The sequence below is a fragment of the Parus major genome, chromosome 2, assembly GCF_001522545.3.
Source record: "Parus major isolate Abel chromosome 2, Parus_major1.1, whole genome shotgun sequence".
In the NCBI taxonomy this organism is placed as follows: Eukaryota; Metazoa; Chordata; class Aves; order Passeriformes; family Paridae; genus Parus; species Parus major.
In genome coordinates, this window is record NC_031769.1 from 58496048 (window position 1) to 58640226 (window position 144179).

At 38.4% G+C, this 144179-nt stretch overlaps 1 long non-coding RNA gene across 3 annotated transcripts; it reads left to right on the forward strand.

Annotated features, from left to right (window-relative positions):
- Nucleotides 1-49512: 49512 nt before the first annotated feature.
- On the forward strand, nucleotides 49513-95587 carry LOC107199962. Of its 3 annotated transcripts, none has more exons than XR_001519401.2 (5): nucleotides 49513-49757; nucleotides 67179-71329; nucleotides 71558-71769; nucleotides 72409-72831; nucleotides 87341-95587. It is a non-coding gene; the product is annotated as an uncharacterized LOC107199962 (long non-coding RNA). The 3 variants fall into 3 exon arrangements; XR_004495896.1 differs by lacking the exon at nucleotides 87341-95587 and having other exon boundaries at nucleotides 67179-69669; nucleotides 71193-71329; nucleotides 72409-77482; XR_004495895.1 differs by lacking the exon at nucleotides 87341-95587 and having other exon boundaries at nucleotides 72409-77482.
- The last annotated feature ends 48592 nt before the right edge of the window (nucleotides 95588-144179 follow it).

Consider the following 144179-nt stretch of genomic DNA (forward strand, 5'->3'; position numbering starts at 1 on the left):
GAACTAGAAAGATGATAGCAAAAAAAAAATTTGGGTAAGATCTTGGGCATAGTGAGTTGTCTTTCTCTTGGGCTTCTTTGTTTTGGTGATTTTCTTTGGTTGATTTGGTTTAGGTTGGTTTTTATTTTTACCCCCATGCTAAAGATTTGTGTTTGGAAATTTAGTCTTAAAACTATATAAATGACATTTTATTTTTGTTTAAATAGTCTCAAATAGTTTCTTCAGAGTTTATATATCTCTGAACAATAATATAATATAGAATTAATCTATTTTATACAATTCTAGTGTACGTTTTTCTGCAACTCTTGTCTTATGAGTCTGCAATGACGACTCTTCATGGTATTCTTCATTTAACCCTTCCTTCACTTTTTCCTTAGAGCTCAATGCATTTTCCAGTCATAAGAGTTACTTAGGTAGACAACAACGTATTTGGGAAAGGGCATTTTCATGTCAAGATTGTCAAATGCATTCTTTATGCCAACATAAGATGTTTCTGTGCAGTAATTTGGATGGGCAACATAATAATTTAAATTTTTTTAATAATGTCTCATCACAGAAAATACCCAGTAATACAAAGTCAGAGACAGTGGTACAAGTGAAATGGGAAAGAGGTCTTGGTTGTCTCTTGGAATCTTTTTTCAACTTTCTGGACAATAGTATTTGGACTTTATGGCTCTTTTAAAAAAAAATTCATTAGGGAATTTAGAACCAGATGCAGTTACACAGGCCCAGCAATTATCTGGTCTTACGTTAATTCACTACCAGTGGGAGGAGAGGAGCTGGTAGCTTCCATACTCTTTAAATATCAGACTTACTCAAGAAAGTGGAATTCTGACTGTGACAACTGAGTCAGAAGAGGAACAGCTCCTCTGGGTTTGAAGGGAGCCAAATCCACAGATGTTACCAGTCAACATGTACCAAGCACAGCTGCAAGGGTGGCAGCCAGGTTTTTATGTCCCTTTCCCTGGCCAGGGAAAGATGAGAGGAGCTTGTACTGAAGCCAGAGGAGAGGGAGGGTTGGTGAGTGACATGTGAACTTGTATTACTACAGGTATGGAGACACTGTATGTATTATCACTCTGTAGAGCTGGCTTAAATAAACAGGATTTATTTTCTGGAGGGGAAAGGGGAGAATGTTTTCAGAAAGTGATTTCCTATCTGGGAAGGTGAATGTGTGAGAAGCATGTCTAGGTATGTTCAAGGCCATACCTGGAGAAGTGAGAGAGATGCTTAGTGACGGGACAGCCTAGCAAAACATCTTTTCTGCTTGAGGAGAGAAAGAAGGGGATCAGCTTCTCCTAGCAGATGGCAAGCTTGAGATCTTGAAAAATGATGGGGAGTCTGGTAAAGACACAGGTTCTGCTAAAATTTGAGGAAACAGTTTGCATATTGATGCCCCTCACAACTCTATCCCAATTCACTGCAGATGGTTCTGATTTGAAACTATGTTTTATGCTTTCCTTCTTCTCTGTCATTTAACAGATACTCAGGATGAACTTGTAGGATAGTTACTTTAAGCAGAACTGTTCCTTCCCTGTTTTCAGCTCAGAGTGGGAGATCTGCCAGTCTGTTGTATGAATGCAACAGCAGCCTCTAAAGAGTGTTTGTCATGCTGTATGAAACCTGTACCAGAACAACCTTGGTACCACCAAGCTTCTCTGGGCAACTCTGCTCTGTGCCACACTTGTCACTCTACTCCATTTGGTACTCTGCTCCATAGTGGCAGGTTGGCTTTGTCTCCCTGCATTTTTCCTGCCTTTCAATTCTCACTGTACCTGCTTGAGCTACAGACTGCAGACAGAGCAATGCTGCAGGCTACTTAATCCTTCCTGTTGCCTGAAGCACCAGAATTTTCCCTCACAGCTTTAAAAAATCATATCTGTGTGTGTACAACCTAGACAAGTAATGTCTAGTGCTGGCAGAAGCTTGACCCCCCTGTCAGGACATGTGTGCACACAATCTCTGGGTCAATTGTAAGCCTCTCCTGGAGACATCCTTCTATGAGGACTTCATTATATTTAATGCAACTTTTTCCAGCACTACAGAGTATTTTCCCCTATTCATTAATTAAATACTTGCTGCCATCTGCCTTTCATCACCGGATTTCTTAATTTCCTAGTATTTGATTATATAAGTCAATCTGTGTTCTGTTCTGTTGTGTGAATTATCTTCAAATTATTGTAAAGCCTTTCCCATGTCTATGTTTTTTTCTGCTTTCTCAGAAGGTTATTCTGTTTATAGGCTGAGTTCTTAGAAGTTGCTAATGCTCAGCTGACCTGAGCTTTCAGTATTTTGATTCTTAATAGACTACACTAAATGTCTAGCTACCTTGTCCAGTGATTCATTATGGTTTCCATCTTATAATGTAATCCAGAAGCCTTTAATCTATTTAGCTATCTGTACTGATAGCCAGTAAAAGATATCCCTGGTTTGCCTTTTTCTCAATCTTTGCCTCTCTACATGGTCTCATTATGCTCACTGAATTGCAGTGCCAAGACTGTGAATGCTTTTGATCCTTGCATCCTCTTATTTTGTGCTTGGGTGAAGCCATTTATGTATAATATAGAAGCATCTATTATGGATAAGTGGAAAAACAAATCTTGGACTTCTTGTAAATTTTTTATATAAATGAAGTAATTTAGAAGTTGTTTCCCATGTCATCTAGGGAAGGATTTTTTCTCTAGATCAGTATCACATTTGTCCAAATCATGCCTGATGCTTCTGCCCATGTAGGGTGGGGGAGCCTCACTGGCACAGTGACACAAGTCTTTGGCAGGTGGCTCTGACAGGGTTTCTTGGTGTGCTTGGTGTTTGCTCCCCAGTCCAAATCAGGATGGGGGCAAGGCAGCCCAGCTCAGGGTGAGCTCTCCAAGACTGTAACCACCTCTTTGCAGTGAGACCATGAGAATTTTTTCTTCTTTCCATGCACTCCTGACCCTTTCAGTTTTACAGTGTTCCCTGCTCTAAAATGAAAGACTCTTTTGAGTTTCCTTTTTCTTCCCATCATCAACCAAAAAAAAAAAGAAATAATCACAAGAAGGTAAAATAGTGTTAGGTAATGTGCTTGTCTAGTGGACTAAACTTCATAAATAGTTAAGGGTGGCATTGTATTTTATTTAATTTCTACATCCAGTCTCATATGTATATCATCTAACTGATGGACAAAAATAGCTTTACTAAATTCTCCATGATGTTCTGTCTTTGATAAGTGTGGGAGTTTTTAATGAGGGTGAGTTCTCTTGTGAAGATATTTTTCTGTGGGTGATTAAGATATAATATTAGGCTAGAAAAAAATGGGATAATTGTTAATATTAGCAATGAAAAATCAGTTTTTAAACAGCTTTAGAATACCTAGTGAGCTTGACTGCAGGGAAGCTGGTGATCTTATTGGCTAAAACTTGGAAACTTCAAGTGCCTTACCTGTGGTCTGCACATCTAGTACTAGCCTGAAATTCCTGAGTACCTGATAGGACATAAGAGGTTGAATCTACTATAGTCCCTTTTCAACAGCACTGTACTCTAAGTGTTGGAATAAAATTGAAGATTAATCTAGAAAGCAATAGTATTCTGCATGATATTAGCTAGTTATTGTTGTTATCAGATCTTTCTGTATCTGTTCTTTTGGCATTGTTTTCTGTCTGGAAGCTCTTTTAACTTCTCCCAACTCAAAATGTTCTGTGAAGGGCAAAAGCTTTCATAACCTGGGCTCAACACTCCCCTCAGCAATGATTCACTGAGTAACTCTTGTGATGGGGCTTGGGGTTAAAAAAGCACTTAAACATTATTCATATGCTTGAATACTTTCCAAAACAAAAATGCTCATCATGAGCATCTGAACTGAGAAGATAATCTTTGGTTTGCTGTCGAGCTGTCAGCACTTCATCAGCTCCCGGGGTGTGAGGGGTGTAGCTGGATGCAGGGGGTACGTGCTGCTGGCTGGGGAAGGTGCAGCCTGGCAGCTGCCTCGTTTCACTCACTAGGCTCACAAATATTCTCTGGTGTTAACTTGAATGACGGCAGACATGGCAGACATAGCAGAGAGCTTGGCCTTCTGCTTGCTTGCTGCTGGGAATTCACCGAGACAAAACTGAATTCAGTGGTGACTGATTTGCCCAACTGATGCTGCTGATCAGGGGAGAGGTGGAGGTGTTATCTCCATGCTGACAACACTGAAGCAAGAACCAAGTGTGTATAACTGGTTATTGGATTCGTATGGGTGCTGAATACAGTGCCTGACAAGATTAAAGTGCTCTGTTCCTGGAAGGCAGCTGCTCTTAGTGCAGATGTCAGAAAGCAGCCAATTTAACCTTTTCTTAGGGAGTGAGACCTGCAAACGTGGACAAAAGTCAACTTGCAATGCACCTCACAGGCATTTACATATTTGTCATTGTGAATCATTGGTATTTGTGGCTTCCTGAAATGATAGAGGATTACTGGAGTCACTGTATCATTGCCAGCCATTTTTAGGAATTCTACTGTAGACATACATATATTCGAATTCAATGTGCATATTATCTTCATCTGGTTCTGTTACTTTTTTCCTTCCTTTTTCCTTTTATTTTCTTCTTTAGGAAGAAATATGAAGTTCCCAGAAAAGTAGAATGAGATCTGGGCTATGGCAAATCAACTTCAGTCTTTTAATCAGTGGATGTCAGTCACTTCTGTATAATGTTCTCTGTTTTTAAAGCTCAGGTTATTAAGTGCTAAAGTCTTCTTGACTGTCCTAACCTTACTTGGTGCATACTCTTCCTAGATTTCAAATAAATAACAGGCAAAGAACACAGTCTACACACACATAATTAACCTCTGTCTGGTGTTAATTAAAACTGGTGACTGAGCTATTGAAATACTATAGCTTATAGAATTCACATTAATCTGTTTACACTAATAGCTTTGACTTCTATACTCAAAAGAGGGCAGAAGCAATTAAACCTTTGCATAAATAGCAACAATTTCTATGTGAGTACATTAAACAATAATGTAAAATAAAATATAACATTTATATACAAATTGTATAATAGACATTGTGTTAATTCTGTGTGCCTTAACCTCAAATTCTCAACCTTAGAAACTTTGGACAACGTGACTTGTGACTGAATGGGTTTCACCTTTTCTGTGGCATCCACAGATACCTATTCCTCATAATAATAGTGTCTCTTGCACAATATTCCTGATATATATTCAAAAGTACTAAAGGAAAAATGATTGATTTTAACCATGTCAACACTAAGTCATTATTAAAAGTTGAAAAAAAAGAGGAGGGAGAGAAAAAACTATCCTATAGTGACATGTCTGGTTAAAGGTAGATGGAAACATGATCTGCTTTCAGAATAAAAATTAGAGAGCTCATAACCTTTCCAAATGAAATTACATTCCTTGTTCTGGTATATTGCTCCCATCTTGACTCACAAATGAATTTGAAGAAAGTCTTCTGCCTGGCAAACATTTTTAAGATGGCTGGAGAGGCATGATAGAAAATGGTGACTGCTGTTGCTACTTTGTCAGTAGGAGCTTAATATTAACCAAAATCCATGGCAGCTCTAGGCTGGGAATGGCTTAGTGGCAGTACAAGTAGTTTTGCTGAAGGTCTCTTTGTTATTGACATGTATGCACATACTGAAAAAATAGTCAGAATTCAATTTCAAGGGAGCTTTTAGCTCTGACTTGGCAGTTCTTTTTCATTACTAAATGCACAGAGGAGGAGAGGTGGAAAGAAGGCTCCAGGCATTTGCGAAAAGTATCCTTTGGCTCATCCTCCTGTAGAGGATATCAGTGTTCAGAAGTATTGCCATCTATAACTTTCATTGAGTTGTCCTTGAGCAATACAAATGCAGCTTTCTGTTATTTGAAGTACTGCATAAAAGTGTTTAAAGTATACTTTTAGACCCAAAAAATGTTATTCTACCAGGGCATATAGTCTTTTATTTGGTCTCTGTTTGTAAGTCACTTAAGGCATTAGTTTTTACTGGTGGCATCCAGAACATGCATCTACTCCTGTAACAGTAACTCCCCTGTGTGCAGTATAGTTCTTTTATTTAGGAGATGGAAAGAATGTAAGGGCATTACCATGGCAGAGAAAGCCCAGCCTTTCCTTTGATCATACAGGATGTGTTCATTCATCACGTGCTGCTGCTTGGGATAGATCTTGCTGGATCTTCATAGCATGTTTGTGGCTGCCTCCCACATCTTTGTCCCCAAAAGGCTGCTTCCTTTGCATGGTGAGGGGGGAACTAAAGTTTAATAACTTCTGTTTCCCAGATTTTGAAAACTGTGTGTTATTGCTCCAGGGAGTGAGCTTCTCCAGAGGGTAAGCCTGAAGAAACAGCAACTTGAATTGCAGCATAAATTGGAGAGAACTAGTTTTGTTCTCATGCCTCAGTGTACTTGTTGTACTTTTTTTTTAATTTCACTTTTCCTCATATTGTACATCTTCTACTCTGCAATTCTCTGTTCTGTTCTTTCATATGGCCTCATGCCTCCTTCTTACACAAACCATTTATCTTGCCCTTTAACATTAGAAAGAGGCTGCATATTGTTTGGGTATATTTGAGCATGTATGAAAATGATAGATGTCTGCAGAGACAGACTCTGTCATATGGGATAACTTCTTATCAGAGCATCACATTCACACCCCAGCTTTTCTTGCCCACCCTTGTCTTCCCTTTCAGTGTCAATGCTACTCCTGGTGGTACTTGTCCACACATTTGTGATTAACAAAAACCTTTTGTTCTACTTTAAGGTTTTACCACAAGCCACTTCCACTGTAGTGGTGTAAAGTTTCTTTAATCTGGCATATTCTCTGAGCACACCATGTATGCTGAGGGAGCTAGTGGAATAACTCAGGCTTTATTATTTTTCTTTCTTGTATCAGATATGATGTAAGCTTGTCTGACTTGCTTTGTCATGCCCAGGTCTAATTCAATGCCACTTTGAAGTCCTCCAGCTTCAGTACAGACTGTGGCTTCTATTATTCAAATTCAAGTTGTGTGGTCATGTGTTAAAGTAGGAGCTTGGGAGTGATCTGCCTGCCAGGTCTGCCGTGATGGGGTTTCCCCTGAGCATGCTCATCCCTTTTTTTCACTTCCTTTTGCATTTTTGAGATAGGCTCCTAAGCTCTACAACACTTTGTCCCTGTTTTGTTATCTGCTTTGTGTCTCCTCCAAAATGATTTGTTTTCCGGTAGCATGTAGTACTCCTCAAATTCCTGTAATTCTGATGCATTGTTTTACCACTTGCCTGACTTGAAAAGCTATTAAGATAAACAAGACAGAGCAAGCTTTATGCACCAGCTAGTATCAGAAATTAATTTATCTTTGTTTTGTTTTTCTTTTTTTCTTCCTGCTTAAGGACACAGCACTGCTCTGAATCTGTTTCTGTCGTCCTGCATGCTTTCAGAGACCTCTGACTCCCATGAAGCATTTTACTGCTCAATTACTCTAATCAAGCTGTTTCCCTGGCTATGTCTAGACTCTGAGGCAGGAATATGCCTCAGAGTCTGCCTCTCAGAGTGAGACTGGTGACATGGCATGCAGCATGTCTCTTGCTTGGCATAGGAACAGGAGCTTTCCCCATCTTCAAAAATAAAGGAGCGGGGGGAGGAAGATACCACCCATTCTTGAAGGTGAGGGTAACTGAGGTTGTTGTTAATAGATCCCTTGAGGGGCAGATTGGAATGAACTGACACTGAATGACCAGTGTTTGTATGTATATATATGTATATGTGTATACATATATGTATATATATATATGTGTGTGTGTGTGTGTGTGTACATATATGTGTATATATATATATATATATATATATATATAATATATATATACAGAAAGAAGGAAAAGAATAGATAGCAGAGAGGAAAGATATCACCAAGTGGATCAAGTGATGAGACGATGGTTGGGATTTTGATGGCTGTTGGTTGAAATGATGCTTGCAGTCTCGATCCGTCTCAGGTGAGGGAGGCCCATGAAACACAGAATTCGATAGGTTAATAGAGATTCAGGTTCAGGTGGGCATGCCCAGGTACCTCCCCTGGGAGGGGCGTGCGTGTTTAACAGTGTTGCAATTGTGGCTCATGCACAGTTCTCTGGCGGAAGGCCCCAGAAATGAGTCTGGGTGCACTTTGGAGGTTTTTGATGATTTATGAAAACTTCTAAGTTGTCTACCTTCTAGGATGTGCAATGTACCCCCATCCTTCCTGCAACGCCCCTGTGCTCCTTGGATCCTTTGCTGACCTAATTTGACTCACTGAAAGGGTAGAAAAATACCTCTATTTCCTTTTCCTCCCAGCTCAGTTGTAATTAAACCAATTACTTTATGGGAAGAGAGGAGAGGATGAGTAATGCCCTACCACCATATCTCACATCCTCTGCAAAGGATTTAATTTCCAAAGAAGTGAAGAACAGTGAGAAAGCATATGCATATAATGCATATAGCAAAGGAAAATTTTTTAGATTAAGAGACCAGTTTTCCAGGACTTACGGTATTGAAAGTAGTTTAGCCTAAATTTCAAAGCCTTTCTTACTTGTGTGTTTGAAGTAATAAAATTTTGTGGTCATGTACCTTGTATTCTGAGGTCTCATTCAGTGCATGGAACAGGCTGGGTGAAAAAGAACCATGGTATTGCTGAACTACTCTTCCTACTGTAGCAGCTGTATCCTGACAGGAAAAATGTCACTTAAAACACATGCTGTCCCTCCCAAATCTGAGTTTGTTTGTGCCTGAGTTTGCAGGAAAATTTGGCTAACCTTTATCACGTTGTTTACCAGCTAAAAGTGGGTAAAGGCCTTATTTTACTGGCTGCTCATCGTGTTATTTTATATCTTTAATGGAAGAGATCTGCTGCTTAAATGTAACAATTAATTTTATTCCAATGGATCACAAAAAGCACTTTTGGGGAAATCTCAACTATAAGCCAAGTTTATAATTCCCTGCAAGAGATGCAGGTTATATTTTTTCAGACAAATGTAGATTCAGTGCAGTGTGCACACACAGAAAATATTACCAATTTTTCTTACTTGCATATAATTTGCTAATGTATAATTGTGTTAATAAATTAATCGTGTGTTAGAAATGATCAAAAGCAAACTTGACATTTGAATGATAAAGGCCTTTTACAGATGTTTTGTATTTCTTATTTTTCATAAGATTATTTTCATATGAAAGTGGTATGTGTAAGTATTTCAAAATTCTTGAGTAAGGTTCATTGAGTATCTCTGCTGTTTTTAATTTTTATGCAGTTTTTCAAAAGCAATGAACATTTGGTGTTGTGTTTGGTGAATTTGATGTTGTGTTGTATTCAGGCTTGATTCTTCTGCTGTTCTCTTATATTCATGGTTTGGCTTTTAGGTGTCCGCCTCCAGGAACCATGGCACAATGCCATATGTTTGTTTTTGTTGCTTCCCCACTGCTCCTGTGGACTCTTTTGCTGGCAGTGACAGAATCAGGCAGAGAGGTTGCATCACATCTGCCCTGTGTGTCTGGTCATTTCCATTGTCTGTGAATGCTTACTGCATGGGATCTGCTCTGAGCCATGTGTTATGTTGATGTTTAGAGTGACTCTACCAGAGCACACCTTTACAATTTAGGCGTAAAAGTTGCCTGAATTGAGACGATGGGAAAGAGACAAGTTCTCTCTCTCTCTTCCTAACTCTCTGACTTGCTGCTCTTTCTTATTCTTTACTCACCAAAAAATTCTGGCCCTGTTCTTCCTATATCCAAAGCAACAGGAGGAGGAACAAGTCAGGCCTTGATCTCCCATGATCACCTCTTTGCTTTTCCCTCCCCAGCCTCCCAACAAGGTGCTGTTGCTGTGCCTGGATCACCAGCAAAGTCACAATCTGATGTTTTAATTGAGTCAGGGATGGTGTGTAGATGATTGTCACTGTCTGCTTCCAAACCATGGGGGATCGCTGGGGAGTTTATTACTTCTTTTTGTTAAGCAGAAGCTCCTGGTGCCAGAGACTCCATCGTTTCCTCACTGAGCTCCTGCAATGCATCCATGGATGTTGCATACTTCTGTTTGAATGGGGCAGCAGGTGGTGAATTAAAGGATTCAGCTGCCAAGAAGAAAATGAATGTTTGAGGTTTTTTTTTTTTTTCTTTTCCCTATTGCTTTGTGTTTGGTGAGGAGAGAAGATGCAGCAGGTGCTGAAACCACTACTGCTGCCTTGGGGCTCTTGTCCTGCTTCTGTTACTGCCTCTCTGCTGTTGCCTTGTTCCTGCTGCTAATACAGAAGGGTCTTGTGCTTTGCTAGGAAACAGTCTAACACATTTTTGGGGGTGGAGAGCTGACAGTATTTTGGAGCTGACTAAAAGGCAAGAAGGGTAGTAGCCTTCTCTTGTTTCTGTTTGGTTTTTTTTGGTTTTTTTGTCTTTCTTTTCACCCATATGTTTCCTCTTTTTGTTTTTGTTGTCACTAGACTGTCTCACGCTGTCCCTAGCCAAATTCATGTTAAGATTTATCCATAGTAATGCTACTGAGAAAGCATTCTTTATAGTTCCTCTTTCCCTCTGAATTAAAGTCCAAATGCCAATATCAATGGTGATGCTAGATTAAAAAATTAAATTCTATTCTCACTTCCTCTTCAATGCATGTTCCTGCAATGTTCCCCAATATTTTAAGCAAACACTGTCTCTCTTTTCCTTTCTCCTCTCTGATTAAGCTAATGGTTAAATTTCTGAATTCCTTCCTATCCAAGCATCCCCAGTCAGGTAAGAAGACTTTTTTCCTTAAGAACAGCTGTCCAATTATTTTGGCTGGTGATAGCTATAATTATATTCTGTGATCACAGTGACAAGTAAGTGTAATTAGGTTTCCATTTTCATGGTATAAGTTCATCACCACAGAAATCAGGGAAGACTTCCTATGTGTAAGATGCTATGACATTGATTAGTGTAGTATTTTATTAAATATTTAAATGTGGCAATTCCTGTCCTGTTGTTATAGCTGGTGCACACATTTATTTTGCATCATCAGATGTTATACATGTTTGTGTATATTCTCCTGCACCCTTCTGGAACCCTTTTATATGCTACCGATCATTTTGGAATGGGATTTTAGGCTTTGCATTAATTGATGTTTTTCTAACATCGTCTTTCACAGGAAATGATGTCTGATTAGTAGCTGGTTTAAGCCCATAGAGAAAAAAGAAATTATATGCATGGGTCTGGAGCAGAGAGATGGAAAATGATAGGAACTTACATATCCTTTGTACTGTACAAGCATAACTCTTCCCTTGTGCAAAGACAGTCTGGACTTGACACAGCCCTGTAGGCTTCAAGAATATAATGCAGAATTTAGTCAAACCTTCAAATAACTCAGTAGTTCTGGGATTGTTCTAGATTTGCATTTCAAAATCCCCGTGAAAAGCAGATGATGGATTCAGTCTTTTGTGTCTATGGACAGCGCTCAAAAGCACTTGGTCAAGTTATTTTTGAAATTGAAAAGTAATAGCACTATTTTTTTTTCACTATCTGTTCTAAGCACACCATTGCACAACATAGCCTTTGCTTTACTTCCAATAGTCCACTAATTTGAGACTAGAATATCCCTTGAAACATCAGGGGAACTTTTCTAGTCTTCATCCATTGAAAAGAGAGAGGAAGGATTTCTGAGCCCTCTGTTTTAAATGCAAGGCAGTATAGAAAGAGGCAATATATACAAAATATTTAGTTTATTTTAGATTTGTTCATGTTTAGTGATTTAAGTTTTCAGTCTTTTAATATAGTGTAAAATTAGCCCTGAGAAAAAGAAGAACTCTGTTTTTCAGGTGGGTTGAAATGTCATGGTTTTTTTTGGCATTGGTTTTACCAAGGTAATAGTTCTCTGTGTAGCTGAATTTGCCATTTGTGACAGCAAAATGGGGAACCTGAAGCCCTGCCTCCAGAGCTGCTCCAAGCTGGTGAGTCTGGGGATTTCCTCCTGCTGCAGTGATACTGTTTCTTATCTATTCCTGGTATAATTCTTCAGAGCTTTAGCATGCTGGTGGTAGTGAAATTAATGGTTAATGACATATTGTATGCATGAAGGATTTGTAAAGCCCTAGAGCATGATTAGACAGATTGTTAATTCTAAGAATACAAAGTGATCTCTTGATATAAACTTACCTTCCACTGAGAGTATCAGTGAAAGTAAAATGCCTTTTGGCTTAATTGTAACCTGTTATACCCAGAGGAAATTAAACTTTAAAAAAAAAAAAAAAAGAAAAAGAAAAGACATGATGAGAGTCCCTGTGGATTGTACCTGAATACTGAGGTCTGCTTCAGCATTGCTCTTTGCTTTGAGAAAGTGATAGATGCCAAGACGTGGGGACAATGGCAAGAACTGGTCCTCCTTCCCTTGCTCTGAGCTACCTTGACCAGCTTTGCTTTAGTGAACTGCAGGGACCTGTGAATGAAAGTTGGTATCTGGTTAGTGAGGATTCAGGGAAAGGGCTCCTAAGCTTGGCTTAGCAGGTCTGCTCTTCAACCATGTGCACTTGTAGACTCTAGTGGAGAAAGGGAATCATTGATCCTCATCTTCCCTCCTGATGCTTGCATTTGTGCAAGTTTTGGGGTGCTGCTGGTGCCTGGAGACCTGTTTCTGTGGGCACTGGCTGTGGTGAAGGTCACCTTGAGGGAACTCCTCCTGCATGCAGAGAGAGCACAGAGCAAAACAGTGCTAAAGGCAGCCACAAAGAAATCACTTCATTGGAAAAGGACATTTTGATTGAAGAGTTTTCAATGGTCTGCAAAACCCTCCAACAATACTGAGCTCATCCACACTTGCTGAGGATGGCATTTATCCTCAAGGATCAAAAGTTTTCATAAAACCTAAAATGTATGTGAGCCATGTCAGTCCAAGGAACAGGGATCTATGATAAGTTCATGGAAAAAATGTCTTTTATTGTAGGCTTAATATTTTTAAATAGTTTCTAGGGAGATTTTTTAATTTTATATTTTTATTGAGAGTGGAAAGAGAAAGGTCTTTCAGGCTACTCAGCTGCAGACCTGTGACTAAGAGACATCAATAAAAGCTAATTCATTCAAACATGGTGGTGATGTGGGATGAATAAACAAAAGAATCATCCCACTACAGGAAGACTCATTTGGTTTTGTAGTAAACATTCCGTGTTTTGTCCTGATTAAATCAGTTATTCTTCCTGATGTCATATTATGTAAACACAATAAGCTGGAGTTAGCCCTATGTTAAATAAACTAAACTACAGAGTCAAAGTGAAACAAATCAAATATAAAAGATCTAAAAAGGACTTTAGCCACTTCTCACTAGCGGTAAGCTTTTCCTCAAGGAATAAAACTCCTTCAGAAATCACTTTTGATTGATTAAGACACAATTTAATGTGCTACTGTAGCAACATATAAGAGCACAATAGATTGTAAGGAACAGATTGTTGTTCAGCTTGTTGGCAGTTCTGAAAAAGAGAAAAAAACATTTCAGAAATGAACATTTCAAGTTCATTGCAATTTTTTTCAGGTCCATCACCACTTTTTTTGATCTGACATGAATTTTTTGATTCTGATTTTTCTCTTGAGTACTTTTAAAAACAAAAACTGAGGTGCCTGATGTGAAGAAACTTATTTTTGACTGCTTTTCTTTTTTTATATGGATGATTCAACAGAATGCTTGAACTGTTTAGCTTTCTCTATTCAGTTGTATACATGTATTCTCTGCTCATGTGCTTCTGTGAAAGAAAAAGGTGAAGTCAAAGTGAAGGTGATATACTGGTGCTTCATAGCAAGTGTTCATAGAGGATAATTTATTCTGTGCTGGCTGTGTGAAAAAAAAAGAAAGATATCAAACAAAGAAGTAAAAAGTATTCTTGTTAGATTTTTTTCACTTGTATGAAGACTGTTAAACAATGTCACATTAAAATACATTGAAAGGATCAAAGTGAGGAAGATAAAAAAAGATGACTACTGAAAGGACTCAAAGGTTTTAAGGCCAGAGGGAAATCCCCTCCCTAGGACAGTGGTCACTAGTGTTAGGTTTGCAGGTCCACTCAAACTCAGGGAGTTTGGGGTTTGCTCCTGAAATGATTTGGGACAGCAGTCTTTTACCCATGAATGGAATGGCAGTGATCATATTTGTGTATATGTAACAAATCAGCTTATTTATACTGCTTTGGTTTTACTTCTGCTTAAGAGCACCCCAAACAAACCATTAATTTTCTTGGCTTAAACCCCCTTTACTTGCAGATGTTCTGATTCCCAGCTAGACTGGTTTGACTGTTCCTGAGCTGCGAGTGCTATGTATGTACTTGTAACAAATAGACTTCAGAGCTAGAAGGGTACACAAAATAATGTCAGTAATATTCACCAAAGTATCTGTAACCTTTTGGAAAGAAAATTGTCTATAGTTTGTAAGATACAAAGTGCATTCCTACAGGGGGTTGTGAGAAGGACATGTTGATAACCACTTCATGTGATTTTCCTGTTTTGCTCATGCCTGTAGCACTTGTGACTTATTAAGAGATGGTGAGTCATCTTTTTCCACATGGCCATTAATTACAACTTTGGATTGCTGTGCTCTGTTACAAGAGCCAGCTTAAATATGAACAGCTGTATGACTCTTTCACAGAACCTACCTTAGAAGCAAAAATTGTCAGATTTAAGCACAGATTAGCATAAGTTATGTAAAAAGAAAAAAAAAAAAAAAAGTGGAATTTGGTGAAAACTTTGGTGAGGCTAAGTGGTCTTAATATTGCTTGACACATCCATTTGGATAAACTGAAATCTCAGTGAAATATCTGCCCAGGTTGCTCTGGGTATTCAAGACAGAGGAGGAGGAGAAAGTCAACTTCCAGAATGTCTGGGCTCAATAAAGAAGGAGGGGGAGGATTTGGTGGGTTTGCAATGGTCCTATCCCAAAATGGTGCTCATATGCTCATATTGGATGAGTAAGCCTGCATATGCACACTTAAACATATATACACACAGTCACACTTTATATATATATATATATATTTAAAAATGTACTTCAATTTGTTCCATTAAAAAAAAAACAATTTTTATAACATAATTTCAAACAGGTGAATTATATTTCACTGTATTTAGAGTGTCAAGTGAAAAATTATGAAAGTATTCTGATATGTCAAGGTTACCAGTAGTGGATAATTTATTCAAAGGATTTGTGATTTCAGATGCTGAGGTTGGGAAGAGGAGGATCTTTTACTGGGATTCTAGGGACAATCTTGCACATCACTTTTAGAAAAGGAGTAAAAAAGATCATCCCACTGGGTTTCCTCCACTATTCTTTCTTTAAATGTACCTGCAGATAGTTAATCATTGTTACATATTGTTTTAAAACAATATGTAATTCATGTACTGAAGGCTGGTTTTTTCAACTATATTCTGTGACATTTAATTTAAAAACAATTTCAGTATAATTATTACAGATGTTTAAAGTATATCCCTTGCAAAATTGAGAACAGATACAAGAAAATGAAGTTAAGTGCTGCTATTGCATTTTCCATTTGGTTGAAACTTAGCTGTGTGCATTACTCCCATGGGAGCACAGTAAATGGAGTGGAATTTTCATTTCATTTGTTATGAAAGACAGTCAGTTCCTCAAATACTTCTCAGTCTACAATGTCTTTTGTTTTACCAGTTGGAGCTACTTCATTGCTAGAAATAGTGTATTTCTTTAGTACTCTGCAATGCAAAAATCATACTTGAGGTCAAACACACTACTGCTGAAATTATTTTTCTCTTAAAATCCATTGTCATAATGAATCCTCTTTCTCCCACAGGGTTATAAACAAAAGCTTGAAAACATTTGTGCCCTCAAGGTTGAGGAATTTCTTTACTTGGCTTTTGCCCTGACAGCCTCAATTCCAAAGACAACTTCTGTATTAGCAGGATGAGTATTTGTCCTCTTTGGTCAGGTTTTAAGTTGAAATTGTGAAGTTAAATTAGTGTCTTGGTCCATTGGGAAGAAATGCTGGCAGTTACAGAATTTATTACCTTCATTCTTCTAAGTGGTATGTAGCCTCTATAAGATGGATTCACACTCCAACTACCTTTGTGTGCTCTAATCGCTCAGATGAAGAGGCATTGTGTAGATGCTGTACCATTGCAAGAACAAAGCACTTGCCAGCAACAATATTATTCTGTACTAAAGAAAAAGTTCTCAAAATTCAATGGGAAACCTGTATGAAAGGTTATTTTGTAACCACTCTTTTAACTGAGCAGAGGGTTTTATCTCTTCCATGGAAGGGCTCCAAAGATTTTTTAAAACTAATGAATTCTGCATAAAATTCTTAACCCTTGGTTAATGCTTTTATCCCAATGGAACTTCATTGTCTTCAGTGGATTAATTTGTATTTATGTTATGATAGGGATAACTTCCTCATAAACCTTTCATTTCTGTGCAAGGTGATTAGTTACCTCCTTGTTAAATCTGCAGGGCTTTTCCCTAAGGTGTGGAGAAAAGGAGGAGAGGACATTAGTAACTCTATTTCACACTTCCAGTATTAAGATATGATGCTCTGGAGAATATAAAAGAAACACGTTCTGCATGTCTTCTCTGCCTCAGAAAGGAATAACTTCTGCCTGGCTGACTGACCTGTCAGGTACCTGCCTGGATCAACAACAAGAAGAAAGGACTGATGGGCCTGGATAGATAGACAGACAGACTGCAGTGATGTAATTTGAATGCCTTGAAATATAGACATTTTATTTCCATTTTGTGTAGAGATTTTCTGGATGCAAATTGAAAATTATTTGGCTGATGCCTCTTTGTGTTCTGGTATGTCAGTGGTCTTAGTTTTTAATGTGAGAATGAAAAAGATTGTGACCAGAGGAAGTGGATGCAGCTTGATAGAGTCTCACACTGTCCATCTGACAGACAGTGCAGGAGAGTTTTCTGTCTTGCAATGTGCTTCTTTGGCTCAGGTTTATTTCTGATCAGTCACTGACCTCTCACATCATTTTTCTTGTGAAGAATAATTTAACGAGCTGAAATCAGTGGGAGCAAAGGGAGGAAATGGGCTGGAAGGTTGGTTGCATCCCAGTGGCTCCTGTGTAGGATTCCTGAATAAAAAATTTGCAAACTGCGTGCTTTTAAACTCTCCCTTTCTGCATTTGCTCTCTTTCCTATGCCTTAACCTCACTGGTGCCACCACAAGCCGGGCAAAGTAACAAATCTTACTAGCATGGAGTGGTGTAGTTCTGGGTTGTGACAAAGAGAAGATGATGATGATGTGCACTCTCTTTGTGTCCTGGAAGCTACCTGCTGTCTCCTTTTCCTCACAGCTTTCGTGCTATTCTTACATATGAGAAAGGATCCTTCATGCGCATTGCAATGTGTTCTGCTGACCATTATCAGCTAAGGTAAGCTATGAGGAGGGGAGGGAAGGCGATGAAAAGCTTAAAAGGACATTTTTTTCTGAGACAGTTGCATTCACAAGTGAAGAAGATAAAGGGAGAACAAATGGCAGAACTTTTGTGGCCCAGGTGTGACAGTTATTGTTGAGGATGGGAAATATGCTTCTATTGGGAATCCATAAATTAACATGCTTCTCACTGAGAAACAGCACTCATGATGGAGGCAATTGAGTCAGGAAACAACACTTAATATAGATGCCTTGAGCAAGGTGCCCTTTAAAAGAGGAACTTCTGAAGCCTGAGCCCAGGCTCCTGTTACTGTAAACATCTTCCAGTGCTTTATTGCAAGGACTAATGACAGCATGATAACATGACGCAAATACAAATCTTTGTGAAATAATTTAAAAATGTTTTGTTCTAATGTGGGAACTAGCAAAAATAGTAAGGTGTTAAGAAACTGTGGCCTCATAGGAAAGATGAAGAGAATGGGGTATGTTACCTAATAGCTCCTCAGCTTTTTCTAGCTATTTATTTAGACTATATAACAAGATGCAATGCTCAGTCTTTCTTGATGCTTATGAGAGGGATAAATTAACTTATGTTTATACAATGGAAACTCATAAACTTCTATTTAGTTCTGATATTAGGAAAGAAGACTTTTTGTTAGCCTGATGAAACACTTGGGCTACATGGGAAGTGTTTGGTGGATGCCAAAAAAAATTAAGGATCAGGTCAGACAAATATTTTCTGTGTGTTGGATGCTCCCTCAGAGCAGGTGGTGGCTTGGGTCATGCTTGAAAGCTTTTCCATTTCACTGAGTCTTTCTTTGCCATCTTCTTTGCTAGCTTGAAGTGGTTAAATCATACTTACTTGACAGCTGTGGCTTTTACCTCCCATAACAATTTGGCTGAAGGCAGAAAGGGCTGTGTAGAAAGTTTTATAGACAAGACATGAAATGAATTCAAACCACAAAACCTGAATAATCCAGCAGCATCTCAAGATCAAACTTCTCCATCTGAACTGCTGTTTTGTTTGGGATACACTACTGCCAGATAAAACATAATTAGTGACATTTTCCTCACAAAGTTAAGTAAAAAACCAGGGTCTGTGTAACATTTTTTTTTTCCTTTCCAACAAAATTTAGATGAAATTTGGATTAGTCTTCATTTCTAGTCTTTCTCTGTATCCAGCTAATTGGGCTATCTGACTTGTTTGCCAGATGGTGAAAAAGAGGCAGATTGTGTGCTTAAACTCATCTATTAAAAAAAACCAAACCCGTAGAAAGAGAAAGAACATTATCTGGTCACTCAAGAAGACAAAGTAATATAAAAAAATGCCACTTGCCTATTAGTTTTGAAAGGTAAGTGCCTCACAGCTTCCTGGCAGACAATGTTTGATAATGAGTTGTATCTAAGGTAATCTTGGAAAGATTATCCCCATGTATCAGATAGTCTGCACATTCAGTATTGTGCAGATCCCTGGGGCACGGAGTCCGACACCTGGAAACGCAGTGTGTGCATTGCCCACGCTGGCAGAAGGGGTGGGAGAGGGGTTACAGGCAGGAATGGTGCAAAAAAGAACATAATAATAAATCTGTGCAGAAGCTTCAGGTAACTCAGTGGAGTTTAGATAAAAACTGAAGGAGGAAAATTGCCACTTCTCTGGAAGCAAAACAACATTTTGAAGAGGCTGCTGGGATATGGTCTGACATGAGTAAATTGCAAGCTGAGATAAATATGCCTGGAACTATCAAAAAAGAGTGCTGTACTACATGCAGAAGGTATGATTAGCCATCCATTACAATTCATGACAGTCCTGCTGGTGTAAGTACTGGAGCAGCAAGAAGGGCATGCTGCTTTTGCAGTCAGTCTTGTTATGGGGAACAAAATGAAAGCAAATGCTTAGTTAGTAATTTTAGCCTCTGTCCATGTTAAAAAATACAAGGGTTTCCTACAGTGTTGGCAATAAGGCAATACTTATTCAGGAAAACACAAGTGACTTTTGTCCACAATGTTGAAAACAGCAAGAGAATATAGTTCACACCTTGATTCAAAATGCCTGTGCCCTGACAGGGCCAGATTAAACAGATGCACTTTTAGAGCAGCACATAAAGCTTGTACTGTTTACATAAAATATGGCAATTTATTATAGAGAGCATCATTTAGGCATAAGTATCTGGAAAATGATTTGGATTAAAGCGATGACTTCCACAGCTTTGTAATCAAAAGCAAATGGACTCACAAAAACAAACTGCAGAAAAGTCTTTTACTGTTTCATTATATGCCCAAAAGATCATGGCCCACTCTTCACCATAGTGTGGGTTACGGTGGAAGGAAAATCTTGGAAAATGTTGCTGCAAAAGTGAGTGGTGGAAAAAAAAATTAATGGAGTAGAAAAAGCATCAACTGTCATCTTAAGGGAAACTGAACCTTTTTTCAGCCTGAAATACATTTCTGCCCAGACATGATGCCAACTAGACTGAGTGAATCATGGCCAATCGTAGTGTTTTAAACGATCAGTCCCTGAGATTCATGTCAGTACAAAAAGACCCAAATTCCACAGCACAGCAATGCTGGGAGCAGGTACAAGCCTCTGGCAGGGGACCCAGAAGATAATTTAATTCCATTGCTCTACAAAGGCTCTCTTGTTTACTACCTCTTTTAAGTACCCAAATCTGTGTTTCAAGCAGGAACTTCAGTTGCTATGCACAGTCAGATTAAATAAATTTCTTTGCTGGGAGTACCAGCAGTTCAGCTAAATGGACAGCAGGACAAATCCAAGGTGAGGATCAAAGATGGCAGACTAGGAATCATATGACTTCAGGAAAATGGAGCTGGGTTAATGGTGGGCCACAGATTGACGAGTTGTTACTGAAAGCATTAAAGTTTAAATGTTTGGCAAATAAATCACTGTCAGGAAAATCCTCTTGTTGTGTATTATTGTTTGTAGAGAATGAAAGGAATCTGAAATAATCTAGACCCAGTGCCTTTCTTAGGTTATAAATCTGCTGCTGCCAGACAAGGTTTGTCAGGTTCCCTCTGGTACAGTAACCAGATGCTTCAGTCTCTAGACAGGACAACTCAATTTTTATGTTAACAGCATGGGGATATTTATTTTTCTATTTCATGCAGTAGTTAAATCTGAAGAAAAATGAAGATTATAATTTGTGTGGTAAATATAGTAAATATTTTTTCTCTTAATTTATGGAAAACCAGATTAATTTTTTTCCAATCTGATGCCTACAAATCTCAGGCTACGTATTGCTTTTGGTCCAGTCTCTTATCTTTTGCTTGACCCTTTGTGGTTGGAAAGTATTGTTTGGAAGAAACTTTAAGAACTTAAACTTCTTTTGCACTAGAAGAATGGTATCTTTGCAGCAGTGGGTAAAAAAACCAATTTCCAAAGGCTTAAGGGATTCTGAGGGTTTTGGGATCACTCCAGAATTTGTACAGTTAACCATCAGTGAAGTAGCAATCACTTCATTTTATGCAGGTGCAGATGAGATGCATGTCCTTTCCTCTCAGGAGCTGATATAGGGAGCTATCGACTCTGGCAGAAATACTTTTACATCATCCAAGTGGCTGAACGCCTTATCATGTTTATCCCATGTTTTAAATGTCTAATGTTTCACAAGTCTTCTTCACTCTAGTTCATGGAGCTGAAACTGGAATAGCAGGATAAGTGAAATCCAAATATAGTCTCTTTTTGACCTTTCCAGTACATTTATATGAAGTACTAGAAAAGCAATGAGGACTGACACAGTTCTCTTGCTTTGTCATATGGCTGTCCTTAGTCATGTTAGCAGTCAGGCACTGTAGGTGCTACTGTAACCTGTTTTAACACTCTAATCCTGAAATAAGAGTTGCCATATGTTGCCTTTCCTTTAAATAGAAACCATTCATAAATGTAAGGCATATTTTTCTCAGCTCACAAAATCCAGTGCTGGCTGATACTCATATCTATGGCCTTTCTGAGAAGTGTTGTCTTTATTTTCAGCAAAATTTTGCAACATTGCCGTTTACTTCCTAGGGCAGGACTTTTTTCTTCGGTGTCCTGTGCTCTGTTTAGTACAACTTTATATTTAGGAGAGTTGAGCTCTAAGGAACCTCATGTGGTAATTTCACCATCAAGCTGTGAGATCAAATTTTTCTATTTTGCAAGACAGGGTCCTGCTTCCTCCTCTGTAATGGTGTTGCAAATGAGTTGCTGACTTTGTGGGCAATCCCCATGGTGGTCTCTAGTAGAGAGGATGAATTCTCTGGTAAGCACAGATTTCTCAGGGTGTCTATGCAATGGTTTTAACTGTAGCTGTCTGGTTTAATTGCAAATGCTACAGGATTCAAGTTATAAATAAAAAAAAATCAGGTTTCTTCTGTTATAATTGTAGCCATGTAACAGGTGCATGCCATGTGCCATGCAACCAGTGTGCATGCCTTCACTTCAGTCTTTTAAAAGCCTGGGGGGTCCTGGAACTCCTTAGTTAGTCACCTGTGCAGATGAGGTAATGGACAAGTCTGGGACACTGAAATGGTTTAAGACACTAAAATGAAACTTAGTCATTGACTGAACTACTAGATGTCTTTACAGCTAAGTACTTGACTTATATATTTGACCAATATTTGGGACTTTCCAAGTGGACATTTCAGACTTCCCTGAAGATTTGCCCTAGGTAGCTATTCCTGTGTTTTCACCAGTTTCTTTGTTGAAATACAGTAATTAATATGCTGAGTGAAGAATCTAAGTGTCCCAGTGACACCAGGTGGTTCCTGATGCAAAACAGATCAAACTGTGTATTTACAAGATGCTTGTGAATCAGTTGAAGCTGTTTCCACAGATGCAGAACTGGTCATTTTTAGGTAGGTAAGATGTGTAGGGGGTGTTTTCAATGAAATTTGAGAAAATAGCAGTTGATCATTCATGTACTCGAGGGGTTATCTAGGCCATGAAGCAGCTGGCTAGAAGGAATCTGTGGACCACAGTCTGGGGAGTCTCACCTTGCGCAGGTGGAGGTGTCACTTGCAACAGACTCCAATCACTGGGACTCCCATCACCGTCCAAAGCAACTGACCAGCAGCTTTGATAAATTCAAATCCCCAGGTGTGGGCTGCCCTATGCCGCTAGTAAACTACTTTTTTCACTTAATGAAACAGGCTATGGGAATATGAGTAATAGTTTATTTTTTTCAGTGTCCTTAAATTTCTGAAATTTGGATCAAATCCACAGTTGACAAATTTGGGATTATTTTTTCATCCTCTGTTCTTAAAGAAAATTTTAACCTGTTTTTCATCAGCTTCAAAGTAGCACTGAATTGTTTTAAGCTTCAGATGGTGAGTAATGTAAGAAGCAACATTGTAGAAATATCTCAGAGAAGAGAAGCTATAATAAGAAGATATAATAGTCACTGTTTGTTTATAGAAGTGCTTGTTTAAGTATTCAAATATATGGGTGGCTTCATAAAAGGCATGAAGAATATAAATCCAATTCATAAGCATGATTATTGTGCTCACTGTTGCAGAGATAGACATGACTGCCTAGAGATAAAAGAAGAATTTTCATATGTACAATGACTTTTGTATCTAGACTCTAAGGTATATGTTTCACAGTTTTTGTGAAGGGACTTTCTTTTTTAATTTATTGCAATATTGCTAAATGCATCTCTGTCCACTTTTAAGATCTACATCTTCCTTATATTCTCAGGGTTTACAAAGCTCTGCATTGTTTTAACTAAAGCCCTCCCATTCAAGCCAATTTAGGGGATGTTCTTATTTTGATTTAAACATTGTTTCCATTTGTCCTATTTTAAAATTATAGATATTAAACATTAATTATTTCTAATGACTCTAAACATGACAGAATTAGTCATTACAGTGGAGCTTGGCAAAGTTTTTGGAAGCAGCAATGTGGAAAGTTAGCCACCTGGATTTTAGATGGAGAAATCCTGGAGAATGTGCAATCACGTGTTGCTACTCTTCTCATGTGATTTGCTATTCTTGCAGCAAAAAAAAGAGACCTTTACGTTTTTGGCTTTTGCTAACCTTAGGTGAATTCACAAGGACAGGCAGAGAGACTCAGAAAAGGCTTTTGTTCTCATTTTCAGAGCTATAAACTCCTCAGTGTCTTCAGCTAGAGTAGTCAAGGACTTTATGTAGGGGTAGGAGGTAAGGTCAGGACTGGGCTGGAAACTGTAAATCCTGTTTCTGTATATTTTCTTATTGTTCTTATAGTCAGTTGTTGAGACACTTTCAGTAATGCTCTGATAATAATACTTGTCTCCAGATTGTACACTTATCCTATTATGTTAAGCAAAGTCCTTATAGCAAAGGCATTTGAAATAAATTGAAAAGAGATTAAGGTATTTTTAGAATGTTTTCCTATGTGAATTGTTTGTAGACAGACTCCCAGCAATCCTGCACAGCAATCATAAAGAAGAGGTGAACTAGAATTGATAGGTGTAGATCATATTTTTTTAATATTTTTTAGTATTTTTAACCATATCAAATGTCTGCTTATGATTAAAAACTAATCCCTATTTGCAAAATTTTATAAGATGTTTTTTCTCCATAATGTGAATATCTAACTTTTGAAAGAGTACAAATTGATAATCTAATCCAAAACATCTCCACAGTGGTTTAAATCTGAGAAATGGACATGTTTCATTCTTGAATTTGTTGGGTAGGCATGTAGGACATGCAGTTTTTGACCAGATCACTTTTTTTATGGGAAAATATTCATATTAATAAAATATTTTTACAAGTGGTATGGCTGCTTCAGTGTTGGTTGCTACCCAACCCAATAAGTCTTTCCTTATCTGGTAAAGATGGCATCTTAGCAAAGAATCCAAAAGCAAATCAATGTCTTTTTGTGGAATTCTTTTATCATGAGGCTGGGATCAAAAACCTACTTCAAGTGCTACCTTTGTCATTGGAATAGGTTGCCTTCCTCTGGCCAGTCCTGCTGAACAATTTATTGGTAGTGTAAGCTGCATCATTTAATGTTCAGACTAGTCAGGAATTCACTCAGGGTGAGCCAAAAATGATCAGATCTGTGGAGCTGATGTCTCACATCGGATCTATTAGTTGCAACTTTTCAAATACAGGAATTTTTTAAGTGCTATCACTTTTTAGTAATTCCTTAGGGATTTTCATTGTGTAGAATAACCTTATCAACATGCAGTGAAATTGCCTAACTGTATAAAACACAAGGACAAGGAAAAGAAATATCATTGTTCCTACATGTAGTTTTGCCTCTTCTAAAATATTTTTATTCCGATAGTGTGGAATCTCAAATCTCTTTTTTTTTAGTAATCTGCAAAGAGCTTATAAATATGAGGTAAAAGGAATTCAGAATAAGAAAATAGTATTGCTCAGACCAAATGATCTGTTTTATATAGAAATTAATGCTGGATGTTTTGGAAAGAGTCTATAAACTGGACCAGTATATGATAATGACTCATTCATTGGTGTAGTCTACCAGTCTCACTTAAGCTCCAGTTCCAGATTTATTTCTATTTGTTATATGTTTTACTATATCTGCTCTGATATCTGATAATCTTGAGAAGGAATACATCCCCAACCCAATAATACTGCTTGCAATAGTCCATTAGGATTCAGGTTCAAGATTTTTTAATCTTTTCCATCCAGTTGAAGTGGATTTTTTTTTTTGTTTGGTTATTAATGAATATTTTAAAATAAGAGTCTAAGATGGAAGCATTCTTAAACATAAGGGCATCTCTTGGTGGATTCACTGTTTCCTCTGTGGTACTGTCATAGATCTGAGGTGTTTTTTGAGTCTTCAGTTTGACTATATGATTATCTTGCAGTGCATTGATTTATTGCTTACAGCCCTGGGCAAAACATTCCCCTAGATTTGGTCTTCATTCTATTATGCCAGCTCTATTTACTTATTTATTTTAAAATCATTAGTGTTTGCAAAGTGCTTGAAAGGATGAAGTGCTATGAACTGAAAGTGAGAGGCAAGCAAGGGCACTGTTGGTGGTGTGCAGATGCTCTGCTACACGTGACAGAAGTGCTTATGTGTGTGGTTTGATTTAGTGGTGTCAGAATTGCTCTGAGTCTCATGCTGATTTGCCTTTGCATGTTTCTGCGTAGCTCAGCAAAAGCATCCTGGGAAGGGGGGAGTCCATACCTTTATTACTCCATCAGTTAGAAAGACTAACTTTCTAAAATGCTGCTTCTGCTAGCTATGTCTATGTCCAAAATGTGAGGTTTCCACTGCTGGCAGTGCAATTCCCACAGAAAGGCTATCCCATGTGAGTGTCGTTTTCTAGTTACTTGATGTGACAGTTGCATTTCCTTCATTATTCTTATAAAGGATTTTGGTAAATAACAATTATAAACTCATTAGTCTCATTATTCTAAATGGAGCAGATAAGTGCATATTTCTTCTGACAAGGATGCATGCAGTAAATGACTGATAGATGGAGTTTAGGAGAGGTTTTGCTTGAGATATTTCATAGTAATTAGTCTACTCAAGGAAATAATTTACTCAGTCGTATTGACGGGAAATTGGAAGCTTCCATTCTATTAATCTATTATGTAATACACTTAGACATGTTGATTGTGATATTTTGCTTCAAGTGTTTTCTCTAAGCATCTATGATTAAATTGTGCAGTAATGAGCTTAATGACAGCCATTGAAAGAGATGACCTTTTGCAGGCCAGTAAACAGAATGTTTTAACAATCTGGGTCTCTCAACTCTTGCAAAATTAGCAGAAACTGGCTCATGCAACCCGCCCGAGTAAAGGGATGTGTAAAAAACAGGGGGCAAACAGTCTCTTGTGAAATATTAATCTCTCTTTTCTTGAACTGTGATGGATTTTAATGGCTTTGGGTAGGCCTGAAGGACAGTCTTCTCATATTTTGATAATTCTTCATCCTTTTGAAACATACCACAGCATCACCTCTGGGAAGTGTAAAGTCATGTCTAATCAAAGAATAGACACACACAGTAAACAGGAGTGATAAAGGATTTTGCAAATATCTAGTCAGTGGGGAGCCAGTTGTTGACAAGGATGGAAAATATTTTTTGAAGGGAAAATAGTAGAGAAACTATTTGAACAAAAAGGCATAGGGAGTGGTCAGCAGTAGATTTAACCCCATTTCCTTCCATTATATGTCATGTATGGAATACACATTCCTTTACCACATATTGTGAGCATGTCCCTGAAGGTCCAGTATGTAGATATATTGACCTTGCTTTTAAGGCCAAGCCTTTTGATTGATGTAAAATGGAAGTATTTATATAGGCTCTGCATGAATGCAAAATTTAGGCTTCAGTAATAAAAATTTATTGAATTTACATGCAGGCCTGCCATTTAATTTAATGGGATTATTGAAAATGGTTTGTACTGGGAATGAAGTACATGAAGCAGAAATCAAGATGTGTATTTACACCGAGGCAAGTAGTTTATCTTAGCTTTATTCATGGGTACAAGTGGAGGTAAATGTCTTTTCTATGGTTCAGTGAAACATTTGGACTTCAGGATGGTATGAAAGGTGGAATCTGGATATGGCCTTGTCTTGGGTTTCAATGCAAAGATGTAACCAAAAGTATGTATTCTATTATCAGCTGTTAAAACCAGGTGTGGCAGTGTTCTTTATCTCTTCCATGACCCATCCTCCCTCCAGGGGGATATCTCCTGTTAATGGGCCATTGAGTCTCACTGCAGGACTGATAAAATTACATCATCCCATTGGGAGATGCTCCACCCAGGGGGAGGAGCCAAGCATTCCTACCTGGATATAATTTGAGACTTGGAACACCACAGTCAGCCTTCCTCCACTGGATTCCCAGAGGAAGACTGGACCCATCTACACCACCACTGGACCTTCAGAGGAAAACTACACCCTTCTACAGGATCACTGCTTCAACAGAACCACATCTGTCACTGCAGGAGGACTGCAGCCACCATTTAATCTGACTGCTACCAACACTGTGACTAACAGGGTGTCAGGTTGTATTCTGACTCTCAGTGGCTTTTTGTTCTACTGCATTTTTATTTTAATCTCCCTAGTAAAGAACTGTTATTCCTATTCCCATGTCTTTGCCTGAAAAGGCCTTGATTTTCAGATTATAATAATTTGGAGGAGGGAGGGGTTGTTTACTTTTTTTTTTTCTATTTCAAAGGGGGTTTCTGCCTTTCTTAGCAGACACCTGTCTTTTCAAACCAAGACAGACCTGGAAATCTAGACTTGGTGCTTTACCCCATAGCTGACAGTCTAACAGAAACCCAGCCAGCCACCCAGTCTGACTCCATGCACTCATACTGGAGAACTGTGTGAATGATCCAGTCAGACTTTTGCTTCCTTTGGTGAGGCTGTTCATTAGTGTAGGTCTGGGGCTGCAGTGGGCAATTATGCACTCAGTCTGCAAAGTGACTGAAAAGCTGAACATGTGAGAAGACTTTGCAAAATGGGGAAAAGAATATAAATAATTGAATGTAACCAAAATAAACCCCCCCTGGTTTTATTCCTGATAGATTGCTGTGTCCCAAATGAGAGAGAAAAGGGAGGGTCACTTGTTCCATGGGAAGTAGCCCAAGGGCAGGATATTGGGTGCTGGACATTGGGGAGCACTAGCCCCTGGGAGTGCCATGGGAAGTGTTCCAAATTCACTCTTTGGGGGCAGCGGGCAGGGAGAGAGAGCTGTGCCTACCTCTGGAAGTAGTGTTTAAGTTTACAGCCCTGTCCTGAATGACAGAGGGAAGTTCATGCCAAGCTTGGAATTTCTGGTGGAGGAGATTCCTGGAACAAGAAGGCAACGAAAGCTCAAGCTGCAGACAGAACCTGGGTGTGCTGTATGAGCACGAGCTGCTAAAGGCATGGCCGAAACACAGGCCCACAAACATGATAATTTTTATAAACAACTTGGTGCATTTGTCTTGCAGGCATGTGTTTTTGAGTGGCAGTATTATGCAAAATCACTTTACCCTAAGATAAATAAACAACCAACTTTTTTTTCTAAAATTTTAATATTGTTGACCTCTGCAAGTATATGTGTTTTTTAAAAGGATTAGTTTTGCTCTTCCCATTCCAGGGACAGCAACATTGGCTATGTAACTACATGTTTATACACATAGTTCCTTGATATGGAACAGATATTTTCAAGCTTTTAACAAACTGATGGAATGGTCTCCAAAGCCTTAATGGATTGTGAAAACCTAGATAACTCAAACTATAATTCATAGACTATGGACATTTGTCCTCAAGTAAGTTATTGAATAATGTTAAATATTCCTAGGGAAAAAAAAATCAGCCTTTTATAACATGTGAGCAGACTGCATATCCTTTGGTCTGAGAAACTTTTAAATTTTGTGTGCTGGGAAAATAATTCTAAATGAAAGAAAAAGAAGTATTTTTCATTAAAAATTTGAGATTTTTTTGCCTTTTGAATTACATTTATAAAATTAGCTATTTGAATTTTTAGTCAATTTTTTATACAGTTCTGTCTAGATCATTCTAGGAAACTAAAATCAGGGTTTTCAAAGGGCATCAGCTACAGAAAGTCTGCTTGCCTGTAAGCAAACTGGATTCAGTAATGAATAATCAATGTGCTTTGCAGGATCCTTAGAGTCATCATATCTTTGATTTGAGATAATCACGTCTGGCAGTGAAAGTCAGAATGCCAAAAAGGATTAAAACTGAACCCCCTTTCCTGCTCCTCTGCTCTGGGAAGATAAAGTGGGGAGGTCTTGCTCTCCGGACCCTGACAATTCCCAGTCTCTGGAATTCTTTCTGGGAATGCCGCTGGATGGCAGCATTTTTCCGTGCAACTCTGCAGAGAGGCAGGAGGGGAGAGGATCATTAAAGGGAAAAAGCGATTAAAGGGAAAAAAAAAATAAAGTGAGCCGGGAAGGAAGAAGAAGCCACGTTGAAGGTTGCTACTTTGAAGACCAGCATGCATCTCTGCTTCAGTGTAACTTATGCAAATCTCCAGTATTTGCCTCTCTTATTTTAATTCCCTGGCAGATAGGATACATAAATTGAAATGAGGAATTCAAAGGAAGGATCTCACTTTTTTTTTTTTTTTTTCCCCTCCTTTGGTACTTTTCTACTGACAGGGATCTATTCTAAAGTGTGCAGCTGGTTCCTGTCTCTGAGAAGATGAGCAGTGTTTGTGAGTTTTCTCCATTCTCTTTATTAACTATTGGAGCCAATACTTTTTTTTTCTCTATTTAGGCTTGTGCAGAGGTACCTATATGCACAACCTCCAAACAGGCAACTGAGTTAATTTCCATTAGCTCTTGGGCTTATCTTGACAATGGTGCTATACCTTCTCTCCTACTCTTGGCACATATGGAAGGCATGATGGTCCTCTTCTTTCCTTCTCTGTGCTTTGGTAACAAATACCTTCACTATGTCCTGCTTTCAGCATCCCCTTGAATATATTGCTAGCTGTTACCAAAGATGACCCAAACCCCTGACTTTGGGTCCATGGCAACAGTTCCTTTATGGCTGATTCCTGGTTTAGCTTCCAAAGCTGACCCAGCTTCTGCCCATCTGTGTTTAGCTTTTCTGTAAGCTCCCCATCAGGTTATGAGTTGGAAGGCAGCATACAAACTAGGACAGGGCTCAAGCTAGTAAGCTTAGCAACGGATCAGGGAAATAGCTTGTCATAAACTCTGTAGCATTATACTCCACTGAAGATTTATGGAAAGAGATACATCTAACCTACTGTTGTGTATGTTATATATATACATATAAATGCACACATCTATCTATCTGTCTAATCTATCTATCTATCTATCTATCTATCTATCTATCTATCTATCTAACTCAAAAAAAATGGATCATACATGCTGACCCAGGCAATGGGAAAATAAGTAGCCTCATGAGGAGTTAGCAAAGTTTCATGCCTTTGAGGTTTTATATATGTATGCATATATATGTATTTGATTTTTTTCTCTGTATCTTTTCGGAATTAGGAAGATGACATTTGTATTAGTCCAGAGGAGGAAAAAGGCAACAGTCAGATCAGTTCTACTGGCCATGACATGAAATGGAAATGTCTGTGCCTAATTATGGGTAAATATTTCAGTATATATGATTTTCTCTAGCTTAAACCCGAGCTAACTTGCTCACACGTGCTTGAACAGAATTCACTTGTTTCTCTTTGGAGAGCTAGAGCTCATGGTCAGTATTACAGAAAAAGCTCTTACACTGTTTTAAGGCTTGATATTTTTCTTTTGCCATAGCTCCCCCCATTCCTCACCATGGCCTATGCTTGAAAAAAATTTGATACTAGATAATATGGTTTCATTTGGGAAAGGTTAGTGGTTTAGAGAGATACCACTGTTCACTTCTTCAAGGGGTACTGGAAGGTCAGAGAGGGGAAATAAATTGTCCTTCCATGCAAAGATTTTAATTTGATTTTTATTAATTTTACTGTGTTCCTGTAAGTTAGCTTTACATAGCCAGTCGCTGATACCGCACACTACTGACTGGTGTCTGCCAAATGCTCACTCCTTTGCCGTCTCAGAAAGGCTCTGTTTCTTCGTCATGGATACCTACCCTAATTTTAAACAAAGTTCTGCACATTTTACTGGTTTTCAGTTTATGCTACTTTATCTCTTGTAGGGAGATCACTGTTAGCATTATTGCTAGCATTTAAGACTGTCAGCTTGAGCTCCTTTTGTTTTCTCCTTCTCATCCTCTGGCATTTGATCTCATTTCTTTTCTGCTCTCCTTGACCTTCCCTCCAAAGATATTCATGTTGAGCTGGCCAGATGTTATTCTGCTCTGACCTTATCTGTGCAGCTCTAGAATCACAAACAGCAGAGAAAGATTGTGCTGCAAATACCCTCCACGGAATATCAAGCCTTTTACTTGAACCTTAGCATGAGAGAAGGATGGGTAACATAAGAGTATGGGTACCAGCTCTAAAAGGAAGAAAACTGCAATGCATTTCAGGTCTTTTGATAGTAAAGAACAACCTGGAGATTTATTTTTTTTTAATTTTTAATAGAAATGTCCCTTGAGAATAGGACAACCTTTGAATGATGTGTCTGCTGTGCTATCTAACAATAATACTGAGAGCTAGATGACACTGTTGGTGGCCCTCAGCTCCTAAAGCACTGCTAGCCATACAAATATCATGTGCAAGGCTGTTCCTGTGCCACAATTGCACCAACTGTTGCATGGCTTGACTTGCTTTCTGAGATACCAGCCAGCCAATTTCTGAGGGAAGCAAAGAGAAGGTAACAAATCTGGGGCATTAAGACAGCTTAATAGGTCATTGGCTGTTGCACCCTTAGAGCAGGGTGGGCTGCTGGAGGCAAAATTAATGATATTTTGGCTGGGCCATTTATAGAAGTGTGGTTTGTGGTGAAAATAAAACACCAAATTAGTAATAAAAGTAAAAATGTAGAGTTAAAAACCTCTGCTTGTCTGTGAAAAGGTGGTCTGTGAGGTGAAAATAAAAAGTACCGATACATCCTTGTTGCTGTTAAGGTTGCTGTTGATGTTGAAGGATCAGAATTACAAACCAGTATACTGGACGTTTTAAGAGAAAAAGAAATTACGTTCTGTGCATTATTTCTGTCAGCCATGATGCCTTATAAAATAGGTAAATTTGCTCACAGTTGTTTAAAAATGGCTCCCCCTCTCCTCATCTTCCACCTGTTATTAGCCTCGCTTGCAAGGCTGCTGAGGAGAACTCCAAGTGTAAAAGCAAGTGACTTCTACAAGACTGTAGATTTTAATTATAGCAGCACAGTTTCAGGTCTCAGAGAGCTGTCCCTGGGAGGATGGTCTGTACACGCAGTCAATACTGTCTAGACACTGTACATTAAGTACAAGTGTGGTATGGGTAATATTTTTGAAGCAGACTCTGCTGTTAGTGATCTGCTTTCCACACCATGATTAAGACAGGGTTAGTGGCACGTATTTAATTCACCTGAGTGCTCCTTGCTGGACTGGATTGTAATTGTCCAGCATGGTGTCACATTCATAGCCTGATGGTGTGCAACACTTTGGAGCAGGGCAAAACTCTGTCTGTGCCCCCTGTGAGCGGGAGGCACTGAGCAATGTCAGAGCCGAGCAGTGTAATGCCTTGGCAATTTTGGGTCTATGGCACTGGATACTGTGTAATCTAGACCCTGGTTTGTCAGCCAGGAAATCATGCATGGGATAATGTCCTCTGTTATGAGGCAGTATGGGGTAGTTCCCTTCTTTTTCCAGATTAATTATCAAGGTTAAGCTGTGTGTGTGTGCTGGCATTTGGGCAGAAACTGGTAAAGCACTTGTATTTGCTTTATTTTTTGGTTTTTTTGTGTTTTGTTTTTCTCAGTTTTTTGCAAGATAGAAGCAGAAGAGACAAATATTCTTAAATGGTAGAAAAATGTAAACAGGAAAGAAATCCAATATAACCATAAATATACTTCCTATTTGTCTGGTTTATGCATATATTTGTCTGGTTTATATTTGTCTACATCTAAGCATATACACCTTCTAAAGGTTTTCTGGGATAGAAATCGTATTTACTGATCTTTAACATATCTCCACTTCTGTTTTAATTAGACAGGTATGCTAGCAAGCATCCTAACATGCAAACATTTCAACTAGGAGTCACAAAGGCATTAGCAGAGTAGAGATGAGAAATCTGAGCAGGAAGGCAGTGTCACAGAATTTACAGCTTTCTTCCCCTCATCCTTACTGCTTTATTTTAAATTAAAAACAAAACAAAAATCCAAAGCACAACAAAATAAATAATAAAAAAACCCACCCAAACAAACAAAAATCCTGATAATTCTGATGAGGCTTGACTCATGACTTTGACTAAGCAAACTACATGGAGCAAGAAGGAGCTTTTTTCATAGCATCCTGGAGTTTCATGTTCCTGGAGCCCAGGTATCCTTGTCTGCCAAGGACACTGCTCTCCCCTTGCAGCCACCTTGAGCCCAGTGGCTCCCAGTACCCTTCACAGTGTGCAGCAGAGGTGATGTTACAAAAACAATGACTTGTGTCCCTGCTCTTAGTGCTAGATGGTGCTCTGTGCATCTAACACATTTTTCTAGCCTTTTTGAAAGCATAAACTCAGTCAAAAAAGTACTGAATTGACAGCTGACCTCTGTGGTTTTATGCATAGGCAGAGGTGTCTTGTGTAACCCCTTTACAGTCCAGCTGTAGTCTGTGCTGGAGAGTAAATCAATACATGCACAGATGTAGTAGCAGAGCAGACACAAATTCTGACACTTATTTTCAATTTCTGTTTGCAGAAAATTCCAGAAATGATCAATTTTCCCAGCCCTACTGGCCTCCCTCCTTCACTCCCTTTCTGAAAAACTGAAGAAAGGGGTTTGGACCTTGCTGAGAAAGATTTGTTAGAAGAGAACACGTCTGTGGCCAGAAGCAGGTACAAGTGGGGGCTGCCCCTTGTACTGCTCTCCATGCAGAGATGCAGCAGGCAGCCACCGTGCAGCTCTTCAGAAGCTGTCCTGGAGGTAACACTATAAGATGAAATATCTTTCAGCCTCACTTGGTCTCCTAAGCCTGAAATAGCTGTCTGCAACTAGTGAGAGACAAATTACATGTTTTTCCAGTGCTGTCCTTTATAACAATTATGCCTCAACAGTGGGAGGAAAGGGGATAGTTGGAAGTAGGTTTAATCCCAAAGGGATGGTTCATTTCCTCTAACTACCACACTTGCCAGTAGCTCTGTTCTCCTTCCCCTGGCCTCCCTCTCTCCTCCTCCCTCTTTCCCCTCACCCCATTCCCTGGCAAAGTTACCTTTGCAGTCATGGCCTGCTCATGGCAAGGATTAATGGTTTATTGGAATTTGCACGCCTTACAGTAGTGGGGCACATATTCCTATGAATTTTATTGCAATGCACCACAGTATATAATTTCATTAAGCTGCACATGTCATGGTTATTTGCCATTATTCCCAAGACCTTTATGTGCAGTTTTATCAGCCTCAAATGGCAACAAAATAAAAAACGAAATAAAATAGAATAATGCCTAAATACATGCAGAGAGGTCAAGGGACCCTCTATGCTGACTACAACAACAAATTTATCATCTCATTTATGTGTGGGCAGGGGAAGGGAGCAATTTCTTCACTGTATTTTAATTAACTGTGTTTCACTGCGCGGTAGTAAAGATAATAACCATAACATTAGTGCAACTACTACACTATCAAATGCTTGTCACAGCCTAATATTCTCCAACAATATAGCTTCACAATGGAAACATGCACAACAAAAGAGCAGCTTGTTTTGTTAATTTACTGGGGCTCTGTGTTTTTGGAAGGCCTGTATATATTTCTGCGAGACTGATTAAAATAAAAAGAAGTGTACATAGTGGAGAATAATATTTTTACTGGTGTGGGATTCATTTAACAAAAGTGTTCCTTCAGGAAAACAGAACCAAGATGCTAATGTTATACCTCATTTATTGCCAGCATATTCAGTGACATTTCATAATGTACATCTGTCAGCCAGAGATATAAATGAATGAGGTGAACCATGCAATTTACCCTCAGGAAGTTCCATTAGAGCCCCCAAAGTATAATATTTATGAGGTCAGAATCAATTAATCAGATAGCTGTATTTGCTTTTCAGCTCAGCATGCTCTTCTGCACCAAGCTGTTGCATTGAGAAAGTCTTTCCTATTTGATAAGAGGAGTCAGTTTGTATGTGCTGCATGTAGTCTGTTTTGCAAATCAATTGCTTTCCTCACACAGCTTATACTCCATACAAATACAAACTGTAAATTAAGAGAATGAAAAGCAAGTCTCTCTCAAAATACATACCAGAATAGAAGTCTTGTGTTTCCTACTCCTTGCTGTAGCCTCTTTCAGATATGTTGAAAATGAGGAAAAAACTGGGAGTAGATGGTGTGCTTTAACCAAACAGGATTCAAGTAAACAAAGTCTTGTGGCTTAAGTAAAAAATAATTAATTTTTAAAACTCTAAATCTGCTGATTTGATCAAAGGAACTCACTCAACTTCATGAGGAAAACTCAGAATATTTTGAGATGCATTATCAAAATGGTTTTCCTTTTCAGCCGTGTTCTGAATGCTCATTTCTTTAATTTCCACTTCTTGGTTTGATTGACCATTGGTTTGTCCCTGTGAGAATGTGTGTCCTATCATTTTTGTTATAAACTGCAGTCATTCCCTGGGCTATTTTCAGATGTGCTGGGAACTTTTCCTGGAACTCTGACACCTGTGGAAGAGCAGGCTCATGGCTGCCTGAGCTCCTGGGAGGTGCAGGCTGGTCACCACCCCAGGTGTAGACTCATGCTTCCTAAATGCAGCCTTTCTTGTAAAGAGATTTTTAAAAACTTAAGTGTAGTTTTGATCATATTGTGACTTTCTTTTCTTCCCCCTTGCCCCCCCCCCCCCCCCCCCCCCCCCCCCCCCCCCCCCCCCCCCCCCCCCCCCCCCCCGGCTTCTGCCGCTGGCCCCGCTCACTCCCCCCCTCTTTATTTTTTGTAGACAACATATGCAAAATATAAATTTTGGTAGTAAAATCTGTGTCGATATCTGTCATAAATGATGCCAAGATGTGATCCAGCATTTATTTGTTTCTTTGAAAATAAGTTTATTTAAGATGGTTCAAAAATTGCCTGTTGTCTAATAGAATTACTTTTCCCTTAGAACATTCCTCAAGGATGAAAGTGAAAGGAGGAAGGGCACATCTGAAACACTTGTAGAATTATTATGAGGAAAGACTTAACTGGGAAAAAGTCCTAGAATAGTGCTTTGTGTTCACAGTTTATGATTAATATCCATAAAAACTAACATTTTGTATTTAAAGTTTCTCATTTTGTTGAGGTTGAATCATTTGTTGGGGGGTCGAATATCTCATACTTAAGAGTTGGTCTTTTGTTCTTGAAGAATGTGGATGGTAAGACAAAATGGTTTTTTTTTCCATCCAAAACTACTCAGAAAGTGCTGATACATCAAAACCAATACCTCCCAGAGTGGGAGATCAGAGCAACAGAGGAAGGAGAGATGAGGTCCCTGTGTACCACATAACCCTGTGTTTGTAAGTACTCCAGAAATAAAGAGCAGTGCTCAACACCCATCACAAAGCCAAGAGACCAGTATGGAAGAGGAGCTCGATCCCAAACATTGTGGATCTAAGGTAAGCACACTCAATTCAATTCTGGCCAAAGGGAGAATAGGAGGGAAGAAGTTTAACACTTTCAGTAGCTGAATGTGATGGAGAACTATCAGCCATAGAAGAGATCAGTGAGCTTAACTTATCAGGAGCATAGAAAAAACAAGTTTGAATATTTGTTTTATAGACATTGGTCCCAGTGATTTAAATGTTGCTGCTTCCATTCCCAAGTGAGCCTCCCAGCTATCCCTTAGGAAGTTTGTTTCTGGGCTCTTGGGCATTGGAATGAAACAAATGACAACACCCTGAAACCAAAATATGCCTGCCTGTGTGGCAGCAGAAAGCAGAGCTAGGTGTTCAGGCATTCTCCACTGTGGAAGACGTGACTGTCTTTATGAAACAGCTAGCTTCTCAGGAAATGCAGTATTTTTAAAAGCATGGTGTGTGCAGAGTCCGATTTGTGTATATTTATTCTCACTACCTAGTTGTATCAAGGCACTGTGAACATCATTGTGTTTTTGTTTGCTTGTTTTTATTGTCTCTGGGCTAGTGAGCATTATTGGTGGGATATCACTGACCAGCTGGAATTCATGATATTTTTCTGCTGTGTGATTTTGATACTGAAGCCTTGTAAACAGAGGGCAAACACTTCTGGAACAAGAGTGAATACCCTTGTTTGCATATGAATGAGTATTTGTATGGACCCTTATTCTCAGCATTTATGCAAATGCAAACTCATACATGTGGAGGGGTGTGGAAAAGGGAACAAAAAGCCAGAATCAAAATGAGAGGCTGGATTCATGGAAATGCTTGTTTTCCATTATTTGTCCTGTTCCCTTCATCTTTTCTATTGCACAGGGTTTCAAAAATGGCTCACACCATATGCAAGAGTGTTTTTGGTATAAGGCTTTCTGATTTAACCAGATAGCAGAAGGAAAGAATAGCTCATCTGAATGGAGGAAATGTCAAGCAGTTGTTTCTAGTCAATACTCCTAGTTTTCCTAATCTGCTGACGTTGTAGGGTAACTAGGGGGACCAAAATCAGTGATAATTTTAGAAAAAGATGAGGAGGTAATAGCTTCTTTGTCATGGCAGGTTATTGCAGGCTACTCTATGTTAATAGATAAGGTAGTTTAGATTTTGCCCTCATTTCCTGAAAGTGGCATAGTAAATATTTTTTTATCTGTGCTGGGGAACTCTTCTGCAACCAGCCAGGGCTATCTCATCTTGCTGCCCATTACAACAGTCTCTGTTGTCCCTACACCATCCTGCTGGGAGCTGCCTGGGATACTGCAGGCTGGCTAAGGTCCAGGCTGCATGATAGTACCAGGGGGAAATGTGCTTGATAAACAGCTTTTTTGCAATAACTGTTCTCCCAAAGTAGAGCATGAGTAACAAAATTATCAATTAGCAGAGGAATAAGAGAAGCTACATCTGATTATATCTGGTATTTACACAGTGATTTGTGGCAAGACCTGAAGTGAGGTAAGGTGCTGCCTCTTAATTTAGTAGAGTTCATTCATCTCCCACAGGACCACATCTTGGAGACCCCTTTTAGGCTAGTTTATATGTGCCCTCCTTGGGTTTATGGACATTTATTACAGAAACATGTAATTTTTCTAATCCAGGCCTTCCTTTTAGAGTTCTGTTTTTAAAATTTTATCTGGTTTAAGTTTTCATGTTAACATGTGTTGCAATTATTTACTGAGATACTGTGGGATTCCATCCAGTAAATGAAGTTATGCTTCCTCTGTTTAGATTTATTCCCCTTCACCATGTCAAAATCCCCTGTTAATATCCTGTGACTAGGGATCAGATGTCCATTACTCATGTGTGCCATGACCCCTTTTAACACTTAGAATTGCTGGTTAGAATTGCTGCCTGCGTTACAGCAAAAGCTATGACACAGTCACCTACCCAAATGTCCTCCAGAATCCCTCTTGCATACTGTGGGCAGCTCCTGGTGTCTCCTGCACATCCACTCAAGCTGTATCTTAAACTAATATTTGACTTATGAATGACAAAGAGGAGAGGCAAAAATGAAACCTCTGTAGAGGGGGTAGAAGAAAAGAATCTGAAGGAAAAAAATGGGAAAATCTGATCATGACACAGTCTTTAGACAAAACCTCAGAAAAGTTAAATGATTGTATTTTGGTTGACTAAGAGGATTTATGATCTTTGTGTAGAGGGAAATCTGAAGAAGACCTTGGAAGTTAGGTAAGAATAGCATTTCTGGTCATGTTTCACCTGGAAAAAAGGAGACTGGTGCTGGAAAGTTTGTGGAGGTAAGAAAAATAAAACAACAGTTACTGCAAATGAACATATTTTTTGACCATCTGGGATGGGAATGGTATCACAGAAAAGGAGTACCTGAAGATTGAAAATCAAATAGTGTATGACAGCAAGCCGAAAAGAGGAGTCAGGGAATTGTAAAGAACAATGAAGCAAAAGCAGGAAATCTAGTTACTACATGCAGAGAAGTAGACTGAACAAACCAACAAAAGAGATACTGCTCAATGGTTCTTTTAAATGAGGGTTTCAAAAAACCTCCTTGCTACATCTAAGGCAGTGTACAGTGAACACTAGAGAGATGAACTTCAATGAATAGATAAACTAGATAAACTCTAAAACAGAAAGGTCTGCCAACACTATGTGGGGAAGATAATTCATCTGACTATTCAAAAATCAAACATAATTATATTTTAAGGGAGTATATCACCTCTTAATGTTACTGAGGACGGTCTGGGGGTTCTAAAAAAACAAAAATGTGGAAAAGAACACATGGTCTGTCCAAATTGATGAAGATGAGAGAAGGTGCCCATAGCTTTATTGTTCTCCATGTACTTTGGTAGAGAAGTCAAAAGGCAGAAGAATGCCTTTCCATTTCAATGACCCTGGGAAAGGCACATGAAACTGCAGAGTGGAAATGAAAGAATTAATGAAAGAAAGCACACCCAAATGTTGTTAGCACTGTGCTAAGAACTTGAGGGACATAGCTGGAGAACAATGCTGCAATAACATAGATGTGGGGCTTCTGTACTGCAGGCAATATGTACCTGGCACAGAGTGTACTTAGTCTGCATGTACAATCTGCAGAAGACCATATGGATAAATGTACCTCTATTTATCTAAGATAATTCTGAGAGAAAATTACAAGGTAAGGTCTATGGAAGTTTGTGCAGGAAGTTTGTGTCTCTTTTAAGTTAAACTTATTGAAAACTGTCAAAAATCTGCTGAAATAAGATTAGTATATTATATCGTGAAACTGAAGTACATTTCTCCCTTATAATGATTTATTTGAATTGGGATGTAAACAGAGTGATGTGTTTCCTGTACAGGGAGGTGAGTTTAGATTGGCCTGTACTTTGAATTTATTCCATGTTCTCTACTAATTTGCTAAAATAATGGCCTTATTCCAAACCAGCTTAATTCTGAGGAAATTCCACAGATGAAAAAGCTTATATTTGATTCAGTAGTTTTTGGTTTTTTTTAATAATTAAATATATGTGAGAATTTCAGTTGTCAGGGATCAGAGCAAGATCATGAACAATGAGCTGATTTATTGCTTCAACTGCTCTTCCAATTTAAGATAATGTGAAAGGATCTTAGTAGCCTAATGAAGTTTTTTATAAAGACGCAGTTTAAAGCCCATCAAAAAGAGCCATTATGTGATAGCTGGTTGAATGCATTTAGTGTCCTGTAAATATAATTGTTTGTTGAGCAATCAGCTGGATTTTCTGAGTGCTATCACCAACCACTTTTCCTTGAAATTGTGTTTAATTGGTTTAATACATATTCTTATTCCAGACTATCTCTCTTCTAGTTTTTTTAATGTTTACAGCAGCAGAAACTCCACTGAAATCTAAAATGTCTCTGTATTTAATCTGATGCAACTAGCAGAATAGAACTGGGCTTAATATTGTGATATGTGCATCATCCAAGTTCTATACAACTTGCACCATGGTGTAATACATCAAAATTTGTCAGAATATTGGTACTCTCCCCTCTCACACAGTATTTTAAAATAGAAGTTGATACCTGAGCAATGATACCTTAATTAAAAGGACAGTTAATTATTCATGACAAGGACAGGGGAATGGGGAAGCTTCACTGCAAATGTTTTTTTGCATGTTTGGGTTCTCCTGAAATCGTAAGCTCTCTGTCTGTATAACACTCCTGACTGAATAATGCAGCTGATTAGTATCAACTCTTATTGGCCACTGAAACTTTTTTTAAAATGTAAACTGCTTAGGAAATTTTGCAGAATTAAGATATTTTGAGAGTTATTGTGTACTATTCATTAACTGGTTTGGATTTGATTTCTGGGTTCTTTACTTCTTATCATATTTTAAACCATTTCTTAAATAAACAGATCATTTCCTGTACCAGAAACTTCTCCTTTAGCTTGACTTGTAATATATATTTCTATATGCTATTATATGTATCTATTTCTTTCACAAACAGAAACAAATCCTTTGGCTTTCTGATACAAGTGGAGGTTTTAAGTAGATGAAGTTTAGACACTTGAAATCACTAGGACTCTAGGTGTGGATTCTGCCAAGCTGAATCTTCAAATGTTAATTTAAACAGATTGTGGCTTTACCTTGAAGCTGAGGTGCAGAGTTTGTAGTCCCTGTCTCCAGTTCATGAATGGAGCCTGTTTCTCTCTCCTTTTTTATAATGAGGTGTGTGCCTTACCTAGGGAGACAACTCCCTGATTTCTAAAGTAACTGCATGAAGAACAAAGCAGATTTTTTCTTTCTGCAGTCCAGTGGGATGAGACTGTTGGTGATTTGCTTTTTGTGCAGCCTCCAAGAGCACCACCCACCTCCCTCAGGCCCTAGAGCCCAGGATGCCACAGCACAACACAGTTAAACTGAAATGGGACAGACAGCACTGTGTGTGCTGCAGTGATACCAGTAACTGTGGGACATTCTTGCTCTCTGTACCTTGAGAAAGCAACATGTTGCCCTATGTTTTTGAGGAGGAGAGGCACACCTCACAGAAACTGGGAGGTAATGGGTGTAGGAGGGATTTCCTGCAAGCTTTTAAATCTGGGCTGTGTGCTGAAGCCTGGGAAGAAAAGTAAATTGCCAGATGCTACACTTGCCACCATCTTGTCCTTCTTACCTTCTGACAGGAAGTCTTTGCTTCCTTGATGACATGCTCCTTTGATTTGATCCAGCCTGTTTTAAGGGAGTAGGATATCTGGGAGGTGAGGTGTGCACACCTGTGAGCTGGGTTTTAGAGAACCACACACAGCATTATAGGAATACCTGTGTGCAGTGCCTTTGCCCCTTGAACAGCAGCTTTGACACAGGGGGTGGGTCATGCATTGGTTTTATCATCTAGATAGGATCACTTGCAAATATCAGTGTTGCTGTATTTATTCAGTGTAGTTTCTGAACCTTGCTTTCTGGAAATATCCTTTTACCCTCTTGAGCTCTGTAGTGATTTAGATTTGCCAATTTGAGTTTCCTGGCCAATGCACCAAATGTGGAGGGTTTAGTGCTGGCTAAAATTACCAGTGCACTTACTCATTTCTTGCTGTGAGATATGGATTAGGAGAAGGGCAAAAAAGGCTCAAAACTTAAAAAGTATAAAGAAAACCTTATTAACGGGACTAAAAGAATAAGAAGTATCAGAATAAAACCTTCAGAACCCTTTTACTCCTCCTGCCTGACTTCTTTTCTTTCCCAACTGACAACGTAGAGACAGAACCTGGGATTTTGAATCGGTTACCAGCTCTGCAATAGTCTTTTATCAGTTCTTGTAGGGAGAGGAACTTTTCTCTTGCCATGCCATGGAGACTTCTCCACAAGAAACAGTTCTCTTGTGGCTTTTCCTTTCCATGAATAGCAGCTGCCCGAGAAAAGTTCTGCCATCGTGAAATCCCTCCCATTTTCACAGCCCTCCTACAGCTGCACTTATGGACCATGTCAAATTATTGGGCATTATTTTAAGGATGAGCTGTTCAAAAACAAAGGTTCTCTTCATCTATCTCTGCGATCCTCTTTATCTCTGGGAACTTCTTCTTCTCTCCCTGGGGGAAAAGGGTCTTCATCACTCTCTCTCTGTTCAAGCTTCTCATGGGATCACAGTCTCTTCAGAATCCATCTTGCTTCATCATGGATGCCTCTGCTCAAATCTAGTTTGAATACACCATCCCCCAATACTTTCTCATGAATTAAAATGGATATTTTAGTGTATCATAGTCTATCTCCATGCCCTACCAAAAGAACTCTCAGCCTCAATACTAGGCATCTGATTTAGAAGGAGACCCAGTGTACATGTTTTTTACAGTGCACTTTAGTGGTTGAGATCATAGAGCTCTTTTGTAAGCAGAGAGGAAAAAAGAAAGAAACAAAATAACCTCACAATTCTTTTTTACTTCCTTGAAACGTGCCCTTAAAAGGATAATAATGCTCTTAATGCATATAGCTACCTTAAAAAAAAAAAAAAAAGTAAAAAGAAAACACATTCTTTTTAATCCCTGCTTTATCCTTGGAGTTGGATGATGAGTATTTCAAAGTGTGCTCTGTCAAAGCATTTCTGACAAGCAGTGATATTTGCTGTGAATCTTAAACTTCAAAAGATAGGAGTATTTAGTAAATTAATTAATTTCAAAGGATTAGACTTTCACTGCAGATGTTTTTGTCTGCCTTATTTCCCTTGAATCTTATAATTGCATCTCTCTCCTGTACCTGCAACACATTAATAATCTTCCTTTGCTTTCATCACACTCCAGTAGCTTTGGTTTGTTTTTATCAGCTGCTTCTAATAGTTTTGATTTTCTTTACTTAAATCTGAAATGGAAGCATCAGTGGCAAAGTAATATAGTAAGTGATAATAACATTCAATGATGCCTTCAATCTCCTTTTTTCTCACCCCCCCCCCCCCCCCCACTCTAATGACATTCACTCAGTGATAGCAAAAGTAAACAAAGAGCACATGTATACAAAAAAAAGGAGAAACTTCTTTATATTTTGCTGTGCTTTTGTATTTCTGAAATGGTAAATGCTAAATTGATGCTGGTCTCTCTGTACAGGCCCATGGCATGATATGGAAGAGTCTGTGGATCAAGGGCTGCAATATCATGCTTGCAGGCTGTAGTCTAACTGCCCATATAGCTGAGACTATATTGACATTCTTGCACCAGCCTGGAGAAGGTGGTAACTGGGAGCATGGTGTTGGAGTCTGGGATACAAAGTATGTGCCCTTGTTTCTGATACTTAATTTTAAGATCCAAAAAACCACTGAATTTCATATAACATGAAATTCATGAGCATGTTTTCATGGTGTTACATGAGAACAAATGTTAAAGTTAGATAGAAAAAACTGAAAATGTGTGTAGATTAGAAAATTTTCTTAAATCACTTGGTGAAAAAGTTAGTTTAGAGAACAGGAGACAAGATGGAGGATTTAGGGTGTTGTCTTTTGTCCCTTCTTTCTTCTTCATGTTCTCCTAGAGGTTATTGGGTGATAGTGAGTGATTGGACATAAAATGCCGCAGTGTAGCACACAGGTGAAGGGTCATTGGGTCATTAAGAAAAATAATATGCGTGTCTATTGTTAATTGGGTAAAAATAGGTATGAAGATAAAAGAACTGTGTGTTTTGGGGCCATTTTGTGCATCAGACACGAAGTGAGCCACAAGGCCTTGTTTGTACCATCAGAAGAAAGGAATGTACCAGATTGCAAAGAATTAACCTTGTGCAGCCAGCAGACCTGTCAAGTTTTGTGATGACCTTTTAATAAACATGAGAAACAAGATTCTAATGAGCTCAGGAGTTTTTTTCAAATCATAAGAACTGAGATAAACAGGGCTCCCCACAAGGGAGGATCCCAAAAGAATTCAGTCCAAAGGAGGCTGAGAAATCCAGGAAGGGAAAGAAAAATTAAGAAGAAATGCAGCAGAATCAGAGAAACAGAAAAAAAGGATTTTTTAGAGAAAAGTTACGCATGGGTCACATATTTCAGAGGTTTTTTCCTAGGTTCTCGTTCTGGAGAGGCCAGATGTACTCACCATCAGGCCACTTGCAGTGCCTCTCATGAACAAACATGCTGCAGCAAGAGAGTGAAACCCCAGTGAAGGTCGGCTGTGTTTGTGCCAGAGTAGCTGGCACATCTGTGTCACAGAAAGAGCAGCAGCTCCCTTTGCCAAAAAGCACCTCAGATGGTCCACAGGGCCTGATATGGCCCCAGGACTCCAGGCCACTCCTGGGACCCAGATGGGTCCTTGATTTCTCCTTTGGTTTTGCTGTCATTGCCTTCAGTTTAGTTTCTTCTTTCTGTTCAGCTTTTGTGAGTTCTCTGGTGATTTCAGTGAGTGGGTGTCACTGTTGAACACGATGTAGAAGTGTGGATTCATTCACAGCACACACCAGCACGAGTTGCTAAGAAAAGGGGCCTTTATTCTCTGAGCTTTTCAGCTTTTATAGAGTCATACGCTACAGAGTTAACATGATTGGTCAAAGGAACACCACCTCTTGTCCCATTGGTGGGACAAGAGAAAAACACACTATCTACAGTTATGAAGCACTGTTTTGAGAAAGCAAGATGATTTACAAATCTTGTCCTTGAGTGCGAGATCTCCCAAGAAACTTTCCTTTAGGAACAGATCAGCCACTGACAGGCTGTAATCATGTCCACAAGTGGGTTTCTTTTCCTTGAGAAAAGAGAACCTGCCTCCCATTTTCCAGCCATTGGGAAATAGAAGAGTCATTTGATTGGAACGCTGAATAAAGTGTACTATCACAAAAACCTGGGACTGTGCTAGTTATAAGCAAGGATGTTACAACCCTTGATCTTATTAGTGGGTATGTGTTATGGTTTAGGAAAGGTGTTCCCATATTTAGTATTCCCATTAAAAAATCTACCCCTCTGCTGCTGGATGTTCTATGAAGCTTTGCTTTGGCAAGTGCTATTACCTGTCTCAGGAATGACAGAATAAAGGCAGACTTCTTTCTACAGACAATTCCAACACTCTTATTTATAAATGGTCCCATTATTTATTCCTGCCATTTTTATTGCTGCAGTTCCTAGAAGCCTGGGTCATTCAAAAGAAATTTAAATTTAAAGAGAAGTATTTTTACATCTAATCCAAACCCACTGAAATCAATGTCAAAACTGCTAATGATTTGGATGGGACTTTTATATCTTAAATCCACACTGAATCCAAGCTGAGAGTGGACATGATTTATGTATCCAGGCAGTGCCTTTATCAGCTACCTAAAATTATGGAGAAGTGGAACATTTTCAGTTTGTGGGCTTCAGAAGAGAATGGAGTTAAATTGTAAGTAGCAAATATTATAATCAACTTAACAATGCTCTGACAATGTTTCATTAAAAAAATAAAATATGGCCAACACAGAATTTACTTTTTTCTATAGTTTTGTGATGGACTGAAATATTCTGCCTCTGAATGGATTGTTCTCTTTTGTTTGGCTGGGTATTTGTTTTTAAAACAATACACAGTTTCAGTTCGTTTTACAAGGACAGTGTGTTGGATGGTTAAAGTCAGTGTTAGTATAAACTATTTACAATATATCTGAATGGGTTTTAACACTGTTTAATTAAGGGAGAGATTAGTTATCTAAGATACAGGGTGTGCATTGTTCCTATTGCATTGTCAAAGAGTGGATTGAAAGTTTTTATGTGACATCTCAGATAATTTTTTGGTTTTCTCTGGAAAGTGGCCACTCCTCCTCAGAGAGAATAAAGACAAAAATATATCCCTAAATATTTAACTTGAGGAGAGAGAAAGAGAAACAAAGGTCATTGGTCTTTGAAGACATGTGGAATAAAAAAGGCATGTCTCCTGTATTGCTGTACAGACAATTTAATCGTGTGGATTTTTCAGTGTTAAATAATGGATGTTACAGTCTGGCGTGGCAGTTTTTATAAGGTTTTTGTGTTACTCAGTGGATTGACTTACACCAATTTTTAGATAATAAGTGGACAGAGAGGACTCATGGGAATATCAGTTTTCCTCTTTTTAGTACGCAGCAGGAGGTCTGAAGCGGAGCAGGAAGTGGAATGTTATTTTTATTATGATGCTGTTCTCTCAAATATATCGCAACATCAACCACCACAAAATTAAGAAAACACATTATGGACATTGATTTTTCTCCATGTTGCCTCTGACTAGGCTCAAAGACTTTATCTTTCAAGACCATGTACAGGAATCTTTCAGAAACACTAGACTAATTTAAAATTCAAACGAGTTTCAAAAGAAGAATAAACACATTTGATTGGATAATCCTGTGCTTCTGAGAGTTCTGTTTTTCTCCCTCAGAACACTGTAGTCATCCAGTCAGAGGGACAGTCCATACACACCATTAAATGCAGGGAGCTGGGCTGCCTCTGGGGTATTTCTAAGTCCCACCCATGCATCAGTGTGATGGATCTCCTTGGGCACTGTGTACAGGCAGAGGTCTGCAGTGCTCTAGCACTGTGCTTTGAAAGTCTGGTGCTGTATTGTTTGTAAATGAAGCCTTTTGTTCCATGAGATTTACAGACATGTTTGGGCAAATAAAACATCTAATTTGAGTGATCTAATTGCTGACTCTAAAATGCTGTTTGCACATTACACTGTTTAATTACTTCAGTCTAGTAGTTGTCTAGCAATGTCTCAATCTGTTATATCTGCCAGAATTAAAGGGGGGAAGAAGGAATTTATTTGGGTGTCATTCACTGTGCAACAATTGTACAAAGCCTTAAATGGAGAAGCAGTGTTTGTCCATTATAATACTTTTTGTTACAGTGCCACAGTATCATTAAATAATGGGGAAAAAAAAAAAAATCCGTGCAGCTTCTCTCCAAGGTTTTGTGGTTCTTGACAGCAGTAAAATGTAGTCTGAGAATGCAGTTCATTAAATAAATGCCAACAAAATACAAACTATCATAGTCGCTACATTTTTCCAACACAGCTCTTAAGATGAAATGAAATTGTATGTGAGTATAAAGGGAAGAATAAATGCAATTAGCCACATTGTGTACTCTACTTAATTCAAATTGTGAGAGCACAACTTGTATTAGCTTTATATATAGCCCTATATAACTCACAATTCTTGGCAATCTGTGAGTTATGTACATTCATTACAAGGAATGAAAATGTAACAAGGCTGGCTGTCTTGTCAGGACATCACACTGCCTTCTAAATATGTGTAATCTGTTGTCCTCTTGCTAAAACTTGTCTAAGAAAAGTGCTGGACTGGGAATGGAGTCTCTATATAAAGCTGCACATCACATTATTTTTAAATCAAGGACTACCTTGCCTTGTGGGAAAAAGTACAGATCATTACTGCAGTATTTTCACTTTTCTATCCTCTTGGTTATGAGCATTGGATGTTCATTTATTAATTAGATTATTTTTAATTGTTCACACTTGTGGGAACCTGTATCTTCTGGAAAGGTTTCAGGAGGCATTGTACAGTGCCTCCAAGTACTGGGTTTAGTTAGGAGGGGAAGCACTGATTCTTTAAAGAATGCTTTCTTGGGGAGCAGTAGCTCACACAGGCCATGAAGCTATGAAACAATATTTGCCTGGAGTGCCCTTTTGCTGTCTTCTGCCATTTAATGTGATCACCACTGCGATAAGCACAAAGAGAGCTAAAGAGAAGTAGTTCTTTTTATAACTCTGAGTTGGGCCTTGGTGTCACACCCTTCTCCATACATCTGACGTCTGCTACGCCTTGGGAACTTTGGATATGTGGCTATAAATGCTGAGGGAACGCTGCTATTTATATATTTAAGAGTGCCATGTGGCATCGGTTTGTTTTGGAAGAACTTCATGTATAAGGTAAGCATCTGACTGACCTTTCTGTCATTTCTCAAACCTTGACTTTCCTCCCCTCCTTCCCAAACCTCATCTGTTCACAGCTGAAATCCTAGTCTTTGCTACAAGTCGCAGTCTGTGTTTGTTTCTGAGGGATCTTTCCTGTGTTGCAAGATGAGAACTAGCAGAATTGTAAGCACTGTGATATATTCCCTGAAGCTTCTCTAAAATGTTTATGCCAGTGGCAAAGATCCTGTTTGACATTTCAGCACAATAAGCCTGAATGCAAGAGCTTCAGGCGACTGCTGTGCACTCTGCTGACATTCACTTGCCTGCAGTGGTTGGAGGAAAAGTCCCACTGTGCTTGGTTTCTGCTCCTAACTTGCCAGACACTAGTCTCTTGTCTTTGTTAGGCTCTGCTCTTAAACTGAAGCTACTTCCTCATATCACTTAGGCTGCACCTCAGGTAGCAGACATATAGGCACATCTGAGTCAATGACCTGACTGCTGCTGGCCCTTTCTGCATAAATATAATTCCCTTCTAACTCTCCCCTTCATGAATCATCTCTTAACCTGTGTTTGGGGGTATTTTGAGTTTGAGTTGGCTGGTCAGCCCATGGGAACGAACTAATGTTTGAGTTGGCACTGTTAGCAGCTACTGGTGTGACCACTCCATTCCATATATTATCCATGTTCGTTTCCTTCTAAGATGTTTTTGACAGCTGTGGATGGCCTTGGAGCTAAAAGTAAAATATATGCTGGTCATGTTGCCTCTTCACTTCACCTCTAAATAATTTTTGAAAGCTATAGAAGTTTTTAATTGGCAGTGAAGCTGAAGAAATTAAAATCCCAAATCAGACCAAAATTTTCAGATGTGGAAATACTGATGTCTTGATTCTTATTCTATTAAAGACTCTGCAATATTAATTCTGATAAAGATGTAAATTCTGGTATTGATTTTGGACTTTGTTATTTTTTGTGTGCTTACATATTAGTAGGAATCTGTTTTCACACTCATAGACTCGGTGTTGCAAGGAATTATGGTCAACTGTATTTTTATTGCAGCATTAGGAATATTGGTTGGCTAAATGTACTAAAAAAATCCCCTATTGTACTTGAAATGAAAATTAGTTTTGAAGTTTCCTGTTGTTTATGATATACTTTTGCTTTTCTATTGAGCATAATTTTAGTAAATCTTCTCTTTGTCACTTGAGATTTTAAGAAGAACTAAGATATTTTCCAGTCTGACTAGGTTAATTTTGAGGTCTCATATTAATTATTAGCAGTTTTGCTATAACTCTGGTGCTGCACAAAGAAAGCAGATATCAGAAACTCTTTATTTAAGTATTTTTAAGGGGGTACCAGTAATTATGAGTAGAACAGTCTGGACAAAATATGAACTGCTTTTTCTTTATGTCTTACTGCCTTTTACCTTCCTCCCAACTATTTTTGAAACTTTAAAACTTGTTAGTCTTTTGATTTTATTCTTTGCTTCTTCTATTCTTTTAGGCCCAAAGAGTCCAAGTTGTCCTCAGCAACTACTTTCACAAGCTGAGGATTTGGAGATTTGAGGTAGGTTTTGAAATTGCTTAGATATTTAGTCACACCCATCAAGACAATGAAAGTAACACTAGTAGGAGTGATAGTATTAATGATTTGTCATTCCATGTCGTAGATGAATCAAGTGTGAAAGTGTTTACAATGGATTTATGAAAAAGAAATACTGAGCAAAAAAAACCATTGCATTGCAAATGTTCCAAAAAATTTCCAAAAAATTTAGTGTTTAGTTTTATTTTATTAGACCCTGTGGAAACACATATCTCTTATATTTCCTATAAGTAGGTTGTCTTCCTGATTAAATTATTAGTATTGAGCAAACATAAGAGAGAAAGGGGAACAAGCAGTGACTGATGAGAGACAGTTCACAGATGTTTATTTAGCTACTTCATGAGGCAGTTTTAGTCTTCTGATATATTCTTTGAAAGTTTTGATTGGGTTTGTGGGATTATGTGATAAAAAAGACAAAATTCAATAAGCACATTAAAAATAGAGAAGGTTTGATTTGATTTCCTTATTAGCTGTTCTGGTTGGGGGTTTTTTGTTGTTGTTTGGGTTTATGATATATGGAATGATGGTGTCTTAGGAATGTTAGATCATTCAATTTTATAGATTTGATAGAATTTTCTATGAATTTAGTTAAACTACCATTACCTGCTGCTTAACATAAAGGTGGCAAAATATACGTAGGCTGGGATAAATAAAATAAGTGTTCAAGTCTTGATTCTGAAGTTGTGTGACGAATATATTCAGCTGCATAACTACCATTAAAATAACTACTGTGTTTCATAAGTGTTTTATTACATGGATAAGGCAAATAATCCACAAGAACTCTCACTCACAAGAACTCAGGGCAGAGGTTACATTTATATCAGGGTTATATGATTTAGGGGTTTGGGGATTGAATCTTGTACTATTGAAATCCAGTGTCTTTCTCAGTTTCCTTGAAAGCAGGTCCCAGTTGAACTTATTAAATACTGATACTAGTCATGCACAATGTAGGTTTTTCTGTGGAAAGACAAACCTGGTACTAATAATTGGGCATTTTATATGAAATTATAAATAAATGTGTCCAAGACTGAAATGTCTTGAAAAGGTCTTGCTTTTGACAGCTTGAAATATAATTTCCGTATGCATTTTAAAGTCAGGGAGCAAAAAAGATAGCAACTCTCACCTCTCAGAGCTTGCCTGTGCTGCTCTCTAATCTGTCAGGGGTGTGGTGGTATGAAAATTTACTGTGAGCTGAGGAAATATGTAGGGTCATTAGTCCTCAGTCAACAGTTGTGCTGTTTGCATATTCCTATTGTCCATCTTGAAGATTCATAAAGATAGGCTGGTATTTAAATTAGAGTGACCTAAAAAGAGGTGAAGGAATGAAAAAGAGAGCCATCTAGTTTAGATTTTGAAATTAATACCAAAAAAGAGTTAAAATTTAGTGCTTAAAAACATACACAGCTATTGAATTCCTGTATTGAATCGTAGTTGATATTTAGAATGGAAAGAATAATTTGGGGTTTCAAGAGTGAATCAGACTCTGTAAAAGATAATTTTGGGGAAAGAAATTATAATATTCAATTAGGAGAGATTTTTTTTTTTTTTTTCCCACTGATGAAATAGTGAATTCTGCAGTTTTCAATCCGATAACAGAGAAAATTAAAAGCAATTAAAAATTGGAAAATTTGGTGAATGACAGGAGGCTAAAATGCCTTGTGGACAGGACAGAAAAGGTTAATCTAAGTAATACTCTAATGTTTTTCCATTCTAGTGTATCCAACCACTTTTTTATTTATAAAAAAATAAATTTATAAATAAATTTATAAATAAAAAGTATTACTGTTAAAGCATAATTCTCTTTTACAGAAAAAATGTGAGGTGGACCATAGAGGTACACAGCTCCTGCAAACACCTATAGAGTGTGTCTGGAAATAGCTGTCCAAAAACTAACCAACCAACTGACCATTTGTTCATTGTGATATTTGTTCTTCTCAAATGAAGAGGGAAATGATTTTTAGAATAATGTTTAAGCTATTGATGTTTGTTAAACTCTTTTTAGAATTACTCTATGTTTTAAAATCCTTTCAGAAGGGATAAGCACTCATAGTTTCCATATACTATGGTCAAATTCACCATCCCTTTTGATTTTGTGCATTATAATGAGTACATTGTACAAATGAAGCCAGAATCTATTTTCCCAGACTCTGAGTCTTGAACTAAAAGTTTCCTCTATACCAGGATCAGCATTTGGATCCTGTTTAAGTGATATTGTCTGATTCTGTGTAAGTCTTCCTTTTAGCTGATAAATTAACAATATAGCCATTTTCAATGTTTTAGGTTTTTTGTGCTTATTTTAGAGATATATCTTGAGGAAAATCCCATACTTAGGCCTTTTATGTACAGCACTACTGCAATTTCTTTCTTATTTCTCAGAGTTAAAAAAAATACAACAGGATGAGCATTCTAAACTTACCTATAGTGTACACTGCATGCTATAGGAACTGTGTTTATTTTTTTCTTTTATGGACTCATTTTATTAAATAACTATTATTACCTGCTTTTTATCCAGATTTTTCTTTATTTTAGGAAGAAAAACTCAACAGAAATTTTTTTTTTTTTCATTACTTCTATCACTGGGAGGGTTTCTCCCTTAAGAGTGTGAGGCAATCATTTTAAAGATTGCTTGAAGTTTCAAGGAAATTTTGCCAAGTAGGGTCTGATGCCTTGCAACATGACCTAATTCTAATTATTTTTCTGCATTTGGGACGCAGCCTTGGAGGGTGGAGTTAAATCCTGCAGTCATGGGTGTGAGGCATCCATCAACTCTGCAACACAGGTGCAGGAGAGAGGAGTGTTTGCCATGCAGGTTGCTCTGGTGTTGGTTTGCAAACCATTCAGCTTCTAAAGGTCCTGCTCCAGGTTGTCTGTGTGCTTTCTCTTGTAGCTGCTCATGTCTGGGCTGCTGTGCTCATGCTCCTGCCAGGTACTGATGCTCCTTTAATTGTCCTTACTTACACTTAGTAAAGTGGATGAGTGAAATGGTTCTGGCTGTGAGAGCCAAGGTCTCACAAATTTCCTGGCCAGCAACACTGTTTTTTACACAGCTGGTTTGTATCCTCAGCTGGTCTGAGCTGCAGAGCTGAGGGAAGGGCTCAGCTTTGCTATCTTTAACCATTCACAAGTTTGCTGACCCAAATACTTCTATATTAAGCATGGAGAGAGGCACTTCTAGCGCCATGTTAAGAGGAATGATTCACCTTTCAACATACCAGCCTGGTGCTTGATGCACAATCAGCACTGATGTTTAGCTGCTGAATGAATGAAGTTTTGTAGGAGGACTCTTGTAAAGAAGGCTGTGTCTGCAGAAGTACACAGCAAAGTCAGCATGCAGGTGAGCTCTGGTTTTCTTTTATTCTCCATGTAACTGTGTTCGAGTGGAATAACAACACCAAGAAGTGCAAGTATATCTTGGCATACTGTGATTTAAATGTCCCCCCCCTCCATCTTTCATACTTTGGTACATAAACAGAAAGAGCAGAGTAATAGGTTAACTATTAGCCAAGTTTCAAATCTTGCTGATGAGTGATGGTTGGTATTTCACTGGCCTGGCAGCCTGGCAGCTCTCTTGTGGTGCTGGTGAGGCAGGTGTTTTAAGCCAGTCATCAGTATCAGATACAGCTTTTAAATAAACTCATCTATCATGAGCATTTGTGTTTGGGCAGCAGTTGCCCAGCTGTGCTTAGACTGTGGCACTGAGCATGTCAAGTGTCACCTTGCTCAGACAAGCCCAGGAAAAAAGCTTCCCCAGGGTTGTTAATATCCTCGTCAATGCAAGTCAACAGACATCTTCTGACAAAGTGTGGGCAGAGAGTAGGGGGAGGAAAATGTGCTGTATGAACTAATATAAATTCAGGCTGTGCAAAATCCCTATGGGCTCCCAGGCAGAACCAGTGTTTGAGGAGGATTGCAGGTAGTCCTGTGGTGATGGAAGATGAGAGGGATTCATATCTGACCAGGTATAAAGGGTTTAGCAGATCAAATGCTTTGCTTCTGTCAAACAAAAACAAAACAAAACAGAAAAGGCTTTTAATTAAGAAACTACTTAATGAAGAACTGGAGAGAACAGAAACATTAGCATTGAACCTCTGCCCCCTCACGAGGGGTTTTGAGCTTGTCTGTGTTCTTGCTTTATCTCTTCAGAACAGACACAGTTTTTTTTTTGTAGAAAAACTCTGGAGATGAGCACTGACTGCATTAAAATGTCATCTCACAAAGCAGGGGCTTTAAAATGGGATTTTAACAGAGTATTGCCCAAGCAGGCCATGAATAGTAAGCAGAGATATAATGCAAAAGGAGACCATCTTACTTGAAAGGGTTTCATTAGCCAGCCTCTAAACACACTAGATATAGGTAGACTGAAGTTACACGTGGTATTCACAATTCTCCTAGATGGTAATTTTGAGTTTTCTGCTACAGATTCACACTTAAGGTGAAATCTTCAGAATCACTGTAGCCTTAGAAGATTAAATATTCTTGAAGGGGAAATAGTCTTTTAAATTAAAGTATGTCTTATTGCTGTTAAAATATAAAAATCAAATTACATGGAGGTGATTAAAGTGGCATCAAGGGAAATAAATGTGGGTCTTCAGTCAAACTTTCATTTAAATCACATGTATCTGGATGAATTTAATTCATGGTACTTCAGATCACTTTTTGTGATTTTTTTTGCATGCAAACAGAAATCTCTGCAGTAGTTGCAAAAGCAGATTTCACCTGTACTGCACTGGTTTCCAAACTGTTGCCTCAGAGTTTCACTCTGTGCTCTTCCACATACCCTATGCCCTGGCTTTATTTGAAGCTTTTGTACTATAGCATTCATGTTGCTAAGGATGTGGAAAATGTGAAGTTCAGGGGAAGGAAGAGAAGCTTTACACTGCTTTACCAAGTGTGCCATGCTGTACAGAGGTAAATGGGCTTAGGTATCATCAGAAAGAGATTCCTCATGTAAAATTTTTAAAGTGGAAATATTAAACTGCAATTTGAACTTGTCTGTAGCCCTCTTCTGTAGCTATCTGTCTGCTTTTCTTCTAGGTGGGTTTTTTCTTTAGGATTTAGTGGGGTGTTTTGGTGGGGTTTTTTTGTTTTTGTTTTTGTTTTCTTTTTTTAATGTTAGAATATTTTATTTATTATCTCCTTTTCTCATGAGTATTTGCATGTAATATATGGGCCTGTATCTCTAAAATACACCCAATCTGGGATCATCTAGGTCAGATCACAAGCAGTAAAGGTGTCCCCAGAATTTAAATCCAAATTTGGCATCAGACTGTAAAACATCCCCAGAATAACACTCCCTTGAGTTTAAATAACATGCTAATACATTCAGTTATTAATTTGGATGTCAAGCCTTATTTCTGTCCTTGGGCTGAGCCATAAACCAATAGCGTGGCTGGGGGATTATTGTTAGTTGAAGAAAAAGTATTAGCTACAGTCACATAGAAGACTGAGAACTGTGAAATTTAGAGGAAAAAGCTCAGTAGAAGTATAATTTTTGAACAAAAGTGGAACAGGAAGAAAAAAAGCCATCAGCAATTTTCATGTATGCTATGCAAAATGCCACATACTCTGTTGGCCATGGCTTTCTCTTACCCAAATGGGTGAGATACTCTGATGTTGTCTAACTGCAGCTATCAGTTTTGATTTACTGATTTCACCAGATGTCAGACAGCTGAGAAGTTGGCTCACATTACCTGTCTGAAGGTCTCTGTGGGTGACTGACTTCCATGGACTTGAGAGAAGGTCAGACCTGTCTGTACCTGTGGGAAAGGCTGGAAAGCAGAAGTCCCAGTTCTTCTTCTCTGCTGGTGCAAGCAAGACCTAACTTCATTAAATTAGATAAATGAGCTGTTCTCTGAAGCTGCAAATGAAATGAGACTCAAAAGCAGCTATTTAGTGAAAACACAGATAATGGATAATTCAAAGTATGACAGAGGTCAATAAAGGGTGAATTCTAATTGCACGCTCCCATGGAAATAATAACCTTTTGTGATAAATGCTCAAAGAAAGCACAGGGAGATAAGTTGCTTGAATGTCTGCTTAGATATTAAGATCTTTTATTGAAAATGTAAACACTGTAGATACCGTGCGGTTTGCATAATTGAAACTGTAGAGGGGACAAATTTTAAGGAATTGGCAGTGATACAAATTCTTCAACCCTCATTGTTAAGAAGGTCCTGAAATAGGCTTAAAAATGAGACTTGACAAATAATCACTGTTTTCTTTCATTTGCTTTCTGATTCATTAGGTGTGGGTCACATTTTGTTAGTTATATAATCTCTGGACTCTAGTCCTTGCAGCTTGAAAAATACCTGTTGTTGTCTGCCTGGCAATGAAACCAAGAGCTAACAATAGCCTAAAAGTGACACTGAGTCTTAAAAGGATAGAATCAAATTTTGTAGTTCATCAAACAAAACTGTTCAAGTCAATGAGTCTGCAACAGAGCCAATGGTTAAAAAGAGAGAAAAATTGTTTGATAGGTGGAAACTGAATCTGATGCTTAGAAACAGAGGCATAAGGGGTAACTTCAGTTAGCTTTCAGCTGCAGCCTGCCCGCAGCCCATCTAATCCAGTAGCTGCTAATTCATTAGGATAAGCTCTAGGAGGATTGGTCTGTATGAGCCTGTACAATGGCCAGGAGTGGCACTTGGTGCCGTGGTGCTGCCTGCCAACGAAGGCAGAGTGACTGCAGCTGGGATGGGTTTCCAGGGCACCCCGGCTGCCGGGGCTGCCGTCTTGGCACGGAGCAGATCAGGCTTCCCTTTGTCTCCCCAGGGGCTGCATGCTGCCAGCATCACTCCAGGAAGAAAAGCCTGGTACTGGACCCTCCACAGAATGTGGCAGCAGAGTAAATAGTTGGGAGGCACCTGCTCACTCCTTTTGCATCCCGGCTCCACTGAGGATGGGTATGTCCTCTCATCCCTCTGTTCCCTCCCATATCTGCCCCCCCTTTTTTTATCCCCCTGTTAAATTTTATTTAATCCTTCCAACATTTGTCCCAGCTTTTGGGGATCTGTGATAGATGGAAGGAAAAGATAGCTTTCCAATTGCAGCTAGCCCAGGTGGAGAGCAGGGAATGGGTAATTACCTGGGAGCCACTGCGTGAGTGCTGGGCAGGCAGCTGAGAAGCCTCTGTGCATGCACAGACCAAGTCCTGCCTGAACTGTGTGGAAAAGGCAAGGATGTGCATTTTCAGCAACAATCTCTTGGGCTAGATATTTTGCTCCCTGGGCATGTAGGTGGATTTCTTCTGACATGATTAAAATTTGATCCAACATCTTCAAGCCTAATCCTTTTAACTGTTTGAAGCTGCTGCATTTTGCTCTCCCTGAGTCTGTTCCACACTCTTTTGGATAGATGTAAGCTCACTGCATTTCTGAACAATATTTCTGCCGCTTTGATGTGTCAGAAAGCGGCTGTTAAAGCTGATGAAGTGGCTGACCCAAAGTCACAGGGAGCCTGAGGCTAGGACCCAGTTTTTCTCCAGCTGTATTGCTCTTATGTTCCCCTTGTACAGGATAGCAGAGGGCCCTGCAGACATGAGGCTCCTTGTGTAGCTCCTGTACCAGCAGCACTGCATCCTTGTCTTCAGTCTAGCCAAGTCACTGAGCCAGACATTGCTCCATCTCCTCCAGGCTGCTCTTGGCTCTATTCTTGGCTATTTAGTGCCTCAGCAAGGGTACAGAGACAGCAGTTGGCTACTGATGGGAGTAAATTTTCAAAACAGATGGAGGAAAATAAAAGACATAGTGGCTTTTCTTAGTCAGTGGCAGCTGACAAACTGTAAGGAGGACTGAGATGTTGAAGGGCACTCAAATAATTTGATTGTGGTTATCCATTGGGACATGGTGATAAAATGGAGAGCAGAGGAAACTCTGATAAACTGGCTTGCATGGGCATCATGGCATGTCAGCTGTGGGGATGAGAAGCAAGTGAGGGACAAAAACTGGCAAGGAGACACTCATGAACTCTGAGAATGAAGTGAGAAAGGCAGGCTTTGAAAAGCAAGTATACTGATGTTTTGAATCTGTCCAAGCTGAGAGGTAAAGCCCTTTCACAGACATTAACAACTCTTCCAAAATTCAGTCCACTAGGACAGAAGGGACTTTCATATTCATATGAAATTAGTAAGTAGCTGAGTAATCCTCTGTTTCCTGTACTTGTCTCTATTTTGAGGCTAACAGTGGTAAAGCTCAAGAGGGAAAGTTTTCAATCAAGTAATTGTTTTATTAATTGAAATGCACATTTAAGTGCCAGAGGCTGGTGTTGACTGCATAGAGTTGCAAAAATTCAGTGGCTGAGAGGAACTGTACAGTGAGAGGTAGATGCCTAATGAAAGTGTAACTTTTCGTGTCTTCTGCAGCACCATGTAAATTAGGTATAGCAGAACATTATTTCTCACAAAAGATTCCTGTCAAGATATTGCTTCTTGTAAATCGTCAGACAAGGAGAGAAATGGATACATCTGTTGCTAAGACAGGCTGCACAGGTCCTGCTTAATGAAAGATTACTCTGAAACATCTTGACATGTTTGGGATGTTTCAGGTTTTTTCATCTTGTGAAGTAAAAGTGTAGTGTGGTTCACTCTTGTCTAAAATCATCAGCCTTCTCAGTTCACGCTGGTGGGGATCTGGTGTTGTCATCTGTATGCTACAGCTGTGCCTTCAGCACAGCTCTGGCAGGAGTCCCTGGCTCTGCTCAGATTCTTGCCATTCACTGATGCCCTTTTCCTGCTCTGGAAGAGGAGGCATTTGCAGAAACAAGCTCTCTTTTCCTCCAGTCCAGCCTTTCCTTAGTTGTCAGCCCTGTGAAATCCATAAGCAAAACACTGTCTGCTGATTTCAAACCTGCTTTGTGCAGCACAGCAGCAGACACCCTTGGTGCAAGATGTTTTAGCTCCAGCTGATAATTCTGCTCCATTGATTTTTACATTTGATTTGGGGAGAAGTACTGGCTGCACTACATGGATCATCTAGTTCCCATCAAGAGCAGTGAGAGCACTGATGCACAGCAGTAGTGGTTGTTGTGCCTTGTGCTTTTATATGTTTATTTAATAATAATAAATTCATTTTCAGTAAAGAAAATAAATCTGGTAGGGCCCTGTTAATGGGTTTTCAATGGCCTTATAAAGCTGGGAATATGCTGCTTGAATTCTTGCCACTCCAGCCCTTTACAGCTCTTTCCCTAAGCTGTAGTAGTAATTATCTGTTTGGGGTGCCTGTGATATCCATAACATGAAGATTCTTTCAATACAGAAGTGCTCCCTCACTTCTTGGCAGGATAAACCCAGGACCGAAGTGCCTTGACCACTGTCACAAGGTTGACCATCCAAGAACAATTGATTTCTAAATGTGCTTGAACCTTGGGTGACCTGAATTACAGCAGCAAGTATTACAAGCTGGGACATCTGGTGGACAATAAAACTTTTTTTTTAAATTTTTTTATTTGTTTTTACATGAAGCAGCTGTACTTGAGCAGATGACCAGGGGCTGTGCAATCAAAGTGTGAATAGCTGAATTAGCAAATTATATTGGGCTTTTTAAGCACTTATTTGAATGCTGCATGCTCTTTTTTTAATTTTGCTTTATTAACATCTACCAAAAACGCAGCAGTGTTGGCATTATGGTTATTAGTGACTTATTTGCTTCATTAAAATTTACAGCACGTTTTACATTCACCATCTGGGAAAGCTTCTCCCATGTTTATGGTTAAAACACAACTTAAACCCAGGCCTAATAGTCTAAAATAAAAGATTTTATAGATAAAACTCCTTATTTGGATGCTAGTGTTGCCTCTTTTTGCTAGTGTGCAAAGAGAATTCTCAGTTGTGTGGTACAACTTAGTGCTAGGATACAGAAAAATATTTCTGCTTTCAATAAAAGATGTTGTTGTACATAAGGCAAAGGTCGATTGTGCTATTACTTGGAAAGCTGCAGCTTACGGGGTATAGCTGGGGTGGGAATTAGACAACTCAAAAAGACTTCAGACTAAAGGACCTTCTGGGTCACTGAGTCTAAACCCCTGCTATTGCAAGTAACCACCTTGGATAATCCCTTTCCAAAGAACTGGAGCAAGAATAAACAGTACAAGACAAACGCAAATATGGTGAGAGGCAGCACATAGGAGCACAGCTCTGAACCTGAGCTAATGTTTCCAGATTTGTGCTGCCTTGCTCATAATCATTTCAAAGCATTGCCAGAGTATGTTTTCACTCAATTGCATATGCATAGTTTTTTAATTCTTCCTCCCATTTCCTGTTTTACTTTACTGTTGAGCAGTGAGGATGGGATACCCATTTTCTTATTTATTCAGGCTGGGAATATGGAAAGGATGTGTACTGAGAGGGCAAAATGGAGTGAGATGGAAAAGAACAGTTGATATACAGTATTCTTTTTTTTATTGCTTGTTGGGAATCCAAACACTGAAAAATGTATTCACTTTCTTTTCCTCTCCCATCCCTCATCTATTTTATTCTATGAAGAAGACATCTATTCTCCACAAAACAAAAATCTGAAGTAAGCAAAAAGTTAGTAAAAACTGTAGCCCTTAGTAGCTCTCTCTGTGAGCACACAGGCCATCACTGGGTAACAATGTGGGAAGTACAGATACATTTGGGTGTATCAGAATGTTATGGGTTTACGTGTGCTCTTGTGACTTTTCCCTTATTTCATCTAGTATTTAGAGTTGTAGCTCGTGTGCTAGAAGAATGACAGTAACCTGAACATTATAGGCAGTCCATACCCTTGTTTTTTTGTGATTTCCTGCTGGTGTCTCATCATGAGAAATATTTGCAAATCCTTTAGATTTCAGCATTATCTGAGAAATGCAGTTATGTGAGTAGGGTTTTCTGCCTCTTCTGCTGTGACCCTCTCTAGGCTTCAGTGGAAATTCCATGCTGTTTCTTTTCTTTTTTAAAGCTGTTATATCTAATGGATGGTTTTTTTTTTTCATTTTTTTCTGTTTGGCCTTGCATATCTTCAATAATTGTTTACAAGTGGAGCTGCCTGGAACTACCTTAGAAGGGAGATAATGATGAATACAATTAGTTAATAATAATCTGATCAAAAATCCTGAAGCTTTTGTCTTTGAAGTTATTTCCTGTCTTACTGTCCTTGAAAATTCTCTTGACGGTATAGCATGAATGAGCAAGAATTAAGTGTGGAAAATATATGTAACATTGATTGTGGTGCATAAATTTAAATGGAGAGCATTTCAAATGCAACTTCAACTTTTCTACTTGTCTTATAGATTGAATTCAATTGGAAAATGGATGCTGAGATTTTTTGGGAGTTTTTTTCACCTGTATATGTATTTTCATATATTTAATTTAATTGGTTGCTCCTACTACCAACAGACATATCAGAGCTATTGGTGCTTTTTTATTTCTCTCTAACTTTTCTTGACTCTAAATGATTATAATTCAGTATTCTGCTTTTAGAAACTTCTTTTGATGAAATAAATGTCAACACCTTCAGCTTCTTGGTAGATGTGCTGTGTCTCTGCTTTTCCTCTCTTTAGACTGCTAAAAGTGATTCTCAAGATCCTAAGATGAGTGCAAAGCATTACTAGTTTGGGGTGGGGGTGGGGGGGTTGCCCATTCTTGTAATCTTTTGCATGTATTTTTTGCCTTTGTCTTGAAGGTTTCTTGGTTTCTCTCACTTGTGAGTTTCTTGTCTTCCTATTTAGTGCTTGGTTTTGGAATGCTTTTGGTTTTACCCCTTCCTTTCTCTTTTTGCCTCTACCTACCCACAGTCTTTTTTCCTTCTCAGTGATTGGAATTAGAGCATGTAAAAGCCACCACTCTTGTTTTCCTGTTTCTCTTTTTTTTTTTTTTTTTACAGATACTTTAATGCAATAGGCTTGGAAAACGAGGGCTGCCTGTTTGTGTGCTGAGTTTGTTTGTGGTTGGGATTTTTTTCTCTCTCTTGTGTTAGTCTGTGTGTTAACAGTTTATGGCTGCTCAGGAGGTCTAAGCCCTCTCATGAATAATAAAAACAAAATGAAAATGAGTTGTTACTACAAAATCATCTTTAAAAACCTGATGAACGTTTGATTTTTGGACATGTTAGTTCTGAATAATGGACGACAGGTGTGTGAAGAAATGAAATTTTGTTTGTGTGCGATGTTAACTACTACAGATTGATAGATCAATATCTAGATGCAGTTACAGGCAGAGCTGAATGATAAATTAAATATAGGCTCCTGAGTGCCAAAATATAGACATTGCATTATGGAAATGTAGTTCTAATATTTTGACCTACGTTCTGTACGCTTTAAAGTGATATTGCTAAGCATATCTGTTTTTAATGTCTGTCTTTCCCAGGCCTGGGCAACACTCCTATGTCTGTCTTACGCCTCATAATCTGAGCCTCTGCCTTCAGTCATCTAGCACTGAAATTTCTCTGACTGCAGTTGAGTTATTCAACATCCTAGTGCACAAGGAGCTGGATAGTTGTCATGTAATACCTGTTTCAAAACAGTTATTAGAAGACTGGAAGCCATGAATAAAGGGGGAAGAGCATCCAAAAAAAGGAAGCACATGGATAGTCATAATCATTAGTAAAACTTTTGAAAATATTCTTTTTAAAAGTGAAGTAGTTCCACATGCTTGGTTCATACCTAGTTTGTCATTCACAGAACAAAAATCAAATGCACTTCCCATCTAGAAGATTTTAAATATGAGTTTAAAGAAAACCCAAACAAAATAAAAAAGAAAACAAAACACCCAACCAGAAGAAACATAAAGACTGAAGCTCTCAGCATGAACTGTCGTTCCATCACTGGGATTTCACAAATTAGATACTTGATAGAAGGAATGTAGGTTGGACTGCAGTAAACAGTCATGCAGGTGCTATGTTGGCAGGGAGAATGTTCTCATCTACATTTCTGTGTTCCTAAAATTCTTATAATAGAGATCAGCATCAATATACAGTGGTATTTTTATTCATATAAAATTTACAAACATAAAACAATCTGGATGAGAGACTACAGTAAATACAAATTTTCAGTTTCATATATAAATAATCCCATCTCTTTTGATCAAGAATTTAAGCAAATGTTTAAATTTCACTGTGTGATCCCACTGATCCCCCACTGAAAAATTATGCACGTTAGATATTCATTGAATAGTTGATGCTATTTGAGAAACAATTATTTTTATCTTTCTCTTTTAGTATTTATAATCCTATGAACTCTTTTTGTCACTGTTTGCAAGTTCTGACTTTGTAAATATCTGAATATGGCAGAAATCTCAAGTATGCACTTCACATCATAGACTATATGGTGTTCACAGGCTCTGACATCCATCTCTCTTTCCTCATGTGTGACTGTTTTGTGTCAAGTTCATCTCCCTTCTCTCTGAAGTAATATGTATGCTTTCCACTCATAAATCACTTTTTAGTGAAAACTTTCAATTTTTTTAGGAAATAAAGCATAAATTGTGTTTGGCCGTACATAAGCATAAAATTGAGGGGAACAAGCATTTTATAATACGTTGATTCCCCTTTAGAATTACAGGAAACATCGACTGGTATGGTTTGCTTTTCTTCAAACAGTGTGATGTCTACCTGTTGTGTCCCAGCCCCTTAAATTCCATGTTCACATGAGCAGTAATTTTTGGGGTAGGGGAGAAGCAGGAAGGAATGACCATATGGAAGAATATCAGACTAGACCTGACCGCTTCTCTAGGTTTGGTGTAGAATAGAAGCCAGAAGATTTTACATTGATCTTGGATAAATAATTTTCTTTCTCATTGCTTCTCTTATGCTTCTCTTTGTGCTTCCTTTATTTGGACTGTGATTTCTTTGGTGAATAGATATTGTGTATTTACTTCAGAATGACATATGCAATAGGCAAAGGTTGTCCTGACTCACAGGGTCTGCTGAGTGTGCTGTTGTTCTTCCTCTACATGAAAGGTAAATGCATCTTATTCCTGCTACAACCTTCTGGCACACTCCTTCAGCTGCAACTGTCTTATTACCTTTAAAAGCTCCAATGTGTTTCTTTTTCATACACGTTTTAAGAAGTCTCTTCAGCTGATACATTAGTTTATAGTTATTATTAGTTTAAATAAATTTATTATTAGTTTATTTTCTTTTCTGGATGTTCCAGAGCTGTTCTGGTACTGAGCAGGTTAAGAAGGAAGTTATACATCTATTATATCCAAATACTGAAGAATTCTAAGAAGCTCATATATTCTACAAAAGATAAACACCTTAGATGCTTTTAGAAAGCATCAACAATTTTTAGTGATATTCAGAATTCAAACAAGAAAGCACCAAGACAGAGAGGTTCTTGTGACTGTATTTAAGACCTTGAGAGAAAGGCTTTCATAAGCCTGTGCAGCTTTCAGAAGTTCGAAGGACTCCAGAAAACTGCACAGGGTATGAGGTGAAATTCCAGTTCAGGCCATGTCAATGAGAATTTTGCAGCAAAGAGACAACTAAAAATCATTGTCATCCTTATCCAGGTTTCTTCTTGAAGAAGTTTTGGACTTACCAACAGAATATGTAGTCTGGCACATAGGGAAAACATATTTGCCTGTTAGACACATTTTTCTTTGCCTTCTTCTCACTGCACCACAGATAACTATTTTCCTGTTACATTTTTTTCTCCCCCCTTTTTTTCCCACTTTTGTGTTGCTGTAGGGTCTTTAAAATTGGATGGGGGAAAATAAGGTTCTTTGCCATTATTGTAAAATGAAATATTGGAGGGCTTTATGGTGACTGCCCATAAAAAAGTAGTCCATAAAGGAGCTGTTAATGAGATTTTATTAACCTCAGACTATATAGCATGAAATATTATGGTGTAAATAAATGTGGTGCCAGTGCCAAGTTGTCTAATAAATGGCCTGATAGAGGGGATCATGTGCCTAGGGAGTTATGACATAGGGCATTTCCCCTCCAAGTCACTATTTTAAATTCACCATGGGTTGGCAGTGACTGAAGGCCATTATTATCCAATGATTCTTAAACAGGCTATGTGAAATAAATTGGAGGTCTTGGTTCATTTCCTTAGGGAAAGAGGTCTATGCTGCAGGTTACAGTAATTGTCATCTTGGTTCAAGTCTCAGCCCAGGAACTGCACTTGGAAAGGATATGGCCAAGGAATCACTCTTTTGCCTTGTGCCTTGTTCCCTTAGCAGTCTATGGCATTGCCATGCTGTGGTGTGAGAGTTAATACCGAGGGTTCTTGCAGAGCCTCATTCTTTGGATAAGCAAAAAGCTTTGTTTCAGACCATTACCAATAATATCCTCTAAGGGCTTCTTTCTGTACCCTGCTCTGATAAATTAATGCTATATTTAATAGTACTCTTGGTACAAATAAATGAGATAACTTATGGAAATATGTATAGCTGTGGTGAATATAATGAAGAATGAAGTCCTTTGTAATTACTAAATTAATTTAAAAGGAATAATGATTTATTATAAAGTCTTGCTTGGCAGTAAGGAAGAAGATAGGCAGTTTGTAAGTCTATTTCTAACTTCTAAGTGGATTCTCATCATCTAGTCTAATTAAATGGCATGCTATTAGTTTTTAATAACCTGGGAAAATGAAATTACAATTGTATAAACCACTGACTAATGATTTCTTCAGCAACACCAAGAGAATTAAATATATAAACCTATAAGAAAACTAGTTTAAATTTAAAAAGGAAGTATACTGTGAGGTAAACTCATGAATGGACTCTGATCAGGAAATTAGTAGTAAAAATGAAAATATTAGAAAGAAAAGGGAGTTTTTTTATCTCCAAAATTTGTGATTTCTTCCTTTTCACTTATGCTCACCTTTGTAATTTTGTTTCTTTTCTATTTCCAAGTAGTCCGTTGGTAAATTGAAGAATAAGGAGGAGTGGATTTCCTAACATGGTCCTTGTGAAGCAAAGTAAACAGAAGCTGGTATAAAACTCTTAGTTTGAAATGTCATTGAGTATGTTGATTTAAAAAAAAAAAAATCCCAAATTTGCCTTTGGAGCTTATGTTTTTCTTTTTTTTTAACATGGAATAAAGTTTAAAAGTATCAAGCAGCAGCAAAAAGTTGTAGAGCACTTTCACCATTAAAAAAAAAGAAAAAAAAGAAAAGAAAGGAAAACAGCACAAGATGTGCAGAATTAGTCACCAAGTTTACATACACCACTCTGGGAACTGGAAATAAAATAGTCATGCAAGGTGCCTTGATGCTAAGTTCGGTGTCAGGAGTGGGTTGTAATAGTCCTGTGTTGAATATTAGATATCCCTAGTACATGGAGTTGTAGAGCAAGATTATGGTGGGATTTTTCCTATGCTCTCAGTTTTTTGGCAGATCTAGTGTTATAAGGTGATTACTAAGCCTAAGATCTCTCAAGTCCTGGTGGACTTCAAGGTCAGTTAGTTAGGTTCTATGAAGTGAATGTGGTCAATTAATTTCAAAATAGGACAGCAGACAATTATGAGGTAAAAACAATCTACCAACCTATTCAAACAAAAATACCCATAAATGCCTCCAAATATCTGGCCTTCCTTACTAAAGAAACTAAACTGTTTCCATTTATGTATTTGTTTATTTATTTATTTGCCTGTCTCCCTTGAAATCAAGACTATAGACCTGAACAGGAGACCTCAGCTGGGACTTAATTAGAGGAGTTTGGACTGGGAAATGACAGTCTCAATACTATTATACTGCTACGCCACAGCCTTACTTCTGTTTCTCCTGTGAATATAATTAATGCCCTGCACCTCTTCTTAATAGCAGCAGTAACTCTAGCACAGAGACTTTATTGCTCCATGGCCCAAGGAGAATGCCCCTTCATTTCTGGGTGCAGTGTCATCAGTCAGACAGATTGGCCCTGTCTCTGGGAAGGGCCATTACACACTCAGTTAAGGCGTTGTTCCCACCCGTCTTGTGGGAAAGCAATCATTTATCAGACATGTATCAGATGCATGGACTCTTTTTTTGTTGTTGTTGTTTTTCAGTGCTCTATTGCTCTTTTTCTCTCCCTGTGTATTAACTAGGGTACCATTATAGCAATTCTCGTTTCCTCAGTAGCCAAGCAGAATCTCTTACTGTGTCTCATAGGCTACAGTTTCTTTATTTGGAGCGCAGAAGGGAGGATATTTGTTTCCTGATGTCGAGCAGCAGCACCTGCAGAGCACCTGCCAAGACACAGTGAACAGCAGTATGGCAAGGAATGGGATACTAAATGAGGAATGGGTACTAAAAGAGCAGTCTCTGTAAGGCACTTCAACAACCTCAGTGGTAAATTAGCCATGAGGCTCTGAGCTTTCTTGACTGTTGCACCAAAAGCTTGTCCTGAAAATGTCTAAGATTCTTGGTAGAAATGCGTGGTCTACATGTAAAATGAAAAAAAATTGTCAAGACTTAAGCTAACTAAAACCATTTTTTCTTTTACAGATATGTTTTTCTGTGGCTTTTCAAATACCTGGGAAGTAGGAACGAAGAAGGAACTAGTCTGATAAGTCAATACTTTCTTTTTCTGCTGATTTTCCAGGCAGTTTCTGGTAGTATGTAAGAATATGCCCCTTTGCTGCTCATCAGAGCAGCATTGATCAATTCCTACTGCATATATGCTGCATATGCTACTTTAATACTCTATTGCTGGAAACTATTGGAAATCTTATTCAAAAGAATTATCTTTCAAAGAAGCAACATATAGCACCAACTTGTGTTCTTGTTGCCCTCAGTTAATAAGAACGTACAAAATCTGAATTTTGCTCTTGGGCTGTGGTTCTTCTTACCCAAACCCCCGGCATGATAAAGATGGTGTTTCAAGGCTAATAGTTAAGAAACCAAAGTAGTTTCTCCATCTGTCTTTGAAGCAGAAGCAAGCTTTGGTTTTCGCAGTTCTATATCACAATGAACAATATGCCCAAGTATGTACAAGCCAAAGAGACGACAGTTTCACAGAACAACCAAATTTGAGACTGAGATGCTCTCAGAGATTTTTAATCATTAGCCTCTCAGAGGTACTCTTTGATGGATGTGAAGGAATATTTATGTTTCTTTGTCCCTCTACATTCCCTTTACCACACGCATGTAAAGCATATTAAAAAGTTACCTCCATGTTCTCATTTAGATTTGAATGTCATATGTTTGCACTGCTAATTCCTTCTTAAAACTGCTTGATCTGCTCATGATGATTTATATATATGTTTAATAAATAGTTTCTTTACATGTTCTCCATTGTTGATTCTCTCAATGAATGATTTTAACAGTACTGGGACTAAACTAATATGGAAAATTGCTTTTGAGAAAAAGCAGGGGAAAATGGTCAGTAAATTAGTCTTCTGTGATCTCTGGTCAAAACAGAGTTTTGCCAAGTGACATTAAATAACAACTGGGCAAGACAGAAACCTTGACAAATAAGCTTTCAAAGCCTGTCCAGCTGTAATGCCTCTTCTACTCCATTAATAATGTTTCTAGGGTATTTACTTATATGTTTTTCCTGGTATAATAACAAGATTCTTTCAGCCTTATATTAGGCCTGACTCAAAGCATATTGTCACAAAATGCCTAAATTATTAGGTTTCTTGTCTAGCTGAAAATATGTGGTCAATCTCCTGGTTTTATTCTTTAGCACAGCACAGGAAAGAGCAAGGGCTTTTTTTCTCTGTTGAAGCAGGGGATTTCAGAGGTCTTGTCAAGACTCCTCACTCTGATGAATGTTGTTGCAGCCAGGTTTTTATATTAGTTTTCATCAGTGCCATATCCAGGCATTTTTGTGTTAACTTTGTGTCTGTAGAGCTGATCACTTGAAATACTCTCCACTGCTAACAAGTCAGTCTTTAGGTGAATATATCCAAGTCATAAATCACTGTAACCTTAGATAGGAATGACCACAACAATTATTTACACCTCCTGTTCCTATTCTTCCTATGCCTTGCATTCTACCTTACGTTCCTTGCATATTGCAGGAAAAGCATTCATGTTCCAGAATGTATGAATCAAATACATCCAGTCTGCCTAGTTATCTGTTAAATTGAATACATACTGCATTTTTAAGCTGGTTTCTCTGCTCCTTTTTTGTTTAAATGAAGCATAAATTTTGATTGACAAAATTAGCAGACACACTGCATGTTCTGCAATCTCATAGGTCACTGTAAAACTTTTTCAGTTTGCAAATGCAAGTATTATTGGTGCATTCCTGTTGTAACATTATTTACCAGTTGTATGTTGGCCATACAACTATAAATTTAAATTTATTTTGATGTGATTTGCCATAAAACATTTAATAGACATTTTGTTTCCTTGATACTGATGGTAAATTAAACAGTTACTCATTTCGGCATTCTTTGTGCTGTTAGAGGCCTTTCGTTGCAATTTGGAAGAAGGTGTGATCCTCAGTTAATGAGTTTTTAAAATCATGTGTTTTTTTTCAGTGCTTGGCACTTCACCTTGGAAGAAGGATAGTTTTTTTGTACTAAATGAGAGTGAAAGTACTGCAGTTCAAATTAGACATGATGTACAGATGAGACAAAACTGTAATGTCTGGGAGCACACTTTCAGGGTAGCACTCAGAAAGCTGCTGGAAAACCAAGAGAACAAATGCAGCCAGAAATGTAACCAGCAATATGGTTCCACTGAGCCCTATGGTGTCTGTGCCTGTTGCTGCTGCTATAGGAGCACTCCTCTGAGATGTCGCTATCATTTGAAGGAGCGAATTCCCTTCATCAGTTCCGAAATGATGGGTGCACAGCTCCCCCTGCAGCCCAGCACCTTCTCTCCAAAAACCATTGGGATCACAAGAATGGATGCTTCTGGTTTTTGATGACTTTGTCACTGGAAAAGACGTTTTGCACCAGTGGGGACTTGTTCTTGTCTGTAATAAACTTGCAGGTTGACATTGTTCCCTCGAGTTACATTAGGGATTCTGATCTCAGTTCAGGTATTTTGTTTTCCTGTTTTTTGGGGTTTTTTGGGCTTGGTTTCGTTTTGTTATTTTTTTTCTTTCATTTTGGTGTCTCGAGACTGGCTCCCTGCATGTTTCTTCTTGGAACTCTCTGCAGGCCACCCCAGGTTTTCCACAGATGAGTATATTTCTTAACTTTAAAAGTAAAAGCCATCCCTCCCTCTCCATGGACCATTCTCTATTTTCTCTCTCTTCCTTCACTGCATTGTACCCTCTGGTTAGTTCAGTCTAACTGAAATAACACAGACAGGATCCTCTTGGTTTTGCTTCCCACTGAAATGACAGTGTATCTTTTACCTGTGTTTACTTTCTGGCTGCATTCCACTCCTTTAGTTTTATACCACCTTTCTCCCCTCCTTTATGAAGATTATTTGTTTTGATATGCAACTTTTTACAGGAGGAGAGTGTCTTAGAAGGTGGAGGTCAAAGACAGGCATGCAGAATTTGGGAATTCAGTCCTCACACAGTGTAACTGAGGGTGCAGGGAGCCGTATTCAAATGGAAAATTGAAAGCAGTACTTTGGCTGCTTTGATTTTTTTCATCAAGCAACCTTCCCTGATCCTGAACCTGCATGCATAGAAAAATTGTCTTGGATACTAATTCCTGGATCATAAGTGTTTGCCTGTGCAGAATAACAAAGGTACAAACTGATGGTTCCCTTAGGTAAACAATATTACAGCCTTGTGAAAACACATATTTAAAATAACCCAACAAAAACATGGCCTAATTTAATTTTGCTTAGTTTGTTTCTGCAACGTATTAAACTAAACCAAATTTAGGTTGCATTTATGCTAGGCTTTTAATGTGGTTCAACTAATCCTCTTGATAGGATAATTCAGATGAATTTTCCTGAGTGTGCTGTGTGGATGAGACATGACACACAGCACCACGCTGTCCAGTTATATTCTCTCAGGAGACCAAAATGTATAGTCATGGCAGTGAACAGCAAGTGACTACATACAGAAAAAAAAGGTCAAAAGCAGTAAGAGCACTGGGAGCAAGTCAGAATCAGGAGAGGCAGAGGAACTGTTGTGGTGGGCGAGTCTGCCACGTAATGGCCTTTATTGCCACTTTAAAGCCCACCAAAGGGACCAATTAGTGACCAGATATGTGCTTGCTGAAGGTGGCTCACATGAGAGGAAGAGCCAAGAAAGTAAGGTTTTGGGGACAGATTCTGGAATCTTTGTTGTGATCAAGGGAAATCACTATGCACAGGAGAATGTAAAATTTGGAGGTTGATCCTGAGTCTGCATATGATGTTGGCACTTCCCAGAGGAAGAAAGCAGTTTGCAGGAGTTTTAATGATTTCCAGCATCTCCACTTCCCATTTATCCTACCAAGCTAGAGTGTGGAGACCTTAGGAGCAACACCTTTTAGTAACAAAGTTCTTGTGCTTTCAGCTAAAGGTACTAAGTGTAAACGTCCTATTTGTGGATTGCACACAATGCATTTTGACAGCATGGTTTTACTAATTATTGCATTTGTTTCATATTTATAGATGGTTAACTCTGCTATTGAAAGGGACCCATTTAGCCATCTCCTAGAAGAGGTGGCTTCCATTTCCTGAGGACCTATCAGTGTGGTCTGGAGGAGAATTATGAAAGGCACCCTGAGATACTTTCTCTCATGTCTCTGGTAAATTTTCATCTCATCTGCCACTTGGGATACAGTCAGAGGAGAAAAGGAAGGATTGGTGTCAGAGAAGCACCCAGACATGTAGTTAATCTCAGAGATGTGAATGGGATATCTTGCCTTTTTAAATTCCCAGTGAATCTCAGCACAGCAATCTCTATGATGAATGAAAGACCCGATTTTTTTTCCTCTCTCTGTGTAAACTGTATCAATTTTGTGCTTCTTTTACAGCTTCTGCTTTTCTAAGAAAGGAGAAAACAGCAGAGGACCAGAAGAACCAAACCTGTTGTGACAGCATCCCAGGAAGCTGCCTGCTGGGGAGACACAGGAGTAGGGAAGACCTGTCTGACTGTGGGATCTCCTGCTGTAGTTCTGCAGAAAGCCATTTCATGACCACTTGCCTGTCGTGTATGCTGGATTGAAATGGTTTTTATTTTGCACAGGTACGCTGAATGGGAGTAAAAGTCTGCTTTCTGATAACTACTGGTAATGAATAAAATAGAAAAGCAGGAGTTAGGCATGCTTGCAAATAATATGTAGCAGCAGATATATCTTAGGAGCTGGATAATGAGTATGCACATGTATAATTCTAAAAATATCAACTTAGAGTCCTCAGGCTTTAGGTCAGCTGTTCAACAGCAGCTGAAAGGAAATCCCCTCTCACTCCCTATCCCATATTCTGTACTCATGGCTTCTTATGCACATACAGAACAATGTGATGCCATGCCTTTTAGTAAGAGTGCATAAATGAAAGACAATTACCTTTCTCCAACCATGTAAATTATTTTCAGTGAAGAATCTATTCAAAGAGCTACACAGTCCACCCTCCACAACTAAACAGATAAAAGTATAACAAATAAATTAAATTATATATGAAAGAGATAGAACCTCCCCCTCTTTGAAGCAAATACATTTTTGGGTTTTTTTTCAAAACACTAGAAATAAATCTGAAGATAGGAAAGGCCTCAAGCACTAGGCTAATTGTATTAACCCTTCCAGCTTTTTCCATTTTTTCCATAAAACAAAAATCTCTTTTCTCCTCTCTTCATTGGAATAAATAGCTGCATTTCTTTTCTCTACAGGCTGAAGATGGTGAATTGAAACAAACATAATAAGAGTGGCAGCCAAAAACAAGGACATTTACAAAGGATAGTTATTGCTTAGATTATGAATATCAAATTTCTATTGACATGAAAAAATTACATCTTACAGAGATTTTATAAGTGTTGTCATTCACAATGAAGTATAACAGAAAAGATTTTACTCTCAGCTGCCTGTAGAATTAAGTCACATGAGCCATTCTTCAGAGAAATGTGAAGCTGAAACTTAGAAGGATGCAAATTTCTATGTAAAAATAGTGTCATTCCCCTTCCTTGAATTTGGTTCATGGAGAATTGCTATATAGGAAAGACCAGTGGGGAATGTAAAGTTCTCTGGGGGCAGAAAGAGTTTCCAGTTCCCCACTCACTTGTTCAGCTTCATTCGATGAAGAATGTCCCTGCCAGGTAAGTGAGTTGGAAACCTCTGAAACTCTTCCTCCAATGAGTGACTGAGATCCTAGATCTCTGATAGTATTTCAAGTGACAGCAGCAGTAGCAAACTCAAAGTCTTTAGGACTGAGGAAGCAAAAGATTAGCATGCATAGCCTTACAGTTCAGTTGAAAATAATGACAGTATAAGTAATATACTACATTTTATATATACAGTGTTTTGGCACTCCTTTTTTTCCTGAAAAGTGAAAAGAATGCATTTTGTGTGCCCAAGGTGTGCTTTAGTCTCACTGTCACTGCTTACATAAATCCAAACTTGTTGCAACAATATAGATGTTTTTAAAGGCTGTTAGTAAGAAAAAATGCTGAGTGTTTTCATCCTTAGCAATCGCATACAAGGTTTGTCAGAAAGTTTATGGCTCCTCTTTGTTTAAAACAGCATTTTTTGTGTGCTGTGCTCCATAAGGCATTGTAACTTGACTGTGATGTCAAGAAAACAATTTCCCAAGAAATAAGCTCATGTATAACCACAAGTTAAAAATAGAGACAGCAACAATTGAATATTCAAAACAGGGTCCACTTTTGCTTAGAAATGAGAAGCAATTTAACTATACTGCTTAAGGTGGGCTGTGGTCATTCAAATAAAGATTGAAAAATTTATTTGTATTTTCTGCTCCTGATGTAGCATATTTTAGCATTTCCTGATCTCCAGGAAATTTAATGACTTTTTAATTTTGAAGGCATATTCATTACTGGAATTTGAAGACATCCAGAAATGGAGGTGCAGAAGTTTCTTTCCAGTTTATTTTGTTCCACAGGTTCTGCACTTCTTGTCCACTACTCAGAAGCCTTTGGGATCCTTGGATGCCCAAGGCACAGAAACAACCAAGAACATGTTTGCTATCTGTGTTTGGTGTGCTCCTGATGTTTAAGTTTCATATATTTATCTTAACTAAGCAGGAAATGCTTTTTGCCACCTCTAAACTATTTCAGCTCAGCTGCTATCTATAAAATTCACCTTAGTCCTTCTGGGGATTCCTCCTGTGTCCAACAGGAAGTAGGAGTATTCTGCCTGCAACATGCACATAAAGAGCGGATGTCCTGGTGGAGGATAGTGGGATCCCCAGCATGTGTTGTTTCTTTCCTGGCATAATGTTTTAGAGTGCTGAACACTGGCTTGGAAGAATACAGGAGTGGGACTATAATTTTCCTCCTAAAGGCTGTTTGTTGCAACACTTTCATAGACTGGGTTTCCTTTTAATATATTTGGTCATTCTGTGATGTGAGTTTCTGTAAAGGTCAGCAAATGCTTTTCCCATCCTATATATGGAACTAATTTTTTGCAATTCATGGCTATTAGCTGAAATTTCACAGGATGTGTTGCTTTAAATGTGGGACAAAGAGGATCTGCTTCATTTGCCATATAATTTATTTCTCTTTCCCTCTTAACCTATGTATCCTTAAATGTGTCCTACCTTCGCATTCTACCTGTCTGAAGTCTTTGGGGAGCAATCACTGTTTATTTGTGAATTCCTTGCAGTGAAGATGTCTCTTCCAGTTTAGAGTTTCATCATAACTTTTTAACCAACATACCCTAGGCCTGTGTCAACTTTACATTTTACATTCTTTAGGATGTTCACTTTCTTTGTTTTCTCTCGATTATTTTGTAAGGAAAAAATGAAGAAATTTCTTTCTGTTGGAACATCATAGTATTGGCAATTGTTTTTGATGTTACTGTGCTTTTTTTCTTAGCACAATTTATCACTGAAGGAATGGAGATTTACTGAATTGCTGGAAGTTTTAAGCATGTTAATAATAGCATAAATTACCTGCCTGAGAAACATCAGTGAGAATGGATGATTAGAGGGAGTGAAAATGTCTGTTTTGATAAATTAAAGTTGAACAACCTCAGGAAAAAAAAAAAAAAAGCAAGCTGTCTATTTGTATTGCCAGCTGCATGTATAAATCTAGTTGCATTAGTACTGTCAGTGGTATTTACCCACATTTCTGATGCATACTAAGGACACTACTGGTCTCTACCTCATTAAGTACAACAGAACTGAGCCTTTGCAAGATGACCTGTCTACTACTCTGTAACTTTGGTATTTGCCTGGATAATATTTGATAGTTAAGCTCTGAAAAAGAGATTTTTCTTGTTAAGATGGGTATTTTTGATAATAAAACAGCTGAAGTCAGGTTAAAGAAATTAATTTAATGCTGGAATAGTGCAAGCCAATTGCCATAGAATCTCCCACATTACTCATCAATTATAGATTGACAGATTTTTCTTCTAGAAAAGTGATACACTGGAGGTCTTGAAGTATGGGTGTCAAGGTTATTTAAAATGTTCAAAGCACTAAAAATAGAAGCAGTAGTTTTTAAAAATAAAGTTTTATCTTTAGGTACTTAGACTCTTATATGGTTCTAAGAACAGTTGTACAAATAAATGCAATGATGAAATGCAAACAAAATAAAAAGTCAAGGCTACTATTATAGGCAAATCAAATACTTTCACCATTAGTTGCAACACTGTCTCCTTTTCTTCTCTTTCCCCTGGTGGTGTTTCCTGCTGTCTCTCCACTTATTTTCCTGAGATTATCTGATATAAAAAGTGTCTCATCCATTTTGTGGCAAGAGCCTCCTATATAAAGTTCCTTACTGCGCATATTGTGACCATTGTGTATGCATGCTCTAGACTCTTTGCTCCTCACTTGGTGAAACTATAGATTTAAACAGATGGGGACAATTGTGCTGCATTGTAGCAGTTAGGCTCATAAAATCTCCCTACTTTCAACTACCTCAGTCTCACTGGAAATGCATTCTAGCTGAGCTGTATCTTCAGCAAATTATGAAAATGCTGAAATGCTGGATTACATACAAACTGCTCAACATGAGTCTCCCTTTCAGTTAGCCAAATACATGGACACATACCTTAAGGGAAGGGGGACAGCTCTAATGGAAAGAAGCAGCACTTCTTAAAAGTCATTGGTATATATAAAAATGTTCAACACTGAAAAATATTGCCATGAAAGGCTCTAACTTTAATACTTGACAATGAGAATGAATAGGTAAATTCATCATTTTATATTACCTGAAACTTAGCACAAACTCCTTTCAAGTTTATTTGTGGATTGATGAAAGCCTTATATTAGTCGTAATCCATATTAATCCATAAAGCAAAAAAGGCTTCAATGCTTTTGGTTGCCTGTAGCTGAGGCTCTTGGTTGCTCTTTTTCCATTTGTGTTACTTCTTTCAAAAAATTGATTTGTCTGGTTCAGTCTGCTGTTTTGCCCTCAAGACTGTTGTGCAGAGCCTTGGATGGAGCTTCTCCTGCCTGCGCTGTGTGCAACCAGTCATGCATGGTTCAGAAGTAAGAATAATTTTTATATATATATTTTTAACATTTATTTTAACTTCAAGAATCATGGCTCTAAGGCATACTAGGAACATGCATCTGGAGTCAAAAGTGCAAGTAGCAACAAGAAATATATGTAAATCAAAATACTCATTTTGTTGTACTGCCTTGCAGATTCATGTTCATTAGATCCAGTGCCCAGCATGCATTTTCCTTTGATTCATATTGGAGTAATTACTTCAGAACACAACTTTTCAGTAATAAAGCAATGGCTTTAAACTCCAAGTTAGCTTCTGTTGCTTTCATGTGAATTTGAAATATCCTTGTTGCATTGTGCTTGGCATCACAAAACACTCCAGTGAAGAATACAACACACAACAGATTCTTGAAACAAAGAACATCCTAAACTGAGCTAGGAGCTTTCAGATCTGCATCAAATGCTTCCTAGAGGATAAAATCAGATATGAGGAGCAACCTGTGGTACTCTTTTGTTCTTGCCATGGAGAGATGTGCTATTTCTAATAGCTCATTTGTGGTTTCTAGAGAGACATAAAAAATGGGTTTTACCCCATTTTGGTGAGGTTTTTCTCTGTTAGGGATCAATGATTAGCACTCTGTGACTTCAGCCAATCACTTGTTGAACGCACCATTTGTAGCTTCCTGGAAAAAAAAAAAAAAAATCAGAACTGCTTTCCCATTGTTTCATGCTTTCTTTTTTTCCTGCCATTACAGACACTACTGTCACTGTTTCTTTCAAATTCCTTTCTGAAATACATAAATGAAACTCAGAAGTATTGTGTTTAGAGAAGTAGACAGGTGGGATTGGCATGGTGTGTCTCCTACTGATGTTGCATGAAACAGGAAAAAGCTAACTGCAGGAGAAAGATGATAGAGAATAATGTTGTTCACCGAATGGGTTTCAAAGCTAATTACCTCAAGCCTGTTCACTGAAATGCAACTGCGTAAAAAATAAAGGGCTTTCATGACCGAGGAAGGCAAAAAGATATTGACCCCTTTCTGTGTGTTCCAAGTACCTATAAATTGATACTTTTCTAAGAATGGAGAGGAAGGTTATTTTAGTTGGATGTTGTGTTTCTGGAAGATTTGTGTCTAGGCCTATAGCCACTCTAAAGCAGTGAAGTCCTGTTGGAGTGTTTTCAGTAAAGTTATGCTGATTTAGAAAAGCTGGGTATCTGACCTGATACCTGAGTCTTTCAATGTAGCAGTGACCTAGCAAAGTGTTAAACTTTCCATTACTGCATGTCCACATTAAAGAATTATTTAACTCTACAAGAAAAATCACATCCTGGAAAAAAAAAAAAATGCTATCAGGAGAAATCTCTCTGTGAGAAAAAAAACAAAAAAAAAAAAAAAATGCTATCAGGAGAAATCTCTCTGTGAGAAATTGCATTCTGCCCTTTGGGATATACTTTATTGCGTGTATCCTTAAACTCTTCAAAAGAAAAACAAAACAAAAAAAAAACCAAAACCACAAAACCTCTTCACAGCTCCAATATTTTCATCACTTAATAAAAAACACCTCAGTCTTTCTTCTTCCTCTCTCTGAGAAAGTAAACATGCATTGAACTGCACAGGTTGAGCCTCATTAAAAAAAAAAAAAATAAGAAAAAATAAAAAAAATACCATGGAGGTTAGAATGGGTTGAGATAATTAAGAAAACAGTTTTCCTTTCACTGGCATAGTTTTCCAGACAACAGACTGCTTAATGTAGAACCTAGATATAAAGGTCTTCTATCAGAATTTGAAATGTTGCTTTCTGCAAAGCTGACATAAATAAAACCCTGCTTTGCAATTAAGTTTTCTGGACTAGATCCCAACCCTCCTGAACGTCAGTATGTTTTGTTGGTTTTTTTTTTAAAACACTGTGGACTGTCTTAAATTTGTGATTAGAATTTTCTCATGCAAAAGGAACTTCAGTATTGCCAAAGAAATGGAATGGAAATACCAGGCAAATACAGAGTCAAGTCCTCCTGACAGAAAATCTGTCAGAGGTGGACAGAATCTGAGGACCTTTGGGAAATTTACTTTGCAGGTTTTCTGATTCTTTTTCTTTTCCCTGGAATGGATTTGAGATTCATTACAGTCTTCAAATGAGAGCCTAAAAAAAATTAAGATCTAATGCAGGATTTCAGATGTCTGAAAGGCATATTCCCTAAGTCCTACTCAATTGCCTCTTCAGCCAAGGAAGAAAATGTTTTATGTTAGTTATTTTATTTATATTATGGTAAGCCTTGGCCAACTTAAAATTTGGTTTCCTGTTGTGTCCAGAAACACCTTGATTAAATGCTCCTATTCAGTGTGAGGGAGAGATGGTCCCTCCCACTTTCTGTCCTCCACACTTGTGATACACTCCTTCATTTTGAGAGCTATACATCAGTTCCCTGGGATAGGGAGGAAGCCCTGTGCCCTGTGTACACCAGGTTAGAGTGTGTTTTGTAAAAGAAAATTTATCCTTTTAGGGGAGAAAGGATGTGTGCAAGCAGTTCAGTTTGGTAACTTGTTTATGAACTTATTCTTTCTTGTGCTGATATGCTTTGGTGGTTTAGAGCAGGGTCTGCTTCCTTCACTGCTGCTGAATTCTGCAAAAAATACACCCGAGGCCAGGATCTGACAGGACCATCAATGAATATGCAAATATATTATACATATACCAATATATAGGTAAATCTAACCACTTAGAAACAGCAGAGTGGCCTGTGGTGACATTCTTGCTATTAGTGCTTATGACAAGAAAAGATGTCATGCTCGTGTCCCCTTGGAGCTGCATCTCCCAAAATGTTCTGCACCAAGATCTGATTGCCGTCTTTCATTTGGTCTTGCTCTCCTTTGTCAGGAAGGAGATTTTAACTTCCTACTAAGTAAATGCTCTGAGTCTGATGTAATTCAGGAAGTCCTCTGTGTGTTGGATAAACACTGTTGCTGAGCACAGTAGTCATTTTGGGACCATTTAATTTTGCGTGTGTGGTGCTTTGATTTTTCCCTCAAGGAGAGAACATTGGAATCCATGCCCCAGTAGCCAAGCATAGTTTGGAAAGCAACATGAATGGTTGTCTTCTGTTCATAGCAGTTCATCACCTTGTTTTAGAGCTGGGGGCAGTTATGAAAGTAGTGCAAGAAGGAAATAATTTCCCCAGAACTATAATAATGAGGAGAAAACCTCCTTAAGCCAATAACCCTTGTTTTCTTCTGTTTTCTTGCTTTTTATTATTTGTTGTTTAATTTGGCAGCATCTGCTTGAAAGTTTGTTAGACCAACTGTTGGTAACTGAGATTTTTTCTGAAGTTTTGACTTGCAATATTACAGTGTTAAATGCATCATAAGGATGAATATTAAATTAATAGAAAAATCTGTTTCTGACTCCCAAGGTCTCCTCACCTCAAGAGCTCACAGCCTTGCTTTCCAGATCTGAGTAACATTTGTTAACATTAGAAGAAGAAGCAGGATACCACCTTATATAAAAATTCTCTTTTTGCTTCCATCTTCATTGTACTGAATAAAGCTAAACATAAATGAACACTGATACATTTTGTCCGGAATCTGCTACTAGTTTATGTCCATTTTGTTAGGAAGATTTTCAAAAATTGTATTTTCAATCTTACTTTTAAAGGACTTTGTGTGACACACCTGAAGGTCAGATACATAAAATACAAGTGTAAAGTCAAATTCTTTTACAGTTACTCTAGCTGTTAGACTTAATGCTAATTTGACAATTTAAAAAGTTGGGGTTTTTTTGTTTTTTTTTTTTCTTTTCAGTTTTACATAGTGGAATTAAAATATTACCGTAAGAAATGAAGAAACACTGGAAGCCACTTAGTGTAGAAAGTTTTGAACTGTCTATTAGGTATCTTTACTGGGTAATTTTTAGAAAAGCAGACATTGGATTTAGTGTTTCACTTACTGCTGTTCTGAGGGGGTATATAAACCTGGCAATTGGCATGATGACCTCTTTACGTTCTCTAACAGGAATGAATTCAGTAGCATTAAAAAGGTCATTTTGGCAACAATCCTGTGATTTAGAAACAGTACTCAATTCTCTGCTGGAATTATTCCATGCTATGATATAACTTTGTAACTATTTGGAATATTTATCTTAAATTCTTTCATGAAAGTGGCCCATATATAGTACTTTTATAATTTCGACTGGGGTCCTTTGGGGTAGGTATTTCTTATTTCCATTTTATAGACAGCAGCCATGAAACATTAACAGAAGAAAAAACAAACCCTGCTAGTTTTTATGTCTCTTTTTTTAACCAAAGTTTGAGTGGAGTGGAATCTCTGAGAGAGAAAATCCCCATTTCAAGTCAAGAACAAAAATGTTCAAGACAGTTTTTGATGGAGAAATATTTCCTCCTCCCACCTATCATTAGGTTAATTTTCCCCTTTCCTCCCCCAATTAAAACAAATCCAGAAAAAAAAAATAATTAAAAAATAGGTTTTTAACAGCCATAGAAAATAAACCATTGTTAAGACTTCTGATTATTTTTGTAAGGATTTTTGTCTGTATCTCATAAAGGATGATACTGTACATTCACAGTGATGAACTGTTCTTTTCTTTCTGAGAAAGGCTAGAACCCTTTTAGGTCATGCTGCTGCTTTACATGCAGTGGCAATGACGATGGCTGTGGTACTCATTGTTCCCACTGCTATGCACCACCGCATCTAATACTCAGAAATTATGTGGGCCCTGATTTATAACTGCTCTCAATTGTTATTAGTCCCAGTTGCTTCACAGTGACTCTTCAGTGTGTAAAAATAAACACTTGGATTTCTGCAGAATGAGGGTCTTAATATGGAGCTGCATATGACTGAGTCTGGCCCTGACCTCATGAAGGAAAATAAACCATATGCAAGCACAGAGCTTGTTAATATTTTCTTGAGTCCTTTCACCCTGCTTCAGTCACTGTCACTAATTTGTTTTGATTACGGTAAAATTTCAAGAGTTTGCATACTTTTATTTTGTCTGAATGACTCCGTGGGGTCTTGGTTATTTTATATTACCTTGACTGTCAGAAGCAAAATCAGACACTGATAAAATTATGTAAATGTAAATGTCAATAAAATAAATTGTTCTATTTTTGCAGATGTTCTTCATCTGGATTGAATTTGATTGTAGATGCTTGTTTTCATGCATAATGATCCAAAGCTAAAGGATGAAAGTGTTCTTGGAGCAAAGAAAACACATTCTGAATCTTTACTGTAAATTATACACTATACAAAATCAGTCCAAATTGTTCAAACCCTTGGACAATTACAATGTTATTCTACTCACCATGCTGAGTACTGTGTAATTATCATGGTTAGCAGCAGTTTGCTTGCTCTTAGTCCTGAAGGGAGATGCAAGCTTTACTGAACAAGAAATAAAAGCAGATGTTAGACCTTATTTTGTTTTCTGACTCAGCAACTGAAAATACCCACAAAATTTGGAGGATTTTTTTCCCCACTTATTTAGTTCATATAGCATTAACAAAAACACTGCTATTGATCAAATATGCACTGTGCTGTACATAATGGATAGTGTGGTTAGTTGCATGATTAAAGAATTTGCTAAGTTGCAACCCCCAGCTTCATTTGTAAAAAGAAAGAAAAAAAATCAGAGATATTGTTCCCAGAAAAGGAAGATCCAATTAACAAGAAACATTTCATTGGTTTTCTAGTTTACAGGCTCACCCTTCTGCTATTAAGTCGGTAATAGATTTGTTTGCATAGCTAATCATGCAGGAAACATACCTCACATTAAGTCCATTTGTTTTGTAAGGTTAGTTTACCCATCCTCTTCACAAAGCTGACCAGTCTTCCAGTCTTCCTTACTGAAAGTTTTCCAGTTGATTAAATTCCAAGAACTTGCTTGGCTTATGGGCCAAGCTTTTGAACCTCGACAGCTTTTGTGTAATTTTTGTAAGCCTTTAACCTAAATGCCAGATAATTCTGCAAACTTTGGGAGGGTATAGTGTCCACTTAATATCAAAACTTGGAGCAAAGAGATGAGGAAACCAGTAATAGGAGACAACTTTGGCTTGACCAATTAAAGGAAGGTGTAAGATTCCTGTTGCCATCAGGCTGTTTTGTTTAGAAGATAGTAATTAATTTTTTTTTTTTGCCTCCATGTAATTTCTACCTAATGAAATCTAAATCTGCCCACAAATATGCTATAAGAATATTAAGGAACAGTCTGAAAAGTAGCAATTGCTCGTGTGCTTGGATGTCCTGTTAGATATTATAAAGTCTTTTTTTCCCTGGAGAGTTAATCACTGAAATGGAAGCTCCCCAATGGAAGTGTTAGCTAAATTTAGTCTCTGCTAAGTTACTAAAGTCTATCTGAGCCTTCTGGAATATGTTACTGGTCAGAGCATGCTACCACAGCTAGACACCTGGAAGTCTAGAGCACAAGTCACTGTGCACGTGCCCTTGTCTGAAGGTAGCAGCTGAAGAAGGCAGAAAATAGGATTAGTTGCAATCTTTCCTTTCCTTTGCATGGTAAAATACATGGGATCTTGTAGAAATTGGAACTGCTTCTTGCTATAGACTGACTCTCAAAGGTATGTGAGGTTTGTAGTGGAACTTTTATTTCTCAGTATTTAGATTGCTGTGATTCCTCTTTAAAGTGTTTTCTTCTGCTTAAAGAACTTGTGGCTTTGACTCTTGAAACAGACATGCTCACCTTTCCCATCTTGTCTTTGTCTTTAAACTGTTCAGTAGCTCTTGGTGCTGGCTGCAAGTCCCATAATCAAAAGGTCTTTTTTCTGTATGGAAGTTTTATTAATTCTAGGGATCTGATTGCTTGTTTTCCATGTCTGTCTTCTTAACTTCTAAACATGTGCAATAGTAGAGGTCTTTCTCCTCAGGGATATTGTGTGTTCCCAACACCAATTGTTTTGGTAGGTATTTCACCTTCTCATCTAGGGTGAGAATAAAAAGGAGAGCTTTCTATTAATTTCCATATACTTGGGCCAGCTTTTTGATTCCTTATCCTTTTAATGTTCTCTATAAATGTGATTGGGCTATTTAGTTGTTTTGGTTCACTTGAGGTCTCTGTGGCATTAATTCGAGCAAATCTTACATATACCAGTGCAACCAAGAGGCAATTTAGACCTTGTGGGTCACATTTTTATCTAAGTGTGTTTAAAAGGATGAGGAACATGCTTAAAAATAGTATTTTATAACCAGGCTTTGTGCACTTTGTAACTGTTGAACAACCCTTATGTGCATTTACTATAAGCAGCCTTGAGACCTAAAGATAAAAAAACACTGTATAAGAGTGTAGCATTACTATTGTAATAACTTTTTCTGTGAAGCCAAGTATCATTTTGGTTTATGATACTTAATTTTAGTTCACAAAAATGAAGCTTTTCCTACGTTTGATACATTCTTGTGCCGAGCCAGTGAATAGGGCTGACTTAAACTACATCCTCTACCGTTCTGCTTTTGTTTTATCCTTCTTTTTGACTGAGATTATAATTTTCTTCAGCTCAAAATTCTTAATTCTTTTTTTACTGTAGAATACTCTGTAAGTGCCAGAAGAACCACCATGCAAAGTTGTTTTCTCACTAATGTATTTTGATTAATTGAAAATTCAGTCTCCAAGAAAACAACTACATTTTGTAGAAGACAAAAAAGGGTTGATCAGTACCTTCCTGACATATTCACTGTATTCTCTTTTGAACTTCATGTTGCTTGGAATGGAGCACTCAAGCTTCTTAAATGGATTTGTTTTTACAAAAACAAACAAACAAACAAAAACCAAACCAAAACAAAACAAAAAGCTAACATTCCTGTGCTTATGTATGTTTCAGAAAGAAATGGCCTGAACACACACTGCCACACACACTGCGTTGCTATTGTATAGGATGTTTTCTTTACAGTGCTGCAATTAATCCTGCTGAACTGAAAAATTAGCTCACCAAGTGCATGCTAATAATGGACAGAAAAAAATAAATGCACTTATAAGTGGCTTTATTGCAAGGCTTTACAAGTGCAGTGAACAAAATCAGCCACCGCTGCCACAGTTTAATACTTCTTATTTAAAGTAAGTTATCAGGAAACCTCTTAGAGTACTTTTTTTTCATGTAAAGGTCTTGAGTGATATCTTGAAAACCAGTCACTAGTCATGGGCCGTCTGTGGAAGAAGCCAGCCCCAAAGAAAACCATAAGAAGATCAGGTGGGAGTCCTTGCTTCTGTGAGGACTAACCCTGGAGCTGAAGACTGCTAGGGAAGCAGAAGAGGTCCTGTTAGCCACCTGAGTGTATTTTGTGTCTGAGAGGGGAGAAGGTCCTGGACTCACAGCGTCTTTTCATTCAGCACTCCTCTGGTCAACACCATCACTCACTGTAAGCAGCTCTTCTCTCTCACTTTTGGCAAAATTTACTCATCTAAGTCAAAAAGAAAAGTGCAGAGAGCCTCACACACGCAGGGAAGATTTCCTCTAGGCTCTTAGCTCCTGCACATCTGCCCAGAGCTGAGTGGCATCCTGCACTTTAGGGAAAATACACAATATCTTGGCTACCGCTGGGCTTGGTGCCCATCTCCAACTTTTTAACCTAGAGTAGTGTCACTGAGGAGTTCACAGTACAGCAGAGTGTTCTGAAATGTAGGATGGAAAATTGCAATTCCTGTTGCATATTTTGGTTTTCTCTGGATGTGTCACCAGCCAGTTGCTTTTGATATGGATTTTGGGAGTCCTGTTGAAAGGTTTGGTTGAGTCTAAACATTCGCTGCTATGTAATCATGGAGGTGGCTGAAGAACCAAGGCCCACAGGTACAGAGTTCTTTATTTTTTCTGGTTTGGCAGCTTTTGTCCATCTTCAAAATCAGAAACCTGTAGATGTAGCAGCCAACATGAGCTTCTGCTTTACTGTTGGCATACCTGTTGGTGTCAAGTGGAGCTCAGCTGACCAAGCTGTGGTGAAGTCTGGTACTGGTTTGCCATCTCAAAAACTCCGTTTTAGTTCTACTCACTTGAAGCCAGCTTTAATAAATTTGCCCAAACTCTACCTTCTGAGATTTGTCATGGGTACTGCACTGCAACCCCTGTGCTGCCCAGCAAACATGTTTTCTGAGCCTTCTTATGGCATTTAGGACTGGAAATTTCAAACTGAACAAACTGCTTGTGCTTGAGCAACAAAGCTGAAATTCAAATCACTTTTGAAATCCCTTTTTCAACTGCTTGGTGCCTTCTCAAGTTGTCTATGTGGAGTAAAGCTGATTCCTGCAGAGGTGTGGTTCTAAACCCAGAGATCTGATCTACAGCCATACTGAGGTCTTAAAGTAGATTCTGTACTGGAATACTGAAAAGCTGACATTCAAGCATCTGCTGTTGCTAAGTAAATATTATTAATGAATAAGTAGCTCCTCAAAGACTTGTCAGTGCTTATTCTTTGTACTTTTATCAAACTTCTGTATATTTGTTTTTCATTCTTTCCTCCTATGAGAGGAAAATATCTTCCTTCCCTGAACTGTGGGTAAGAGAAAAGCTCTGAGAAATCACATTAATAACTTTGCTCCCTGCATTGAACAGACAAGAACCTCTCTGTGGTCCACAGTTTTCCCAAGATAATTTTGTGTTTGTTTTCCACAGTACTATCTGGTGAATAAACATGACTGTTCCCCACTTCCCATCTCTCACGGCTCTCTGTAGGTGACCAGTCAGCCAGTTGATGCCAGATTAATGACAGAAAACAGATTTTATTGTCCAAGTCATCTGTGAATGATGGGACTCTCTGTTAATTCCCATGAAAGCTAACTAATCTTCCAATTGAAATACTGTGCAAAATAAACCACACACAGAATCTTTTTATTGATGGAGGGAAGGAGGGGGAAGAGAAATGTCACCTCTTTTCTTGAATTCTATTCCACTGAGATCACTTATATTCCACTGGAAATGCAAAAGCCCAGGGTCAGCCTGTCTTCTCATGGTCATGGTTACATAGCAGTCTCTGCTTTCTCCTTGTCATCTTCAGCAACAGGAAATTTAAAACTTAGGGAGAGACTGTGCAAAACTTACTCAAATGTTGGACTCAAAGTTGGAATTAAGTGTTATATGCTTGGAAAAATGTATTACAAAATAATCTGCAAAAACTTCTAAAAAATTACCAAGCCATCAATCCAATGACCTGCTACTATTTATCTTTGTATTATGTATTATTTTTGTGAGATGAAATTAAAGATATGTATGCAATAATACACCTTTAGGAATATTACCCTTTTTCAAGGGTGAATGTTTGAAAGAAAGAAAATGCTGGCCTACTATTAATGCAACTCAGACTTAAGGGAAATACTATTTGTGTGTGTCCCTTTTTTTTTTCTATAATGTCATCTTTGGGCATTTTATTTTAATTTAAAGCAAATCAAAATCATAGTTTCCAACAGGTATGAAAGGGGAACTCAGGAAAACTGGTGGAATTGTTAGCCTTTTTAAATTTTTTTTTAAACATTTTTTGGAGAAGCAAAAATCCTTTATAACCTGTAAAGCAAAAACACAAAGATCAGTGACAGTGGAGTTTATTTGTCTTCCATGAGAATGGTTCTAGCCACAGGGCTATAACGGAATCCAGCTGTTTTCTCTGAACCCATCCATCAGCAGCACAAGAAGGTGAAGAAGGCAAACGGTGACTGCCTGAGAGGAGAAGGTGGTCAGCAGAGTGAGGGATAGCTGCTTGCCATGAAGGATCAGAAGCAGGAGCAGGGAGATATGGCTCCCAGAGATGACCAAGGTCAAGCTCAGCAGAAGGCTCAAGTACTACAAAAGACATCAGCAGAATACAAAAGGTTCTTCTAACAAGCCAGATCAGTTCATCAGGTTAATATGTGAGAGAAATTTATTTTCTGTGTAATAACTTCAAAGCACAATATTGATAAATTTTTAATTAATCTATTATTAATGACTGAAGATTTTGTAGAACACTTACATATTTAACAAGCTGCAGATAATCAGCTCATAGAGATACACATATATAGATAATTAAATGGTAATAATTTAAATATAACTATAATTTAGGGAGACTGCTAATTGTCATGTAACTTTGTAAGCTATTATTTTAACTGCCAATGTCATTCATTTATATTTCTCAACACTTCACTTTATTCTATTAAAATAACTATAGGGGAAATTAATCTATAAACAAATGCAATACAATGATCCTTTTATCTTTAGGTTACATCTTGCTGATCCAAACCCAACTCAGTTGTGGCTGCGATTTGTTGCTGCAAGACAATACTGGCAGAAGAACAAATGTATCCCATGAATTAATTCAGGCTGATAATTAGAAGAGAGTTTTTAACCATCTGGAAAAGAAGGCAGCCTGCAGAAGGTTGTGGAACCACCTTCAGAAGAATATTGGAATGAAATGGTTGAATTTTTTTTTTAAGATGGAGCTTGACAGTCTTCTCAATTAAATTGTTCAGGACAATCATCTGCAACAATGAGGGTGGGTGTAGAAATAAAAAAGTTTGTGCTGTGGTGTTCTTCCCTTTGTGCAATAAAAAGGCATGAGATGCTGGTCCAGAAGGATGAACATCTGTGTTATGGAATGCAGATGATGAATGTGGAGGCCAAGAACAGGATGGACATGGATCACTACTCCTTACAAAGCAGAGGTGAGCAGTTACCCATCCCAGTCCTGCTTTGCTGCAGTTGCATGGAATTTCTGCTGTCATTAGTGGAAAAAAGAAGACATTGTTAGCCAAGAAGTGGCTTCTAAGAGTGCCTTTAGAGACACTTCTGAGAGTCCTTTCTAATGATTATACTGGAACTGCTAGATGCAAATGGCAATTAGATTAAGATTAACAGAGCAAATAGGAGTCTCTTTAGTCTCCTGGAGAGGAAGGCTATGTTTCCCAAGAAGAGGGCTGGTAGACTGGGGGGCTGTACTGAGTTAAGAGAAATTGCAAGGGTTGGCATTTGCTACTCTGCCCCAAATAGTACTCATTGTTTATTGGTTTGGCTGCACAATTCCTTCCTCAAAATTTCAAAAGATGGCAGGCAAGTTCATGGCAACTCAATACACTGACAGCTGCTGTTCATTGCCTTGAGCACAACTTTTGGCTCAGGAACACTTAACCTGCTGATTAGCAAAGTTTAGGGGACAGGCAAGGCATGGATATGCTCACTTGTCAGGCACTGTACTGTCTCTAAAGATTCACTGCTACCACTTATCAGAACTGGGGCTCTGAAACTGGTAGTCTACAAGCCTCCCTCACTATGAAGCCCCTATTTGTTCCTGCTCTTCAAATGCATCTTTCTCTCTGACTTTCTGCTCCAAAAGAAATAGATTTGAAGAGTTTTGAAAAGTCAGTGTATCAATTTACGTTTTCAAAACTATAGCTTGTATTACCAAGAGCCATACAGGAATATAGATGATTATTCATCTTCCTCAAGAGCTTTTGCAGGAAACCTCCCAAGAAAAGTAATCCAATGGAAAAATCTATTAATATTTTTGTTTATACAATTCATTTGTTCCCTGGAATATACTGAGTTGCTAAGAGTTTATGAAGTCTACTTTTCTTGTGATTTTGCCATAAAAAATGGAGCAGTCCACCATAATTTTAGTTATGCTAATTCAACAAGGTAGTAAACTCTCACTGATTTTAGCAACATCAGCTTATTGTAAACCTGAATCTTTTATTTACCTAACAATCTTTATTGTTGACTATCATTAGATCACTAAGTATAATTAAAATATTGTGGCTAGTACCATTTCTATGATATTTTTAATAACAGCGAAATGCTACTGAATCAGCTAGCCTCTTGAACTCCTACATATAACAGACTATTACTTTTAACTAGAACTTCAAAAAGCTTGTGGTAGGTCGAAATGTTTTTGTTCCTTCTCCCCTTCCTGACTGCTTGAAGCTCCTTAGGTGATAGAAAACAGTGTAATATTTGTTCACATCCTTAAACCATTATTTGCTTCTGCTTTCACCCGCTTTCTAGAATGATTTCCTTAATATATATTGGCTTTCCAAGCTAAGAGATATATTTAAATTGATTTGTTCATGTGAAGGGGATGCCTTTTTTGTAAAGAAAGCTCTTTATGTGGAGAATTGCAGTGTGGGACTACATGTTTTTTTTTACAGCAGCATAAACTTGGAGGGGAAAATCCTGAGAGCAGTCATTTGTTTTCTCTGGGTTAATGGCTTTCAGCTGGATGTCTGTCTGCTGAATAATGACTGTACTGCTACATCAACCAGTCTCTTCCACTGCAAAACATGTGTTCACTTAATGGCATTGACATATTGGAAGCTGGAATGAGCCTCCCCACTTGAGTTGTTCAAACATGATACATCCTTCTAGAATGAAATTAAATAAGGAGATGTGACAAAAGAGGAGGATTCAAGGGAGATTATATTGTTCTGAAAGTGCAGCATCAAAGACACTTTGGTTTTTGACATCTCTTGTTCTGCTCGTTATTTAATCATTCCCATCCTGAGTATTTATTTTCTAAAGGGAAAAATTGGTTTTCAGATTTCAAGTCTTATGTTTTTGATCTTTAGTATATGCTTGTACTACTGAGTGATGTGGAAAAAAAAAATAAACAGTAGAAAGCTTGAAGTACTCTCTAGAAATGCTGAGAGCAAAATTTGAAAAGTACTCAAGCGGCCATAAAATGTCACGTCCCTTTCCCATTTAGTCATAGGATTAAGTTATCCAAGTCACAGATACAATTATAGAAAATATCCTGAGTTTTCTATAGCAGGGATCATACATGGGTGTAAAATAAGTAACCTGGCTGTGTCATAAAGTACATAGGTTTGTAAAATCATTTTGATTTTTTTGTAATTACAGGTGGGAAAATGCATTGTAAGCAATTAAAAAGGAAACAAATTGCCTATAACAATTCAAGGGTTGATTTGAATAGTTATTGGTTTGCTTTTGCCTTTCACCTGCATGAGGGAAGCTGATTATAATTTGAAGACTGAAACTGGTTTGTTTTGGCATGACAGATTTCCATTTAGGCAGGCTGGCTTTTCCTTTTGTTTCACCCCCATCTGGCAGCCTCCTAGGTGGGCAGAGGTGCTCCAAGTAATGTGAGCAGGGGCACTAAGCATGCAGAAAGTGGCAGTGGGAATTGGTGAGGTCCCATGTGAAAGTTCATTGGCCTCCCAGACCTGCATTCCAGAAATGACAAAAGCCATCCATCTTGTGGGTGCAGACCCTTTGGGTTTGCTGACAGTAATAATTCCACCACTAGCTCTCCAGTAACGCATTAGCATTAACAGTAATTTTTGCCTCTAGACAGGCTCTGCAGTACAGCATGACGGTTCCTACCCTGTAATTGTAGGATCCTCATTAATCAGAAAGAATATTATGACATTGTGAGCTCACAAGAAAGACAATTCATGACTGACATAATAAAGGCCTAAATTATGCTGCTTTGATGACTGGAGGTGCAATTTTTTTTTTCTCTTGTGAAAATAGGATTTAGCAGCTGTATGAAAAAAAATCTGTATAATGAAAGTAGGGAGCATTGAGAGGCAAGCAACACCAGCTTTATCTAGATGAGACCTTTATTTCAAAAGGAAATTAAAATTTCAAAGCTGGTAGTGTTTTGGTTTTTTTTTTTATAGATAAACCAGAATTTAAATCAGGATCTTGAGGAAGAACTATGTGAGAAGCTCATTGCTACAGCACTGTATTTAGTATTTTGCTGCTATTACTCTTTAAAATTATAGAAATTTGTATATATTTTTGGCCAGCTTCCAAAATATGTTTTGACATATATGAAATAATTAATACTGAAACACATCTCATAAATTTAATGCAATTATATATAGACATATATTCATTAGGAGCCAAGGATTGTAAATGATAAATGAAGAAGAGCAAAAAAAAAAAATAAATTGTTAAATCTAAGTTTCTTCTTCCACTGAAGGTGTGTGAACAAACTCATTCAGTTCCTAGAGTAAACCTGAAGGCTCTTTCAATTAGCACTGCTTTAACTGAAACCAATCCAATGGGAAGCCAACATCCCTGAAAGACAGAGGGCTGGAGACTGAGGAGGTGGTGGGCCCCAGAGGAGGGCTTTGTCTTGGGTGGCTGTATGTGATGGGCTCTGTGTGCTCTGTGTCCTGTGATTAACAGGGAAATTCATCAAAACTGTGTTTTCTCTTCAGGGATTCCTTCCTCCAGAGCAGGCTGACTGCAGTACTCATGATCCAAGTAACTAATAACTTAAATAAGCATTTAAGATTCTGGGAGAGCCCCCAGAAGTCCCTTCTGAGCTGGGATCCTCTCATGCTCTGGCGTTAAATGACTTATTCCAGGTGCTCATGTCTATCCATAGATATTTACATGTGTTTTTAAGTATAGCCCTGACTACTCAGGCAGATTTCTTCTGAGTGGATTAAAAATTGCTCTCTTTTCTTGAAAAATGATAGTTGAGGAGAAACAAGGGAAAAAAGTTATTTCTGAGTATTACACTACCTTTGCCCCGGATGAAATATTCTGCATGCTGCCCCCTTGACCATTGTTTTTGTTTGCTTGAGATTGTGACATATAGAAGAGTCAAAATTAGCCATTGAGCATAACTGATGAGGAAAATAGCAATTTTAGTTAAAAAATACTTCCTGTAATGTTTTTGATGGTGTTGGTGGTACATAAATGATTTAAAACAAGTGTGTACAGAGTCTGTTTCAGGAGTGATTCCAGGATAGTTCATATAATTCTTGTTTTCTTCATGGCTCATCCCATGATTTAATGATTCTGTGCACACTCTGGCACTACCTAGGACACAATCTGAGAGGATACCTAAAATTTCAATTTTCTTTAAGACTAGACTGGGATTCAGGGATAAATCCACCATGGCATTTTGTCTTCCTATAGCCACAGAGGAGTGATTATGTAGGAACAGCTTAGCAGTGCCAGATCAAGTTAGATGTGTCCACTTTAGGAGTTGGTGGCTTTGCCCTGACTCTGTTTTTGAAGCCAATCTCCCATGTGTCCACCTTGCTGTGTTGGGCTTGCACTGGGGAGCAGCCCCAGAGGGTGCAGAACCTTCCCACAACCTTCACCCAGAAGTGGAGTTTCCAATACTCGGGGGCCAGAATGGTGTTAAATTGATCTAAACTTTCCCTAAAATTCATGCAGTGGGAATGTCAGGTTTTCAGCATCAGAGATTTTAGACTATAAATCTGTTCCTATGGGGATGTGCAGCTTTTATCAAAGATACAAGATTCTACCTACAAAGATACTGCCTTGGATGCTACTTTCCACTGAAATCCAGTGGCATGTAGCAGTATTTCAAATCCTGCTGGGTGTCTTTGTAAATAACATTAAGAAAATATACTCAATATCTGAATTTATTTTTTTTTTTAATACAACTGACAGCTATTTACATCTCAAATTCTTGCAGTTGTATTTTTGCTGCCTTCAGGACTCTACCATCTGTAGTGATCTTCAGTCTCAGGCATTTCTTTAGCTCAAACATTAGCTCATTCTTGGGGGAGTGCTCCAGAAGTGTGCAGCACTCAGGCCGTGGGACTTCTGTGCTTGTTTCAGTGATCACATAGAGATGGTATGAAAACACAGGGATCCAGCTGGTTCCCATGGTATCAAGACAAAATGACATGGAGTGGGGAATTCCTTCTGAGAGACTAAGAAACAGGAAGATATCTCTATTAAAATCTCAGTCACTCACTTTTTTGTTACACTGGGCTTATCCTAGAAATATATGAATCAGAGTCTTGTGAGAGGCGGCCACTGTTGCTTTTTCCAGTTCTTCTTGGAGGCAGCTGCCACGTTTCATCACACTGACCTGGGGTCAAAGAAATATAGGGCATAAAAATGGTCATATTCAGCTTCACCTTGAAGAGTCTCATGGCAAAGACCTCTTATTCTAAACTTTATCTAGAAAGGTGGATCTAGTGAAGTACCATAGAAACAACAAAATCTATTTTGATGTTGTCTTTAAAATCACAATGTATGTTCATTAATTTGAAAGATACTTAAAATTAAATATGTATAGATATTTAAAAAAATTAAATATCCAAAATGAAAAATTATTTCTGTTATTGGAAATGATTAATTTTTCCTCTCGCCCAACTCTTCAGACTTGCATAATGTGACTAAAATAGCTCAAATGAAGACTTACAACGATACAGTTGTGCTCATTTGGCTTTTTTTTCTCTATTAGTGAAAATTAATCTTCTCTGATCTCTTCAACTATATTGTATGCTGCTTAATGACCAGTATTACTGATGTCATAGAGAGGTTCACCAAACTGCTAAAACAGCTAAATACAAAGAGTGTGAAAATTCAAGCAGGCATGATTCATATTGGTTGGTGGTATCCGCAGCTGTGCATATACCTGTTCTTCCTAATTGCCCTTCCAAAAATTGAAGTTCAAGATATATTAATAAAAATGGGTTTTAATTGTCATCTTGTTTTTGGGGATTGTGCCTGTAAATTATCATGCTTTAGTAATATAATTATTTCATTTTATCTAAGTATTGTGATGTGTAATATTAATTTATTAAGTTTTATTGTGTACTAATAAATGTGCTAACAATAATCATATGCTTAAAATAATTGCTACTGCAATAAAAGTAACAATTAAAAAACTACCAGAAAGACAGTCCAACAGTTTTTCTCAGCAGCTGGACAAGTTCTCTTCTTCTAGGTCTTATCAGCAGTAAAAAGAAGTTAATGAAAACTTTTGCAGACTTACTGGTTGCAGGGAAGGAATTACTTCCATTATACACAGAAGAATGAAATCCATTTAATCTCTTTTAACTCCTGACTCCTCAGCAACTTGGATGGCTTGAAGATTTCAATCTACATACACAGTACAGGTACTGTTCTTGGTTTCATGAAATGTTTCAATAGACTCTCTACTTGCCCAAAATTTAAAATTGGCTTTATGAAAACCACTGCCCTGATAGATATGCATCTGACAGGAAAGGGCATCATTTAACAATAATTTCCAATGATGTAAGTCTAGAAATACTAATGGAGGTAATTATTTGCCAATAGACTTTATTAAAGCTTTAGTATATCAGTCTCCATAATTAGTCTGTATGAGGACAGCATCTGGCTCTTCAAATCTCTCTCCGATAAAGGCACTGAAGTAGAAGTTCAGGTTTCTACAGACTCAGTTTTTTATGCTGTACATACTTTTTCGAAATCACAGTAGGACAAGTTTTTTCCTTGTTTTTTAGATTTTCAGGTTTGTATGGATCTCCAGATCATTTAAATATGATATATTAGATACTCTTGCCTATTCTTACTTTTGTTTTTATGTCCCAGTTCTTCCTTGTTGCCTGTCACAGTAGGCTTTATGACACAGATCCCAATCACAGCTAATCCTATTAAAAGCTCCAGTTATTTGAAAGCATGTTCATTGGCAAGGACTTAAAAATATAGAAAGTGCTATCAGAATGCTGTGAAGTCCTTGCAGAAATTTTTGATCATTGGTCTATCATTAACAAAAACAACAAAAAAAGATATAATCAAGTAGCTTTTGGGAAAATTCAACCAAAAGAGCAGATAAATTTTTGGAAATATTTTTGTTGTTTTTTTTGTTTTTGAGCTCTATAAAGGCCAATATCTGGCAACAGCAACTGGACAGATGGGTCAAGCTTGACTGGCCTGTTCATCACACTAAAGCAATACAGCAATATTCAAGCCCTTCTCCTTTCAGCACAAGAATGGGTTCCTATATTTTCATAACTCAGCAGACGGGTGGAGTTTGTTTGCAAATCCAGACTCCTGCATTGTGTATTTTATCTTTCCACAGCATTGCTAAGGACAAGAAAATTATCAATTTTCTTGTCCTTAGAAATGGCAGAATTGGCAGTGAATTTAGCACAAAACGTTGCAATACGAATCTTACTTGCAAAAATCTGCCTTAGAAGCACTGTGGGACAATCACAGCCTTTTAGCCACATAATTACTGCTCCAGAAGCTTCATCATCTTGTTAACAGTTTCTATTGTCCTTCTATTGCAAATATATATTTTTTTGACGTGATAAATGTATTTTATGAAATTTCATAATGGAGATGGCACTTCATCATGCAATAAAAGGTTTGGTAATATCAGGTCTTGCTGAAATAGCTAATTGTGTTGCATTATCATATTACATTAACAGCACTTGGGAATTTAAATAAAGAACTCTTGTCCATACAGCAATGGCTGTTATTCAGAATTAGTGTGGTGTCAGCTGGAATGCCTATTTAAATGGTTGAGCATAAATAATTTTATCATTTTTTCTTTGTTTCTTTCCCCCTTCCCTGATGTGATCTGGGTAGTGTCATAAAAGAATGGATTCGAGGTCTGTCCTTCTATTGCATCTTGGAAAAGGAGTAAGATAAAAGTGTTTTTCCATGTTTTAAATTTAAGTTTTACTTCTAGATTATCAATCTGAAAGCACATCATGTTTACTGATGTAGTCTTATCTAAAAGGTAAAATTTAAATGAAACTGCTCCCAAGTTGTCTTTCTTTCTTTTATTCCATATTTTAAGTGTAAAGTGTTTTAAATTAGAAATGTTTTGCATAAACCACTCCCTTCCCTGCTTTCCTCCCCATTTTTTAAATTCAGATCAATTTTGGGACAATGATATATAGAAAAAAATCTTAGATAATGACATCCAAGTTCAGTGTTAGTGATAAAAATATAGTCATTTTGAAGTTCTGAAACTCATAAAATTTCCACATCTAGTTTATTCTGCATTCCCCAGAGCATTAAGCAGTTTAGCACAAATCTAATTTCCCACCAAACAGCTCAAGGCAGTTAGTGCTCAGTTTGGTTCCAAAGAATTAAACACACTGTTATAAATTGGGATAGTGTGTGCAACTCTGTAGATAAACCCATTTTCCAATATAAGTGTACCAAGCATGAAAAAAATAAGGGGCTGCTGTTGTATGAGGGGTGATAACAATGGAAATAAAGGTGAAATTAAAGGAAAATTTGCTTCAAGGCTAATTAATAACAAGTAGTAGGAAAGGAAGAACTTGTAAAGCCCCATGAGTAAAGGATAAATCAAAGGAATTCTTAGGTAAAGGATATTCAATGTCCTAACCATTTTAAGGTGTAAATCTTACCACAGAGATGCAGCTGACTACCTCTATGTGTCTAAAATTTTCATGTTGCAGTGGTGTGGAGTGAAATGGATTTTCTGGGCCCCTAATCTGCCACTATGTTAAAGTCAGGAAAGGGGCTGTGGTAGTTGTGACTTCAGTGCATTAGTCTGGACAAAAGAGGATATATGAGCTGAGATACTCAGTTCTGCAGTTCTGCTATGTATACAGCATAAAAAAGTGTCAGGGAGTCTGACTCAAATCATATAGGATGTATAGTCAGAGAAATAAGAATTTCAAATTTCTAAATTCAAAGAGAAAATGAGACCAGGAGAATAGTAAAACATAGTGGTAAAAACATGAAAATTGAAATGGAACTTTTGTCTCCAAACTGCATCCCCTGTACCCTTAAGGAGAGGGGAAAATAGTGAGAATAACACACCAGTATATGATAACCAGCTACTGTATGTATTATATAGGTCACAAGTAATTGTAGCCAGCTTCACAGATACTTTCAAACCAACATTTCAGAAGAAAAAGTTAAAAAAAAAAAGAACAACATAAACTTTAAAACCAACGCTGCAGCTTAGAAATGCCTTTGAGAAGCTGAGGAGAGTTTCACCACTGACTTATTAAAACCAGGCTTTTCCCCTTACTATTTATAATTAAAGCACTCTTTCACATTTCTGAACTCTCTGTCTGGGAAGAATAAGCAGATTCTTACATAAGAATAATTTTGGCTGTGGGACCCAGGGACCTTCAAAAGTCAAATGCCTGCTGCCTGCCAGGATGCCCTTTTAAAAGGTTACCTGGGGGAGAGCTTTCTTCCCCCTGTCCCTCACTTAGGGACGCCTCTGGTAAGCTCTGCTGGGGAAAGCTGTCTCACGACATTCTGTAACCCACCTGTTTCCTCCCAATGACAGCCTGGTATTTCTAGATTTGCTGAAGGTGTATTTTCTTTTTCCTAAAGGAAATGTGTGCTTCACAGCAATAGGATACAGATTAAGAATATCCTGCCTGATGGCAGAGAAGCCATCCTAATCTCAAGAGATTTGGAGATGGCCTTAAAGAGTGATTGTACGTATCTCCATTTTTATTTGTATCACACCAATCCCTTGATATCAGAGCTGAACTCTGCTAGACATGGGAGGAGGCCATCTTCCTCTGAAGTTCCTAACTCAGGAAGGATGGGCAAGAAGGGGAATGTCCCTGGGGTGGTATTACATGCCAGTGGTGGAGCTGACAACTGCACCTTGTGCTGTAAACTTCCAGGTTTAGTTCCTGAGTTCACTGCTGTGCCTGCAGCGAAATTCTCCATGCTGCTTTCAGCCCTTGCAGGTTCATGCTAGTTTTCAGCAGTTCCTGTGTTATTTGGTACATGGGTAAAATGCCCTGCAGTGCCGAAGGGCATCTTGGGACAGAGAGGCCATCAAAATCACTGTGTTTGAGTGTCTAAGTAGATCAAATGTATGTTGGATGCTTTGCAAAAGGGAAGTTTTGCAAAATCTGTGGGTCATGCTGTGTTCTTTGGATGCATTCTTGTTCTTAAATTGTTTTTCCCCTGACTTGTTTCCTTTTCTGTGCTGTTCTTCCTTAGTTAACCTGAGATGCCTAATGCAACTTCATGGAATTTATTAATCTGACAGGTAGGGAATGCAGAGCTCTGTTTTCTACTATACATCTCATGCTTCTGAGGAATCCACTATGTTTCAGCTTAATGGAGCTGAATGACTAATATTAGCAACAGTAAGCAGCACTGCTAGCACCTTTCATTGCTGCTTCTGCTCCAGTGTCAAATTCCCTTCCAGACCAGATGGCACCAGTGCATATAGTTTTGCACCATACAGAGCAGTCAGATAGACATCTCTTTTTGGGGAATGTAAAATGGAAGGGTGCTGAAATTAGGTCTTTGGACTTTATTTCTATTTGTACAGGAGTTTTCAATGCCAGTGTTCTAGATTTTGCATCAGAAGTGACCTGCCACAGAGAAGAGTGTAAGAGAAAGTCAGGATTTTGATGGACACAGATGGACCCAAGCTAATAATTAGTTTCCTGTTCTTTAGTGTGTTTTTTCTTCACTTTCTTCTAGAAGTTTTTTTTCATAAGCCAATACTACATAGAAGGGAACCTCTGTGTTGTACTGGAATATATACTGTCAAATGTCAAAGAAAATAAATATAAATCCCATTTTAACGCTAGCCCAGAATGTCATCTAAAGTATTCACTTTATGGATTGGCATTGTTGGTGTCCGTATTTTTTCTCAGATTTGCCCTTTGGTAGGAACAAAAAAACTGGTCAAAGGCTGAGTTCTGCTCTTTGCTGGTGTATTGTTCATAAAGCTAGAGAAGTGGTGAATCTTTCACTAAAAAGAAACTTTTATTTTCTTGGTGGTGCATTTTCTCAATTTTTTTGGACAATTATTATGTTGAAATGTCAATTCTAATCCATTCTTCTCCTATGAAGATGGAATAAAGGAAATAGTGTCAGACTGTCTGATCTCCAAATATTCTGCTTATAATCAGAATTGAGCAGCCCAATTCCTCCTTGAATCCTTGCACTTCTGGGCTTTTACTAGTCAATCGCCTCTGGAATCTTGAAACAGCAATGAAACCCAGGTGGTATCTGGGGACTCTTATCATTACCCCAGTTACATTTCAATGAATATAAGGTTTCCTGAACTCTGCCAGTGAGGAGCTGTGCTGGGGTGGAGATAGACGTGCTTGGGCTGGAAGGGTGCTGAGCAGCCAGCTCCAGCCAGGCACTGTCAGTGCAAAATATTTGAGTTTGAAGGGAACATGTCTGCTTCCAACATGTTAGAGTAATGAATTAAGAAAACCAGGCAGCTGGGAAGTATGGCTTAGGAGTGCTCAGAACCCTTATTGTCAGTGTGTATTACAGCTCATTTTTCTTTAAACTGGGTTTCCTGCTAGTACAGCTGCATGCTTGAGGGTGAACCATGGTTGCATTTTGCTGCCTGCAGCCTTCTGGTTACCTGGCTGAAGGTAGCCTTGTGTCTGTAAAGAGCTATGACTATGAAGAAATGACAGAGAACATTTGTTTTAAATGCATCATTATGAATATAACAAGGTAAAGAAATATGAAAAGAGACTGCTAAAACCTGGAGTCTATTGTTTTATGGTGTTATAACTAGAATAGAAACTTCTTCTTTCTGGAATGAGGAGGCGTTCTGAAAAGTAATTGTACTGGGTGGAAACTGAGAAGAGGCAAGAGGGGGTATTTTGGGGCGCTGATGTTCTCTGCATATAAAGAGTACTCTGGAAAATAAATCTCTCAGGTTAGCACATGATAGACTGTTTGATCTTTCCATTCAAAAGATCAGTAATAACAACAACAACAACAACAACAATAATAATAATAATGGCTTTTGGAAACTCTCTTGAATTGCTAACTTTTATTAGCTATACTTAGATCTAAGTAGTTTAATTCTCCCTCAGGGACCACTGCTTTATTCCACTTGATTAACCAGGCTTTGTGCATGCCTCCAAACTGTTCTTTTTAAAGAAGATATTACACAGTTCAGCTTAACAATATACTGCATGTGTCTTTACAGTAGATAATATTAACTGGCCACAGTATCAGCGATGTTTCTTAACAGTCCCTCTCCTGTGCTGACTCTCCTTCCCTAGCAGGTAAATTTATCATTTCTACCACTCTGACATTTCCAGCTCCGCTTCCCAGGACCAGCTTCTTTCTCTCAGTAGATTAGTTTGCATTCCTCAGGATTAAAAAGGTTTAGAAAGCAACAGGGAGTTGGCAGGAAGAGCATGAGGTTTTAGAAATGTCAAAAAGTGTCAAACTGGCAGCCATGTGGGGGACAGAAGCACTTTTCAATCAGTCTGTTCCAGAAATAGCATCACTAAGAAAGGACCAGGGTGCACCACAGAGATGGTAATAAAACTTTCCTCTGTTCTAAGCTGAGAAGGGAGAGAGATTTTCTCACTCCTTGAGGCAACCAAGGCCCAATAAATCAAGCAGCAGGTCTTACAATATAATAAATAGCCAAACTTACTGAAATAGCTCCATAGGGGTGTCTAGAGGGGAGGACAGATATAGCAGGCTAAGATGGCTCTTAGCTGCCTGTTTGTTTCATTGCATTTCTTTTTGCTGTCCTACCTTTCTATTTTCCTCTGCTTATTATTTTTTTCTCTCCTCCTTTTAGAAAGCATGTGAGGATCGCTTATAATGTTATAAAATATAATTTGTGCCTCCTGTAGCAAAGATTAACAACAGTGCTGCTGCTTGGTGTGGTGCAACAAACAGCAGCAGTATCTTGACAGGCCTCAGAGTTAATCCCTTTGCACGTAGGCTTCAAGTATAAATTATTCCTAGTGGTGAATTACATCCCCTGCCTCTCCTGTGCAAATATGTGTGTTGGTTGTGGCTCTTTTGTAGGTGCTAAACTGTGCACAAAATAGCTCATGGTTCAGCGTGAGTGTGGCTTGGTAGGAAAGAGTGAGAAGAGAAGAAACCAGTGAAGAATCTGTGAAGGTCTTCAGAAAGTCAAATGGAAAATTTGGTTTTGCACTGAGGCTAAACCAGATTCTTTGCTTTTCTGAACCTGATTCCTCACAGCTCGGAAGGAAAAAGGCTATTTCTGTCTGACAGTCTGATGATTCCACCTTCTTCACTCACTTTCACTCACTCCAGCACTCTATGAGTTCATCCTCTGCCTGGTAAAATTCCATTATAGTAGAGTGATACAACCATTATATGTATTTTGAGGGCAAAGTCTTGCTTCTATTTAATCTCTAATGTGGAGTGACCTATTCCAGGTGTCTGGCAGAAGACCTACCTTAAAACTTTTGCTCTGAAAGCAGTCCTCATTTTTTGTTTTTTAAAAGCATTACAGCTCTGTTCAGGTTTTAGTGTGGTTTTATTCCAGGTGAGTGTCATCTGTTCTCAGCATATTGTTTTAGTTTGATAAAGGTTTAGAAATAGTTTGCTTCAAGTGTTATCATCTTTAGTGTCTTATTCAGACAGGAATGTGATTTCTTATTCATGTTGGATAGAATAGAAACTTTTGCTTGACTGGTTGATTTAGAGGAAGCTTGAATATTAAACTATGGATTTTTGTTATATCTTTCCAGGGGAAAAATCTGATTGCTGTCAGTGAAAATGTCATGATTTTCAGACATTTTCTTTGGCCAGAAGGTAGTCAATACTCACAGATATTTTTCTACAATATCATAGCAACACTGCCTTAGATGTTCAACAAAATTCAGTGACAAGTCCTGCAAAGATCTACATAACTGCATAATCATGTCATAAAGTTAATAGGTACTAGGCTAAAGCTTCATAAGCTCTTCCAGGACCAGAGCACAAGACTGATTCCACATATTTTAAAAAAAGAGATGGTAAATTCTTGGGCAGTGTAAGAGCACTCTTATCCCCAAAATCTAGATGATCTTGAGAAAAGAGGAATGAAAAAGAAAAAGAGTATTTTCTTAGAAGACACGTTATCCAAGTGCAAACCAAAAGACACACCTCTCTAAAACATCAGTCTCTGCATGGTTCATGGTTCAGACCTGTGAGCAATCGAGTCAGTCAGTGAGGAGTCCATAATGCAAGAACAGAAGGCTGCTGAATGGCTTCACTTTGATACAGGTTGCAGAAACTTCTGGAAGACTGGAAGAAATCCTGGAAGACTTTAAATTTCAAAGTTGGTGAGTGTTGTGGTTTAACCCCAGTCAGCAACCAGAATCACGCAGCTGCTCACTCTCTTACCACATGGTAGGAGGGAGAAGAGAATTGAAAGAGTGTAAGTGAGGAAACTCCTGGGTTTTACCAGATGAGATAAGGACATTTTAATAGATAAAACAAGAGCCATGAACACAAGCAAGCTAAACAAGATATAATTCACTGCTTCCCATAGATGGTCAGATGTTCAGTCAACCCCAGGGAAGCAGGGTTCCATCATGTGGAACTGTGTCTAGAGAAGACAAACACCATCCCTCTGAACATCCTCACTTCCTCCTTACTCTCTCAGCTTTACAAACTGGAATGATGCCATATGGGATGGGATTTCCCTTTGGCCAGCTGGGGTCAGCTGTCCTGCCTGTGTCCCTTCCCAGCTCCTTGCACACACCAGCCTCCTCACTGGGGGAGCAGGAGAGGCAGGAAAGGCGTTGATGCTGTGTAAGTGCTGCTCAGCAATAGCAAAGGCTTCCCTGTGTAATCAACACTGTTTCTAGTGGAGCTCCAAAACCCAGCCCCATACAAGCTGCTATGGAGAAAATTAACATTCTCACAGTCAAAACCAACACGATGAGACATGGATAGTAATTAAGAAACCACTTTAAGTGCTTTCTTTTTCCATCAGTTCTCAGACAATTTAGCAAACTACATTTTACAGTATCATCTTTAGGTCTTTCAGCACATTTAGGAAAATATGCCAAACGTCTGCATCATAAGATAAGCATGTGTTTAGGACTCCCTGTGGAGGAACAGATTTGATGTGCTGTGGGTTGAAGCAGAGCTCTCAAACAAGCACTTCAAATGCCCAGACCTTTTACTTTATTCTGTAGCTTTAATTCAATAGCTTCAAAACTAACCCACTTCCTGACTTCACACAGTGATGTCATCCATTCATTCCTTTTCCCACACAGGTATATTGGACTTCTTTCTGGACTCTCCCATCTACCCCTGAAGTGACCCATTGAGTCCAGGAGACAGGCCACAAGGAGGTGGTGTGGATGGGATGACTTTGAGAGATTACAGTGTTCTCATGTGATGTGTATGACATGGAGCCCACCAAGACTGGTGCTTCTCTCCTGGGATATTCTGTTCCTCCAGTGCTGGGATAAGACATGAATCACAAAGCTTCTTGCAAGTGAAGCTGGTACCTAGTACACTCTGCATTTTGTTGTCTCTTGGTCTGCTTTTTATTCCTGACTGTTGCAGAGTGATCTAAAATTGTAAGAACCAGCTGTAGGTCAGAAATTAGCTGTTTTGTGTGTGGAAAGGCTCTTCCCCCGTAGAAGTGGCTTGTGAAGGGAAGCTGCATTTCAGTGCTACCTTTGTCAGACAGCAGACTGTGTTCACAAGTGTTGGGATCTTCTGTGACAATTCATACACATGGCTCCAATCACTGTCATGTTCATAATCCCTAGTAAATTCTGGACTGATGGCTCCATATATTTTTTTTGAAGTGATAATGTTCAGGCATTAACAGAATCTGATACAGCCTCAGTGAACCATCCTGTAAATTGCTCCCACACCTGGTTGTAGGGCAGGCTTCCCTATGGGAAACAAGCACTTTTGCTGTATGCCATGTTGTCCAAAAGCTCTTCTTCCAGTCTTCCCCTTTAATCTCAGAGTGGCACAATGCTCCCGGCGTTATCTGGAAACGCGAACAGAAAGCTGTCCCCACACCTTGCCGTGTGTGTATGTGTGTGTCCCTGGGCAGAGGCACCTCACTAGATGGCAGCAGCACCCCAGCTTTATGAAGTAGCCTCTGGGCATCCTTCCCCTCCCCCAAAACTTCCCCTGTCTACAGAGGCAAGGTAAAAAAACAAAAACAAAAACCAACAACAACAAAAAAAAACACCCAAAAACCCCCAAACAAACGAATTTAAATAAAGAAATAAATAAAGAAAAATCCAATAAAATCCTTCTGCTGTACACAGCTCAAAGGGAAAAGCTGGCTGTGATATGCTGAATTTTGTGCAGCTTCATCATATCCCTCTGTCGTGCCTATCTATATATAGACACACACATATAGGTATCCACGTGTGAATGTAAATATATATATGCGTCTGTGTGTGTGTGTGCATGTGTGTGTGTTTATATCTAGGCTTTTCTTATAACAAGGAAGCTTTTGGCAAGGACTGACTTCTCTAGAGTCACAGGAAAGGGCAGTCAGAGCTGGGATGGGCCACCTTGTGGGGGCTGTCTTGCCAGTGGTGTCCCCCAGTTTGTCACAAACCACTGCAGAGCAGGCAGGTACGGCTGACTCTCTCATCTCCCACAAATCTGAAGGAGCCAGTCAGCCAGGAATGGGGCTCACTGCCTGCTCTGCTGATGACACCATGAGGTAGCAACACCTGGTAAAAGAAAACAACTTATTTGGAAGATGCTAAAATTTGGCTGTGATTTTCTTCCTCAGAAACCCCCAGCCAGTTTCCTGGACCGGTTCACAAGCTGTCACAGCTGCAGCCAACTTCTGCTGCTGTAGGATGTCTCAGCTAGTTAATAAATATCATGCCATACATTTCATTGAGCCCAGGATTAAACGTCACATCAGTGTACAAGAATGTCACTTCTCCTGCCAGCTTCTGGCCATGTCCTCATCGTCTCTGTGGGCAGTCACATATGGTGAGTGTGATTCCCTGAACCTTCTGCAGCACACAAGCACAGGAGTGGAAGTGTCAGGGCAAACACAGAGGCTTGAAAGAAAAATGTTCTTGGGTGTGCTTGACAGGGGCAGTGCAGGGGCTGGAGGTTGAGCTTGGTAGGAAGGAAAGACAGCAAAATAATTGCTAAAATAATCATCTAAACAAGTTTATTGGCCTCTCTAGCCCAATATAGATAAAAATTGTAACTTTGGACTGCTTTAGCTCTCAAGGTTGCATGTAGCACTCTACTCATGTTTGCCTGTAAGTCTAGTAAGGTTGAGTGAGAGCTACCATGTTCTGGAAACAGCTACACTTGAAATTAGAAAACAGAGATTTTTGGTGACTGCAGTAGGTTAACTATGTGTTACAAAGGCTATTTGAAGCTAAAGAGGTGAAGTGCTGGATCAGTGAATCAGGGTTGTTTCCTATCTTAAACTTAGCACTAAGCCATCCAAGATCTGCCAATCCTGCTTGTGTGAAGGCTGAAAGAAACAAGAAAAGGGCAATAGCCTGGAGAGTACCACCACACAAAGGAAGAAATTTTGGAGGTTTGTAGCCCAGCTGGCCTCTTTTAGAATAAAGCTCCTTTGGAACACTCAGGCTCGGAAGGATCCCTAGTCTGGGTGAAGCTGAGGATGCTTTGATGAGGGGCAAGGCTCCCTCATTGCCTTCAGTGCCACTGCCCATACTGACCTGCTGCTTGGCACCAGTACCGAGCAGCTGCATAAGGGATGTTTCCCTAGTGCTCCTCAGGGCTCAAATCCAGTGATTTTATATTTGGCTGGGACTAATTAATTTAATTTGGTAGCTGCAGTAGTGACAGTGCACTTTTATTTGTCTGGGTACAGGCATAGAGAAGAATAAAGCTATTTTTCATAATGTAAAAGAATTGTATATTGTATTTTCATATTGTAGAGGTGCTGTCTGGCACACACTACTCATCTTCATGGCCCCTGTTAGACTGTTCAGCTGAACATAAATTCTGTCCTCAGAAGACAAGGTGCTCACTGGTGTTTAAACTGGCTTATTTAAAGGTCAGAACTAAGGAACTGCATTCATGCTTCTTCACCATGTGTTAGAAAATTAAATATACTTTACATACACTGTCCATGGGCTCTGTGTCTACTGAAAGCATAATCAACAGTGAAAGAGCAGTGGTATTATAGCTAAAACTGTGCTTGCATTTGTATAGCTTGATATTCCAGCTGAGGTCAAGAAGGTCAAGTTTCTGGAAACATTGGTTATAATTTTTTAAGCTCAGTTCCAAATTAGCATGTTTTGTAATTTTTTTTAAATATCAAATGTTAACATGGTTTAAAAGTAGTGTACTATTGGTTATGACTTAAAATTTATCTTTGACTAAAATGTCTATAATATCTGAGGTATTTTTAGATTCTCTGACAATCAGATTGATTTTGTGTGATTCTTTGATTATACAAGCATTTGTTTTGCTAAGTGGATATAGTGTACCTTAAATACACTTTCCAGTTTAAGGCTGGGGAAAATTCCTGTTTCTGATAGGGTGTCCCAACAGCAGGTTGGGATTTCTGTTCATGATGCAAGGTAGAATGTCCTTATCCAAGGTAGCAATTAGCTTGAGAACTGTGCTGATAATTATGTCACGTTTTATCAGTACCTCATGATTCCATGTCTACCTGTTGCTACCAACAGATGCACTTGTACCATACAATGAAGAACTCTGCTCTCCTATAGGAAGCAGAGCCTAGAAAAGTCAATTAATGTATTTGCACTTATCAAAAGATCCTGCTTATAGAGGATGATTAAACACTTCTTAAAATGTACACAAATTTGAAAAAAAGTACAGATTGCTTAGTCTTGGGGCCATCAGCTTCCCTACCTAGAATTAGCTCTTGGTTATCCAGCATTGTCCTGAGTGTTTGTAGAACTTTAAGGGTTATCTACTGCCCCTAAATTAATCCAAATGGTATTTTACTAGCTGAGACAGTGTTTCTTATCATGCTTACACAAAGCTCTCTATCGTGTATAAGACTGCATGGTTTCTCTCACGATTTCACTTTCAATTTCCCAGTGAAGAAGCTGGGACACATGCTGTGTGTTGATAGGCACTGGAAAAAGCAGAGAAGTCTCTCCTGGCAACTTGTGCTGCTGATATGAAATGGCAAGGAATCCTGGAAACTTTCCCAAAACTTCTTGTTTATAGTTCATGACAACATGGGGATTCCTACAGTCCTGGGCTGTGTCTCTGTCACTTGTCCTTTGCCTGAAGGCACTGGTTAGTGTCTCACTGGAATCACTCTTTCCATGTCTTGGCCCTTGATGACTTTATGCTTCAAAAGACTTTAGCAGGTTGGTGGGAAACACATCCCAGCTGCTAAGACACTCCAAATTTGTCTTGGCTTCTAGACACCAAAAGGATTCTTCTGTAACTGTGTATCATTAAGACTTTTTCTTTGGCATTTCTGGGAAAGAAAGGTGCCTTGTGCTCATGGCATTACTTGAAATCTTGCTCAAAACCAGAAATAGTTTTTGGTTGGGTTTTTTTCTTGGTTGGTTGGTTGGTTGGTTGGTTGGTTGGTTGGGTTTTTTGTTTTGGTTTGGTTTGGTATGGTTTTGGTTTTGTTTGTTTGTTTGTTTGAACAACAAAAAAAAGCATGTTCAGCAAGTGTGTCAAAGGAGTAAGTTCCTGATTATAAATTTGGAAACTCATTTATAAGTGAACACTTTTAATAGCAGGCAGGAGAAGACTCAGCAAATGCCTCATGAATCTTCTGTTCTTGCTGGCTCCAAGCAATGCTTCAGGACCTCTCTCAACCATGGGAGTTGAAGGGACACCCCTGCAGTGCTGTTCTCCAGGACTGCCTCTTCTTGGGGACACCTCTGCTTCAAATGTGCTCTCTCAAATATGACAGAAATTTCAAAGCTAAAAGCCAAATTCCCCTAGAATCGTGTTGCTCAGCTTTGAGAGCTTTCTGGAGATGCAATTTGTTTAAAGGTGTTCCTCTTTCTCTGTGTCCCTCAGCCCCATGGAGGTTGCTGTCTGAGACCTGATCTTATGAGGAGGAGGAGGGCATGGAAGTGGAGCTCAGAGGTGGAGATGGCATCCCAAGCTCACCGGAATCCATTGGCAATTTGAGGAAAATCAGGGCCTCAGAGTTCCAAAACCCAGTCCTAGTTATGTAAAGGCAAACAAAACCAAGCATTAAAATAGAAAACCAGGGTTTGTTTAGCAAGGACAGAATGGCAGTAAAGAGAGAAATGAGATGTGAATAAGAGGATGCCTATACCAAAACAGTCTCAAAGGTGAGGAAAAAGAGTCCTCTTGATAGCCTCAAGGTCATTAAAAAAAAAAGAAAAAAGAAAAAAGAAAAAAGGGAGGTTTTACTGAGTAGCTGTCTACCATAAATCTATAATAAAACAAGGGAATTTCTATCACATCAGAAGGATCAGATGGATGCAGATTTAATCTAGCAAAATTATTCAAGATTTTAAGAGGGATCTTTACCTGTCAGGGACTGACTGCAGCTGAACAATAGGGATTGTTCAAAATTTTATCAGACAGGCTTGGGATAGGCTTTTTTTGTATAGATGGAGAACAAAGGAATTAATGGGGAACTCTACCAAATTTGATTCTGACAAGGAAGTTTTGCAGAGAATGTGAAGGGGAAAAGCAGAAACTAGTAAAGAATGGTTAAAGAAAATCAGTTCCAAGTAAGAAGACTTCAGTAAGTTGAGGAGTTTGATTTCTCTTAGTTTTTGGGAAAACCCTCTAACAGTGAAGTAGAGTGTCAGGGAGGAGTGTGGAGTGTCCATTGCTGAGAGGTTTGAATTAATGAGAAAGCTGGGTTAAAGGGCTGGTAATACTGTATTGGAGCAGAGGTTGTCTGCTTGTGGTACCTTCTGTGCCTCTTCTTGATTATCTGATGATAAAGAGGTTACTGAGTTTATGAAGTAAGTCATATCCTTGCTTATGCCTAGTTGTCTATAATGATATTCTGTATTCCCATGAATGTAACTATCTGCTTTCTAAAATGCTTGGAATGTCATCAAATTACAGGAAAAACACCATTAGAATGCAACTTGTTCCCTCACAATAAACACAATTTTAAAAAATAGTAAAGATACCAACATTTTATGTGATGTCCCTAAACTGTTTTTTTCTTCCCACACTGTACTCACCAACTGTTGTCTTTCAGCCCACATTTGATGAAGAGACAAGTCTATATTAATATAATTGTATTTAAGGAAGGGATAAATCCATGTTCAAGCAGTTGAAGAAAAATACACAGCACGCTAAGAGAACACCATCAAAAGTGGCCCAGAATAGTATGGAAATGCCTGACAAATGTGAGCCTGCTGACATGGAAGGACACTTTTAATGCATTATTTATAGCTATTGCTTTACCACCACAAGCCATCGAGATCAAGGTCACCCAGTGGACTTCTGGGCAATGGGTCAAGACTTGAGAAGCAACATGATAACAGCAGCTGTCAGTTTCTTGGATACAGCTGGTATTTTTCTAAGCAGCAGAGTTTTCTAACTTCTCATGAACAATGGAAATCTGTTTGCTGTGAAACTGTTCATGTCTGTCCTGGTCACAACTCATTAACTGTGGTCAGTCCCAGGCTTGGTGAAACTGCTCTCCCTCCACCCTGCATCTTCCTGTAAATCAGCCAAATAAATGCAAATACAAACATTCTAGGTGGGGTTGTGTTTTTTTTTGTTTTGTTTTCTGTTTCTCAGACCCTGTCTTTACTCTCTGCCAGTTTTCTGCCAGACAAATGTCCTAATATATTGAATTCCCAATGCTGAACCCTTTCAGTGTACTGGGAACAACAATAATAAAATGTATGCTGTGACTGAAGAAAACATTAACAGTCTTTGTGACTCTTTGAATAAGATTTCTCTGTTTTAAAGGTTTATAGTTCCTTTATAACCTTTTCTTTATGATTTTCACAAATTATTATGTTTTTGTTTTGGTTTAGTGGCATTTTTTTTGGGCTTGGCTTTTTTACTTTTATATGGGGTTTGATTTTTCCTTAATTCTATTAAACATAATTCCTTCTAAGGGTAAGTTGGAAGGAAAAGCCATTTTAATCTCTTTAGCCAAATCACATTCTCATTTAGTAATCTAAGTCACATCTCAAGGTGAGCTGTGAGATTTTCTCCAAAAATGTTTTTGCCTGACAAGTACTCTTGAACTCCTGTAGAATTTTTCCAGTCTTCTTTCTTGGAGACTCTTAATTTCCTCCTGACCTGCTCCTATTCCTTCAAGTGTTTCTTCCTACTGCTTGTCTGTTTCATTGGTTTACAGTTTAAACCACTTAGCAAACTGTTGATGGAAGGCTTGATTAAAGTTCTATTAAATTCCTTTTATTTTTTTTTTGTTGTTTTTTGTTTATCTTCTCTTTGTTTTTATCTTACAGTTACATTTTCAATGGCATTAAACTAACCGTGTTTATATATTCATCTCATATTGGATAATACACCTTCCATTTCAGAACAATCCATCAGCTTTTATCAACATAAATAATGATTTTCATTGCAAAAATGAGCAGCAAACCTAGGTGACCTCTTTTCAAGAAGTGACTTGTGTATATAGAGCTAACTTTTTCCTAAGTGACCAGACTGCAAACTAAATCTCAACATCTAATTGAAGAAAGCAAAAATCTTGAAAATAAATCACCTCTTATAATCCCCATATTTCTTTAAGAGACTTTGGAAGGACTACATTCAAAGTAAGAAATAATCCCTAAGAACAGCCAGAGTGAGGTGAAAATTGATGGATTCTCTCTGTACTTGCTTTAATCACTTGGAAAAAAAATACAAGATTATACAGAGAAAGCTGAAAACTGGGCAGCGAATCTGCCAGAATTACTGAGTTTCCATTAACTGCCAGACATTGTGGCATATTTTGCTCCTAGGGATGGTGGTGTAAATTATACTTATTGAAATTGAAGGAGTTGCACTGAAATTAATCTGGCATAATCCAGTGCAGACTTCCTCTCCTTCCTTTTCTGAAACAATTTGGTTCACATTATATATGTACAATAATTAATTTAAACTAAGATGAAATAGGCCATTTATCCTTGAAAGGATTTGGGATTTGAAGACTTCTAGTCCAATTTTCAGGAAGATTTCCGTTTATATGGAAAAGCACTTGCAAAAATAAGCTAGGCCAGTGAGAAAAAAAGAAAAAAGCAGAAAGAAAATTCCACCAACTGAACCTTGAATACTTGTTTTGTAGAAGTTTGAGACAGAACCTTTTTTAAAATATTTGATATTGAACCATTTCCTTGTCTTAGTTAAAAAATAAATAAATCTGGTACTCCATGATGAAAGATGTGGCTCTAACTGCCAAAAATTACATGTCTATATAGTCTGCAGGCAGTGGTGTGTGCTGTGCTACTCATTAATCAGTGATTTTGTATTGCTGCAAATCAGATCAATATTTGTCACTGGTAAAATGTGGCTTTTGATCCAATATTTACATCAATTCAATGGCTAGTGGCCATGTGCGTGTCTACTGCTTTACTGGAGCAGAGGGGATCTGAGTGGGGAAGCATTGATCATTTTGCTGCCTCTGGGATTCCTTGGGGGGTTTAGTGCAGTTCAGTGTCTCTGTGTTGAGACAGGGTGGGTGCAGACAAGGATTTTGGGTCCAGGTCCTTGGTTCTGGCCATGCAGGAACAGGGCTGGCTCCCCTGGAAATTCTTGGCTGTGTCTGTGAGGATCCAGCTCTTGGTAGGCAGGAGTTAATTTCAGGTCCTCATGTGCAAAGGTATAAATGTCCAATCCAGGAATGGCTTCACAAAATGTATTTTAGGTGAGAGGTTATGAGTAACAGCTGCATCACAGCAACAGTGACTACATAGGGCCTTGGAGAAAAACTTTGGCTTTCCCCACACACCTGTGCCAGGAGACTCCATCATCTGACATCAAGGGTTGTTCCTGAAGTATTTATTTCCTGTATCACATAGAAATCAAGGTCTGCAAAATTGGTGGAACCTACCCAAATATTTCTCTTCCTGTTGATTTCACAAGTGATTTCCATCTTAAAATTATGACACTTGAAAGGTTGTTGGCAGAGAAAAGGTGAACTTTTTGAGCTGCTTATTTACAACACCAAAGAGGAACATATTCATTCATCCAGTATTTAAAATAACCTTGCTCAGTTTAATACTTACTTTTAATTTTGCTCTGACATTTGTATGAATTTTTCAATTTAATTTGGAAAGCCTAGTCACCAATCAGGACTCTATAGTGATTTTAGTGACTTTATATGAGTAGAAGTATTAAAGTCCCTTCATGGTTTGCAAGGCTTTCTTCTTCCTTTACCTGCCCACCCCGAGCTTGCCAAGTATCTCTGCTAAGCACTATGAGAAAAATATTCAGGCTAATTTTTAGTTTACTTTGTTTTAATTGATTTTATGCAGTTTGCTGGGTATAATTACTTGTTCATAATCAAGTATTTATTAAACAAAAATGATATATTAAATAAATACATTTTTTAAAAAATATAAAAACAAATCTAAATTGTCTACTGAATTGTCTACAAAACCTGAAATTTTAATTAACATAGCAAAGCTGGAAACACAAGGTATGCTTTGCAAACTCTCTGGAGCTGTGTTCAGCTGTATGTTGCTGTGGGGAAGAAAACTCAGCTTTAAAATGAATGCCTTTTTCTAATGCCTTTCTAATCCCAAACCAGCTGGGAACCTTGTTGGTCCCTGGCCACTTTGCAATAATCTCTGAGCTCTCATTTATGCTGTTATTTATTTGTACTGTTACTTATGATTCCCAGGAAGTTGATGTCTCGGAGAGGGATGTAGTATAACCAAGGTGTGGACTCTGGCTACTCTTTTTTCTGCTTGGTTATGTCTCTTGCAGTAAAGGCTAAAAGAAAAATTTTGTGTTGATGGAAGTCATTCATGTGCAAGGTGAGGTGTTCTCCAGTTCAGCTGGCTGTTTTAAACTCCTGGAGAAGCATAGAGCACATGGGACAAGGGGATGAGATTAACCCTCTCAGGCACAGCTGGGTGCATTAACTGAACATGAAACTTGTTGATGGACCAATGTGTTCCATGGGAGAATTGGGCAAGAATTCCTGATAGGGCACATTGTCATTTGAACCTGCAACATGGTGGAATCATTCTTTCTTCCCCTTCTTTTAGATCCATCTTCCAGCATCTTTGTTTCACTGTGTTTCACTGTGTTTCAAATATTCTTGCTACATCAATGAATTAAAAAGAGGTGAAAAACACAGAAATTAGAAAGGGGAAAAACTATTAGGTCTAGACTAAGTCTAGAAAACAGATCTTGGTTTTTTACTTCAAGTTTTAATGTTGCATCACTGGTCAACCTATAGTAGGAGCATGGGATTCATTCCCATGTCAAGGCAGATTTACTCTTGCTGTGTGTGTTCTGGTGTGCTTTGTGTGCCTATGTGCAAATACCTTGAATGATGATATTTCCATCTATACCCTCTAGAGACTATCTTGCAGGCTGACACATTGTATTGTTAATGCCTATTTTTTCCTAAATAATTCTGCATGGGTTTTACTTCCTTTATTTTATTTTTCTTTCATTGTTGCTGTACCACTCTCAGAATATTTTCCTACCTTTGTGATTATTCAATGCATATATACTATATCAGGAAAGAGATCACTTTGAGAGTGGATTTCCTACACTAACAGAGAGGGCATATATTTCCTATACTTGTGGTGGGGCAGCAGATCACCATGCACCTGATTAAATGTGTTCTATTCACTACTCATATTGTATCTCTTATATTTACTTTTGAAATGTCTCATGTCTTTTCTACCAATTGTGTTGCTCTTGCAATTCTTATAACTCTTAGGGATCCTGGAAATGAAGATCTTATTCCCTTCCATTCTTCAAGAGACCTCTGGTACCGGGTACAGGGAACACGAGGAAAACTAGTTATCACTTACTGAGTCTGAACTCTGATGCTTAGCATCAAAAGTCTGGGTCCAACACCTTCACCTTAAGTGAAGGTTAACTTTTAAGGTTCACTTTTAAGCTGAAAAGACTGGCTGTAGATGAATACATGTAAAGAACTTCAAAACAGCAAGCTTCTAGAAGAGACAAGTCTGTGTCTCCCTGAGGAACAGTTTCAGTTGGAATGGGACTGAGTGGCACATAGTTTTGCCTGAAGTCTATGTGTGTTTGTGTTGGTCTTGGGTGGATAGGAGAGGAATGTCTGCAAGAAGATGGTCTCCTTGCAATGCATGAGGACTGAGGCTGAAGTAATTTTATCTGCTGAAGCTTCAGAAGAACAAAACAGGAGTGGGAGACACTGCTGGGTACATTTTCCATCAATGCTTTCAGGTGGGAATAATGGGATAATTCAGAGACAGGTGACTAAACTCCAGTAAAAGCAACAGGAGCACTTGGTTTTGACTGTTATGCTAACAGTTAAGTTTAAGCCAGCTAAAGAGTAGATGCTTGAGTAGGGACTGATGTGATTGGCAGGACAGTTGTGAAGTTAGGACCACCTGACAATGAAAAAAAGCAATCCATGTTGGGTATGACAGGGGAAGGAAGCTCATAAAGCAGAGGATAGCTAGAAGTGGTCAAAGCTGGTTCAAGGCACAGTGTCTCCAGTAGCATTCTGGAGAGAGCTCAGTTGTGCCCGTGCTCATGGTATCATTTTTCAAGGACAGTGCAGGAGCTGGATGTGGTGTGGGAGAAGCTTCACCTCTGCAGCTACATGTGAGAAAAAAAAAAAAGCAGATGTTAACACTAGGATCCAGACTACAATAATCACTGTGAGACAGAGCAGGCTGTTTTCAAAAAGGGGCACCATACCGCTTGTTTCTCCCAATTTCATTAGTTTCAATGAGGCCATGCTGGCAGCAGGGTTAGGGGGCTGATTCAGTTTAAACTTCACCCAGGAATATTGAGTTATGCTTTTTGTGGCTGCTCATGTTTAGGCTGGCTTGAAATGATGGAAGCTGCCAGCTCAGACTGCTTTCCAAAGATGATGTCCATGCTGTGAGCCTGAGTGACAGGCAGAATAATGGCATTGTCTACACAGATAGAGAAACCAAGCTGGGGAGGGGTAATCACAGTTCTGTTTTAACCACCCTGAACTTCAGCTGACAGCTAAACACCCATGAGGAGATGTCAGAGAGACAGACACAGATTTTATCTTGTAAAGAAGGAGACAAGTCTGGAGCAGAGAGATGTGTCTATAGGTCAGCAGGCTAGAGAGAGGAGATGAGTTTGGATTGGTGGATAAAATTACTTGCATATTTTTCTTGCCTCTATCAGAATTCTTTCCAATATGTCAGTTGATACATTTCTGTTAGAGAATGGCTTCACACTCAGCATATTGCAGCAGATTGATCTTCATCAAGATCGTGATGTGATGTCCTGTATCTGGAGATCTAAACTGTGCTGGCCCCTCCTCTGGGTTTGGGCTATTGTAAATTCATGCTCTTTTCCACACTTCTGCTATGTGATTTTATATTTTGGATTGTTTCTCTTCTACAAAACTGGCTGATCATTTTCCAGGGTATGTTTTTTAAATTCTCAAGAAGCTCTGAATTATTTCTTGTTATCCTTGCAGTGATGTGCGCAGAGCTCCTCATTGTGTGAGTGAAAGGAGGTTTGTAGAACCTCATGGTGTGCACACCTTGCAGCACGACCCTTGTGACACATATAACCTGAATAAAGATAGAAGATAAAATGTTCCTTTTCAGCAATCATGACCATCTGAGTATTTTAGGTTATATAATTTGCTGTTTAGCTTGCCTGCCTTTCCTAGTCTTTGTTTCCTTCCCATATATTTCTATATAATATTATATAATTATCATATAATCTCATATTGAGAGTGTTTAGTTTCCATTTCCTTGATGGCAACAAACCTCATAGATTTTTGTATAAAAGTTGTGGGGAGTCAATGATATGTTTAAAACCACGCTGCCAGTATTACACAGAGACTTAAATGTCTTCCAATGCATTTACAATACATTTAGAGGACATGACAATTATATTATCAAGCACCACAGATTACTGCAAAGATAGACAGTATAATACATTATAAAAATTGTCCTTTTCTATAAATGGCTTAGACATGTTTTGAAAACATATTTAATGGAATGAGTAGCCTTTATCATTGAATAAAAGTAATTTTGTTGACTATTGACAAGTTATAACTATTTAAAAAGACATTCAAAATAAATTAAGCCACTTGTGGATAAACAGTGAACAACACAGTAGAATGTTTGTAAAATGCCATGCGCTTGAGAGGGTCTTTTTTCTAATCAAATTAAAAATTGCAATCTAATATGAAAGTTTCATCCTCATCTAAAAATTATTTGAAAAAAAAGAATTACCTTGAAATTTGTATATTACTTTGATCATACTTAAATATGTTACAAACATATAGAACCACTTGTAAATTATCTATGTGTTTGCAAACACTTCAGTAAAATATGAACATTTAAAAAGTATAGATATGCTAGGGGAATAGTATTTAATAAAATATCCCCAAGCTTCCCATAAGGCTTTCAGAAGGGAAAACCACTGTAATTTACTCCACTGGAATAAGATAGTGTTATTTTATGAAATTAACTGAAATTTTATATAATAAAATACTGTCAGAAATAAAATATTGGAAGCAGAGGAGTAATTTTTTTAATACACTGGAAGAAGGGTTAAAAAATCAATGAATTTAAGTCCTCCACAGGCAAACTGAGGAGTGAAAAACACCAAGGGAAAGAAGAGGGAAAGAGAGAGAGAATTTTTACATCTTAATTACAAAAAGTTTCTGTTTTGATTGAGCCCATTTTCCAGTCCAGACTCTTTTACTAGGAAGTATTTTAGCTGAAGTTGCAAATGATGGATAGCCATCTTTTCTGAATATTGAGTTAACTATCTGCTATTTATTAATAAATGGAATTGAAAAAAATATAAATGATTTGTCTTTCTTGACTTAATTGTATTTATTAAAGGTATTTATTAGTGTTTCCAGGAAGAAATCAGAGGTGGATTTGGTTCATAGTAATTGTTTTGTGTAGACTGATGAAAAGAACGTTTCTGCTGGAGTGGGAGTTTGTGTGATGAAAGTGTCGTCTGCAGCCACACAGAGGAGCACAGACACACAAGGGCAGGCAGGGAAATCTGAATAACACTCTGTCCCAGCTGCTCCTAGAACTGTTCTCAGGGAGCCTTCAGCCTCATGGCAAAGATGAGTATGTGGACAAGACTCACTGGAATGCAGGCAAGAGCCCTTTGGGATTATATGAGTGACTATGGGATTTTTAGGGGAGTCACCCAAGGCAGAGACAGGAAGGGATTGACAAGGAGGGATATAGGCATAGCCTGGCTGTCCAGAGTGGCACAGGGGAGGAGCTGTGTGTGTCTGTGTGGGTGCTGAGCCTGTCTGTGATGGTTTGTGTGGCCAGCTCTGTGTGTCTGTATTGTATACAGGTATTTGCCTGTGCACCTGTTGGGAATACATGCTTAGCCTGATGGCTGATGTGTGGGGTCACGTAGCCATGGAAGCCTCAATTGGTCTGCTGGACTTGGTGTTCCCTGCACACTGAGTACCCTGAAGAAATCCCTAAATACAAACCACACAACATGTCAAACATGCAAGGTTCACTTACTGTGTTCACTTACTTTCTGTGTAAGTGTTCACTGACAATGAAAAGTCCTAGTGTGTTAATTTAGCTGAAGAAGCTGATAATCATACTGGTATTGCTCAATATATTTTACAGATATATGTATATACAGTATTTATATATAGTATATTGTGTTTATGAATATTTTGTTTGAATAATGTACTGTCATTCTTTCCATGTTTCTAAATTGTGAGAGGGTTAATATCCCTTTACCCAACAATACATTTAGACTCTTTCCTTTTCCTTTTTATGTGGAAATTAATTAAAGAATTAAAAGACAGCAATGGTACCTCGTTGAGAGCTCTACTGCTTTAGAGATCTGAGTGTGGGGGCTTCCTCTGTGGAAGGAATACTGCTTTTTTGCCCTCCCAACATACAAATGAGGTGCATGTTTGCAAGCAGACCACACTGGGACAAAAAACCCTCCATTAAATCAATTTATGCTGTTCCACAGGTGCACACTCATGCTGAGAACTGGGGAACACTAAGCAACCTCCATGCCCTGAGTACATTCAGACATTCCCAGGGAAAACTGCAGTAGGATTGTATACGTCCAGTGGAATCAAATTTTGGCAATTGGTTCCTCTTATTTTCGGTCCTCACACTGCTAAAGTGCCCCAGGAGCACTCAGAAACTGGATCTCTGGGTATGACATTCTTTGCCAAAGTAGACAAATCTGAGGAAAAAAGCAAGATGAGCAGGAGATTGGCACATAATAGTTTCCCTGCCCACCCTTAACCATGTCAGCTAGGAGCCTGACTAATCTGTCGCTGCCTGTTTTTTATAATCCAAATTACATAGACTAAATCCTCCTGTTTTTGGTAGGACCCTCACCTCCTGCAGTGTGTGTCATCAAGAGCTGCTAAGAAGTGACTTTTTGCTGCCCTGTGTATGTAAACGTAAATTTCATATGCAGAAAAGCGTGACAATACCTTAGAACTGACCTTGGGAATTGCTTTTTTTTTTGTTTGTTTTATTTTGTTTTGCTCTGCTTGCTTTTTATTCTACGCAGGTTCTGGGAGACAAAGGCAGCTCTCTGTTTTTAATTACTGTAAGTAGCTTGTAAGTAGCTGGAACAGCTTTTTATGCAACCTGATTTGAATATATTCCAGGCTGAAGATAGACACCTATTTTAAAGGCACAGCATGCTCATCATGGCTCTCTGCCAATCAAGCAGTTGTCACTTGCTAGACAGTCCTAAACAACTTCTGCTCCTTCCTCAATTCGCTGTCTGTCTGACTGATGGGAACGGCAGGGCTTCTCCCCTTCCCCCTCCCCTTTTCTTTTCCCCTGAACCAGTGGCACCACATGGCAGCAGAATTCAGCCACTGCTGCTTAGAACAAGGCAATGTTTGTGCTGCTGGCCCCCAGGGCTTGGGTAAGGACCCCTGAAAGCGAGCAGGGGAGATTATCAGTGTAATTCCTCAAGAATCCTCTGCTTTCCACAGCTCCTTGGGGTCGATATGGAGGTGAAGAGGGTTTAGTTGGTTTTACTTTGCTTTTTAAAATTCTCAAGCTCTCTCAAGACCGAAAGAAATGAAATCCAGATCTGTTTTTTTTCTCAATGCTGCCCAGCCAGATTATGTATAGATTGTGTGAGTACTGTGGTCTGGCCCTCTAACAATAACACTCAAAGACTTAATCTGAAGCAAAGCTACACATGATAAGTGCATGGAAATATTTATTCTTCTGTTTTATCTCCACAACACAGTTCTGGGGAAGCTTTACTGCCTTGTCAGATCAGCAGCAATGCAGCCAATGCACCTCAACAACTCTGCAGAAGAATCAGCTGAACCTCAGGATCTTTTGCTCCATCTCCTCCCTTATTGCTTGCTTACTGGGGTGTGGGCTCCAAACACTTTCCAGAAAGTCCTAGAAATGTTCTCTCTGAACTACTGAAATTATTATAACTTCTTGCTCCTGATTTTGAGACCTTGATTCTTGGGGGAACTTTATGGTTTTATGTACATTTTAAAGGCTTTTCTTTAGCCAGTGATTTTATCTTAATTCCATCAAAACTTGGCTGATGGCCATGTGGGACAAAAGCACATACTGGTGTTAGTCTTGCAGTTTATGGCTCATTATTATTTGTGATTTCTAGGATTACTTCATTTAAGCTTTGCATAGCCAGCTTTGTTAAACTTTTGACACTGTGATGAATAATAATAAAAAAATCTTAATTCTGATGGTTGTTATTCTTAGTTGTATCCTTAACATTGTTAAATATAAAATTATTTTTTCTCTTAGAAATAGGAATGTTACATAACTGGTCATAATTTCAGAGACTTTGAGTGCAAGGTACTGTTTCTAATCTCTTCATTTGTCCTTTGCATGGCTTAGGTGACATCACTGCTACTAATTAATGAGGAGAAAAAAATAAAAAAAAAGGAAAGGTTTCCCTTAATGTTTCTTCTCTTTACAACTAACTTACTGTACATTTTGTTCCTGACTGAGCCCTTTGGCAGAGCCCAAACTGCTGAAGGAGACTGTTCATGGTTTCTCCCACATCCTTTTTTCTGGCTTACTGTTGCTGGTTTTAGCTGCCTCTTCCTAGATCTTTATAGTTTTTATTTAAATAATTGTCACCAGTGATGACAGCCTGTCAATGTCTTCTCTGTGTTTATGGTGTTGCATGCATGGTATTCAGGTTTTTTATATTCTGGTCTCTGGACAGATACAGAAATGAAAAATCTGAAAATTATCTGTTAGGCTGCTCACATTTCCTTACCAATGTGGATATAGGATATTCTGTACTTTTACTTCCTACCAACTATATTCTTTAACTGTTTCCATTCATTTAATTTGTTATCTGTTTCCCTCTCTAGATCCCAAACTGCTGTTAAGGCAGTGTAGTTTAAACTGTTCAGATTTTTCTACTGCTATTAATAAAATTGATATCACCTATTAAAATGTACTATGTGTCTCGATTTCCTGTCTTGTTAGGCTTCCCCTTGACTACAAGTCTCCTTAATCTGTTCTACGAAAGCATGTGTCTAGCTATAGGAATTCACTCTGTGCTCGATGTTTATGCAGTTCAAATATGTTTGAACATCTATTTGTCTTTCTATCTTTGTCAAATGTTTGCCCTCAGATTTTTCAATTTTTTCCTTGCAAGGCAAGTTTTCCAGGCTCTATGACTTTGTGTTTGTTTTTGGCTTCTTCTCAGAAGTCACAATCTGTCAATGTTGGAGTTAGTTGGGAATTTTCCAGTGGAAAGGTTTTTTGTTTTGCTTTTTATTGAATTTTTTTTCTAAAATAAGACACAATTCTCCTGAAGAAGGTATTTGCTTCTCCTTCCCTCACACATGTTTTAGGTTGGTATGATCTGAATAGATACATTTAGTTTTATGAAACAAAATTGCTGCATCTTGTTTCTGGTTAACTGGCCAAAATATCTAAACTACTTTTAAATATGTTTTTTGTGGAGGAATTGAGGCACCTAATCACACAGCAGCCCCTCATCTGGCTGAACCACTATATTGAAAATCCCATCAGTTGAAAACAATGGCAGATCATGGGAGATATAAAATGGCCAAGGCCAGGAAGGAAGAAAGGGATAGTTATCAAACTAAGATGAATATTGTTGATATTGCCTGCCTTTCCCAGTCACAGCCTCACAGAGCAGGAAGATTTGGGTGACCCAGAGTTTCAAACTCAGAAGTGTTTTGAAGGACTTCTCGTTGCTGCAGGTCAGCAGCAGGTTCATTCATTACTGTTATTACTGATTTCCCAGAAAGATGCGCTTAATTAAGCTGGCTGCTACCACCACATGAATTTTAAGGCAAACTGCTAATGTGAGCTATTTATTCCATGCACAATTGAACACGCTGCCAATAGTGCCTATAATAATATAAAAATGTTGTTATGATTACTAGGAGTGTGTGCTAAAAGGCTGAAGTCATTTTGTCACTTGGCATCCATAAGGTTTAAAATATGTTGGCCAGGGTTTAGCAATAAAAAAAAACAAACCTAAAAAAAGAATAATTGTAACTAAAATATCTTGCCACTCCTAAACACATTGTATTGTATGAGAGCAACTGGGTAATTGTTCTGGTAGACTTTAGCACCTCTCTCCAGGCACTGTGTTTTCTGTATGTCCCACTTTTGCTCATACTGGGCTCACATATATGTATTTACTGCAGCACAGGGTATGCTGAGACAAATCAAAGGAAAAAAAAATAAAAGTGGGGGATGTAAATTCAAAGCCTTAGGATTAGGAATAACAAATTCTCAATTATATTGTGATGTGTTTCTTCAGAAATCTCTTTTCATGCACAAGACTCCTTGAGTGAGCTCATTATCTCCTGGTATGTAGAAATGTATTTTGCCATTGCTCAGCCAACACTAAGGTATTTATTATTCATCTGATACTAGACCAGGCTGTAAGCTGTGTAATGCTTTCTTTACCATTTCTTTGTTTATTTGTTCTAATGAATACCCATGAGCCAGGGTCTGAATGCAGACCTGTTGTTTTACTCATGCTTGGCAGGAAAGACTTCAAAAGAAAATGTCTTTCTTTTTTTTTTTTTTGAGGTGCTAAAGTCATAACTTGAAGTTATTTAAATGACAATATTATTTCTTCTCCTTTTCCAGATATTCATGTGAAAATATACTGTAGCACTTAGCACTTTGTAAAATGGACCCCTTTTATCATTATTATATAGCAAGGTGTTAACACATAACCATTCACCATGACAATCTTAGTTCATGGCTGCTTCAGTTCACTCCAGAAAATAAATGCATCTGATCATTGCTAGTGTTTTTTAAATGAACATATTTAAAATTAGTTATTATCTCTAAAAACAAAGCCTCTGAGAATGGTCAGAAAAAGATCAAATTGAACAGGATATCCATATATGATGTTAGAACTGCAAGAGCCATTTCAATCCTTAGAAAACAATGTACAGAATACCAAAAAAAAAATGAAAGGAAAGTAATTTTTCCTCTACTTCACTCTAGTGAGACCTAAGTTGGTGCATTTTTTACACCATTCCATAGTCATCCAGTGGGGGGGATGGGGAGGCAGGAAAATAGGTGACTTATTTCCCCATGGTGTACCTAAGTAAATTTATCCTGTTGACTTTTCACAAGAAAATAAGAACTAAAACAATTTATTTTATCATACTTCAATATGCCAAAATGGGAAAAAATATTCTTGAGAAATAGAGGCCTAGTAGATTTCAGTATAGGACGGTGTAATAAAAGTGAAGGAATGACACCATAAAAAAGCCCCAAAACCACAGAACTGTGCCATTCACAGAAGTGACTTAGTGATGCTGACCAATTCAGGCTTTCACCCAGTCTGCCAAAGGCCATCCAAATGGCCTTGAATCTGCCTTTTGGTGTTGACTGGTCCAGGCACCATGTCCTGGTAAAGCTGGAGCTCCCTTCATGAGATCAGCCAGAACTCAGCAGGCTCCCTCCCTGCAGAATATACTGTGTCCCCTGGGCAGAAGCATGCCACTGGAAAATCTGGCTCCTTTGCACCTGAAGATCTTACTGAAAAAATGTACAACCAATTTCTTTTTCCATTTCTTGTGCAATCTGACTGACTTGGGCTCACAGTTGGAGTCGAGTAGATTGTTTCTGTGTGAGCAGATGAAGTATCCCAAGTTTGGCCTATATTCAGCTACAAAAAGCTTAAAATAAAATATTGAGAGAAATCAGCAGGAGAATGGAAAAATCATGTTGTATAAGTCAGAACATGTTCACCCTCTGTGAAGTTCAGGCTAATGATAATAGGCTTGCACATGGGTAAAAACAATAGGGTTTATTTACAGTGTGTTAAGTTTCTGTTATTGTAAGGCTGAAGCGTATACAAGCGTGTAAGTGTGGTAAAGTGACATGAGCCAGGCCAAACCTTGATAGGCATGTGAACTCTGCCAAAATACTTCAGTATGACAACTGGAAAATGTAGAGGATGAGATTGAACTGAGGGAGAAATAAACAGTGGAGAAAATACTGGAGCTACACTGGCCATGTACTCCATAAAAAGAAAAAAAAAAACCAGCTTGTGCAGGATCTCCCACATGAATGTTCCTGTTGGGTCAATTTCCACTTTGTTTTTGTAAAAGATCATGTCAAAGACAGTCTTTTATTAAGACAAGAGATGCAAGAAATAATAATAATTAATAAAGTATGCTGATGCTGACTAGGTACTCTTAGGACAATGATCTCCCTGGCTACACTTTTACTAATAAATAAAATAAATTGGGAGCTGTTCCCTGGCCTTCAGGCTAGAGAGTGAGTATGACTTGTGTCCAGAGAGCTGGAAGTTTGTTCCTAAAATAGGTTGGATGAATCCAGGCTGCTTGTCTTGGACTTGGGCCAGCCTACGAGCCATCAACAAGCACAGCTCATTTGTGGGATTTCAATGTTATCTTCTGGTTCACTTGGGCTTTTTGAGGAGCAGCAGAACAGAAGATCTGCTCTCCTTGGAGGGCTTCAAGTGAAGAGTAAAGCAGCGATGCATATTTTTCCAAAAGGTCCACAGGATCTTTAAAAGTACTATTTTCTTAACAAGAAAAAAGGAAAGTCTGCAATATCAGATACAAGGGAAACAACGCAAGTGTTTCCCCAGGACCACAAGGGAAACTATGAGACCTGAACAAGGTGTCTGGGAGATGTTACCAAAGCTCATCATGTCAATGAGAAGAGCAGATGGTGAGGCTGCCACACTTGTTGTCACCGTTCTGTGCCGGGTGACAGAGAGAAGGTCCCTCCCAGGCACTTTGGCCCGGGACAGAGCCCAGTGGAGGTGTCTGCTGTGCCCTGACACTCAGCACCCATAAACAAAACACTGCAGTGCACTGTAGCTCTCAGCCCACTCCTGCTTGGCTCCCCATCCTGCTTGGACCACAGCAAGCTCCAGGGGAAGACAGTCTTGGATAGTGTCTTCGAGTGCTGCTTCATATAGGGTCAGCAAACTTTGACAAATAGGCTTCCTTAGAATGAACGTATTTAAAAGGGTGCTGTAGTTTTTCTAAAGAGGCAGGTAATTTTGTGTGAAACGAGGATGGATCATGTAATGTAGATTTTTATCCACAGCCAAAATGGAGGTTTCAGAAAAATGAAACAGACACCTTTAAATAAGTGCTAGTCATTTTCTACTGACCTCTGGATATATCAGTCCTGCTTTGGAAAAATAATAATTATTTTTTATGATTTTTTTTTCAAGTGGCTTTTTATTTAAACAGATGCTTTCATTTGTAAGATGGATTTTTATTTTTTTTTTCTATAAAGTGCCAGGCTCTTTATAGCAAAGAGAAAATGCAAATCTAAAATCACTCATCCCCTTTCTTGCAAACACAAAAATCTTTTGTTCCTAAACAGAAATTTAATGGGGGAGAAAAGAAATCCCAACCCCATGTCTTGAAAGAAAATGTAGCAATACTTATCAAGCTCTCCCTCTCTTTCCCAAGTATTTAGAAGGCTCAATTCTATTTTCTTTTTTGTCATTAAGGTTGATAATTATGCAGTTGTCTGTTTATTTCAAATAACTGAAAGACTGTGCCAGAGAAAGCAGCAGAGAGGGAAAGAGAGAGGGGGAGAAGGAAAAGATAGAAACTCATTACGTCTTGAAGACTGCTAATCATTGTAAATGGCCACAGAGGCCAGAGATGACTGCAGAAAATTACTATCAAGCAAGAAGGAATAAAAATACCCTAGATTGTTTTACTGAAAAAAAAAGAAAAGGAAAAAGTAAAGAAATCTTGATACTAAAGCAACTAAACTGGAAAGAGTAATGGAAATGAAGCACAGTAAGGGGTCCTGGCAAGCCATGTAAGCAAGAAAATAAATAGGGAGGTAGGAAGTAGGGAAAGAAATAGATTTTGTCATTATGTGCAGAACACATTGGCAGAACTCGTCATTATATCAGAGGGTGCTCCTGGTCTTTTATTACCAGGGCTCCACAAAGCCTTTTTCTTATTGGGTTTTTCATGTCATCTCCTTGTCTGTTCCCTCTCTCCTTCCTTCCCTGACAGTGGGGACAGCAACTGTGCTTCCCAGACCCAGCAGCAGCAGGAGCCTGGGCAGAGGGGCAGAGAGCACCCTTCCTTGAAGGGAATGGCAGGTTCTTCTCAGGGCTCAGCGCTGACCTCCAGCTCCAGCTCCTTGCCCACGGCGGTACTCCTGAGGATTGATCAATATCAAGGATTACAAAAGAGGCTCGGCCAGATGTATCCAGGAAGCTCTAGGCACTGAAAGCAATATCCAAGTAGCAGCCTTTGCAGGCCTGCCTTCATGAATTGTGCACAGCACTGGCCCCAGTGGTCCCTGAGCCATTTAAAGGGTTTATTGCTTGCTCGGCAGCCCAGGCTAAAGCTGTGCTGCTACCAAGTGAATTCTGTGCTAAATATTAGCACTGGAGCTAAGAAAGCTTTCCCTCTTTGGTCTTACCTCTATCAATATTAAAGAAGGTAAAAATAAATCACAGAGGGGGAATATTGCTCCTAGAATACAACAAAAATGCCTGATGAACCAGAAAAGCATAATTTAAGAAGCTATATTTCATAAAAAAGAAAAAAAAAGTATCTGTGCAAACAAAAGAACAGTTTAAAAAAAGAGGCTGAGACTGCAGAAAAATTCTATCCTTCAGCCTCGACTTTTTTCCCCAGTATTGTTTATCTTTTTATAGTTAGAGTGAAGTTACATTCAGAACTTTTTTTTGACTAGATTCTCTTTTAGAAAACCCTCAACTGATATAAAATCATGCAGAAAATGCTTGATGTCCTCACAAAACCAGGAGAAACATTTCCATTATCTAAAACCCCTTGAAAAATCTACATAATTTTTTATATTAACAATCCTCTAAATTTCCAGATTCCAGTTTTATATTCAAGCACTTACATGTATGGATAAGGTTTATGTGTACAAAAATTTAGAAATGGCCAGTTTGCTTTGCACAGTGAAAAGATATATTAATATTTTGTTTTCATGAAAATTCATTTGAATAAAGAATATTTTTTATGTAAGAAGAGTGTCATATGTTTTCAAGCAAGGTTTCAGCCCAGCTAGTGTCCTAACTTTGACTCAGCTTAAGGCAGCAATGGGTTACACAAGACTCTGAGCTCAGCATCTGTTTGGGGTCTTTGTTACCCTCCTAATGGTGCCAAATCATGTGGATTCTGGATAATTCTCTATCTAAAATTCTGGATGAGAAAAGCAGAACTGTGGCCAAAGTGCAAGTCTCTGTAATTCCTTCCTGCTGCCATCCTGAAAGCAGCTTGACTGCTGCTCTCCATGCGGTTGCTGTGGCTGGCACTTGGAGCCTGGGGTGGATGGGTGAGGGGTCTCTCAAGGGGCAGGATGTCATTAATTCTCCAGGGTATTATTTTTAATGGGTGTTAGGGGAATGGGTCCAACATGAGACTAACTTCTCTGAAGTTTTCAGAGGATTTTTTTATTCCATAGCAGATAAGTGTCGAGGTATATCTTTTCAATTTAGTACTGAAAACCAGGATTTCTAAGTTACAGCTTAGCAGTAGAGTTTTCTCATAAAGTTCTTTCCCTTTCCCTATGTTCTGTGTAAGGATGAGCACGATCCTCCCCTGATGTTACACCAGGCTCTAGCCATGTTCAGGAGCCCCTCATGGTGAAGATTCTTCTGAGAGAATATGGAAAATGGATGATTTAGCTGAAAATTGTGAGGATCTTGCTTTCTTTACACATGGCAAGCTAAGGTCATGTAAGCACATGTCATGTATAAGTTTTATGTTATTGTTTCATAAAGTAAAAGTCTCCTATATAGGTATCACCTATATGTTGCTGGATACAGGATCATGTCCAACACCAGGATTTTGCCTAATTTTCTTGTGAAATGTGGATGAAAAATATATTCTTTTAGCACTTCATCCTGTATTATCTGATCTGGCATAATTCTAGTTATAATTGTGAAATCTCTTGGGAAAAATGTAAAAAAAAATAAATGGAGACATTATTAGTACAGAATAAGGGGAGAACACAATTTGGATTTCAACTAGTTCTCTATTTTTTGCCTGTGGGAAAAGCACATATAAAAACTGTACATGTATGTGATTTGGTGTCACTTTTTATACTGTAGGCCAGTTGTTCATCATTTTTTAAGAGGCAGTTGATGTATTTTTGTAAGAAGAAGAAATGGAAAATGAAACAGCAGGGGAAGCACTGGGTGTCCCTCTGGGGACTGTTGGATCTGCATCACCATTCTAGATTTGGGTAAGTGATTCCTTATCAGAACACATACACATTAATCTAATGAAAACCATAAGAGTTTAATTCCTCAACTGATGTTTTAGGCCAAGTTTATCAAATGTTGGATCTGACACTCTCCTTTGTCTGATTTTTCTTTTTCTTTAAAGAAACCTACAAGGTCTTCTGCTTATCAGAGCAACAGCACATCAGAAATGTCCCTGGACGTGTAGATACCCAGATCAGGAACACTAACTGCGTGTTTAACTGATCCTGCAGTGCATTTGCTAGCCCGCATTTCTTTCATCTCCCTTTTTACTTCTACTGTCCCTATTATGTTTTGTGGTTCACTTCAGACATGTGTCTGAATTGGAGCACTTTTTTTGGCAGTCCAAGGGAACAATAAGGAAATGGAAGAAGTACATCTCCACTGTAATTTTATGATTGTTACTTGATTGTGACTGTAGGGTGTGAAATTTTCTTTCCTTGGAAAAGGTGGGGAAAAAAAAAATTCAGAACATGAGTATTTGCCATCAAGCCATTGCAAATGTACAGTCTGCTGCTTCATTTTGACTTCTGTAATCTCTTTTTTTTTTTTACTTTTTTAATTCTTTTTAATCTGGCTGAGCTCACCTGGTTATTTTTTTGTTTATTGCTGGTACAGATTTTCATTTACATCTTGATATCGCTCTGGCTTCTGCTTTCATGTGCCCCGGGCACTGGTTATTATGTGCTGAGCACAGAATCCCAACCAAAGGAGAAAAACAATGCTACATGGAAGCAGTGAGCAAGCAAATAGCTCTTGGCAAAACCCCCTGCCCTCCCTAGCAGGAAAATGTCAGGTAACTACAGTCCCAATGGCAGTGATGAATGGGCTGTTTTCCATTGTGCTGGAAATGAAGTGCCATGGCTTTCTTTTCAGAGAGCTGAGACACAGAACCTATGCAGCTGATCATCTCACAGTCACCAAGCATATTTAACTGGAGATATATTAAGACGTAGATGATAAAATATGCATCGAGTAGTTCAGATTTACCATTTTATTTTAATAAGCACATAGCTCATTACAGATCATCTCAGATACAACTGATGTTTTCCATAAACCAGTTATTTGACAGTAATCTTTCTTTATTTTACATTTCTCAAGTTTCAAGACATTTTTTTAAAACTCTGTTTCCCAAGAGAAGTCATGCTGAAGAGAAGTGCAGCCTTGCCAGAGATCTGCTTTATGTAAATCTTAAACTTGCAGTTCAGCCTCAGCATTTCAGATCTGATATCTAATTTTCTTAAAAACAAAAAAGAAAATTAAAAAGGTATAGGTGGCCTTCAAGAGGTTTCCATTCTGGTATGATGCAGATAACTACAAAGAAGCAACGTGGCCTTTTTTAACCCTTCAAGAAAGTCAGTATTTTCTTTCCATATTGTAAGGTTTCCACCAATAACCTGGGGTGAATATGTTTTCTTTAGAACACATGGGAGTCAAACACAATCATTCTGAAAGCAGAAGTCCCAGTGGTGTGTTCCTTGGCACAGACACCCAGACATTTATCTGAAGAGCTTAAGGAAGTGTCAGAAGCCTTGTCTGTATTCCAGGAGTCGGTGACTGTGTCACCTGTGAGGGTGACATGAGCCACAGCACTGTCAGGCAGCTCGGGGTGGTGCCCTGAGGGGTGGTGTGACAGTGATGGTGGAGCCAGCGGAGCGCGGTGCTCAGAGCACGGCAGGTCCTGTGCTCCCAGTGCCAGCTTCTGTGCAGGATGCTGGAACTGAGCTTGTATCACCAGCTGGAAAACCATGTCCTTTCCTTTCTTCTCCTCTCTGGAAGGTCCTCTGCATGGTTAGACCATTATCACCCCCTCACTACATCTCCCTTTAATTTCATACCCAGCCACCCCTGTGTGCAGTGCTGTTTTCCACCAGGCAGACTTGGCTCTGTGCTGTGAAACCCAGTGCTTTTTGGTAATCTGGAGAAACAGAGGAATGCCTGAGCTCTCTCAGTCTCACTGGTGTGTGGAGAGAGATTGTAGTCAGCTATCAAACTCATTTGTGCCAAGCAGCAGTTTAGTGCAGCACCATGAGTTTGCCAGACAATTCACACATGCCTTTGTGGGAAAGAAAAAGGCAAAATATGAACTTGTTCAATTTCCAAGACTCTTTGGGAACCAATTGAATGATCTGTAAGAGCTCCAGTAAATCTGAATTTTTGTTTCATCTAATTATTCTGATAAAAAATGAGGGACACAGGATCCAATGACAACAAAAGAATGGATAAGTCCCAAAAAGATGAAGCAAAATGGATAAAATAGTATAGTCATAAAGTACATAATATTACCCTCCTATATATAGAGTTTTCTTAGGAGCTAGCCAAAGGAAAAATGTGTTCTTGATAGATTGAATCCATGCCTTAAAAATTAAGGGTGACTTTGCAGAAAGGGTTTTGTTGTGGGGAGAATGGGAAGATTATGGCTTTTTTACCTAATGGTGCTCTAGGTAACTGGTATTTTGATTGCTCATCATGAAATGCCTTATGAAAATATCTGAACCAGAGATTAAAGAGCTCAAATACTTCAGTTAATATCCACCAAGTATTCAGCCTGAATTCTTCACTAGATGCTTCAACAGAATATCTGTCTCTTCTACAGGATCTGTTGGCAATGGTTGCTGTCATCCTCCTCCATTTTAGAAATATGTTTTAGACCTCTTTCAGAGACCACCTTCTTCTTCAATCCAGTTTTTTCAAATGCTGGCTTCAAGTCAGCCCAGAGATTTTGTTGTGTGTCTGGTTGATTATTAAGAGAAGATGTTTATTTGCAGGGGATAAGCACAGGCCTCAGTGGAGTCATTGCACAAGTTGATAACGTGCCTCGTATGATGGCACAGTGTAACTCTGGCAGTGATGTGCTGTGCTGCACTGTGATGTGTATGAGAAAGGTGAAGCATTACAGACTCCATGTTCTTCCCTTTTCCCTTATCCTCTTTTACACTGTTGGACTCTTTATGCCTATTCCATTTCACTCCTTTTCACTATCCTAGCATGCAGAGAGGATCAGAGCTCATATGGTTCAAAGATAGACTGTACATACGGAGAAAAACAGTGTGGAACGGAAAAGGAGGTAAGAGAGCAAAGGAAAACTAGTTCCTTTTAGCTGGTGAAAGGAAAATATTGGCCGTTTCTGGCCTTCTACAGTTTGAAATGCTGGGGCAAGTCTTTCCAAAGGAAATTAAATTATGATTTCTGATTTTGTTGTCATAAAATTTTGATATATGTCTGGCAAGGCAGATCGTTTCCTGCACTTTTAGGAAATTAAGACATACCATACAAGGCATGGTTATGACCCAAATGAAACCAATTGAATGTTATATCATTTTATCCTATAAGAATATGAGGAAAATACATGGTATAAGGCACTGATATTGTCTCTATCAGCATAGTAGATGTGTCAGTGGGGGCAGACTTTCTGAAACAAGGAGACCTCAAAGTGAATATTATTCTTTGAAAACAGTGGAGCAACACGGTCTGTGAAGGAAGGTGCACAGTGCTTCAAAGACATGGATCAAAGTCTTTCTACACAATAAAAATAATGCTTGTGTAGCTCTGTGGGAGAGGAGTGACCAAAACCTGTAGGATTCTCATTTTTATTTTACATTCTTGTTTTGCTTTTGCCCTTCAGAAACCCCAGAAATTTTCAGAAATGCAGGACTCCACAATACACTACTGAAATATACCACGTGAATTACTCAACTTTGATATCTGTGTATAACATGCCATGACTGAAAGAAATAATTTGTGCATGACAAACATGTCTTGATCTTTATATTCCACACAATCTCATCTGAAGAGAACCAGAATTTGTACAAAATGCTCATCAGCATGTCTAAAGGAGTAGGCTGAGAATATAAAGACAGTCTTTGGTATTTCTTTCAGGAAAATGTCACCTTACCATTTCATGGCTCACAATGGTTAAACTGACCTTCTGTCCAGTGAGACTCATCTTTTAGTTCCATCCCATTTAGAGATTAAAACATGTTTTGAACTAGTGATGAGTTAAGTATGTGCTTGCCATGTCCCTCTTCTAAGGACACATTGGATGCTTAGGTAATTATACAACTTACAGTAGTACAGATTTCTCATGTCTTTCCTTAAGTCTGAGCCACAGTGATAGAAATTTTACCATAGATAGTTAGATATATTGCTCTATTTAGGAATAATTAGGAAATGGAGCTGGAGGTAGTAAACAAGTATGTGGCAGGCAGATGATGCCTCATGTTCACTGCAAAATAAGATTGTATTTTAAATTATTTTGAACATCAAAAGCCAGGTGTTCAGATAGCAGTCATGAAAAATTAAGCCAGATAGGGTACATCTTAACCACATCTGTAATAGAGATAGTCTGGAAACTAATACACAATTTTCAGCCCCTATAAAATGATAATCATCAGCAAAATTAGGCAAACAATGGCAATAGAAGCCATTTCTTTTCCCTTCATTTGCCAAAACCAGCAGGGACTAGGAAGATAACCTCAGTCTAATAGCTACCACTAAACTAGGTTTTTATTAAATGTTTTCCTGTTTCATTTATTTCTTCTCAGTTAATAATTTAGACTAGATATAGTTGGTAACAAAGTTTAGCCAGCAAAGCCAGCAAAGCCAGTCTGATAAACCACATCTCAATTTGTCAGTTCTGCTCAGACCTGTGTCCACCTAACTTGATGGGGACATTCCACATTCTTTTCTACCCAGGTATAATTTAGAACTAGAGTGGTATCATAGTCTCATCTCTGAACATAATCAAAGACTGATTTCTCTGATCCCACTTGACAACCTACAGACGTAATCAATAGAACTTACACATTGGTGATAACTCATTAGAAGGGATCCATCTGCATTGAGATTTGAACAACTTATAATTTCATTTTCATGCATGCCTAGAGAAATACATCTTTCTTTCCGAAGCATCATTTTCACAGACAAGGTTAATACTAATTTAATTTACTTTAACAGTAATCTAAATTAAATGTCTTCAAGAAAATGAAGAATCAGAGAGACATGTAATGAAATCCAGTTAGATTCCTGCTGTTTTAGCAGTAGAGCTTTAGCAAATGGTGGCTGGTGAGCAATAGTGCTTCCTTCTGTCCATACTGGTACCTTGTGGAGAACCTTACCTTTCTGAGCTGGGCTGAAGTTAATGGAATAGCCAGCAAGTATTTGAATTATATGTCTTGGTGCAGTATCCAGGATCTACCCTCATCTGGTTGGGAACAGGTAGACTTACACAGATGTAAACACAGATCTATAGATATTTAGTGATATTTATCTGTCTGGATCCATCTAGACGTCTGTCTAGGCAGATATTTGCAGATCTAGATAGGTAATCATATAGATCTAGAGATAGATAGATAGATAGATAGATAGATAGATAGATAGATAGATAGATAGATAGATAGATAGATAGTCTATATCCCAATGACTTTATCTACCTAGATAGACAAATATAGATATCTGTATAGAGCCAGCTAGTTAGATACCTGTGTCTCTATCTACAAGGAGCAGAGGATCCTTATCTACACCAATATCTATCTACACATAGACACAACAGGTAGCTAGGTGGCTGTACATCCACATCACATGCACATCATCAACACTAATTGGAGATGTATATGCAGATGTGATTGCAGAAGTAACAGCTTTCTGTAAGTACTGGAAAATATAAGTCCTTGCAACATTCACTGGCAGAATGCTGTTTTAATTCTTCTTAAACTAAAAACATCAAAACAGTGGATAATTTATTTATTATGATTTTGTCAAAGATATGGTGACCTTCAGTACACTGAAGGGGCAGACTTTCAGTGTAAAAACAGAATACTCTTTAAAGAGTTATTGGTGCAAAACAACCCTAAAGCATATCTAAAATATTATACACAGCTGGCTTAGCAAATGTGCACTCAGATACAATTCATAATGAATTCTGTGGTTTTCTGCACATGTTCCAGGCATGCACTGTCTCCTCCCTCTACTAATTTGCTTGATTGTCCTCTTCTTTTCTCTGTGTAGAAAAACCATCTGATCAACATAAGATTAACATTGGTTTTGTAGCTGAAACCCTCAGGCTTCAGAAAGCAGTTTCTCTGTTTAGCCTGAATACAGTTTTATCTTTTTACTATCATGCTATCATGCTGCAGTGCTCATTTCTTACTGCTGTTTTTCTTCAGTGTTGTAAAGAATAATGGTATACACATTGGATGCTTGTGATGGTAGTACAAACAGCTCTCTTAACCTGCTGTTTTCCAAGTCTGAATGGCCTAGGTGCACAAAGAGTGTATGTAAAATAGATACTATCTTTTCTTGAATATTTCTCTGCTGTAAGATTCATCTGTCAGGCAGGCAGTGGCGAGGAGCAGAGCAGAGGAGCAGGAAGAGCGGAGCAGGAGCAGAGCATGAGCCAGGCTGACAGGACTCAGCCTTACCATACCTGAGTGAGGTGACCACAGGCAGCTGCACTCCAGGCAGCTCCTGGGAGGCTGGGCAATGTCCCTGCCTTGCAGGGTGGCCACAGAGAACCACATGTATGATGCACTCAGAAAGCCCACACGGTGTACAATGCAATCCCTCAGAGACAGGTAACAACTTGCTATGGTACACCCTCCAAGAAAAACCCCCTTACACTCAGGTCTTGTGCTGTGTACTGCAGTTACAGTAGTTTAAAATATCCTCTGCCTGATGCCTTCTCTTGGAAAGTAAAGCCATTCAATAGAACTGAACTAAGGATAAATCCCAAAACAGTTTTATTACATTTTTATAATACATCCTTCTTTTTTAGTTTTTATGACACTGGGCAGCTGAAGGAGGCTTGCTCTAAGCCCCAGATGGCCTCACTGTGCTCACCTTTCTGCCCCATAATGGGGTGACTTGGCTTTCCTTCCCAGTCCTCACCTCTCAAATTTATTAGGTCTCCTTTCTTTGAAAATTACAGTGGTTTGGCCTTGCTTAGCTACCAGAAATAGCAGTGCCTCACTGGATGACCTTGAGAGGATCTGGCTGGCTTCTTACCAATACAGAGTCTATTATCTTCCTTGCTTGGACAGTGTGGAAAGTCAGAGGCACTTTTAATTTTGAACTAGTCAACATGATGAGTCAGTTATTACTGCTTGTAATATAGCTGGTTTTTCAAGGACATTCTAAAAGGAGGAAAATTAAGTTGTTTATGTCATTAGTACATTTGCACCCATCCCATATTGAACTCAGCTAAACATTTATTTTCATAGCTATAATATTGAACAACTGTGTTATTTTCAGCTCCCCTTTTGTACATTGAAATGTGGCTTTTGGAAAGAAATTGAAGAATAAACATTCTGTGATATGTTGGATTATTTAAAGTGAAAATTAACAAAAGCCTTGGAAAGTTGGGGTTTTTGTGGGGGTCAGATATAATTTCTAATTGTTTGCAAGAAACACTGTGTATGTGGGATTTCTATATCAAGAATACTTACAACATTAGATAACATTTAATATATTAAGTAACTAAGTGTGGTCCATGTAGTGTCATTTATAAAAAGCCTCTCTTTGCAAATCTATTTCATTGACTGGACAAAAATGTTTTTCAACCAATTAAAAAAAAAAAAAAAAAGAATTCCTCTAGTCCTCCATAGGCATGGTGCATAATAATTGTTAGTGACAGAGGATGTAAGGCAAAGGCTGGACAATCTGCAATATGGGAGTAGTACAAAAGCATCCATCCCTGCCTGTGTAAGAAAGACTGCACACTCATTCTCTAAGGCTGGCTGGAAATGAGTTCTACCCATTTGTTTAATGAAGCCTCAAGAACAAAGTTATTTAAATTTAATTTAACTGATTAAAAACCTCAACAATAAAAAGTATAACAATGATCTAATTTGGAGAGCAGTAATCAATACAAAAGGAGATCAGCTAGAGTGTAGCCAAAGATACCATCAAAACCTACTGAAGATATGAAAACCCCAGGGAATATTTCCAACAGAGTTTGGATAATGCCTTGTGGTATTTGTCTGTAACTTAAGAAAGATTAGTGTGCAATTATCAACAAATTAGTCTTTTATTAATAAATCATGCTTTGGAATGATAAATTCCATGCTTGACCACTGTGTTTTTTCCCTGGTACAGAGGAAGAAGGAAGGAAAAAATATCCTTTAACGGGCATGGGCTATTGACAAGCCACCCTCTAGGCTATACTTCTCCCCCAAAACTTCCACAGTTAAAGCTGAATGTATATGATGGATTGAGGTTAAGTGAATGTAGTATAAATATTTATACTACACATTCACATTATACATTTTTTATATAGTACATGGGCAAAATGTCCTGATAAAGAAGATTTTGCTATAAGGTGGCATGAAAGACTAAGAAGTTTAACTTTTATTCAAGTTTAAATGTTGCTTTACCTCAGTCAAATGTAAACAATGTAATTCTTTGGGGTTATGAAGAGAACTTATTTTAGGGTTGTTAAAAAAACGACATCAGGCAAAGGCAGAAAACCACTTAACTCTGCACTGAGTCTTCTACTCAAGTAATGGTTGACTGATGGACATTCTAAGCAGAGCTTCATTTTTACTGTGTGGCTTCTACATCTGTATAACATCCCCAGGTTATCTTAACTAACCCCAGTTAAATTAATCCATGCTGATGACCATGACATTGGACTTGAAAATAAGGTAGAGAAGCTTTGGCAAAGAGAGAAGCAGATTTCATGTGAGTGGAGAAATTCATCATAATGTCACTGAATACCTGGGGAGTGGAGTTCAAGCTGATTTATTACAACATTATTTTTCATTTTTACTGGACGCTGATCTGGCTTAGGCTCAAGCAATCTCATTGTGATGTCCATTCAAGCAGTGAGAGTGAAAATGTTACTTTCTCAGACACATTTTTTAATAGATCTTGTGCTGCTGCTTGGTACATGCAGCTTTTTTGAGGCTGTCAGCTCTGTTGGTATATATTGCACAGCATCCAGAGCCTTAAGACTGCAGCTGAAGCCACAGCAGAGAGATGTCTTGGGAATTCTAGCACCAGGAAGCATGTGTCTGCTTACAGAGTGATGTAGGCTGCACCATGAGGAGACACTGCCATGCATTCAGAAGTACTGGGGCAGATCCTTTCTGCTGATGAGGTGTGCTTAGAAATTTGAGATTTTTAACAATAAGTAAGGATTTTTCCCAGCTGTAAAGCACGAAAAAGTCATGCAAGTGGAAAAAAATGCAATAGAGTAACAAAGCTGCAGACACACAGAACTTGTTCTTTCTGATTAGCTGTGCTGGGAAATTCTGTGGCAGGTGTCAAATATGGAGGGGGTAAACCCCATCCTTCAGGCAAAGAGTCACAGTCTCTCAGCCCAGCCACCACTTGGAGTGGGTTCTGACTGATGGGCAGCAGGGACAAGGGAGAGACAACTGCTGGGCAGGGATGCCACTGAAGGACTCAGGAGTGACTGGGGTGTGACTCCAGCTAAGACACACCACCTGAGCATGGTGGGAGTCAGCAGAAGTGGGTGGTTGCCTACTGGGTAATTTTTCTTGGGAGCAATAAAGTAGTATGGAATGATGCTGAATTTTACAGAATAAACTAGAATGAAATTTTAAATGTACGTCAGAGGAGGAACAGGAATGGAAGGTATATTTCCAGGAGTGTTTAAAAAAGAATTAAGGGAATAAGACCCTAGTTGTACCTTAGATTTTCTTCCTTATAGCTGAAAAGAAAAAAACCTCTTGTTTTTTTGGGCTGTTTTTAAACCATGGGAAAGACAGGTGATGGGAGCTAAGTAAGAATGGAGTGTGTCTCCTCCGCACCTCCGTGCATGACTCCAGAGAGCAGCTCCAGCTGGTGGCAGGTAAAGGTCCTTTTGCATCACAGGATGTGCAGGAGCAAAACTCTTCCATGTAATTTTTGATATTTCCCTCACACAGAGCCTCTTTCTTATCAGAATCTGCAGTTGCTGTTTTTCTTTCTGATTAAAATATGCTCTTGGGAATATAGGCTATTTGTGCTGTGCTCTTAGTAACCTTTCTGCTGCATGGTGGGGGTGAAATGTCAAGACTGATAAATACCATGAAGTGAACCCCTGAAAGACAGGTTTGGACATCATTGTTTTTGCCAGTCAGGGTAGGCTGGGAAACCCTCAGAGAATCAGCTCCTACAAATTCACTATAACTTATGTATGTGTGTTTGTATGGTTGTCCAATGTTAGATCTACTTCTTTTAAAAAAAAATCAGAACTTTACATGTTCTTTACCTTAAATTAGGTGCATTTATAAGAACTTCAAATTGTAAGGATTTTCTTTCTGTATTGCTTAATTTTTTTTTCTTACTGGCATTGAAAGGGTAATATTTTTTCAATAATTTGACCATTTTTCCTCAGCACTTTGATTTCCAAATGAATGTGGAGAATAGATTTATTCTAGTAACAAAGGCAAATATTTTATTGCATGCTAAAATGTAGCAATTTTCTGCTTTTGAGTGGGAAAATTAGAGAAGCTAAGAGATGTAGAAGACAGGGAAAAGCTGATGGGTGAAGGAAAACAATGGAGTGGGAATAAAAAACAAATATAACTTAATTAGGACTTAAAATAGAAAAATAAAAAGACTACAGCTTGTTGAAATTCAGAGGGCTGTATATACAAGCTGAGAAACCTGGCTGAAATGATGACTTCATATCATGCTACTAATTGCATTATAACTGTAAGGCTGTAACACACCTGGGGTTTATTTTGGTTTTGTTTTCTTTGCTTAGCAATGAAATTAAGTGTGTGTGATCACTTGTTGGACCTGGCTTCCCCTTTGTCTGTCTTAGTATATAAAAATAATTTTCAGCAAGAGCCACAGCTTTGGGAAACTTGCAACATTTACCCATCTCCAGGATATGAATAAAACATTGAGAACGAGCTTTTTGGAGCATAGGCATCACAGTTTAATGCAACAGTCTGGTTGGAAAGTCTTTGAATATAACTAAAGGCTGTTAAGTCAGTTTAGATCATATATTCCATAAAATATTAGTAAAAACATTGAGACCATGGTCTTTTTGAAAAGGTGCATGGCTTCTTCAAAGGGAAATCCTGTCTCAGTAGCCTGATCAAGCTGTTGGAGGGTGTCAGTCATCTTGTCAATGACCACACAGATAAAGGATTTCCCTGGGACCATAACATTTCCAAAATTCCTTAAGGTTCATAACAAGAAGCTATTATGGGAGCTTTTAGAAGAAAATATCATTTATTGAGCAAAACCTGGTAAAAGGACAGAAAAAAGATTACTTTTCTACATGGATAAAACAGTAGTTTGTTCCTTCAGGATTGGCACTAAACCCAGCTGTATTCAAGACCTTCATCAGCGATGTGGTGGTGAGACTTCACCATGCAATCTCCAGGGCTGCAGCTGGCACTAAGTTCCCTCAGACAACCACATGCCATCCCAATGACAAGGAAATTCACAAGGACCTCAAAAAAATTAGTGTGGGGGTAAAAGAGGGGCAAAGAAATACCGATCCAGATGAACGTGAACAAATGCATCTGGAAATAAAATAGTCTAAATGGGTCTATTGCGTGTGTTTAAACACAGAGACATCAGTGATGGCTCAGGAAAGAGTTTTTAGTTGCTGCTGAAGTCATCAGCTCAGCATGCAACAGCCAAGAAAAAGCTGGGTGTTGTCAGGAAGGAAGAAGGAGGGAATTATATAAAACTTGATGGGCTCATGTCTCAATGCAGTGCGTACTTCTGATCACTACTCAAGAAGGATATAGTGCAGCTGGTGTGGAGGAGGAGATGCAAAACTTCTCTCTGCCACTCTCTGCAATGACTGGACTTGAGAGTCTTTGAAGCTGATAGGAAATTTGTTTTAAACAGGTGAAAGGGTTTTTCACACAGAGCATCACAATCTTTCACAACCTTTTGCCATTTGAAGAAGTGGAATAGGTTTGGAAAAGAATTAGAGAAATTAATGGGCAGCAGATCTGCACTAAGACTGGAGTGAAGTAGACATGAATATGTCCTGGAATGTCCTTAAAACTGTCTTTCTGGATGCTTAGGGAGTATGAGAAGAACAGACCACGAGATGTGGCCAAGCTCACATATTTCTCCCTAAATTGCACTGTCCTTGTGATGGCGCTGGATACCATTAACTTTACCCAGCAGGTACTTATATTTTCTTAGAAGTAAAAATTGCAGCATATAATTGGAATGCAAAAAATTATTCAAAATTACTCTACTATTCTTATACTCTGCTATTCTTCTGGACTAATGGCCGTGGAAATTATTGTAGAAAAAATGTATGTTAACTTGATAATGCTGTGCATTATCAAGAAACAGTGCTTCCATGTTCCTTCTACCAACAAAACTCTTCCCAGATGTTTCTGTGAGATTTTTACTATCCAAGGCCACATCAAATTTAATTTGAAACATTAGTCCCTTCTAGTTTTGAATGAAGCCCAGAATTAAAGCACAAAGATATTCAAAGATTGAACTTTTCCCTCAACCTTGAATTTCAAGGACAAGAGGTATTCAGTTTTAAAGCTATGTTTCAGACTAGTTTCCAATAAACTTCTTCCAGTCCTTTTTAAAAGTGAATCACACATATTTTAACACAAAATCCACTCTCATTTTAAACAGCTTTTGCTCATTTATTTTTTTAATTAGAAGAAAGCGAAGTATGCAAGCAAATGCAATGATGACATGGCAACCACAACATCAGCTAAAGTTTATTACACTATCCCAGCATTTCATAACAGAGGTTCTCTCTTGCTGCTGTTCATGCTTGCAGCAAAACTCCCAAAGGCATCCACAAGTATAGAACAGGGTCTTGACCTGCTAGTAAATTTGAGACAACAGGAAAACAGATGTGAAGGAAGGTACCAAGGTGTCTTTGAGAACATTTATTCAGCATCTCATAGAGAAAGCTCAAATGCAAAATCAGCATCGAAAAACTGGCATCAGGGATTAAATGTACCAGAAAAGATGATTTCAAGGAGGGGATGGATTGTGGGGCATCTTAGAAGTTTAACCAAGGATATCATGGAGAGAAGAAAGCCACTGGAAGAATATGAAGAGAGGTTTGTTGCAGTCAACCTCACAAGCTAGGAGAAGGGACAGCCACTTTCTAGGGAGGTGAGATTGCTTTGTTAAGGGAAAGGGAAGGAACACTGAAATATTCAAGATGAGGAATGAGAATTTCTGCTCTGAAGGAAAGGCTTTAGGAGCTTTTAGGCAGAAAATATTAACATTTTTCAATGCAGAGGCTGGAGCTTTGTCAGCAGTAATGAAAGATGTCCTGCAGACAGAGGAAACAAAAAAAGGCCAGTGATAATGGTGGTTTCTTTAGTGATGAAGGTAGGTGACCTAAGGAGGGCTGGAAGGAGAAATCAGATTCTTGCAGTAAGGCTGAACTTGGGCTGATGCAGCACATCCTCAAAGAAGAATTAAGGACACCAGCTGAGATGTAGGCTAGCATATTTGAAGTATTTCCTGTTTAAATATGTTTTCTTTTGGCAAACTAAGCTATGCTAACAGACTTGCGTTTCTATGTTTTGCACAAGTCCTTAAATTCCCATCTTCCTATCACTCCCTTTTAGCTCTTAGCTGATGTCCTGCATACAGCCCTGACTCTTCAGGATGTTCTCAAAGCTTCAGACCTCAAGGTGGTGGAGATGCAGCTCAGGAAAACAGGTGTTCATAGTTTCCAGACAATTTTAAAAATACCATGCAGATCCTTAATGAAGTAAATGTTGAATGTACATAGAAAAAAATTGTAAATTTCAACATTAAGTTGTGTTTTAAATACCCTCAAGAAATTTTAAACAAAATTTACTAGAGCATTTGTTTGCATTCCTTATGCAGTCCACCCCTGTCCATTGCTGCTTTATAACCAAACATAAAGTTTTGAGCACTTTTTATTGCATACAAAGGCATCTTCTCATCTTGTTCCCAGGGCAGTTCTTGAAATTTATAGCATAACCACAGTATATGTGTGGAAATATCATCCATGCCTAGAGCCTGAGAAGATTGTCCTTGACACAGCATTTCCTTACTGCTCACTGGCTTTCTGAAGTCTGTCAGGAGCTTTCTGGGGTGTCTGACTGTTCTCCAGCAGTTTTTGTCTACATTGAAACTGATAATGTTCTGGGACTTGGCCCTGCCAGGAGACATATCTCTTGGTTCTTAATCAGTCAGGCACAGGGCAGCCCTTAACTTTCACTTTTACAAAGAATTTCTCATTGAACAGCTATGGATGACCTGCCAGATGGCTTTCCCACAATGGAAAGTTTTTTAAAGCCTCAGAAACAGTTACCAAACATCTGAGCATATTTAGTAAGTGCTATATTCTATGTCTACACATTTCTGTGTAATCTATTCGAGTTGCTCTATCCCACACTTTTCAAATATTTGGAGATCAAATTTGAGTCCATATACTGTTCACTGGCTTGTTTCCATTTTCTTAAGACAGAAGAGCAAGTGTGAAAATGCAGGATATGTGACTTTTCCTCCAGTTTTTCAAAATTTGGCATGTTCATATTTCCTCTACTCTCTGGCAGATGCAGGCCCATGAGCTTTCCTCCATCTTACAAGTGTTCTTAGATCTGAAGTGTCAATTCAGTGTAGAAAGGATGATTTTCCCTTGCACTTGCAGTGGGATATATTCACCACTGAATGGGAAATGAAGTGTTGTCTTCCTTTTCTGCAGTTTTTTGTCTCTTGTTCCAGGTAAGTGAAACTTGGGCTATCAGTGTGTGGAAAAATGTAAAAGTTTCATTACATCCCTGATCGTTTGGTTTTGAATTTGCTTATTAACATTAACAAAAAGTCAGAATTAAGATTAAGGGGATTGTCCACACATAAACAGCCTAGAAGAACACATCTATACTCAAACCTTTGTATCAATACAGATTGGCTTACTCTTTCCTACAGATGTAAGGATACTGCAAAAGGTATGTACTTGAAAATACAGCTTCTTCATGAGGAACTCTGCTAGACCACTATTGTAAATCACTTTGATCATTATGTGTAGACAGCATGTAGAGAGCAGTCAGACAAATGGAGGTGGAATCAGTACTTGGAATAGAATACTTTAAAATAGCATAATGATAAAATATAAGCGAAGAAGAAAGAGGCTGGTATTCTTCAGGAATTGTATCTCTGATTAACAATTTACTATAGTTCTGCCTACCTCAGCCCTTCTCATTTCTGGGGTCAAAGTAAAACAGACCCTTCATCGGCATGGTTAAAACTTGCAACCTTGAAATGACAGGATAAAGCTGTCATTTCTTCTGCCTCTGGGATTCTGCAGCAAGGATGCATGGTGCAAGATGTGTGATGGAAAGAGGGAGTGGATTGTAGAGGGGACAGTGACATTTTCTCTGCTTCCTACCTGTTTGAGTTATTTCACTTTTTCATTTGCTGCCCCAAGTAAGGATGCAGCTGGCAGTCAACACTTAGCTAAAGAGGAGTGCTGAAGGAGCTCTTGGGTTAAGTTTTTTGTCTACTAATGAAGCTAGCTGTGATGGCTGAGGAAGACTTTGACCTTTCTATAAAAGCTTACCCAAAAATTTAGTTCATCTCTTTGTCTCCCATCATTGATGAGTGTTGCCTATAATTCCTTTAGGCCTGGGATTCCATCCTTTCTGACAAAAGGTTGTATTTCATTAATGTACAGTGACAGTTGTCAGAAAACCTAATTTTGCTTATTTAAGAGAATAGAGGGGGGATTTCACACCTTTTTTATTTTTTTTTTTCAGCCCTTATCAAAAAAATTGGTGTGAGCTGGAGGATTTTTAGGTCTTGGAAAAATGACTGGAGAAGAGCTGTTTGAGGAAATGCTCAGCATCAAGCATTGAAAGGTAGAGGTTGTGCAGGACCATAAGCAGGTATTTGGAAAATGTGGGTCAGAATTACCAGGAAAGAAAGAGAGGCAAAAATTATGTGGCAATATGATACCAAAAGGCTGTCTGAACCTTGAATGTTGTCATAATCAGAGTTTAAAAAATCTGACTTCAAAAGAGGCTAGGGACATTTTTTTCCCCCCTTGCTTGTCAAAACTGGAAGTCTACAAAAGGCTGTGAGCCCAAAAAGTGCTAGAACAGAGCAGACTGAGATTTTGGAATGATCTGAGAACTTGGGCATCAGATGTGGACATTCAGATGAATGGTCAAGCAGCTGTTTATAAGCAGCCATAAATCAGACTCTCACACAGCTACCTACCTATTTAATTGCTCAGAGATACCTAGAGAAGTCTAAGTATTCATATCCCTATTAATTGGGAAGGCATGTGTGTCTGGCATGCAAATTTACCTTGGCTCTCAGGCCCTGCCATTGCCGGTGGGAGGACAACACTTAGAAAAAATCCTGGTCTTTTAGGAAAGTAGCCAACACAAGTGACTCTGTTAGTGTCATTTCAGACAGATTGTCTGAGATGTTTCTCTTTGCTAAGGGCTTGAAGGTGTACTTATCACAGACTGAGAAGAGTTGTGCACACACCCCCGTCAGGTCAATAGGGTATGTGAGTACCACATGCAACATCAAGAAATTGGAACCAGAAGTTTAATCCCATGTTAAATAGGATTAAAATTAAAAAAAAAACCCTCTCCAATACTGGTGATGTTCCCTGTAACCCATTATTCATAGTATCAGATTTCACCATTTTTCCTGAGTCATTCGGCATTTTTCACATTCTGTTCTGATTCCCTTTGAAACTCTGATCACACTCTGTCCCCCTTATCTATCTTCCACATTTTGTATGACAAATTCTCTGACTCCTGCAGCATGCAAGCCACATTCTGCACATGCACTAAGCTGATTTTGAAGGAGTTTGACA